Genomic DNA, 121896 nt, shown 5'->3' with positions numbered 1-121896 from the left:
GGCTCCTCCACTACAGCAAGGCATCTACCAAGGCGAGATGTTAATGGGTGGCCATGAGGGAACATGTGGGAGCTCTCTACTCTCTTCAACTTTCTGTGCACCTAAAACTGGTCTGAAAAAATAAAGTCTGTGACTGAGGGGAAAAAAAGTTCACTCACCTGGGCTCTGCTTGTAGTTTCTGAGAGAAAGTCATCTTCCAGTTCACTGACCCATACTTTTCTGAGAATAGACTCTAGACCCAGCAAACAGTGTCTGAATTTGGGCTCTTACAAAGGAATAAAAAATTCCAAGTCCAACTGTCAAAAATCAAATCTTTCTCCTCTATGGAGAAACTGAGGAGCTTCCAGATCAAAACATAAGAGGTTACATTTGAAAATGATTTAAAAAAAAAAAATGTGAACTTTCTGCCTTAAGATCCAAAAACTAAAGTTTAGGAAAACAAGTTAATTAGATGGTTGGTTCACAGAATATAACAGATTGTTTGAGAGATAAAAAGGTAAAAGAAAATAAGAGATAAGAGAGGAGGAGGAGGGAGGGAGTTGGGAGCAGAAGTGGGGAAGCTGAGGGCGGAGGAGGAAAAAGGGGAACGAGTGAAGGACAGAGGATGAGCAGAGGGTGGAGTGAGGAGGAGACAGCAGACACCGCCAGGCGTCCCGGAGGAGCACAGGTCCGTCTGGGAGCACCGCTCTCTGGGCATTTCCTGGGTGCGCACAGAAAAAAACACCCTGCACGAGTGAGGTGTAGTTAGCAATGCAGTTCATTTTTATTAGTTATAAATAAAGTACAAAAAATCCACCAAAAGTGAATCTAAGCATTTACACAATTCCTAATGTCTCCGCCTTTTCATTGATGCACTATTGCTTTAATATTCATAATAAATATTCTTCTAGCTTTCTGCTATAAAATAGTCTATGTAGCAAAATGTTGCACAGCACAACAGAACAGAACAGCAGGAGGATTACAAAAAAAGGACAATCAACACTGAGGATAAGCCTTTCACTTACCAGGGGCAACCAAATTACCCCCTCGCGGGCCTGGGGTTGCTGGCTCCAGAGCTGAGAAACGAGCCATGGCCAAGGCCAGGGGTGGGGCTGGGGAAGGGGAAGGCTGGGGTGAGGAGGGGTAAGGGACAGGCCAGCCAGGGCAAAGGGCACTTCCCACCCTGACCCCCCGACCCCAGAGCAGCATAAGGCGTGTCTGTCCAGGAGCCCTGCCAAGGGGCAGTATCTGCCAGGCCCTGCCGTGTGCAGTCATGCTCCAGTGGGCAACTCCACAGGCTGCCTCCATAGGAGTCAGGTCCGCATGGCTCCAGGGTGGAAGCAGAGGGAAGCTGGGCAGGCAGCAGGCAGGAAGCCCAGGGTAGGGGACCCATAAGTCCAGCCAGAGCCAAGTGGGGCCGAAAGGACCAGCCACTCTCACAAGCTGGCCAGGCAGTGTGGCAACTTTGGGCCTCCACTCCCTCCCCAGTCAGCACCATCCCACGGCGCCTCATGTGGAGGGTGGATCTCTCCACTGGGCAAAGGCAGTGATGTCAAGAGGCAAGAAGGAAGGATGAGCTGGAAAGAAAGGGGAGGAAGCAAACAGGTAGAGAGCCAGAGCCACTCAGAGGGGACAGGGACCTCCTCTCTCTGCCTCTGGCTCAAAAACAGCTGGGCTCACTGCTGTGCCAGGCTTCGAAGCTATTGATCCTCCAGCTCTCCCCTCCCGCCTCTCCTGGGGGCAGTGAGATCGGAGGCCCCCAGCTGTCCTCCACAGCAGCCCCCTCCGGCCCACAGCCCCCTTGGAGCAATGGCAGAGGGCAAAGTAGATGCTGGGAGGAGAAACCGTGGGTCTCAAACCTGTGTCCTGATCTGTTGTCAAGGGCGAGTCCTCAACAGCAAAGACTCCAGGAGATGACAGGGTGGTGAGGTCAATCCTAAACACCAGAGTCTGGTACCTATATCCTGCTGACCCCATCCCCATATCTAAGAAGACATGGATGGCAGCTCACTCTCCAAATGCCCACCAAACCTTGTGAAAGCCCATGTCCAAGGACGCATCTGCCTGCCTTGCCCTCTGTGCCCCGCAGGACGCATGTCAAAGGACAGACATCCTTCCACTGGATAAGTTCTCAGTCCACTCTCTTCCTGTCCTTCCCTCCACACTCCCTTTCTTCTCTCCTAAGAGGATGGGAGAGCACAGTGTGGTGGGCTCCCGCCGGCTCTGTGGACACCAGAGAAACCCTCCTGTTCAGCTTCCTCACCCCAGCCCAGAAAACTGAGACTTGGGAGGCCAAGTGACTTGCTCAAGATCACAGGGAAGTCTGCCGGAGAGCTGATCTGAAAAACCAAGCCTCCTGACCCCAGGTCCTGAGCTCATTCTAATAAATCATCAGGCTTTGGCTCTCAGCTGCTCCTGCTGGTAATGTCCAAGGGGCTTAGTTCTCGAACTAAGATGACCCCCCCATCCCCCCACCCCCAACCTTCCCCAGAGGATGGGGGCAGGGTGGGTAGAGGTTGTGGAAAAGGGGAAGAGGAGGAAAAATGGGGAGGTTAATGATGGGGGATCGGGAGGGCAAGGATAGCAAGTGAAAGGCTTACCCCAGTCTGCTGACGAGTGCAAATTATATTTATATATGTGCTAAATACAGTCACTATATTGGAGTTTTTCACTAGGATCACAGCATACAGAATCAAAGGTTTGCATTTCGTATGGAATGTATCCAAAGAGGCCAGCACCACAGTAGGACAGCTTGCAATCACACACCCTGATAGTTTGGACAAAATAAAGTTCGCGGAATTTTTGTGTTTTTTTTTTGTTTTTTGTTTTTTTTGTATTCGTAGTTGTTTGTCATCGTACCAATGCATGCAAAGCATTCCACTCCCAGAAACAACGCCAAAATGAGGTAATAGGAGTAATAAAAAAAATTAGTATCCTTTCTAAATAAATAAATTATAATTAAAAATGCAAAACAACTATAAAAATAATTAAATAAGAACCCACGATATCTACAAGTTAGTCATAAATTATGATTGTTAAATATAAGGCATTTAAACTCACAAAACCCTGTAAACTAGCAACGTGCCATGTTTTTGTTTTTTGTGGTTTTTTTTTTTTTTTTCATGTTTGTTTTTCTATCAGCTGAAATCGCTCTAGCATTTGCTCTATGCGCGCGCGGGAGATGAAACACGACGGGAGGGCCTGACAGACGGTGCTACAGCCCCACGCGGGGAATGTCTGTCCCGCCGGCAGGCGGGGGGCTGGGGGCAGGGGGGATTTCTTCAGGAAGAAGAAAAAAAAAATCTGGTGCTTTTTCTTCACCATTGAAAAAACTGTGCTTGTTCATTAGGCGTAAAGAGTTAAGAATACTTGCACGGAGGCTGGAAAGATTTGCAGAAGAGGAGCTCGGAGTCCCGCCACGGGTGAGGGGCGAGGGCTGGGCGGGGCCGGCGGGAGAAGCCACCTGGGCCCCGCGCCCGCCGCGCCGGGTGGCCGGGCTTCGCGGGGTTGGTTCGCGGGTTGGCGTCCCGGCGGCCCGGGCCGCGCTGTGGCTGGAGGCCCAACTGGAATCCTGGGGCCGCTGTCGCCCCAGAAGGCACTCATGCGTCTCGGTCAAGGAAGGGTCTGAGTCCCTTGAGTTGAGCAGAAGGAGGACGACCGGGGGTCTCCCCTCCCAGAGGTGGTGGGTGTGAGATGCTGAGGCCCAACCTGCCTCTTCTCCAGTCTTCCCAGGCTCCTGGACGATGGGGAGGGCAACGGGAGGGGGCTTCGAGGGAGGAGACACACAGACCCCCTCTCCTCACTTCTCACACTTCTCACCCCCGGGTGCGTCTGGGAGGTGCCTATCTGCAGGGTAGGAGAGCCCCAGAGAGATGGGTATGGGGGTGGGCTCTAGGATCTACCCCCAAAACCAGCGCTGACCTCTCCCCTCTGGGTGGTCCTCACCCCGTTAGTGCCTCATGTTAGCCTGGGGGCCTGCAGGGAGCTGCAGAGAAGTGGTGGGGAGAAGGGGACCTGTCCCACTCTCAGCCTGTGATACAGATGTTGGTGCCCCTGGGGAGAATCGTTGTCAACAGTTTGGTGGGCACACAGCTCTCCCGACTTGAAAAAAGTGTGTTGATATTAGGGAGGATCAGGGAATATGAGCGTTGGAAGGAAATTTAGCAAGCATCCGATGCGAGCTCCCTGCGGGCAGCTGAGGAAGCTGAGGCCCAGGGAGCAGAGGGCAGGTTCTAGAGCTGCCACATTGTCAGTGAAGAGCCTGGACAGAAGCCAGACACCAGCTCCCCACCAGGCCCCCACCTGCTAGCCTTTCAAACCAGCCTTGGAGGGAAGAACAAAGACTAAGTAAATGGGCAGTGACCTTCCCTGGGCCGCCCCACCCATCTCAGGTCAAAGTAGGGTAGGGGGCGAAGTTCCCAGCTTCCTGGGGCTACTAGTAACTAGCTCTGTCCAAAATCCTGACAAGTACTTTCCCACTCGTGGGATCTCCAGTCACTGGCCCTGGAGACCAGGTTCACACACTGGAACCACCAAATGGGACAGGATCACGCCCAGGCCATTAACCTAGAATCTGATCAGTCACCCTGCATTATCACCCTGGCTCCTCACCTGGACTGTAAGCTCGCCAAGGCCAGGGTGTTGCGTCCCTGGCTGCTGTCTCTCCCAGCACCTGCGCTGGCAGCACTCAGGATAGACGCCTTGGTCTGAGTGAGATCCTCAAGGATTCCTCCTCCCAGAAGCCACGACCCCTGCTCTCTGCCCACAGGTGTCCCGAGCGATGCCCCTCTGCCTGACACCTCCACGTGTGCCAGAAGGTTCTATCTCAAGCCTCCCCATCATTTTCACTCATTGATCCTGGTTCTACCCTTTGCAGCAGCAATGCAGACTCAAATTTTCTTGACCTTAAGGATGATCTTCATATATGTCATAAATACCTGTCTCCCTTAGTCCTTCTCACTGATACAAAGGCATTGAGACTGGGGCATGGGGTAAGTAAGGGGAGGGGTTGGCTTGAAGGGCAGTACACATGAGGGAGAGAAGGAGCCAGAGGCAGGGGCAGAGGAAGGGAGCAGAATTCCAGCTGAGCTGGTATTTTCCACATATGGACAAAGAAAGTTGGCTTGGGATTGGAAGTTGATGGACTCTCCCATCTCCATTCTCCTGTCCTCCTTTCTCTCTGCTCCCTTTGAAATTCAGAAAGAAAAAAAAAACGTGGAGCAGTTCAGAAAGACAGCAGCCAGGGAGACAACATCCTGGCCTCGGGGAGCTTACAGTCCAGGTATGATGTCACTTGGAACTTCCAGGTCTTGTCTCCCACCACCCCATCCCTCAATCCCAAGGAGGTTCCCAGGAGAGAGCACAGAAGTCGTTGGGCGGATAGTCGTACTCCTCGCAACACCTCCGTGAGGTAGAGGAAGTGGAAACTGGCATACACTGTTGCTTCTCCCCACTGTAAGAAGAAGGAAACTGAGGCACAGAAAAAGAAAGAGACTTGCCCAAGGTTATCAAAGAGTCAGAGAAAGGGCTAGAGACGAGGGCCTCCCAAACCCACCAAGGTCGTGTCAGGGCCAGGGTCCTCTCTGAGGGACTCGATCAGGATTCGAGACGTCCGTGAAGAAGCTCAAGATCCTCCTTCCCCTGTGCGACTTGACCTTTAACATCTGATTAATTCTTTGCATTAGGGAGGCGGCGGCCACATGGCCTCTTTGTGGCAGGGTCTGAGCACAGCCAAAGGAAGAAGCTGGCGTGAGCAGGGCTATCCTGGCTCCGAGGAGACTGGGACAGCTCTAGCTGAACCCCTCCTAGTTCAGTGTGGGACAGGAGGGGATGAGGGATGGCTGGAGCTAAGTAGATGGGCTCTGGAAGTGGGGAGCCCTCCTTCAAGACAGATTTATGCCTTTCACCCACTCAAATGCTGCCTTCCCAAGCCTGGCTGAGCCCCTGAGAGGCCCATCTAAGGCCCCCATCTGCTTCGTCTCCAGTCCCCACCCCCTTCTCACATGCCCCCTCCATGCTCACTCCGTGCGCTTGTAAACATGAGAAAAACAAAAGCCAAGAAAAAAGACAAAAACAAAACCAGGACCCCCTCCCGCCTCCCAACTTGGGTGAAAAAAAAAAATCATCCTTCTTCACCGTAAACAGAATTTGGCTCTTTTTTTTTTTCACCTTTGATTCGTTTTTGTTTTTTTTTCTGTTCTCTCGTAAAGACGGGAAGATTTTGGGCTGTCATTGGTTGGTTCAGTCAGGCACCAAAACAAGAAACTCAATGAGAAATATTTGGTGCAGATTCTGTAACAGCGACATGTCCACCACAGATGACTGGAGCACCACACAGGACATTTTTTTTCTGAAGCTAACATGCTCTGGCTGCCATCCACAGAAATAGCTAGAGACCCCTACATGGTTTCTACGTGGTCGAGAGGTATATATACAATCCTTTGAAGGACAGGATCGAGGGGCCGGGCTGTCAGCTGGGATCTGCAGGACTGCCTCTAGACTCTCAGCAGCGTGGCCCCCCCTTCCCACCCTTGTTCCGGGCAACGCCAGCTCCCTCCCTCCCGCGCAGCAGGCGGACGGACGGACGGACGGACGGACGGACAGACGGATGGGGCAGTCACCACTCTGCATGGGCGGGTCTCCCCCCACCCCCTCCTTTCCTCGGATACGGATTACCACCAACTCCTCTTTCCACAAAAATGTGCTTGCAGGCTTTTCCTCTACATCAAATGGCTCAGAAGGCAAAGTTTGGCTGCAAGGGCTATGGCCGTGGGGGGACCTGGTGAAGGAAAATGGGGTGTCCACTGGCTGATTCCTCCCTCAGCTGTCGGCTCCCAGTTGTGTCTCAATGTCCACTCGGCAGATGGGGCATTTCTTGCTCATGGCGAGCCACTGGTCCACACACAGTTGATGAAAGAGATGCATACAGGGGAGGCGCCTGGAAGAGGGAAGGGTAAGTGGGAGCAATGGTCAAGGGGAAGGGTCCCACGCTGCGCCAGGAGCCGAGGGAAGCCGACTACTCGGGGGACCAGGAGACTCACACCCAAAGGGTCTTGGGGGCCCTGCCATGGAGTGAGCTTGTGGCTGGGATGGAAATGCATGACAGGAGGAGAGTCCCAAGACCCCCCTCCTCCTGGCCCTCCAACTCAAAGCCAGGACTTAATCTGAGATCCATACAGGCCAAATGCCCCTCTGCTCTCTTAGCTTGGTATCTGGGTGTCCACACAATGGGCACTACACATCCAGAATGTTCCACACTCCACCTTCCTAGGACCACCATGGAGCACACTGTGCACTCTTGCACACTCACGCATGTGCGCAGGTAAACAAGCAAGCACTCCCCCCACCCCAACATGCGGCAGAGGACTGGATCAGCCCCGGGAAGGAGGACGGGGGACTCAAGGGGCCGAGCTCCTACCTCACATCTTCCCCATCTTCCAGCAGAGACAGGCAGATCGTGCATTTCTCATCGGTGTCTGACTCCTCTCCCTCCTCCTTCTTGCCCTTCCCATCCTGGGGTCTTCGCTGGGAGAAGCAGAGGAGAGCATCTGTTACCTGAAGCCGACTCACATGGTGGTGCATCTTTGATCCACAGCACTTCCCTCTCTGCCTTTCAGCCTCCTTTCCCTGTGTGTCGGTCACTTTTGAAGTTCTTAAGTAACACCTAGACTTTGTTTTTGGAGAAGGACATGGCAACCCACTCCAGTATTCTTGCCTGGAGAATCCTGTGGACAGAGGAGCCTGGCGGGCTGCTGTCCATGGGGTTGCACAGAGTCAGAAACGACTGAAGTGACTTAGCAGCAGCAGCAGCAGACTTTGTTTTGTTTTGTGTCGTTTTTTAACACCTAGACTTCTGTGTGCTTCCCAGACTCTTCTCCCTTCCTCCTCCCCACACCCCCCTCCTTGGTGCAGCATACAGAGTGTGGAAGAAACCAAACGAATCTTATTCTTGTTGTTTCAGGCAAACTATGTCCAGGGTATAAACTTAATGCAGTCCTAGGAATCAGCGAACTCAAATGGACTGGAATGGGTGAATTTAACTCAGATGACCATTATATCTACTACTGCAGACAGGATCCCTCAGAAGAAATGGAGTAGCCATCATAGTCAACAAGAGTCCGTAATGCAGTACTTGGATGCAATCTCAAAAATGACAGAATGATCTCTGTTGGTTTCCAAGGCAAACCATTCAATATCACAGTAATCCAAGTCTATGCCCCAACCAGTAACACTGAAGAAGCTGAAGTTGAACGGTTCTATGAAGACCTACAGGACCTTTTAGAACTAACACCCAAAAAAGATGTCCTTTTCATTATAGGGGACTGGAATGCAAAAGTAGAAAGTCAAGAAACACCTGGAGTAACAGGCAAATTTGGCCTTGGAATACGGAATGAAGCAGGGCAAAGACTGATAGAGTTTTGCCAAGAAAATGCACTGGTCATAACAAACACCCTCTTCCAACAACACAAGAGAAGACTCTACACATGGACATCACCAGATGGTCAACACCGAAATCAAATTGATTATGTTCTTTGCAGCCAAAGATGGAGAAGCTCTATACAGTCAGCAAAAACAAGACCAGGAGCTGACTGTGGCTCAGATCATGAACTCCTTATTGCCAAATTCAGACTTAAATTGAAGAAAGTAGGGAAAACCACTAGACCATTCAGGTATGACCTAAATCAAATCCCTTATGATTATACAGTGGAAGTGAGAGATAGATTTAAGGGCCTAGATCTGATAGATAGAGTGCCTGATGAACTATGGAATGAGGTTCGTGACATTGGACAGGAGACAGGGATCAAGACCATCTCCATGGAAAAGAAATGCAAAAAAGCAAAATGGCTGTCTGAGAAGGCCTTACAAATAGCTGTGAAAAGAAGAGAAGCGAAAAGCAAAGGAGAAAAGGAAAGATGTAAGCATCTGAATGCAGAGTTCCAAAGAATAGCAAGGAGCGATAAGGAAGCCTTCCTCGGCGATCAATGCAAAGAAACAGAGGAAAACAATAGAATGGGAAAGACTAGAGATCACTTCAAGAAAATTAGAGATACCAAGGGAACATTTCATGCAAAGATGGGCTCGATAAAGGACAGAAATGGTATGGACCTAACAGAAGCAGAAGATATTAAGAAGAGGTGGCAAGAATTACACAGAAGAACTGTACAAAAAAGATCTTCATGACCAAGATAATCACGATGATGTGATCACTGACCTAGAGCCAGACATCCTGGAATGTGAAGTCAAGTGGGCCTTAGAAAGCATCACTACAAACAAAGCTAATGGAGGTGATGGAATTCCAGTTGAGCATTTCAAATCCTGAAAGATGATGCTGTGAAAATGCTGCACTCAATATGCCAGCAAATTTGGAAAACTCAGCAGTGGCCACAGGACTGGAAAAGGTCAGTTTTCATTCCAATCCCAAAGAAGGGCAATGCCAAAGAATGCTCAAACTACTGCACAATTGCACTCATCTCACATGCTAGTAAAGTAATGCTCAAAATTCTCCAAGCCAGGCTTCAGCAATATGTGAACCGTGAACTTCCTGATGTTCAAGCTGGTTTTAGAAAAGGCAGAGGAACCAGAGATCAAATTGTCAACATCTGCTGGATCATCGAAAAAGCAAGAGAGTTCCAGAAAAACATCTATTTCTGCTTTATTGACTATGCCAAAGCCTTTGACTATGTGGATCACAATAAACTGTGGAAAATTCTGAAAGAGATGGGAATACCAGACCACCTGATCTGCCTCTTGAGAAATTTGTATGCAGGTCAGGAAGCAACAGTTAGAACTGGACATGGAACAACAGACCGGTTCCAAATAGGAAAATGAGTTTGTCAAGGCTGTATATTGTCACCCTGCTAATTTTACTTATATGCAGAGTACATCATGAGAAATGCTGGGCTGGAAGAAGCACAAGCTGGAATCAAGATTGCCAGGAGAAATATCAATCACCTCATATATGCAGATGACACCACCCTTATGGCAGAAAGTGAAGAGGAACTAAAAAGCCTCTTGATGAAAGTGAAAGTAGAGAGTGAAAAAGTTGGCTTAAAGCTCAACATTCAGAAAACGAAGATCATGGCATCGGGTCCCATCACGTCACGGGAAATAGATGGGGAAACAGTGGAAACAGTGTCAGACTCTATTTTTGGGGGCTCCAAAGTCACTGCAGATGGTGATTGCAGCCATGAAATTAAAAGACGCTTGCTCCTTGGAAGGAAAGTTATGACCAACCCAGATAGCATATTCAAAAGCAGAGACATTACTTTGCCAACAAAGGTCCGTCTAGTCAAGGCTATGGTTTTTCCAGTGGTCATGTATGGATGTGAGAGTTGGACTGTGAAGAAGGCTGAGTGCCGAAGAATTGATGCTTTTGAACTGTGGTGTTGGAAAAGACTCTTGAGAGTCCCTTGGACTGCAAGGAGATCCAACCAGTCCTTTCTGAAGGAGATCAGCCCTGGGATTTCTTTGGAAGGAATGATGCTAAAGCTGAAACTCCAGTACTTTGGCCACCTCATGCGGAGAGTTCACTCATTAGAAAAGACTCTGATGCTGGGAGGGATTGGGGGCAGGAGGAGAAGGGGACGACAGAGGATGAGATGGCTGGATGGCATCACTGACTCGATGGACGTGAGTCTGAGTGAACTCTGGGTGATGGTGATGGACAGGGAGGCCTGGCGTGCTGTGATTCATGGGGTCGCAAAGAGTCGGACACGACTGAGCGACTGAACTGAACTGAACTGAACTGAATGAATCAGCCTTGGCAAATCTATGGCTTGTGCGTAAACAGCTGCCCCCTTTCTAGCCCACTCACGCTGTCCACTCCTCCTTACATTCTCTCCAACCTAGACCCTTGCCTCCACACTTTCCCTCCACTTTCTTCCTTCCTTCCTCTCCTTCCCTCAGCTAATGTCTATTCAGTTATTCATTCATTACTAGATGAAGGCATCTGGGCTGTACCTCTTAATTTTCGTACCATGCTTATTTTATGTTGTTGGATCTCTCTGCCTGCCCAGAAAGTCCTTTAAAATAGGTACTAGTTCCACTGTGCACCAGAAACTAACGCAACATTGTAAATCAACCATACTTCAATTTTTAAAAGCTATTAATTAAAAAAAAAGGATAAGTTAAGCACTAGTCTCAATATCACGTTAGCCATCATATAGGCACTCTGTTTATACTTGTTAACTTTAATTGTCTTATTTTAAATTCTATGCTAAGTATTTGAAAAAGCTGGCTTGAAACTCAGCATACAAAAAACTAAGATCATGGCATCCAGTCCCATCACTTGATAGTAAATATAAGAAGAAAAAGTGGAAGCAGTGACAGATTTTATTTTCTTGGGCTCCAAAATCACTGTGGACAGTGACTATAGCCATGAAATTAAAAGATGCTTGCTGCTCTTTTCTCTTCTCCGCCATCCTATGTGCGGTTGAATTCTCTCCTCACCATGTCGTCTCACAAGACTTTCAGGATCAAGCGATTCCTGGCCAAGAAACAAAAGCAGAATCGTCCCATTCCTCAATGGATTCGAGTGAAAACTGGCAATAAAATCAGGTACCACTCCAAGAGAAGACATTGGAGAAGAACCCAGCTGGGTCTATAAGAAGCGAGCTGGGTCTATGAGAAGCGAGCTGGGTCTACAAGAAGCGAGCTGGGTCTATAAGAAGCGAGCTGGGTCTACGAGAAGTGGTCTTAACATGTGTGCCACACATGTTAAGACCACTTTTTTAAGCAGCCAAATCACAATGAAAACATCACTACTGTAATGCTTGGCCCATGATGTTATTTCCTCACTATCAGTCTGAGACCCAGTAATAAATATAAAACGTTGGAATTGTTATTGTATTATATGGTTTGTGATGACGTACTGAATAAATACTGTCAGTTAGGACATGGGCCTGTCCAATGATAGAAATGTTCTCTAGCTACCAAGTACTTAGAAGTACAGCTTGTAAAATAGGAACTGGCTTTTAAAAATTTTGTTGTCTTATTGTTCCCTATAACTAGCAGCTCTTACACCTACTGTTATAGGAAGTACACGTATGTGTCATCCTTGAACCTGTAGGCAGCACCTTTTTAAAATAAACCGTGGGGGGAGGGGTGCTTGCCACAAGACATGCAGGATCTTAGTTCCCCAACCAGGGATTGAACCCACTTGGCTGCCAGGAAAGTCCCATAAAAAGCATGTTTATATGCTATTCTATGATGTGAACCAGGGTTTGGCAAACTGATCTGCCTGTTTTTGTATGGTCTGTGAACTAAAGTTATGCATTTTTAAATGGTTGAAAAAATCAAATGTTTTTGACATTTAATAAATTCAAGTTTACCTACCAGGAAAAAAAAATAAATAAATAAAAGATGCTTGCTCCTTGGAAGAAAAGCTATGACAAACTTAGACAGTGTACTAAAAAGCAGAGATATCACTTTGCCGACAAAGGTCCATATAGTCAAAATTGTGGTTTTTCCAGTAGTTGTGTATGGATGTGAGAGTTGGACCAGAAAGAAGACTGAGTGTTGAAGAATTGATGCTTTTGAACTGTGGTGCTGGAGAAGACTCTTCAGAGTTGCTTGGACAGCAAGGAGATCAAACCAGTCGATCCTAAAGGAAATCAACCCTGAATATTCATTGGAAGGACTGATGCTGAAGCTGAAGCTCCAGTACTTTGGCACCTGATGCAAAGAGCTGACTCCTTAGAAAAGACTCTGATTCTGGGAAAGATTGAAGGCAAAAGGAGAAGAGGGTGACAGAGGATGAGATGGTTAGATAATATCACCGACTCAATGGACATGAATTTAAGCAAGCCCTGGGAGATAGTGAAGGACAGGGAAGCCTGGCGTGCTGCAGTCCATGGAGCTGGAAAGAGCCAGAAACGACTTAGGGACTGCACAAGAACAACTACTATGGAGAAAGTTCCAAGTTCTTAGGTGGCTTGGACCATGGCTCACTCTTCTTTAGGTTCCATGCACACTTGGTCAAGTACAAGGGTGCTTAAAAAAAAATATTCTGGGGAGGAAGGAATCTAATCAGTGAATGAAGTCAGCCCACTTTCTTGTCCCCATCTCCATGCCAAACAGTAAAACATTCTGATAACACCCACGGGAATAAAACTAGCTCATTCCCTGGTAGCTCAGCTGGTAAGAATCCACCTGCAGTGCAGGAGACCCTGGTTAAATTCCTGGGTTGAGAAGAACCCCTGGATAAGGGATAGGCTACCCACTCTGGTATTCTTGGGCTTCCCTGGTGGCTCAGCTGGTAAAAAATCCACCTGCAACGCAAGAGACCTGGGTTTGATCCCTGGGTTGGGAAGATGATTTCCCGGAGAAGGGAAAGGCTACCCACTCCAGTATTCTGGCCTGGAGAATTCCATGAACTGTATAGTCCATGGGGTTGCAAGAGTCAGACACAACTGAGCAACTTTCACTTCACTTCTCTCCCTTCTCCAGGGAAAAACAGACTTAAAGGTCATTTAGCCAAGAGAAAAATCTGAAGTGTCACAAGATGAAGACCACCCAGAGAATGACTCTGATCTTGGGGCCAGGCCTAAATTCCAGGTCTCCGCAGTCTGGTTCCTGATCCTCAGTTCTGGATCTGAAGCAGTCTAGGGAATTGTGTAACCTCATTAGGACATACAAGAAAATCTATGCCTTCTGATCTCAGTTTCCCTGTGCCCTATATGCCCCATTGCAATAAGTTTACTCTTAGCCATAATCCAGAAAATCAGAATTACATCCATGGTCTCATACAGTTGTCATGGGTTTAGATTATGAATGGAGTTATGATCATTTGCCTGCCTAAGAACCCAGCTGTGTTTGCTGGAGGAGTGGCCTTCTTTTAGTCGACCCTTTGAGAAAAGAGAGTTCCATAAAAAAAATACCATGGAGACTATTTTCTATTGTCTTCTCCCATCATTATTCAGGATCTCCTTTTTATAGTTAATAATTTTAACTTAATATTCCTACTTTGTTTTGCTCTGTTTAATCTATATTTCTTTAAACTATTGTCTCTTTTCAAATCTTATCCTATTTCTTCTTTTGTATTTTTAATCTTTTAGGTCTTCTGGTTTTTGTCTTCTCTTTTCATTATCTATGAAGCTTTTATCTTAACTATAACTTTCTTCAGGATTCTAAATTTAATATTTATTTTATCTCTTTTACCCTTACTTTCTCATTTTCATTAACATTCCCTTTTTACTTTGATGTTATTAATTTTGTATGTTGTTTTCATATCTTTTCCTAATTCTTATTTTTCTGTATTTTCTTTTTAGACTATATTTTAATTATTCTTATCATTATTACTATTTTAAAATATCCTTTTCTGTTTTATATTATTTTACTGAGTTTAAATTTTTTAAACTTTTTTTTATATTTTAAAGGGTTTTAAATGCTATCATTTTGCATTTTTAATTCTTCTTATTCCTTATTTTAAAATATTTTATTCCCCGAATTCTCCTTTTATTCTTATAATTTCTTAGCTCAATTCTTTATCTCATTGGCTCAGTTCATTTTTCCTTTTCATTCTTAGCATTTGTTCTTTTCCTTATCTCTTCTCAACTTGTTGAAGTGATGGCAAATGAAGTGTGCAGTCTGGTGTAAGTGAGGCCACCCTGATCAGGAAGGTAGAAGTTGTTCCTGGGCTCCTGAACACACCTTTCTCCCTTCAATGTTCTTCTTCATAAGCTTCAAGCTCTCCCACCAACGAATGGTCATTTTCTCCATGCCAGTGATCACCTTAATTACTGAAATACTGTCATTTCCTCTCTGTTGTTGTTCAGTCACTCAGTCACATCTGACTCTTTGCGACCCCCTGGACTGCAGCACTGGAGAAGGCAATGGCACCCTACTCCAGTATTCTTGCCTGGAAAACCCCACTGCGGAGGAGCCCGGTGGGCTGCAGTCCATGGGGTCGAACAGAGTCGGACACAACTGAAGGGATTTAACAGCAACAGTAACAGCAACAGGACTGCAGCATGCCAGACGTCCCTGTCTTTCACCTTCTCCCAGAGCTTGCTCAAACTCATGTCCATTGAGTTGGTGATGCCATCCAACCATCTCATCCTCTGTCGTCCCCTTCTCCCACCTTCAATATTTCCCAGCATCAGGGTCTTTTCTAATGAGTCAGGTCTTTGCATCAGGTGGCCAAAGTATCAGAGCTTCAGTTTCAGCATCAGTCCTTCAAATGAACATTCAGGGTTGATTTCCTTTAGGATTGAACGGTTTGATCTCCTTTCAGTCCAAGCAACTCTCAGGAGTCTTCTCCAGTACCACAGTTCAAAAGCATCAATTCTTTGGCACTCAGTCTTCTTTATGGTCCAACTCTCACATTTATACATGACTACTGGAAAAACCATAGCTTTGGCTAGACAAACATTTGTCAGCAAAGTAATGTCTCTGCTTTTTAATATGCTGTCTGTGTTTGTCATGTCCCCTATTAACATGCTATGCATGACTGACACATAATAAGTGTGTTATAGATGTTGGTTGGAATCACTGATGGATAAATCCAGTGCCTCCAAAAGAAGCTGCACAGGCCAAGGGTCATGGTCTTTGACATTGAAACCATGGGTCCTGAGCAAGCCTAGAGTGAGTGAGCCTGCTCTCAAGGTAAGAGTAGCTCCCCACTCCCAAGCTCTCACCAGGTACAGGCACTGTGCTGGGCTGTGGATATGCACTGTCCCACTGAATCCCCAGAGTCACTCTATGGCAGCTACTAATATATCTTTCCCATTTTAAATTAAAAAGGACAAGGGAAGGGCCAGAAATGTCATGTAAGCTGTCTAGAGTCACACAGCTATACATAGTGGTTATGGTCTGAATGTTTCTCTCTCCACCCCAAATTCATATGTTGAAGCCCTAACCAACCCTTCCAATATGATGGAGATGGGGCTCTGGGCAGTAATTAGGTCTAGATGAATTCATGAGGGTGGGTTCCCCATGATGGGATTGGTGCCCTTATAAGAAGAGAAAAAGACACCAGAGCCTCCTTTCTGCCACGTGAGGACAGACCAAGAAATGAGCCATCTGCCAGACAGGAAGAGTGCCCTCACTAAGAATCAAGTCGGCCAGTGCCTTGGTCTTGACTTCCCAGGCTCCAAAACCATCAGAAATAAAAGCCACCAAGCAGATGGTATTTTGTTACAGCAGCCCAAAGACAGTAGTAAAACTGAAAATTAAAACTGATTCCAGCACCTAGTCCTCACAACCACGGCAGCCTAGGACCTCCTGAGGGGGTGAAGACGGGCTCCAGCTTGACCAGCACGAGCATTTTCCAGCTCCAAGATTCTCAGTGCTCATCAAGCTTTTAATTCCTAAACTTAAATAACTACTTATTTGTTTTCATAGCAGACTTCATTTCATAGAATTGTGTTAGTTTATATGAAAACTAAGCAGAAAATACAGCCTGTTCCATCCCTTCCCCTCTCAAAATGCACACAGTTTGCCTGATTAATATCTTGCATTAGTTTGGTGTATTTGTTACAACTGATGAACCGAGAGTGATACCTCACCATTAATAAAGTCCATTGGTCTACATTAGAGTTCTTAGGGTTTTGACAAATGCAGTGTCACGTGTCCACCATTACAGTAGCATAAGAAAATAGTTTCACCACACTACAAATCCCTTGTGATCCACCTGTTTATTTGTCTATTCCTCCCCTAGAGCCCTTGGCAACAATGCATCTTTTTACAGTCCAGTCTTCCTTTTCTAGAATGCTGTACATTTGGAATCATACAGTATGCAGCCTTTGCAAGCCAACTTTTTTCACTTAGTAACATGCATTTAATATATATTTTCTGTATGACATCTATTCATGACTGAATATTTTTTTAAAATCATGTAATATATACATGTACCACAGTTTATCTATTTCCTTATTGAAAAACATCTCAGTTGCTTCCAAATTTTTTATTTATTAAATTAAAAAAAAAAACTTAACTTCAATTCCTGGGCTCTAATCCTACTCCAGATTCCAAAGAAATAGCCCTGGAGAGTCTTCCTCTGCAGGCTTAGGATAGAGCCTGTGACTCTGTGGCTTTAAAAGCAGTCCAGGTGAGCCTGACACTCACTGAGGACTGGAAACCTGCACCTTGAAGCCTTAGCCTCCCATTTGTCCAGGTGAGGCTGGACTTGGAGTCTTTCCTAAGGCAAACTTTAGCCTCCAGTGCTGGTGCTCCCTTGGCCCTCCACATTCAGATACAAACATTTATCTGCCTGTACACCCACCCAGCACACCACTCACAAGTCCACACGTGCACACACATGCACCCGGCTCCCCTCCTGTACCAATGAGACACCGCCATCAGCCCTCCTGATCACACCGGCAGAGGCACAGGAGAAGGCCCTGGAAAGGAGGCAGAGCTTCCTCTATATTTTAAACTGCGCCAGGATCAACTAGACCACTCCCCACCCCCACCTCCCAACTCTGCAGGCTGACCTGCTGGTCAGCGTACCTTCTTGTACTTGTGGGGGAAGGTGAACCTCTCGATGGTGTTCTGTACTGCCCCCCGAGTCACGTTTCCCAGCCTGTCCTCGAGCTGCAGCAGCTCCTACAAAGAGAAAACGTGTGGATGCGTGCACTCCACACATGCAAACACACAGATGCATACACGATAAGGCAGGGGGCACTGGGAGACATCAGCGAAGATTCACGTGGGGAGAACTAACTTGTCAGAGGCTCAAAGACCGAGAGACCTCTGCTCTTTTTCTCCCTCCTACTCTCAACCCTGAGGCTCCCTGCCACCACCCATGCCTCCCCCACCAGAGAGGGAGGGACAGGAGATGGTGGGGTCTCCACCAATCCAGCGGGAACCAGGAGGAATGGGAGGGTTCCCCCCAGACAGAGGGACAGGGTGTACCTCATAGCTCTCCCGCACAGCGGAGGTGTGTCTGCTGGGATTCAGTCCCTGGAGAGCAAGGAAGTGAAGCTGAGGGTAAGGGTAGTTTCGGATTTCGTGGACGACCTGTTGGGGAAAAAATGCCTCAGACAGGATTCCAGGCTCCAGGAGCCCAGCTTCTGATTCTCCCTCCCGTAGCTGCCAGTCAGCGCAACCCTGAGGTGCTGCAGGTAAGGGAGGAGAAGTGCTGTCTTTTCCTCCTCCTGTCTTTTCTGCTCATCAAGAACCAAGCCTGTGCCGAACTAGCCCCAGAAAGAATCACAAAATCAGTAAAGTAACAAACTAATCTGATTGGGCATTTATTTCATAGCAGGCCCTGTTCAAAGCCCTTCTCGTGACTAACTGAATTATCCCACCTGATCTGTCACGTGGGTACAATTACTATCCCCATTTTACAAATGAAGTAAGTGACATAGCCATGGTTTCAAACCCAGGCAGTCAGATCTCAAAATTCACTCTCTTCCCCTCTGCACTGCGCTGCCCAGACTAGGGTGGGACAAAATTTAATGACTCAGTAACCAAGAGAAATAGTACTTTAATGTAATATTTAAAAATCAAAGTAATACCAAAAAGTCCATAATGAACAAAAATATCAAAATTTTAAAGAAAAACAGGATCTGACCCTTTCCTGGCACAGCCCTACCTCACTCACTGTGAGTCAGAGCTCCTCAGCTTACTCCTGCATGATCCTAGACTTAACCTCTCTAGGCCTCAGTTTGCCCATCTGTAAAATAGGGATAAAACCTTTCCTGTGGGGTGATCCCTGGGTTGGGAAGATCCCCTGGAGTAGGAAATAGCAACCCACTCCAGTATTCTTGCCTGGGAAATTCCATGGACAGAGGGAGCCTGGTGGGCTATAGTCCATGGGGTTGCAAAGAGTCAAACATGACTGAGCAACTGAACATACAGCGCTTAGAACGGTGCCTGGTATGCACTAAGTTCTCAGTAAACACAAGGTTTTATTCCTAGGGGGTGGTACTTCATACGTGAACCTTAGAACTTCAGAGCTGACAAGGCTTCTGAGATGACGCATCCTAGCTCTCACTTTACAAGTGAGGAGACTGAGGTGCTGGGTGGTTAAAGGGCAAAGGCAGTACTGGAGGGCAGAATTAACACTCGAGGGCATCAACGTGGAGAAGATGTCTGGAAATAAGATTTCTAGTCGGTCTTCAGCTGCCTTAACAAATTCACTTCACCTTCATTCATGAAGCATCATGAAGCTTGGGAGGCCAGGAACACAAAGGCCCCCAAACCCAACCTGACCCTCCCACAGTCCCTGCCCCTGCAGTGCTGAAGGCCTACGCTCCACACGAGGCCGCCCCAGACCAGCAGGCAGCCCTAAGGGCCACCTCTGGGGTCTCTTATGTTCCCACACCAGGTGTCTTCATCCCATTTCACAGATCTGTAAAACCAGAGCCCAGGGAGGCGCCACCCTAAATGAGGTCATATGGGGTTGGGGGACTACCCTGCTTGTTCTTAGCCCTGAGCCTTTCCCCCAGCCACCCCCCATCCTCACTCACTCCTACCTCCATCCCCACACCCCCAGCCTGCCACACTGCCCCTTGCCCCTCCCCCAGCACCCCCACCCCTCCTTCAGCAGTGCTAGCTTCTAGCCCAGCAGCTTTCCCTTCTTTCCCCTTCAATCCTGATCGGGACTGGGAGCTGGGAGGGAAGGGCAGCAGTGGACCTGCCTGGGCGTGGGGCACAGAGGCTCGGGTCACAGGGGCACAGAGCCGCAGACCTCAGCCCGCCACTGGCACCAACGGGCGGCAGAGGACTCAGTCGCCTGGCAAAGCCTCTCACTCACCATCTGCGTGGAGGAGGAGTTTCGGGGGAAATGGTGCATTCGAAGAGTTGCTAGGTAATGCTGATAGTGCTGAGGGACGGGCCGCACCTGGAACTGAGCAGAGCTCAAGCCGGCGTCCACACTGAGATCCCTGCAGGGACAGGGCCACAGTGAGGCACAGGGGGTTCAGCTGTCGGGTGCAAACGGACCCCAGACACCAAGCCCATCGAGCAGAATCAGGGTCACGAACTGCTGCAGAGGCAAGGGACCCAGTCTCGCCTAGTCCATCCCCTCTTTATGACGAGGAGAAGGAAGGGCTCTGCGAGATCTGAAGGAACTAGAATATTCTGAGCCTCATACTACTTGGGACTAGTGCACAAATCTCCTTCCCAAGGCAAAGTCCATTCCTAAGAGAAATGCTGAAAGAGGAATCCAAATAAGCCAGACACATACAGAGCAAAGGAAAGACAGGTCCAGATAAAGTGGAGGGGTCAGAGGCCACGCGTTTACCACTTTAAGAAAATAACAGGAGAGGGACCTGCAGCCTTGGGGCAGGAAACTCTCCTGAACCACTGCCCCCATTCTTAACAATGCAGGAAATTCACTTCACTTAGTAATCAATCAGTTAATACTGAAAAGGAACCAGGGTTTCTTGAAAAAATGGCTAAGTTTAATGGCCAAATAATGACTCAGTTTCAGTACCAAAAAAAATGAGTACCAAAAAAATGTGCGAAATGAGATTGAAACATCTTGTCATAATTGAAAGCAAGGAAGTCATCAAGGTCAGGTCAAAAGAATTCAGGAACCATCTCAAAGAGGCCCCCACTGGCAGAGTTTGGACATTTTGCATCAATGAGTATAACCGCAGTAGGTTTAAATACATCAAATAGGTTCAAATCCATGAGCGTGAAATGATGCTCAAGCAAATTGGTCCCCTTTGAGGTATGCTAGGGAACCAATGCTTCACTTTGAAAACTAATAAATACAGGAGAAGAACCAAACATTTATCCTGTCTTTCCTCTATTAACTGTACTTCAGGGTAACCAAATCATGATGAAGGGAAATTGCTCTTTATGAAAGTTTTCTGTGTAATAAATGAATAAGGAATGATTGAATTACTTGTCACCTTCTCACGTCCCCTAAAGAAATAAAGGATCTGGGGGAAGATCATCAATTACTATTAAAATCACATAGGAGAGTCAACCAGTTTTCGGCTGGAAGAACCCAGCATCTCCTCTGAAGTGTTTTTACCAGAAATTGCGAGTTGAAGCTGAACCTGCTCAGCTTGCAACCTGAGTGCCAGGGTGTAGGGAATATAGCAAACCAAAGAGCACCTGAGCAAATGCAATTTGTTTAAAACATGAGGAACATGACAGGAATTTCTGCTTCCATCTGTGATGTCTAAACAGTGTGATGTAAATATATTCCTATATTTCCTCCATCAGTTCAGTTCAGTTCAGTAGCTCAGTCGTGTCTGACTCTTTGCAACCCCATGGACTGCAGCAAGCCAGGCTTCCCTGTCCATCACCAACTCCTGGAGCTTACTCAAACTCATGTCCATTGAGTCGGTGATGCCATCCAACCATCTCATCCTCTGTCATCCCCTTCTCCTCCCACCTTCAATCTTTCCCAGCATCAGAATCTTTTCCAAGGAGTTAGTTCTTTGCATCAGGTGGCCAAATCCCGGATCCCTGGAACAACTCCTGATGAGTCTGCCCCCTTGGGAAATGAGGTAACTCTTGGAGTTGGTTGGAAGTAAACCTAGAAATTCTCTGAGTCCAACCCCTCATTTTTGCAGGCCCAGCACAGGACTGAAGAAGGGCAGTGCCCGATCCACGGCCGTGGGCTAGCCAGTCTGGGATTCCAGGGTTTCTGACCCTCACCTGGGCTCATCCTATGACCTGCCTCGACAAAAGGAGTTCCATGGGGCACCTCATGGGCAGAAACTCGGACTCAGCAGCTGCCCAGAGGTCCCAGCAGATTCACAGCTGCAGAGAGATGTTCAGGGAATTCTACCAAAAGCAAAGCCCCAAGGAACTGAGAACAGAGTTGCTCCAATTCCGAGAGTGCTGACTAGAGAAGCAAAAGACACCTTCAGCCTCAGATGAGCTGAGCGATTTGCCCAGGGTGGGCCTGGGTGGGCTCTGGGATCCCCTTTTACCTCATCAAAAATCTGATCCAAAACCCAGGATCCCCTAACAGCTGCCTGCAGGGGAAGGAAGCCAGGAGGCTCTCATCTCCATGTCCCCTCTCTACCTGTCCCAGGTGCCCGAGTAGGGCTAGGACGAGGTGGTGGAGTGGCCTGCAGTGGGCGCAGAGATGGAACCATGAACCACGACTGAGTCAGAGGAGCATGATGAGAATGGAGACACTGGAGCGGGGCACGAAGTTGGGCTCAAGTTACCAGGCCTGGGCCAGAAAGCGGAGCTTCATGGGGGGATTTATCCCCCAAGGCCTGCTGCCCCCACACACTCTCAAGGCTGGGGTGCTCAACTGAGAGCAGCTACGTGGGTAGGGCTGAAATCACCTAAATTTCAGGGAAAGGCCAGTCAGCCTCAGGCTTGGGGCTGGAACAGGCTCTGGGGGCCGGATCCTGGAATGATCAGGGCAGAATTCAGTGATTCCTAATGGTTCTTTAAAGGAAAGGGGCGGGGGGCCTGGGTCCAGGCACACTCCTCCCTCCCCCTTCCCAGGGGTCCTCGAAGAGCGAAGAGCGTGAGAGCGGCCCCTCTTCTAATGCATTTCTTGTCATCTAATTTCCAGAACCTTGCATCTCCTGGCAGAAGAGACCTCCCTGGAAAAGAGCGGGGGCAGGTATGTAAAGGCCCTTGTCACCACTAGGCTGGCCCTTGCTGGAGCAGAGCTCATTACAGGGAGGAGAGGGGGGCCTCCTGCTTGGGAAGTGGGGACAGGACAGGCAGAAAGGCCCAAGCTGGCCCTGGGCACAGGGCCCTCCCAGCCTCTCAGGGCCCCAGTCTCTCCCAGTCCTTGGGGCAGGCAGGGGTCAGGAATGCACAGCAACAGAAATTTGAGGAGGACAGGAGATTTAAAGCCAGCAGGCTTACCGGCACACCACCCTCCTCCTGACATCTCTGCAGCATCACCCTCACCTGTCCCTTGCCACTTGCCACGTGGGACCCCGTGTGTATATTCAGATCCCTCAGCCACACACAAGGACCCTGGCTGCTCTGTGTGCTGAAGTGAATCAAATTGAATTGACTTGCCTGCTGAGGGACAGAATTTCATCCAAACAACAATTAAATCTTCCTAATTTGAATCTGCTAATTAGAAAGAGGCTGGGCTGAAGCTGGCTGTGGTACAATCTCTTAAGGAAGCGTTAAATCTATCAGAGAAAACTTGAGAACTAGCGAGGGCTGGAGACGATGGAACCTGTGAAAACAACCCTCTCCTGCACCTAAAGGCACATTTAATTTCCAATCAACCAGAACTGCCCCTCAGAACCGTTCCTGGGTGTCCAGTCCTGGTCACGTTTCCAAAGCAACCTTTGCCCATGAAAGTTAGACAGATTAAATGGCTGAGTAATGACACTACTGTATGTCTGTTTTATAAATAGTCCATTCCCTTTCGTTGAGGTTTTTTTGTTTTTACATTCTTTTAAAGAAAAAATATTTTTTTAACCTCAAAGTTGCAAGAACAGCACCAAAAAATTCCTGGTTATCCTTCATTCAGATTCCCCAAATGTTAAAGTTTTACTACTTCACTGAATTTCTTTTTCCTTCTCTCTCCAAATTCATCTATCCATACCCACCTACTTATACATACCCATACACAGTTCCCCGTGGATTTTTTTTCTAAACTATTTAAAAGTAAGTTGCAGGCAGGATACTCTTTACCTCTAAGTACTTTAGTGAACTGCACATCTTTTTTTTCAAGTGTTCGAGTGTTTGGATCTGACCCTAGGTTAGGTCAGCCCTCCCTGAGCTAGAACCTGTGAGTAGGGTGGGACCAAGGACCCAAAACCAAGCAGTACTGCATCTCAGGGCAAGAAAGACCTCTGTCCTGAGCTCAAGAGATTGTGGGAAGACTTTACAAGGCCCCACTGCCTACAAAGACCCCTCAACCAAGCCCTGAACCTCTCCCCAGGCAGTCTCCCCAGGCCTTGCCTCCAACCTAGCTGGTTCTATCTCCCTGAGCCTCTTTTGCATGGCTGGCATGCCCTGGTACTTCTCTCTGGACTCCTCAAGGCCCACCTCCTCCAGGAAGCCTTCCCTGACCATCATGCTAGCTCCTGAGACTCTCCTATCTGCCCTCCTACCAAGGACTATTGGTTCACAACACTCCCAGGACTTGGGAAATGTGTTGCATCCCTGTCAGCTCCTCCCAGGCAGAACCACAAGAACTGAGCCCCAGGTTGGCACATGGTGGTGCTTAGCCACACCTGAGCTTGCTGCCAGAACTAGGGCCCTGGGGGCCCCTCTGGCTCCGAAGGTGGCTGGGGACAAGGCAAAAGCTGGGGCTTGAAAACTAGAACTCCTGCATCATTGATGGAAGGAAACAGGAGCTCCAAGGATCAGGCAACACCCTCCTCTCTCCCTCCCCCAGGGGCCCTAAAGACTCACCAGTCAGTGCCCTCAGCCAAATACCTGGGCTGAGGTGTCTGTAGTTGGTGGCCGAAGTCGAAGCTGGGGTGGAGGCGGTGGGGATGGACAGACACGCGCTCCTGACTCCGCCTGCACCGGAAGGGAAGGAGGACCCAGGCGTCAGGGCAGCCCTGGGACAGCCCAGCTTGCAAGAGCACTGAGCCCCCGGTGGCCCCCACCCATGCCTACATATGGAGCAGCGGCCTTCAGCCCTCTTCCCAAGCTCCAAGGAAGCTTCCTGGGCAGCAGCTCATAACTCAGACATTCCCGCTGTCTGTGGGCTGCCCACTACACCAAGGCCGCTTACTGCTGCTGGCCTGCTATCTCACCCAGGCTCTCTACCTCCTTTGCTCCTTCTCCTTCTACTCCCCTCTGTCCTTGGTGGGTTGTATTCAGGACACACAGACCTGCCTCCTGTAGCATCTCCCACGTCTATGCACCCATACCCTCTGCTGCCATCATGCTCTTTTCTTCTCCTCCACCCTTCTCCACACTCTTCCCAGTTTACAGGGCCCAGGACTAGGCCTCCTCCAGGAAGGCCTCCCAGAACACTCCAGATCATGGTGACCTCTCCTTCCTCTGACCTCCTACAATACTTACCTTCTGTCCCAGGTACCCCAGCCTCTATAGATATGAACACTTAGGGCCTTAAAGATCATCATGTCCAGAGGTGCTCAAAGTATGCTCCAACGACCCCTGGCAGTCCCTGTGACCCTTTCACAGCGTTTCTGAGGTCAAAATGATTTTCATGATAATACTCTCATGTATTTGCTTTTTCACTCTCATTCTCTCACAAGTGAACAACAGAATTTTCTAGAAACTACATGACATGTGATTCAGCTACAGTTTGAGTGCAGAAGCAGACTTGAGAATACAGCTATCTTCTATTGAGCCAGGCGTTAAAGAGATTTGCAAATATATAATTGTTAAAAATCACTCTTTTTACTGCATTATATATAGCTATCTTTTGAAAAACGTTATTGGCATTAATATAACTCTGTTATTGTCATTTTAAATGAATTAATAAGTATTTAAATATTTTCATTTTAAATTCCTAATAGGGTAAGTATCAATAGTCATAATAAACAAAAGTTTGCTATAGTCCTCAATAATTTTTAAGAGAGTAAAATGTCCTGAGACAAAAATGTTAGAGAAACACTTATCTTGTACAACTCCTCTTAAGACTTGAGACTCAGAGAGGTACAGTGACTTGCCCAAGGTCCCACGGTCAGCTTGGCCCCCTTTGATTAGTACTGTCTCTTTTAATTTTGCAATTGTTTCACTGTTGGTCTCTCCAACCACATGATGGGCTCTTTGTGGGCAGGGTTGACCCAGGGCATCCCTTAGGGACCTCCAGTGTTAGAATCAGGTGACCGTGAAGTTTGAGAGGGTGCGAGGGGTCCCCTAGTCTGGTCTCCCACACTATGCAAAAGTCCACCGTGACCATCCTGGCCCAGCTACCAGGGCCATGTGACAAGGACACACACTAGCAACAGAGGGAACCGGTGTCAGGTTAAAGCCATGCTCACTACCCGGAATGAATGCCTCTAACCAGAGCAAAAGCTGCCTCCTACAGGGAGACTCCTTTGGTGACTGACGGCGGGCCAAGCCTGGCAGGGTGGAAACCAGGGGTCGAGCCCCGGGCCCCGCCCCGGCCCCGCCCCCCTCGCCCACGTGGCGCACACACCTGGGGTGCGAGACAAGCCGGCGGTGCTGGGCTTCCAGGAGCTGCTGCTGCAGGAGGTATTGCTGGTGCAGGGCCTGAGGTAGGAAGGAGGGACCTGTGACGTCCTGGAACTGCAGGGTGGGCAGCGGGGTCAGCGACTGGTGCAGGGCGCCGCTGTGCTGGTGGGCCGGGGCCATGTGGGCGCTGAGGCCCGGCTGCGACTGCACGGGGTGGGCCAGGGGGAAGTCGGGGGCGAGCTGCTGCGGCTGCGGGGGGCCCAGGTGGAAGTGCCGGCAGGAGGTAGCGTGAGGAAGCTGAGACCTTTGAAAGGGGGCACCTGGAGAAGCAATGACAAAGACCCCATGAGGACGAGCCCTGCTACCCTCCCCAAGGGTCTCATCTCCCCCTACCCGCAACCTGCAGCCCCTGAAACTCAAAACCTTCATTAGAACCCAACAGTGTCATTATTTTTATATACAAATGACCATCAGTGCTGCCTGGTAAAGGCTCAGTGCAGAAGGTGTTGGAGGGAGGAGGCATATTTTGTTTAATAAATAGATAAGCATTCTCTTTTAAATTAACACACTAGTTAAAGGAATTTTAAGGTCCCAGGAGACAGTTTGGCTTTCTTGAATTTCTCCCAGGCAACTTTATTGATCCTGCTACTGCTAAGTCGCTTCAGTCGTGTCCGACTCTGTGCGACCCCATAGACGGCAGCCAACCAGGCTCCCCCATCCCCGGGATTCTCCAGGCAAGAACACTGGAGTGGGCTGCCATTTCCTTCTCCAATGTAAGAAAGTGAAAAGTGAAAGTGAAGTCGCTCAGTCATGTCCAACTCTTCAGGACCCCATGGACTGCAGCCTACCAGGCTCCTCCACCCATGGGATTTTCCAGGCAAGAGTACTGGAGTGGGCTGCCATTGCCTTCTGCTTACTGATCCTACTACCTTTTAAATAGATGCCTAGAGGAACAGCCTGCAATGCAGGAGACCCAAGTTTGGTCCCTGGGTTGGGAAGATCCCCTCAAGAAGGAAATGGATACCCACTCCAGTATTCTTGCCTGAGAAGTCCCAAGGGCAGAGGAGCCCAGTGGACTACAGTCCATGGGGTTGCAAAGAGTAGGACACAACTGAGCAACCAACACACACACACACACGAGAAAATATAGTCCAGCCTAGTCAAGGTCTGAAGCCTTGGCTGGCCAGGACCCAGCCTGCAGAGAGCCCAAATTTCTGAGAAAACAAGTTGTTTTCCACGCAATTTTAAGAAAAAACCTAATCACACAAAATTTTAAGTATAATTAATTTGTTGTAATATCGTGATTTTTTTAAAAGCAAAAATTTCCAGCAATAAGCCAGGCTCACGCTTTATTTAATCTAGTCTCCACCACCTTCTAAATAAAATTGACCTTGATGATGGGAAAGTCTTGCAACTTCTCCATAAGCAGAGATCCAGCTCTCAGCACTGGAGTCCTTTAATAAGGAAGGAAATAGACTTGACGCCTCAGGAAGCTTTAAAGAGGCTTCCTGTTAAATGTGGCAGGTTCAACACATATCTGTTCCTTCCCAAACCCCACTGAAATGAGAGCAAAGGAATAAAGAGAAAATAAACAGACAAGGACAGGGAGAACAGGAGGCGTGACATCAGCAGGAAACAAATGTCAACAGATTTTTGGAAGACAGAAGCAGATGGAGGAATTGCAGAGCTGAGAAATTGGAAACAAAGTCCCCAATGAAGGTATGGACTTCCCTGTAGCTCAAACGGTAAAGAATCTGCCTGCAATGCAGGAGACCAGGGTTCAATCCCTGGGTCTGGAAGATCCTCTGGAGAAGGAAAGGGCAGTCCACTCAGTATTCTTGCCTGGAGAATCCCATGGGCAGAGAAGCCTGGCAGATAGTCTGTGGGGTCACAAAGACTTGGACACGACTGAGCAGTTAAACACACACACAATGAAGGTGCAGCCAATGAGAAATGGATAAATCTTGCCACACACGTGGAACGGTGTGGAGTTGGAGGTGGTGACTCCTTGGGAAGGCGGGAGAAATGGTGGTGCTGAGAATGGGGAGGCTGGTTGCCAACCTGTATGAGGAACAGTTCTTCCCTTTCCAGCGCAGTGACTGTCCCTCCCTCGCCCTGGCATTTTGCAGGGAAACTGAGCCAGAAAGGCCACAATAGTGGAGGACGGGGATGCAGCACTGCACTCCGACAGGGGGTTAAGTGAAAGTCTACACATGCAACTTTGGAAACCTCTGTTCCCTTCTGGCACTTGGTTCCGTGCATGCTGCCCTCGTGTGCCCTTCTACTCCCCCCCACACCCCACGGCTCCAGGCTGGAAACTGGCCCCAGGAAGAGCTTGACAGATCCTTCTGGTTGGGCTGCTAAGTTCCTGCTAAGTCGCTTCAGTCGTGTCCGACTCAGTGTGACCCCAGAGACGGCAGCCCACCAGGCTCCCCAGTCCCTGGGATTCTCCAGGCAAGAACACTGGAGTGGGTTGCCATTTCCTTCTCCAATGCAGGAAAGTGAAAAGTGAAAGTGAAGTCGTTCAGTTGTGTCCGACTCCTAGCGACCCCATGGACTGCAGCCTACCAGGCTCCTCCATCCATGGGATTTTGGTTGGAAGTACCTAATAAAATGGCAGAGTCCTCAGCTGGCCACTGCATAATAAAGCCACAAGTTGAAAGGTCCACGCATAGACACAGAGCGTCTGGAAGTTTTGGTGACCTACTCCTCAGTGTGAACAGACAGCCAAGGATGGCTAGTCTCTTGAGGAAAAGTGAAAAGAGAGAGAGAATATACTAAATTAAAAAAAAAAGAAAACTCAGAGAAACAGAAGTAATGCAGGGATCCAAAAAAGAAAAAAAAGACCAATAAACTTCAAAACGTTTAAATTAATATCCTCAGAAAAAATAAGATATCGTGTCCATGAAACAACTGTAAGCTCCTTTAAAAGGAGCAATGAGGAGACAAAAGAGCGCTTGGAATTTAAAAATTATAAGAGATGAACTCTGAAATTTAGCAGAAGGGTTGGAAGATGATACTGGATAATTTCCCAGGAAGCAAAACAAGAAAACAAGGAGATGAGGAGAAAGATGCCAAAGTTGAAGGGTTCAGTCAAAAGAGCCCACAGTTTTTCTAGTAAGAGAAAAAAATGGAGAAAATTCTGGAAAAAAGTATTTTTAAAATTTCCCAGAACTGAAGGTCAGCTTCTAGATAGAAAAGGTCCTCTGAGTGCCCAGCAAAATGTGGTGGGGATGGGGAGACCCATACAGTGAGGCGTCTCACAAGGAAACCCCCAAGCACTGGGGGCAAAGAGATGATTCACACCTTCCAGAGAGAAGGCACAGCAGTCCCATTAGAAGGTCAGGAAGCAGGACAGCACCAGATTTTTCAACAGCAATGTCAGAAGCTTGAAAACAGTGGAGCAACTGCCTTCAAGGTACTGCAGAGATGGAGGAGGGGGAGATTTTCAATCTAGAATTTGTGTCCAGCTGAACTTAATCAGGCATGAGACTAGAACAAGACTGTTTTCAAACATGCAAAAAAAAATTAAACTTCTCTGCACCCTTTCTCAAAGAGGTACTGATGCAAACCAGGAGAAAGGAGAAAAGAAATAGGGGGTGACACCTGGAAGAGAGGGTGTTTCCCAAGCACACAGCTGTACGGTAACTCCAGCAACCATTTCAAGGGGGGCAGGAGGGAGGGTGCACTGAAGGTATCTTGGGGGTAGATAAAAAATATAGGATTACTTTTAGGTTTGGCCACAATAAAATAATACTGGAAGAAATTTTCCAATTTTATAGAGCATTTGGTAAGAATTTATAAAACTGTCATAGAAAGCAGACAATTATTACCTCTGGGAAGGAAAAATATTGTTCAGAAAGTGTAATTATTATGTACTACTTGGTTCAGCAGTGAACAATCTCTATATATTAATAATGCAATAAGCATTAATAAACTATTTTAGAACAGAAAAGGACATTTATTCCATAATAAGAAGAAAACTGACAATGTCAAAATTGAAAAATCAACAAATAGCATTTATTTAGAATTTATATTTATAAGAATTTATTTAGAAATTTACTTGGTAATTTATGTATTTCAGGAAGTAAATACTTAAAGAAGATCTGGGAGTGTTGAGATTCTAGTGGTGGGGCTGGGGTGGGGAGGGTGAAGGGCAGACAATCCCTGTTTTACTAAATGTGTCTTGTACTGGAGTTATTGTCTTTGTAAATGACATGCATGTCACTGATAGGTTTTTAAACAAATTTTTTAATAAATATTTTTAAAACAAAATGGAACTAAAATGTATTTCTGGCTCACTGAAAGTAAGCCAGAAAAGAATTATCTGGAAGCTTAACTCCCACAAGCATTACAGATCAGTAGGCCTCCCTGCCTGGTGAATTCTGGCTTCCAGGAGTCCAGGGCTGTGGCCTGAGCAAGCTGGCTCTGGCTTCCTCCTTCTCCCTCACCACCATCTATCATCAACACAACTGTAAAAAATGGAGGAGAAGGCCCGCGCGACTAAAGGAAAGAGGGCAAGAGAGGAATGGAGAGCTGTCGAAACTAACGAAGTGAAAGACAGCCAGGACTGAGGAGGAAAGGAATGGGGTGACAAAAACAAAGAATATTGTGAAGACTCCAATCCACCACTGTCTGTTCAGTTACAACGTAAGCCATATATGTAACCATAGACTTTCTAGTATCCACCTTTAAAGAAGTCAAAAGAGACAGGTGAATGTAATTTTAATAATATATGTTGTATAACTCAGTATATCCAAAATGTTACTATTTCAACATATACTCAATATAAACATTTATTGAGGGACTTTCCTGGTGGCCCAGTGGTTAAGAATCTACCCGCAAATGCAGGAGACATGGGTTCGGACCCTGGTCCGGGAAGATTCCACATGCAGGGCAGCTAAGCCTGTGCTTCACAACTTCTGAAGCCCATGTGCTCTCCGCATATTGCAGTGAAGACCCAGCACAGCCTAAGTAAATAAATGAAATTACTTTTTTTAAAGTATTGGGATATTTTACATTTTTTTTCATACTAAGTCTTCAAAATCCAGTGTACACCTAACGCAGTACATCTTGACCGCTTGCAGTTAGCAGCTTCCATGTTGGACAGTGCAGCTCTAAAGACCAGCTCCACACACAGAGCAAAGCATTTTAGCCAAGTTTGCTAACGTGTCTGGCCCCCCTGGCTTGCTGGTGAGATTCACACACCTTAACCTGATTGTCCAGCTCCATCCTCCTGATCCCCACCACCCCCACCAAACCCTCCACCATCATCCACACTGGACCACTCGAATCTCCAGACATCCACATTCCCACTCCGGGGCCACTGATCACGCTGGTGGCTGCCTTCCCCACCTTTAAAGGTCATATCACGACAACTCAGAAAATGCCTCTAGTGCCCACCAGCCCCCGGGGACACCTTCCTCCTCTGTGTTCCTATAGAAGGCCCTGTCGCTACCACTTCCTTGGCACCTGGCAGTAGCTACCTTGGGCTGTGACTTCATGCCTGCCAACCCCAGCTGGCCAAGCTTCGTGTCTCACTGTTTCTGGATCCCGACACGCCTCCCTGGAGCTGGTGCTCAGTGAATAGCTGGTTGACTGACTGCTGGAGGGACTGCCGTGCTGAGGCCAGTTGAAGGCAAACTGATATGAAATTGAGAGGGAAGGAAGGTGGCCAATAGGGCTGGGGTGAGCTCTCGGTCTTAAAGCTGCAGCGCCTGGGGGATGGTCAGGCTGAGTGGGCTGGCATCCTCCACCTCAGGCACTGGTGGAGTCTCTCCCATCACGGGGAACAGCAGCTGCCTTCCTCCCACAGTCCCCTCCTGCCATGAGGGTGCCCACCCTGCGAGGTGGGGAGCTTTTCAGATTCCTGTGGAGGCCCCTTAGGAAGAAGACAGGCCACCACCCCAGCCTGGAGAGGTTTCCGATGTGCTGGGCAGTGAACACGGCTGCCTTCTCTCCTGGATGGACAGCAAAAGTGAACCAAAGTATATAGGTCCCGGATTGTTTCAGGCAATTTCTACATGCACAAGTCCTTTGACCTCTGTTCTGGGACTCTGTGCCCCTCTCCCCTTTCACCTCCATCCCCAGAGGGCTCTCAATCACAGCCGCCCTACTCAGAAAGTAGATAAAGGCAGGAGACACCCATTCTGGGGCCCCAGCCTCTCCCCAGCCTGTGTCCTGTACCGTCTATGAAAGCAGCAGATAGCAGCTGCTGTATGTGGGCTCTAAGAGCAGAGGAGTGAAGTTCTTAGGGTACACAATTTGGGCCCCTGGCAAGCCAACGATCAGTGACATCTGAATAACTCTTACATCCCACAATGCCCCCATCAATAGACAACCTGCAATTTTTCCCATTAGAGTTACTCCTTTGGGTTAAAGAAATAATCTCCAGATGTCCTTGACTATACTGTCCATTTATCTTATTTCCCCAGGGCTGAAATGACAGCAGTTGGAAGATTCATCGTGAATGAAATAACATGATTAGGGAGTCGGGGAAAAAAGAGGGGTTACATTTTTTTTTAAGTACCACATTAAAGGAACACAGCAAAGTATAAGACACACAGTAGTTTCAGAAATGTGAAAAGAAACATGTGCATCGTAGAATTCTGGAAACTGGTGCTCTCGGGTCCCTCTGAGAGCTAGCTGGGAGCACCTTCAAGCAGGGGTGTTCCCCAGGGCGAGGCTGGGATGGGCAGGCCACCATGCGGGCCTTGCCCAGTGGCCACCTGGCACACACAGGCACCCCACAAGAGCTGGTGTTTGATCCGTGCCTCGTGGGCGGGGAGCCAAAAAGGCTGGCAGCTGGAGAGTGCGTGGATCAGAGGACAAGCCCCATGGGGAGGGGAAGGTGAAGGAGAAGCGGAGGATGTTAGGGCCACGGGCTGTGGGCCAGGTGGGTGGAGAAGACAGTGACGGAGCTCTCACATCTCTGGAAGGTTCATTGACACTCATCTGGTAAGTGACAGAGCGGAGACTTGAGCTGAGGCCTTTACTGAAAGGCAGCGAGGAGGGTGGAGCCCGGGAATCAGGAAGCTTGATAAAGTAAGAGGCCCTTCCAAGGAGGAGAGCAGGGCAGAAACAAGGCCCGACACCCAGAGCATCCTCTGGGCCAGGCCCGGTTTCCTGGGGACAATGGAACAGGGGCAAGGGGGCAGAGGAGGCTGATTGGGAGCTGAGAGGAGCCAGGCTGAGAAGTCAGGAAGCCAGGGACAGCAGTGGAGACAGCAAAGCAGTGTGGCCAGCCGGGCTTCTCCAGAGCAGGCAGCGTCCTGCGCTGGAGGGATGTTCTAGCTGAATTCTCACCTGCACCAGCTTGATCTCAAGGAAAAGGGGCTTTCAGCCTCCAGACCCCAGAGCTGCGGGGCACTGTCTTCAAATCCTCAGACCAAGAAGGAAGGGAAGGAGCAAGCAGTGTGGAGACAGCCACCAGAGGGGCCCACTGCCCACCCCATGGCTCCGGGGATAACCGCCTCCTGCCGGTGGAGACCTCGGGGATGAGGCCACAGGCCCCCGGCCAGCCAGGCCAAACGTCCCCCACTTCTCTCGTGGATGGGTGAAGGACCCTGGGAGAAAAGGATGGAACCAAACCCTCCTGGGTCTCCAGGGAAGCTGGCATCCCCCCCTCCCGAGGCCAGTTCTAGGGCCCCAGGTTCCTGTTGTCCTCGGGTCACTGACCCGCCTCACTCTCCCTCAGAAATGGAGGCAGCACAGGAAGGCAGCGCCCACAGAAGAGTCGGAGGGGAGGGGAGGGTCAAAGAGGCCCCCTCCCACAGACCCTGGGATGGAGGGATGGAGACCAGCTGGCCAGCAGGCCCGGGAGGCTTCCCCTTGTCTCTGCTGAGTGCTTCTTGAAGCCAGGTCTGGAGCCAGAGTCTGCTCCTCTCTGAAAAGCCAAGCTCTCAAGTAGCAAAGAAAATCGGTCTTTTGAAAGTAGATTTCTGCCCCCAAGCAGCCAGGAGGAAGGCCTCTGGTACCGAAGAGGCTTTCAGAGCCAGGCAGAGTTACCCCGTGGAGGGGCCCAGTCGTAGGGCCAGGGTGCCTTCCCTCGCTGTCAGACCTGCAGGGACAGTCCACCTCTCCAGGCCTCAGACTGTGACCCACAATGATGACACCCCATCCTACACGCTTGCTAATGTTTCTCAGCTGTGGGGTAGGGGCACGGCAGGCATCTTCTGGCTCAGCCTCTCTCTGACTCGTGGGGGACCCCGGGGCAGTCACAACACTCAGTTCACAAGGTCTGCCATCCCACCTCCTGCTGGGAAAAGCCTGTGTGTTCTGTGCCATGTCCAGCACCAGAAGTGAGCTCGAAGCGGTGAGAGGCAATAGTCAACCAGTGCTCACTTTCAAAATCCATCTTCCAGTGGCTGCTGTGTCATTCTAAAGCCAGTTTTGAGCAATCCATCCCTTGCAAACACCCTTTCTGGCCTTTCTCTCTCTCTCTCTCTGCTCCCCGTGACCTTCTCTCTTACCTCTCCCGGACCCCCAGGGGACTTGCCTGACCCCTGACCCCATACCCTACCTCCCAAGGTCTGCATTCTGTCAGCATTAAACACCCAAGGCAAATGTTAACTCTGGGATAGAACCTCCTGTTGGGTTTGTGGCACTGGCTTTCACACTTCGCGTTTCCTTTCTGCACAAATTTTATCTCTAATAATCGGCTGTAAAGTGAGTGATTTCAGGACAAATACCATACAGTAAGTGTCCTTTGTTCTTAGAAGGATTTACGAAACTTACAAGAGGGAAGGGAGAGAAAATGAGAGACAGGGAATGAAAATCAGGGAAGTGGGAAGAAGAGAAGGAAAGAAAGAAGAGAAAGACTTTCATTATCTTAGAAAAGTTCACTATTAGTTTATTAGCTAGTAAGGAAATACAAGGGCTTCCGTGGTGGCTCAGATAGTAAAGAATCTGCCTGCAATGCAGGAGACCCAGGTTTGATCCCTGAGTTTGGAAGAGCCCCTGGAGGAGGCATGGCAACCCACTCCAGTATTCTTGCCTGGGAAATCCCATGGACAGAGGAGCCTGGCGTGCTACAGTCCACAGGGTAGCAAAGAGACAATTGAGCAAATAACACACACATGCGTGCGTGCACACGCGCGCACACACACACAAGGAAATACACAACTGCAGGGAATCCTTGAATATTTGAGTTAAATGAGGCTCAGAGACCACACAGCCTTTGTTCTACAAGATGAGGATCTCGAGGAGGCTGGAAAAGGGGGACGGCTTTTCCAAGTGCTTTCAGGTAGTTATGGCTGAGTTGGGACTGGAGTCCAGGCCTCTGAGTCCCTGTGTGGTGTGTTCCACCCTGTGCTGCACTTCAGAGTGCCCTCACCAAGCACCAGCTCTTCATGTGCCCACACCAGTCCATACGCAGTGCCCAGGAGCCGCAGTGCCCAGGCGCTGGTGGTCTCCCTGCCCCTCCCCCTCCCCATCCCCATCCTAAGCCTCCCCCAGGAGGAAGCCTTTCCTTCCGAAGGGAGTAACTGGGAGGTGACAAGGACCAGCAGCTGGTGCCCGTGGGAGCAGTCTGAATCTCTGCTGTGACAGATGATGAGGAGTGGCTGTGGTGGCTGACATTGCTTAGGCCCAGTCAGTTCACCTTGGCCAGCAGCCCCAGGCCTCTTCCCTGGCCTAAGAACAAGACCCAGCTTTTTGGAGTAGGCCAAGGTCTTTGCAGCCCATTGGCTCCTCCTGGCAGAAGGCAATCGGGGCTTTAGCAGGGGTCCCTGGGAATCCTCCCATGTAAAGCTTTGGCCCTACGATTCACAGTTTTAACTGATAAAGAGGGATGGGGGAAATTCTAGGGTCCTGGCACCAATTCTGGGGACCTTGTGTTAATACGGACACCTAAACTGAAGTCTGATGAGGAGACCAGGGCTGGGAGGGGACTTGAGTTGCCCAAAAGGAGGAACAGCTGAGGAATCCAGGCATGAGCAGCGCAGAGGCGACTCCGGGTCAGGGAACACTCAGGCAAAGGGAATCACACTTTTTGGTGGATTTGGGTCAAGGTTAGGAAGACATTTCTTAGAATTCACTTGTCCTCCAAAGTTCCTCATCACTGGGCATGTCCATGCAGAGGCTGGGCAGCTGCCTGGCAGAGGAGTGTGAACACTGGAGAGGGAGATGGCCCTGGATCACCTCCAGGGCCCCTTCTGTGCTCACTAGGAGATGATGCAAACTCATCGCAGCATCTACCCCCTGCCTGAGCACAGGTAGGCCAAATTGGTCTTTGGAGGCACAGAAAGCCTGTTCTGGGTGGGGGGGAAAGAGGAAGGAACACAGCAACAAACAGAGAGCACACCTGAGTCCTCAGGGCCCAGACCTGCAGGTGCAAGGAGGAGGGGCCAGCCTCAGGCAGGCAACCAAAGACAGACTCCCTCCTCTACTCAACATGGTCCCAGGAGCCTCCCCTCCCTCTGCACTGATACAGCTCAGAACTTTGGTTTCCTGCATCTTCTGAGCCTCCCAATGGCCCCCACTGACTTCTCCATCCTGGGACATGTTCAAGTTTCACGTTGCTAGGTAATGCATCCTTTGTGATCCTCTCAGATGCAGGATGCTTGGGGAGATGATACTGGAAAGATGGAGGAGGGTGCAAATTGTGGGATGTCTGAATGGCAGGACCAGGAGGTTGGGGTATACCTCGTGAGACAACTACTTCAGAGAAATCAGAGATGAAGAATATGGATCATCTGCCCAGAACAGCTTCCTAGGCTGTTCTTCCTGGCCTCCTTACTTACTCCAGGTAAACTGAATTAACCTCTTTGGATCTAGTTGCTTGATCGAAAGAATATTCCCTGGCTCAGCTTCTTGGTCTGCTTTCCTTCCTCGGCATAGTTTGGTTTTTTTGACCAACGGGAACAAACAGGGCTTAGAAAGGAAATGATATGCCCAGAGGGATTCTTTACCGCCAAGAGCAACTTTGTGAATGCTTCCCCAGGGCCAGGCTTTGATCTCTAATGAAAAGCTCAGCTTCTTCCAAGGAACTGAATTCCTGGCTCTCGAAGCACTGGTGGGAGGGAACTTTCCATCCTAAGGAAACCTGCTTGCCCATGGGCATGAGATAATTAAACAGCAAACTTCCGGGAAACAGCAAAGGATCTGTGCTCCAGTTGTGGTCACAGACCAGGAGTAAGGGAAGGGAGCCCAGGAGTGCGAGGTCGGCTAGAGACAGGATGCACTTACAGAAGACAGTTCTCCAGGCATCATCCATCCCAGAAGATGCCTTTTTTTTTTTTTTTTGTCTAACGCCGATGAGCACTATAAAAATATTCCCACCAGAGTCATAAAAGGGCATTTTGTAGAGGCTACCTATGGTTAGGAGACCTCACTCCCTGGGGAAAGGACCAAGCTCCATTTCATGCACCTGTATTCCTAGTGCATGGCACAGACCTTGACATGTAGTAAGAATTCACAGAAGGAAAAAAGGAAGGAAGGGAGGGAGAAAAATGAACATGTAGGCAATAACATCTTGCTAAAAACCTTGGGAAGTGTGCAAAACAGCCACCTCCCAGCATTTCAGTGCTTGGGAGTTTTCCATGGTGGCAGAGGAATAAATGCAACTCAAGGAGGTAAGATGTAAATATAGAAAGACTGATCTGGGAGATGCTGCAGACAGGAGGATTGGGAATTCTTTCAATGAGTCTAGGGACCCAGTTACCAGTCACCATGGACTGAGGTGGCCCAGCACACCTGGTGGTCAGTGTGAATCACAACCAACTAACCCAGAAGAAGATACAGTTTCAGACCTAGAACAGAAAGCCTCCTGCCATCCCTGGCCAAGGAAGGAGGGGTCTACACTGTTGATGGCATTGGTTAACTGTCTTATAAACCGTATATAGTTCCTTCTAGGCCATACTTGTCTAATGTTCTTGATAAATATGCAAGTAAATTAAAAAAAAAAATCCAAGCCCCAAGAACTTTCGAGGAGTGCCAGGGCAACTTCTGGGCCCACCTCACATGAGCATTTCCTGGTGCCCAAAACAGAGCAAGTTCCGAAAGCCGCTTCACTTGGGACTCTCTTGAGATCTGCAGAATACACGTTCAGTTCAGTTCACTTCACTTCAGTTGCTCAGTAATGTCCAACTCTTTGCGACCCCATGGACTGCAGCACACTAGGCCTTCCTGTCCATCACCAACTCCCAGAGTTTACTCAAACTCAAGTCCATTGAATCAGTGATGCCATCCAACCACCTTATCCTCCGTCGTCCCCTTCTCCTCCCATGTTCCACCTTTCCCAGTGTCAGGGTCTTTTCAAATGAGTCTGCTCTTCGCATCAGGTGGCCAAAGTATTAGACTTTCAGCTTCAACATCAGTCCTTCCAATGAATATTCAGGACTGATCTCTTTTAGGATGGACTGGTTGGATCTCCTTGCAGTCCAAGGGACTCTCAGGAGTCTTCTCCAACACCACAGTTCAAAAGCATCAATTCTTCGGCGCTCAGCTTTCTTTATAGTCCAGCTCTCACATCCATATGTGACCACAGGAAAAACCATAGCCTTGACTAGATGGGCCTTCCGCGTGACACCCACATAAAGGCCTGGCCCTATGAATACTTCGGGCAGGACTGAGATTAACTTCATTCCTTGGCCTTCTTTTTCCCCCAGGAGAATCCTGTTCCTTCTGACTCTGTCCCCCTGCACCACCTCTGCCCTGTTCCCAGACTGCCTCTCAGGGCCCACTCACTGTGACGGGCACTGTGACGGACACTGTGACGGGCAATGATGGCTTTTCTCAGGAGTGCTTATGTTTTAGCAAGATCATATCATGAAGTCCTAATGATGGAATTTCAGAGAGCAGCCAGTGAGTCTTGGCATGGGAAAGGTGGGGAGAGCCCAGGCTCACCCTGAAATTAAATTCCGAGGGAGTCAGAAGCAATTAAATTACACTCCCAACTGGTTCTACCCATGGGCATGTCAGTCTGGCACCCTGGGATGTGTGTGTAGAGGGGTGGGGTTGGGGGAGGGGAGGCGAGTAAAGAAAGAGAGGAAGGAGGGAGGGAGGGTGTTGGTTAAAATCCAGGAGAGCTGAGAAGGGAAGGCAGGAGACTGGCTGTAGGAGAAAAGAGGAAGGGGCATGTCTGAAGGGAGAGGGAAGAGAGAGGAGGACAGAAGGGAGACGGTGCTGTCACCGCCTCAAAACCAGCAGGTGATGCCTCAACCAGCAAAGGCCCATCTCAGGTCACCTCAGGGACTTTGTAGGCCCCCTGGGGCCCCTGGTTTGGCCTGCCATGGCTCCTGCCTCCACCAGCACGATGGGCACCCCCTAGGCAGGCCATGTCCAGCTGTGCCCATGTCTATCCGCTCATCACCTGGTATCCTTCATAGTTATCATCTCTGGCCAATGTCCCTTTGATCAAGTCACCCCAACGGGATCAAGAGCCCCCAGAGGCCAAGACTGTGCACGGGACAGCAGCTGAGTCACTCCACTTCTTAGCTCTGCACTGAGATTCTGATTAGCAAAATGAGTGCCTGGCAGGGTGACCATAAGGCGCCACCTGTGAACGTGCCTTACAGAGGACAGGCGCGCTCACCCTCCACCAGCCTGGTGCAGAGAACAAGCTCAAGGAAAACCTACGTCTTCAAAGTCCTCTCTCTCCCCATCAAGCCCCAAGCATGGTCTCTAGTGGCCTCCTGGCTCCTGGGGTGAACTCCAGGACACCAGGGACACTCAAGGAATGTCAGTAATAGCATTCCCACTGGAGCCAACAATTCTCCAGGAGGGAGTCATTGCTTTGAATTAAGCATCACTCACTCCCACTTTTAAGATGCAAACATTCCCAAGAGGGTTGCACATTAAGTCCTTACTGTTCTGTGTGGATGAACCTGCAAGACTTTCTGTCTGTCCAGAATGAATGGAAAAATCATTGAGAGGCCAAGTGAGGTGGCAAGGCTGGGAAAGAAAACCTGACTTTATCTCCCTCACAGCTCTGCCCCAGTGGTTCTGAGGATGGAGACAGCCAGCGACAGCTCTTTGCTGTCTGGCCACATGCATTTGATTGGCCAATTGCATTTGACTTTAAACTTGGCTTATCCACTCACTAGATATTTACTGAATGCCTATTACTTGCCAGGAACTGTTCTAACGTTGGGACGCAGCCGTGAATAACAGTCAAAAACATGTGCCCTCGTGGAACTATAATCTAGTCCTGTGCTGTCCTGTGTGGTCACCAGTGTGACTGTGTGTGACTGTTTAGCATGTGAAACTGGCTACTCTAAATTGATAAAGGCTGTCAGTGTAAAATAAGTCTGCAGCACCAGACTTCAAAGGTATTGTACCAACAAAACTTTGTAACAAATTTAGAAACTTGGCAATTTGCTTTTATGTTGAAATAAAAAATTTTGGATATAATGAATTAAATAATGTATATATTAAAAATAAATTCCATACTTTTTAAAATGTAGCTGTTAGAAAACATTAATTTGTATTTTTCTTACATTATAGTGGACATTACTGGTCTAGACAGTAAGTAGGTACATCAGAAAAAGTGTCATTTATCAATGATGATAAAAGCTATGAAGAAAACAAACAGGGAAGGAAGACAAGAAGGGGAGTTAATTTTTCAAACCTTCACTGAGGTGACTTTTATGTAAAGAGCTGAAAAAGCATGAAGATGTCAGGAGAAGAGTTTTCCAGGGAGACAGAACTGCACGTGCAAAGGCCCTGTGATGAGTGTGAGCCTGGCACTGAGGAATAGCAGGAGGCCAGTGTGAGAATAAGAAGCAGAATGAGATGGGGGACAAGGGGGAATGGTAAGAGTTTAGGTAAGATAAATATCGGGGGCTCAATAAATGTTGAGACTGTGCAGGACCCTGTTGTCCATTATAGGATACTGGCTTTTACTCTGAGTGAGATTAGCTTTTACTCTTAGTGAGAAGTCAAAGGCAGGTGTCTGAGCAGAAAAATGACAAACTGTGACTCCCTCTGATTGCCATATTGAGAACAGGCTACAGGGACAAAAGGGCAGAAGGAGAGACCAAGAAAGATACGGTTGTTCCTTGGACCAGGGTGGGAGTGGGGCAGAGAGATAAGAGGTAGTCAGCTCCGAAACATATGTCAACGGTGGTGACCAGATCTGCTGATGGATTGGACATGAAGTGTGAGAGACAGAAGACAAGGGTTCCAGATCTTCTGTCCTGAGCAACTAGAAGGATAGAGTGTTAACAGTTTGCTAAAGTGGCCCCAATCCTTCCCTCCTGGTATGCACACCTCTTGCAAGGTGACTCTGCAGCCCCACCCACCAAGAAGTTCCCTACCTCTAGTTCCCTACCTCTTAAATCTGAGCTTCACCGTATGACTGACTTTAGCCAATAGAACACAGGGGAAGTGACATCATGACAGTTCTGAGCCTGGGCGGCAAAAGATCTTGCTGTTTCCATTCTCATTCAGAGCCCTGTCCCTCCCATGTGACCAAGCCCAGGCTAACCCAGTGAAGGATAAGCAACCATGTGATGCAGAGATAAGTTTCCAGCTGAGACCACCTTAGACCAGTCTGTCCCAACTGATTTGTAAAAATACAAATGAACCCAGTTAAGACCAAAAGAACTCCCAGTTAAGCCCAAACCCAAATTCAGTTCAGTTCAGTCACTCATTCGCATCTGACTCTTTGCTACCCCATGGACTACAGCACACCAGGCCTCCCTGTCCATCACCAACTCCCAGAGTTTACTCAAACTCATGTCCAAATTATCAACCCACTAAATTGTGAGCTGAATAGATGGTTGTTGTTTTAAAATAAGCTTTGGAATAGCTATCAAGCAGAAAAATACTAACTGATACAGATGATATTGCCATTTATTAAGGTGGAGACTCAATTTTTAATTATGCTTGATTGTTTTGAATGTGAGTCTGGAGGCTTAGAGAACAAAATCCTTGTCTTCTCTCCCTGAAACACTCAGAGTACCCTCAGGAAAGGACTAGATGGAATCTGGGTGCTCAGTGCACACTTGGATGGGTGGATGGATGGATAGATGAATTCACTTGATAGATGACTTATTAATAGTCTCCCCGAGGACCAGCCAGGTCTCTGAGTCACCCTTCCCTTGACAAAGCCAGATGAGCTTTAAATGCTTCCTCCCCCCTACCAACCGCCGCTACTCCGTTGAGAGTTTGCAGTTGAACCTTGACTTCCCAGAGCTTCCCTCAGCAATAGCAACAGAGAACTGAAACCCACAGATTCATGTGTTTCCTTGAGAACACAGAGCACTGATTTCTAGCCTGTTTTGACCTCCCACACCCAGCCTTTTCCCAGATGTGCTGGCAAACAGACAAATCAATTGTTTGGGGTTTTTCTTCCTCGACACCCCCATGACATGTTAATTAGCAGGGGAAATGCCAACAGCAAAGTCAAAAGGGCTGAAGACAATCCCCAGCTGTGAGTAGCCAGCCGGTGCAGCACTGGGCGTCTTGACTTTCCACCCAGGGCTGGTGTCCTTTTCCAGGGCTTCAGGCACTGTTTTCTGCTGCTCTGTTTGTCTTCCCTCCACCCCAGGTGTGCCAGGTCCCTTAGGAACCCACACTGGTGCTTCTGTGATGCTCTTGGTAATGTCGGGACATCAGATCATTTCTTACAAAGCACCTCCCAAGTGTAGCCAGCCCCACAACCATCCAAGCTGGGTGAATTAGAAGACTATCCCCATTTTAGAGATGAAGCAACTGAGGCTCTGAGAGTTGGCAGACTCACCCCACACCACTTGACCCGCGGCTAAGTTTAGAGCCTGGTTTTCTGATTCCAAACCGGTCTTTCTTCCACTATTGGCACCATCAAAATATGTTCTCAATAACAGGCCAGATACACTGAGAAAGGGGGCAGAGGGGCTCCTTAGGCAGATTACTGGTAATTTTAGGTTAGGTCTCGCAAGGGCATATAACCCATGTCAGATAAATTCTGGCTGCAGTCAGCCAGGCCCAGGCAGGGGGCACTTTTAAGAGACTCCCAGGCCCAGAGACTGTACCTGCCTGCCTCACTGGGGCTCCAGCAGTCATCTGAAGCTAGAAGGGAATCCAAGAGCCAAGAATAATGGCCCATCGCCAGGTTCTTTAAAAGACTTGTAGCTCCGATCAGGCCCTGAGCCCACCCACAGTCCCCCCTTAAAAGCGTGGGATGGACAAAATGAAGGTGTTTACTGGAGGCAAACTGGCCCCAACTGAACCTAGTAGGATCTCTGGGGAGACCCTCCCCAGCTCCCACTGCACCCCTCCCTCTCCTCCAGGGCAGGGGACTCCATAGGCTGTCTGCTCTTCTGGAGTTTGGGTGTGTGGAAGGACTGGGCGCATGTGAGTGTACACGTGGGTCCACAACCTGCCCCGTGGCCTGCTGGGTTAGCCAGGCTTGCCTGCTGGCAGTGCCCACACGCAGTCCAGGCCTGCCAGGTCAGTCGTTGTTTGTTAAATGCCTGCTCTACCCAACGCAATACACGGGGAGTGAAGCATTTTCCCTTGTGGAAGCAGTAGGATATATCTGCCTGGGGAGTCAGGCAAGTTGCGTTTAAATGGATCTTAATCACTCTCTTGCTGTGTGGCCTTAGGCAAATAGCCTAACCTCTCTGAATCTCCACTTCCCAACCTGCAAAATGGGCATAAGGATATCACCATCTCTACCTCCAGGACTGTCATGGATTCATTTGAGATACACATCTTGAAAACTGTAAAGAGACTTACACATAATGAGGCCTAGTATCAAAGATGTTACAACAAGCACACAAATGAGTAGCTGAGTGCCGAAGAGTTGATGCTTTTGAACTGTGGTGTTGGAGAAGACTCTTGAGAGTCCCTTGGACTGCAAGGAGATCCAACCAGTCCATCCTAAAGATCAGTCCTGAGTGTTCATTGGAAGGACTGATGTTGAAGCTGAAACTCCAATACTTTGGCCACCTGATGGGAAGAGCTGACTCATTGGAAAAGACCCTGATGCTGGGAAAGATTGAGGGCAGGAGGAGAAGGGGCCAGCAGAGGATGAGATGGTTGGATGGCATCACTGACTCAATGGACATGAGTTTGGGTAAACTCTGGGAGTTGGTGATGGACAGGGAAGCCTGGTGTGCTGCAGTCCATGGGGTTACAAAGAGTTGGACTGAGTGACTGAACTGAACTGAATTGAAGGTGTTGGAAGTGTCTGAAGTACACTGTGTGGGTTAGATTACAACACATGTGCAGCAAAAGTATCAATAATAAGCAAATGATTTCTGGAAGGATCATGGTTCCCCATGAGGAGGGAACTTGGGTGGCTGGAGGGGGGCAGAGGGAGGGGAACGGGTTTTCTCTGTACGTGTCCTTTTGTGCCACATGAACTTTGAACCACGTGTATATATTGTGTGGCTATTAAAATACAGAAGTCTTTAAAAATAAAATAGTACAAAATGTCCATATAGCAAAACGGGAAAGGTGGTCATCTTCAGGATTGCTCTACTCCCCTTTCTCATCCTCCCCCCACTTCACCCCAGGGTCCCAGGACCTCCCGTGACTGTCTCCCACTCCTCTCCCCAAATTTCAACTGTCTCTCTCTACATAAAAGATCAGCAAGCTGAGGTGTAAAGAAGGCAAACACCTTGCTGTCCCTCCTGCCAGCTGGCAGGGCTGACGCGGGGTGGGTTTGGGGTCCGTTCTGTAGACCCCAGAGAGTCTTCTCCTCCACTCCAAACCTCTAACTCAGATCTGCCAAGAAGGTACAGCGAGGCCGTGGGCCCAGGCCTGTCTGACACCCAAGGAGGCGTACTCTGCAGGGGAAAGAGTCTTCCCCCCAAAGTCACCACAGGTCTGCTTCAGAGGTAGGCTGGGTTCCAGTGACACTGCTTTACAGAAGGTGCTTGCAGTATCAACTTGGGAATCAGGGCCCTTGGACAAGGTTAGGCAGCTGCCTCATTCTAATTCCATTTAAGAGAGAAGAGGCCTTGGCAGATTTCCCAGCTTGCAATGTTTTAACCAAACAATTTTGAAAACTAAGTTCAAGACCTGTCACCTGAAGCAACAAGCCTTAGCAGTGTGCCTTGGAGCCTGGCTCCCCCTGGCTACGGCCGGAAGGCCGGGAACACCTCCAGCTTCTCAGAGATAGAGCCGTGTTGAACTTGAACTGTGCCTCATCTGAAGTAACCCAAGACCTCAGGAGGGGCTTCCCTGGTGGCTCAGTCGGTAAAGAATCCACCTGCAATGCAGGAGACCTGGGTTCAATCCCTGGGTTGGAATGCAAGCATCAGATACGACTTAGCAACTAAACCACCAAGACCTCAGGAATTTGGTGGTGGGGGGAAAGGTTTGAGAATTCTTAGGAGCAGGGAGAACCTGCCAGTGACCTTGGTCAGGGGCTACCATTTGGGCCTCTGTGGCCTCATCTGTAACAGGGCGCAGCGACACGTAGCCCGCAGGCGTGCTATCTGGAGCATGGATGGCATGCGCTCCATTGTGGCTGCTGGCAGTGTCTCCACTTCCACGACAGCTCCTTCCAGAGGTGGCCTGTCCTCCTCCGAAAGTGGGGGCTGGTCCAGCCCTTCAGCAATTGCCCTTCCTGTCTGCATCTCCCGGAGGGAGAACATGACACAGCCAACCTGTGGCTCAGGCAGCCTTCCACCCAGGGCTGCAGCTGCTGCAGAAGCTGGGGAGAGGAGTGAGCATGAATCCACAGACAAACGATGTGTAACTGAGCGCTGGCCTCCCGGGAGTCTCTCCCCACCCCGGGCTGCACACAGGACGGGGCTCAGCTCCCAGAGAGAGATTGGCAGGAGGGTTCCTACTCTCTGCTCTTACTCCCACCGTCTTCAGAGCTGACAGGCAGCTGTGAGCTGCTCCTGAGAGTCAAAGACAGTGGCAGACGGGCAGGGGCATGTTTGCCTGCGAGCTTAGTGGTGAGCCTCTGGGACTGCCAGGCAACCAAGAGACAAGGGTTGCTGGCTTGCCTCCAGCCTGCTGAGCAGTCAGCCCACATCGGGATGGGTCCCCACAACCCTGAGGCCCCTGGAGTCCACCCTTTCCCAAACAGGACGTGTGGTCGTGGCAGGGTTCATGAACAGTTGCCCCGTGTGAGATCTGATTCTCAAGGATGGGGGTGGGGACACTCAAACGTGGGAGCAGGGGGCTGTGCTGCAATTCCCAAGGCTCTGAGATGAGCCGTTCTCTCCCGCTGAGCTTGAGATCTGCACTTGGGGAAGAGAGGGCGTTTAAAAATAGCACGACTGACTTGAATACCTCTGCTCCCTGCCTGCTGCAAGTCAGATCCAATTACTCTACTGACAAGAGGCTTTTAGCCCAGGGAGCCTGGCATCCTGGATGCCACTCCAGGGGGCAGGACACCATGGTACCCTAGACCCTCCTTCTCCCAGAGGGCACCCAAGGGTCCAGGAGAAAGGGACCAAGGAGAGGCAAAGATCACACACCCACACGGCCTACCCCAGGATCATCATTAGGACACATCTAGCTACTTGGTTGAATCTGGTTTCCTCAAACACCCTCCAATTGTGTTTACATTGGGTGAACCATCTTAAATATCTGACTCATGCCTGAGATTCCGCAGGAGAGCTTCACCCCTTGGGAATTCCTCTCGAAGATCCAAGTGACCCTCCCTGGGATGGGTACTGGGCCACAGTTGAAGACACACACAGAGTGTCAACTCCATGAGGCAAGATTCCCACAGTGTAGTTCACTACTGGCACACTTGGTACTTAACTAGGGTGTGTTGAATGGACCAGTGGTAAAGGGGATTTGACAGGAAAATGCAAATGACTCCACGCAGCCCCTCTTGGTGCAAAGGTGAAAAACCATCAACTGACCCATGTTTCCTATTAATCATGGCCACGTGGCATCACCTCATCAGCGAAGGCCTAACCCAGGGGTCTCCAGGAAACGTGTCTCTTTCCTTTCTCCAGCCAGTCACTGCATCTTTCAGCAAACTTGCCCAACCCAAAGCCACCTCCGGTGACCCTGTGAACCCAGCAAAGGCTAGAGCTGCAGCTGTTTTCTGCAAGGCCTCACCCACCTTCTCCGGGAGCAGTCCTCTCCTTTCTACTCCGGTTCTCTCCCTTCCTTCAACTGTGGAAATGACTGGCTGCTAGGGGAATGCAAACTAAGAGAGCTACCCCTGAGGAGCGGAGGAGAGAGCCTGGAGCCATCAGGCGTGTGTTGCATGTCTTGTCTCTGACACTCATCAACTCCGCCCCATGCTTTGTCACAAGGAGCCTGTCTCAGCAACTTCCCCAGGGTGGAGACGGGGTCTTGATCATCTGCACCTGGCACACACTGGTGCCCAAGAGATGTGTAATTAATGAGTGTACGTGTGTGTGTGTGTGTGTGTGTGTGTGTGGTGGGGGTGTCCTATGAACATTACAAAGGCATATGTAGAAAATCAGGCGATTGCTTGCTGACCACTTTTAGTAGCCTGGACAGTTGAGGAAAGGATTCATAAAGCTAGTTCACCATGTGCCACGTCAGTGATGAAAATGGGGGGACAGTGGCGGATCCACTCTCTGGGTCTGTTTCACTTCCTCTGTGATGGCTTGAACTTGTCTGTCTGTCTCTCAGAAAGGCCCTCCCTAAAGCTAAGCCCATGGAAGGTTTTTGATGACAGCTCTGAGTGTTTCCGGGCAGGGCTCCAGGTCACAAGCAAGATCGAGGCCCTAAGCACCTCCCTGGGGTAAAATTCCACCAAGAATCAGGAGTCTTGTGAAGCTAACGAGTAATGATCCTGATCCTGAAGACAGAACACTGGACCTGAGGGGTCCAGTCTCAGGACCTAGGGGGCTCTGACCCTCACCATAACTCATACACCTGACTTGCCGGCTCCTCTTTCTCCACGCTGACTGTGGGGAGCCAAGTGTGTGGATGCAGAAGTTGGAAGGATGACAGTTGCTGGCATTTCACAGATGAGACATTGAGCCTCTAGAACTCTCTCATTCATGCATTCTCATTCTCTCTCTCCCTCCCCCTGAGACCAGCTGAAGAGCAGAAAAGCACAGTGCAAGGGGAGGAGCACGAAGCCCAACCCGGCGAAGCATTTGGTGCCTTAAGAAATGGAGCCAAAGCAGAGTGGGACCCTGATAGCATGTAACCTTAGAGGTGGAAGATGTATCAGCGGGGTCACCAAGGACCTCCCACCCACCACCCCTTTACCACTTCACAACTTGGCAGTCCAACTTGCTGCAACCTCAATGGAGAGGTTTGGCAATGGCAGTGAAAATCATAAATACACAACCCTTGTCAAGAGGCAACTCCATCTGGCATCCTATATGTAAATGCGTACAACTCCAATAAAGATATGCGCACAAAATGTGCACCATTGCTTGTAAGTACAAAGGAACAGCCAAATGTCCATCAATAGTGAACCGTGTGTTCAGGAAACACTGTACAGCCATGAGAAAGAAAGACCATGGTCTCCAGGATGCCTTATGCCTTGAAGTGAAGAAAGCAAGGACTCAGAAAGATCCTTTGAATTCTTCATTTATAAATAGGGAGGTTAAGACACAGGGGATGAGAAATGAGTTGCAGAAAGCCATCTCTCAGTTAGAGCTTCCCTGATGGCTCAGCAGGTAAAGAATCCAGCCGCAATGCTGGAGACACAGGAGACGCGGGTTTGATCCCTGGGTCAGGAAGATCCCCTGAAGGAGGAAATGGCCATCCACTCCTATATTCTCAGCTGAAAAATCTCACAGACAGAGGAGCCTGGTGGGCTATAGCCCACAGGGTTACAAAGAGCTGGACACAACTGAGCAATTAAGCAGGCATGCCCGTCTATTAGAAGCAGTTCTGAGCTGGGACCCAGGTGACCTGATGCCCAGGCTAGAGGTCCCACCACTGCACCACAATTTCCGCCATACTCAGATGTGGCCGGAAGTCCAGAGCCCCTCAGCCTCTCCACCCCGATACTTAACAACCCAGAGTCAGCCTAGTCTTTCTCTATGAAATCCACACTTGTAGTGCCCGAGCTTTAGTCCCTTCCCTCCTGCTCTGCCCTTGACTAAATCAAGGAAGAGGGCGTCACCATCTTTCCCTGAAGATGTGCCCCAGTCTCAAAGCATCCTCTGATCCCCTGCCTTCCCACCTTCTTAGAAGATGACACCAGTCAAAGAAGACTGCTTTATTCTAGATGGTGGAGCCTGCTCCCTAGGACACCATCCTATCTGATCAGAGTAACTCATATCAATGTGCCCTTTCCCCTCGTTAAGTAGAAAATCAACTTAAGGACTATCTTTTCTTTGGAGGCAGTGGAGCCATCCACACATCTCAGTCTTAAAGGCTTGTGGTTATAAGGAGGGCTCACATTTCTACCGGACCCACCGTGTGCCAGGCACTGTTAGCTGCATCACATATATTAACTCTGTAATCCCCAGGACCCCATGGTGTCACTACTCTTACTGTCCCCACTTGCTCAGTGAAGAAACCAGGCACAGCAAGGGCAATGTAACCTGCCCACAGACTGACCTGAGGTAGGAACTGGCCCTGAGGGCAGCCAGGCAGTACGTAGCGAACTGAGATTTGAAACAGAAGCCACAACTTACAAAAAGGCCTGTGCAATGACTCACAAAACAGATAAATGGCTCAGCCCAGACTATCTAAGCTCAAATTCTTTTGACACCAGCTCACTCACACCCATATGTTCCAAGATAAGACCACAGACGAGCTGATCTGACAGCAATTCCAAATAGGCTTGTGTGTTCTAAAGATATGACTTCTGACTGTTCCAGCGAAGCAGTAGCTGAGCAACCCTGACCAAGACTGGGCTATAATTAACTCCAGCCCCCAAACTCCGTAAGCGCCCCTTCTCTAAAGCCCCTTTTGAGGTGCCCCACGGTTTCCCAAGGTGCGTGCTCTGCCTTGCTGCAGCAGGCTAGCATGCCTGACTTTGTTTTTCTCCAGGTGTGTTCTTGGTGGTCTTGGCTGGTGGGCTTGCATGGGATGTATGCGTGTGCTGTGCTCAGTCATATCTGACTCTTTTCGATCCCCTGGACTGCAGCCCGTCAGGCTCCTCTGTCCATGGGGATTCTCCAGGCAAGAATATTGCAGTGGGTAGCCGTTTCCTTCTCCAGAGGATCTTCCCAACCCAGGTCTCCTGCATTGCAGGTGGATTCTTTACCGTCTGAGCCACCAGGGAAGCCCTTCATGGGATAGACCTGGGATTTGAACCTAGGAAGTTGGTCTGTGTGCTGAGTATTCCTCTTGTATAGGTGTCCTACTCTCCAGGCTGTTGTCATAGCTGCCGGTCAACCTAGCCCGAGGTCAGCCCTGGCTCTGGGCAGGAGGGAGATAGGGTCAAGGGACAGCAAGACAAGGCCTGCTCTTTGGCAGAATCTCCCCTTCTGCGGCCTCTTCACTGTACCTGAAAGCAGACCTGCCCTTCCTCCTGCCCTCCTTCCCCTGACTCAGCAGCCTCCATGGCAGCATCTTCATCAGGCACCTCCATGGTTCCCTAGTCTTTCCAGAGCAGATGGCACCCTTGGCCTCTGACTCCAGTCTCTGCCCCTGCCATGCTGAGCTACGTCCAGGCCTCCAGATATACTGGAGCTCTGAAAGTGAAAGCGAAAGTCACTCAGGCGTGTCTGACTCTTTTCAACCCCATGGAATGTCCATAGAATTCTCCAGGCTAGAATACTGGGCAGCCTTTCCCTTCTTCAGGGGATCTTCCCGACCCAGGAATCAAACCCAGGTCTCCTGCATTGGAGGTGGATTCTTTACCAACTGAGCTATCAGGGAAGCCCTGGAGCTCTACCACCTCCAATCATCTCCCCGGGCTGTTTCCCTAGTCTGAAACATAACCCTTCCCCAAACATCCATCTGCAAAGACTTCAAAGCCCAGCTGCCACCCCACCTCTTCCAGGAAGGCTTCTCTGATCACCCCACTGGGTCTTCGCCACCCTGGATTCCTGAAGGGCCCGCCAATCTCTGTGCCTCTCCGTAGGCAGGGCTCTCCCAAGCAGCCTGTGACATTTGTGATGACACAATGCCTGTGAGCTCACCCAACCTTTTCCTGGGTGCATCTCGTCACCTCAGCTGCAGCATATGCTCCTTCCAGGCAGGAATTACCTGATATGCCTCAAGGCATCAAGCCCAGAGCCAGCTCCCAGCCTGTGCTTCCCTGCTCTTAATTTTAAAAATCCAGCTATGAATAGCAGCTGTGACTCATTTTTTTTTTTTTCCCATGCAAGCCATGGCTGGAGCCACAGGTCTGGAAATGGCATCTGCATTAGAAGGGATTAACCTTCAACTTAAAGAACTAAACTAAACTAAGCAAGACCTCATCTGCCCAGAGAGAAATTCTAGAGGGAAGTGCAGCAGGTAAGCATGGTTCTGTTGGGTGACTGGATAAGGAAGGATATTTTCCAAATGTCTTGTTACATGGTTTTGTCATGGCAGAAGAAATAAAGCCATATAATAATATTAAAGACAATACGTGCCAAAGAGGAAGCACAGGTAAGCAAGCAAGCAAGAGTTAATCCCCACACCAGACGCTGGCCACAGTGTCTGGAGGGAATGTCAGGAGACTAGCTGACAGTGGAGACCCGGCTCCTCCAAAGGGCTGGGCAGGTCTGCTGCTGGATGCCTGGGCCAGAGCTGGTCTCCCTCTCTAGGGGGTGAAGGCCATGAGAGCCCTGGAAAGGGAGGCAGCAGCCTTTGTCACCAATCCCAATACTTCAAACAGCTCTCAAACATAGGAGAATTCACGCAAATCAAAGGAAGCCCAACTGTCTGCAGTAGGATGCAATTTATAGTCTTCCTATCTCTCCAAGAGGGGGCAGAGGCCGTGGCAAAAGCCAGGTTCGAGAAGGTTTTAGAAAACTCTTAAATAAGAGCTACATAAATAGTCATTTTTAAAGGGAAACTAGGCTGTTTGGGGAGAATGAGGGTGATGTCAGCAAAGACAGCCCCACTCTGCCTCCCCTACCCCAGTGTGTCCCTGGGCTGGACGGCTAGCACCCAGAGCTGCCGGACACTGCCCTCCCTACCAAGGCCAGGGCACCAGTCAGGCCATGCCCTGGGGAGGCAGCTCCCATGGGACAGGACAGGAGCATAAGGGACCCCAACATCCAGCCTCAAAACTCGGGCTCACCTCTGACCCTTCTCTGGTCAACCTCATCAGCCAGGGTGCAGAGAGCCCCCGCCCCAGATCGTGGTGCCCCAGCTCCTAACCTGCCGCCGAGGGCAGGCTGACCTGGGCGAGGCAGGCTTCTCACGTCCCACGAGCCAGATGAGAGGCTCATGCCGAACTCTAGTCCTTACACTTTGTTCCGCTCCAAGGACACCCCGTCTCGTGTTTCCTGGAACTAAGCACAGAAGGGCTGCAAATCCCTCAGGGGGCGGACTCCAGACGGCCAAGCCCAGGCAGCACCCGCAGGGTGGGGGGCAGTTAGGGGTAGGGAGCCCCCCCAAATGGGCCCCCCTCGGTAGAGTCCGGCACTCAGTGCCCCAGGGGGCTGAGGAGGGGCTGACCTAAAGCAGTGGGAGCAGCTCCTGGGTGGGATGGGCGTGAGTAAATGCTCCTGTGTGTGAGTGTACGAATGTGTGCGAGTGAGTGGGGGTGAGCATGTGTGGATGATGGGTGTGTCAATGGCTCGCATGTGTGTGAGTAGGTGAGGGTGTACATGATGTATGTTTGTGTGTGAACTCACGTGTGAATGTGTGTCTGATGGGAGTGTGTGTGTCTGAGAGGAAGGTGCATGTGGATATGGATTCTGCAAGGGTAAACGCTCTGTGTGTGAATGTTCTAGTGTGTGAGTGTGTGAGGAAAGTGTATGCGTGAATGCATAAAGATGCACTAATGTGTGTGATTGTGTGTGTATGTGTGTGGGGGTGAGTGAGTAAGGATGTCTGATTATGCATACGTGAGTGTACATGTGCTGTGTGTGGATGTGTGTGCAAAGATGCACACGTGCACACAGCCCAGTCTGCAGGTCACCTGGGAGGGAGGTGGGAATGCTGGCTCTGCAGGGGGGTTCATGGCAGGGAAGGTTGTCCACACAAATAACTCTACAGAACACCTGCCCTCACAACGGTAACCCAGACTCTCTCCCATCAGTCAGCTCAGACCTTAAGAAGCTCTTTGGGCGTCCCACGGACACTTCAGACTCCACTCAACTGGATCAAATTGGATCTTTCTTCTCATCTGCTTTTCCACCTAGGGATGTGCAGAGCTCACCAGGACCCGAGGACCAGGCCGGGGTCCTGGGAGCTTCCGAGGGTTTCTCCCTGGTGCTCTCCTCCATGCTTCCTGCCCAGTCCTTCACCCGCTTTGGTTGTTTGCACCGCCTCTAGCTGGCCCCCACCGGCCTCACGGCCTCCCCTGTGTCTGCTGCTCCCGTTGTCCCCGGTATCCCCACCTGGGCCACTACTGTGGGCCTCGCTGGCCCCTCCTCCCAAAAGGCCTGTATTACCACACACGCTTCACCAGGCTGCCCTCCAGGAGTCAGCCCATCCACGGCCCCCAGTCCAAGCTCCGCGCCCCCCAATCCAAAAGCACCAACTGACAATCCATTTTCACATTGATGCCCACAGGCATCTCCCACAGGCCCTCCGACTGCCAGGCAGCCCTCAGAGGGGAAGGCTAGCTCTCCTCTCATCTAGAAACTCCATGACAGGACACTCAACAGATCATTCAATTTCTGCATCCCAGAGAGCAGCAACCCAGTCCGCCATACTATACACAGTAGACGGTTCCAAAATAATCAGCGCATGTGAAGAATCAGCTCTGACACAAGAAGGAATTCTATGATGAACCACACCACCCCTGTCCCAGAACAAAATAGGTTTTGCCATATTAGACTTAGAGTTAAGCTCAGCTCTGCAGAACAGTAGAAAGCACACGGACTTTGAAACAAAACAAAGCCAGACATGAATTCTACATGTATCACATAGCCATCCCAACTGTGTGACCTTGAGTACCTCCCTTGCTGCTGCTGCTGCTGCTGCTGCTAAGTCACTTCAGTCGTGTCCAACTCTGTGCGACCCCATAGACGGCAGCCCACCAGGCTCCCCCGTCCCTGGGATTGTCCAGGCAAGAACACTGGAGTGGGTTGCCATTTCCTTCTCCAATGCATGAAAGTAAAAAGTGAAAGTGAGGTCGCTCTCTTCGCAACCCCATGAACTGCAGCCCACCAGGCTCCCTTAACTTCCCTGGATTTCTCAGTTCCTCCAATTCAAAAATGGGGCTAGCAATCTCTACTTCATCAAGTTTAGTGGGCGTGAAAAGACATAGGAATACCAAAAGCATAGCACATCTGACACAAAGCAAGTGTTTAATACCTGTTACTTTCCTTCTGTTAACCTTTCTCCTGCCCTTGACCTACATCCATCCAATTAATGAGAATTCATTCTAAGTTCAAAAGAGTAAGGGAGCCACTCCCCACATTCACTGAACTGTGTCTTCCAACTATGTTAAATTATAGTGCAGCACAAGCAGGGATCTTGTGGCTCAGCTGGTAAAGAATCCACCTGCAATGCAGGAGATCGGGTTCGATCCCTGGGTCGGGAAGATCCCCTGGAGAAGGCAAAGGCTACCCACTCCAGTATTCTGGCCTGGAGAATTCCATGGACCTTATAGTCCACGGGGTCGTAAAGAGTCGGACACAACTGAGCGACTTTCACTTTCACAAACAGGGAACTTGCTGATGGGATCCCAGAACTACTGCCCAATTCATGAGGAGCAAGAATCACAGCAGAGGAGCCGATGTTTCAGACTGTAAATTGTGTTTCAATTTTCCCATAGGGAAAAGGATGAAAATCCAGAAACTTTACACTAGACTATAAAACACCTTGACAAATTTGTGATGGATTTTTAAATGGTTTGTGATGATTTAAAAGGGAAGGGAGAGTAAGAGGGGACTGATCGTCCCCAGGGACCAGCAAGTTCCCTCAAAAATGGGCTTCTGTGATGGGGTTCCCTGGGTTGGGAAACGAAGGACACCAGAATGTAACGGATCTGATTTTCACCAGGCACCTGACACATTGCACAAGGAAGCAGGCAATAAATATCCACTGTATTGAATGAGTGAGAAAACTGAATTAGACTGTTATGAAATGTTTGTAGATAAAAATGAGAAATGCCATCTGGGTAATAGATACTACACTTAGGTGAGTTGGTCCAATGAATGTTAGCAATGTCAACCCACAGGAAGGAAGGGAGGAGACAGAGGCTCTCTTCACAGCAAATGGTAATCGTCTGCGGACAGCCTTGGCCTGTCCGCATTCCCACCAGTTACTTGACGGGAAATCTACAGTCTGATTTATAATCAAGTTTAAATATATTCTAACCTGGGAGGGATGGACCTTTTGCTAGGTGACAGACTCTGGCTTCCATGAGATTCCAACGGCCTAGAAGCATGAATAAACCAACAAGACGAAATCTCATCAGCACAGATGAGAAGCCACAGTTTTGTTCAAAAACCCTGCCTGAGGGCTGGAGAGGAGACCTGCTTGTTGGCCCCAAAGGGAGCCAGGGGTTCTCAGCATGACTAGCTTAACAGCAGCCATGGGACTTGGCTCAAAAAGCACACACAATTTTTCCTTTTTTTCAGACACACTGCACAGCATGTGGGATCTGAGCTCCCTGACCAGCAGAGTCTTAACCACTGGACCACCAAGGAAGTCCTGGTTCACAGTCTTAACATCAGTAATTAAATTCATGGCACTAAGACCAGAGCAAGCGCCCTCCAGTGCCCTGAACACCAGGAAGGTTCACAGCATGTGGGAGCACTGGGGCGCATCTTCAGCCCCCAGAGGGACCGTCCTGGACAAAGAGCACGTGATTTCTATACAGCTCCATACAAGTGAGTAGAGTTTAGGGTTGCCAGTTAGTAAACAAAGATACAGGCTGCTCAGTTAAATCTGAATTTCAGAGAAACAATAAGTGGCTTTTTAGTATAAAAAATGTCACATTCATGACCTAGAGGAGTGAGATGGGGGGATGGGAGGGATGTTCAAGAGGAAGGGGATATCTGTATACTTACATCTGATTCATGTTGATGTACGGCAGAAACCAACACAACATTGTAAAGCAATTATCCTCCAATTAAAACTAAATTTTTTAAAATGTCACATGCAGTAATTGGGACATACTTGCTTTTAAAAATCCATTCATTTTTTGCCTGTGATTCTAAATTTAACTGAACATCCTGTATTTTATCTGGCAGCCCCAGTGAAGCTGGGGTCAGAGAATAGAATTTAGAGAAAGGCAGATTCCAAGTATAAAATTGTAACAGCCCATAGCATGTAGTGCATGCTCGATATGTAGCTGATCTAATACATGAATTAATAAGGGATCAAAAGACCTAGCCAACAGGGAAGAGATGGTTTCACAGATGCATAAAGAAAGCAAAAGTGTCAGTCACTCAGTCGTATCCAACTCTTTGTGACCCCATGGACTCTAGACCACCAGGCTCCTCTGTCCGTGGGATTCTCCAGGCAAAAATACTGGAGTGGGTTGCCAATTCCTTCTCCAGGGGATCTCCAGGAATTGAACCCAGGTCTCCAGCATTGCAGGCAGTTTCTTTACCACTGAACCACCAGTATACATATAAACCCATCCAATTGTATAGTTTAAATATGTGCAGTTTAATATTTTTTTTATGGAGGAGGGAAGACTGGTTTGCCTCACTTTTTCCTAGACAAAGTTGTTGGGCAGCAAGGAGAGGTTTTCCTAGTTTGCATCAGATTTATGATTTCCAAATTCTTTTCTGTGTAAATTGATTTTACTGAGAGCCCCACCCCCAGCATAGAGCAAATAAAAGCAGATGGCCCCTCCCAGAGCGTACAGCTCCCCACATTGGCAGGAGATGCTTGTCGTCAGCTGGACTCCTGGACCCTGCATGGGGACTTCCTGCTCTATCTGGGGACCCTAGGGGGCAACACCTCCAAGGGCTTCTCAAGTCTAAGGTCCCAGGTGCCAGGAAGACCCACTAGGGTGTGGCCGTGATTTGTCACTTTAAGGGCAGCCCTGCAGGTGGCTGACACTTGTTAAAGAGGGTTTAGTGGGAAGACCACAGGACAAGGTGAGACCTATGTGCTTTCTGTCTGCCTTCTGACCCAAGTGTGGGCCAGGCCAAACACCCCAAGTAGCAGGGTGACCCCGGGCCAGTCACTTAACCGTCCAGAATGGGACTAGGTGCTTGCTCGAGTCCTTTTGTACCCTCATGCTCTTGGACCCATTACTATAGAATTTAAATACAAAGAGTTTTCCACATTTCTCCAGAAAGATTTCAGAGCGATCTGGAAAATTCCACAATAAGGAAAAAAATGTCCTTGAGTGACACCAGCTGGTTAAGAAGTGGAGGGTGGGAGAAACGCTGCTACGTGGTGGCCAGCAACCACCTCGACTGGAGTCTGTGGATCTGCTGAGTTAGGTGCGGCTGACAGAGCGAGTGGGGACCCCAGGCCAGGCCTGGGCTGGCGTGGCCGGTGAAGTGGCTCCCTGGGCAGTGGGCCCATGGCTCAGGTCCACGCTCTCAGACGGGGCCTGGTAACAGGCTTTGCCCTTGCCTCTGAGCAGGACCGAGCAGCCCCTGGGCGCCCAGGCCCAGTCTTCTGTGCTCTCGCCTCTCTCTGGTTTCTAGGTTCATGTCCCACAGTTTCGGGACTATCAGCCTGCCCACTTTACCGCCCCACTTGTCTTATGGGGGTGTCTGGCCTTCCAGCATTTCCAGTACAAGGCTTGGCTTTGATGGTGACAATCTTTGCCTGTAGCATCTTCAGTCTCCCCATAGCCCATGCCCCAACCTCTTCCATCTGCCCATCCAAAATTTGCTCTCCCCAATAAACTCTTGGTTGGAGTGGGGATTATAAATGCCACCAAGCTTAATCCTGAACCCTTATCAGCATATTTTACTCAACAGAAGACCAAGGAAGGAGGAATGCAAACAGCTGGAGGGGCAGGATCTAGTGACAGGGCTGCTGACAAGCTGGCACAGTCCAGGCTGCGTTCAGACCTAGGGAGATGAAACAGCATTCATGGGAGGCTCAGGCCACGGCCCTAACAGATGCAGAAATGTTCTGAACAACTGGGGACTGTGCCAATAGAGGTGGCATTCCAGTTGCTCTATGCAGGCACTGTTTCTCCCTGCTTCTGCAGGTCACACAACCTTACAAACTGCCCGTCGTTAGACCGAAGGTCCCCGTTTGACCTGAGTCATAACGTAACGGCACTCTCTTAGCAGGTCAGAAAGAAGCCAGAAGAGTTCTTGATAAACTCACTGCGATGGGCTGGGAAGCTGCTGGGTGCCCCGTCCCTCTTCTGAGGGACCCAGAGAAGTGGGAGGTCAGGTCTCTGCCGTCCGGGCAGACTCTGGCCAAGCTCAGGTACAAAGACATAGTCAGAGTGAAGAGCTCAGAGAAGAGAAGCTCGTGACAGAGGAGAAATACCCGGCCCATTCTCAAAAGTCAGGGCTAGAGCTCACGAGTGAAGCCAGGACTTCCGACGATGAGAAATGAAGCCAGGTGAAGGACAGGAGAGGGGGTCAGGGTCCCAGCCTGAGTTCGGAGAGGTGGTCTCTGAAAGCCAGAGTGCCCAGCACCCCAGGGGCCTGAAGATCAGAGCCCTGAGTCTGGGCCTGTATCTGCTCCTCCCTAAACCTGCAGGCCACCCTCCCAGGAGTGCTGAGGCGGGGACGGAGGAGTCACGGCATGAGGGTTGCTCGGCCCCTCCTGTCTCAGGCAACAGACCCCTCGATGGCAGCAGCTTTAAGTCTCCACAGATCGCCTGGAGCTGGACTGCATGCCCTCAGTTCAACAGCAGGTGGACCGCCTGCCATTCAAGACCCACCAGGCCCACAGCATCACTCCAGCCCTAGCCTTCCTCCTCCTCAAACTTGCCCTGACCTCCCTTCTCTGTGTCCCTCCTGCCCTGACTTCCAGGCCACACCTTCTGACACCTCATGGGACCCTGTCCATCACGGCTGGCCGGTGGTCTCCCCTGTGGCAGATTCATGTCCTCACCAATGGTGGGCACCTTGGGGGCAGGGGGGTAGGTTTCTTCTGCTGGACCATCCAGAGCTTCCGGCAAAGGTTCAGGCCACCTAACAAAAATTGGCACTTAACACTCCACAAAACATGACTGGGCTCCTAGCGTTGTTCATCCCTCTCCCTGCCTCCTTCCTCCCACCCTGGCCACTGCCCATGACCCCGCCTCCACACACACACACACACACACACACGCACCCTGCTACCTCCCCAAGACCCTGCCTACACACACACACACACTCACGCTCTGCCACGTCCCCATGACCCCCACCTCCACACATACAAACACATCCACACACACCCTGCTATCTCCCCAAGACCCTGCCTACACACACATACACACACTCCACACACCCCCGCCCTAAATTCAACATGGTGATCTTCACTCTCAGTCACCACTGAGAAAACACGCACACTGGTCTGATTCTTCTCTGATCTGGAGGAAATCCCCCTTTACCTCCCACCCCCAGGCTCCACTCCTGACCCTGGGAAAGGCTGAAGGTAGAGATGAGGGAGAGGAATGATGTCTAATTAAGGTCCCTTCCTTCCTCCCCCAACCTGGAGGGCAGGAAGGAGGGACACCTCCGAGGCAAACCTCAGAGACTCCAGGCAGCAGGCAACTTCCTGTTTCTAAGAACCTGGGTTTTGAAAGTCTTCTCCGGTCCTAGCCGCCCTTGCACAGACGGCTTATGGGGAATCTGTAGCCAGTCTCAGATTCCTCTCCCAGAGCTCGCAGGCTTTCAAAGGAAAAGAGAAGCCAGCAGGCTGTCAAGACAGCCGCCAGCTTTGACTAAATGGAGCCATTTGGAAAAGCAGCAGAAAATCCACCCGATCCACGTGTTGCCAAGACCAGGGACAAGCTTCCAGAGCTCCCGGCCTCCACCGTGCCCTTCCGTACACGGCCCAGGCGCTCACAGGTGTGGTTTGCAAAGACAGCACTTTCCAAGCTGTCTGGATCCCTTCTCTGGAGCCCCCATCAGTCATGCCGACCTTTGGTGATAGTCCTAACAGCCGGGTTGAGAACTGGACAGCCTCCTAACTCTCTTGGATTAAGTAGGGATGAACTCAACAGACAGCGGGTACTTAACAAAGACCACTGAAGGCAAGTTACACTGAATTGACTTCAGGTAAAGTCATAGAATTAATTTCGTATTTAACAATTGGCTGAGAACCTCCTTGGTGCCAGGCACACGCTAGATTCTTAGAACTCAGGAGTGAACAAAATCCTTATCCTCAAGGAGCTCACCATCCTGAGAGGTGTGTCCAAGTGGGAAGAATCTCACAGGAGTCTGAAACTTCTAGCATTACCCTCCCCCTCTCACTAACCTCCAGAGGTTGAGATGGATGCCAGCTGAGCACCAGGAGAGGAGGAAGACAGAGGTGGCCTCGGCTTCCCCTCCCCTCCTCCACTCCCTTGCAATGTGACTCTATAGCCGTTCCCATTAAGAGGCTAAAATTTGGGATATCTTGGTGAAATTTTTTGGCCAACGTATGTGTATGCAAGTGCTCAGTCTCTCAGTCGTGTCTGACTCTTTGCGACCCCACAGACTGTAGCCCGCCAGGCTCCTCTGTCTGTGGGATTTCCCAGGCAAGAATATTGGAGTGATTGGCCATTTCCTCCTCCAGAGGATCTTCCTGACTCATGAATCAAACTTGCGTCTCCTGCACCGCAGGTGGATTCTTTACCCCTGAGCCACCTGGGAAGCCCAACATAAGGCAGAAAAAGTGACTGTTCCCAGTTCCAAGCCCGGGCCTCGGAAGCCCTTGCACATTTCTTCTCTCTCTCTCTCTCTCTCTCTCAGATTCTTGCTTTCCTTGTAAGCAAGCCTGAGCTAACCTACTGGGTGATGAGACGGCAGAGAACAAAGCGGAGACAGCCCTGTCATCCCAGCCAAGGCCATAGCTGGTGGCAGAGTCCAGACAAAGAGCAGGAAACCACACAGGCATGGGTCCCGCTGAGCCGCCACGGAGCCAGAACTGTGCAGGTTTCCCAGAGAATCATGAGCTGTAATAAGTGATTGCGTTCTCTGCCACTGGTGTTGGTTGACATTAGGCAGCAGATTGTGGCTCTAGCTACTGACTCAAGCCCTATTGCAGGAGAGCAGGCTTACCTCCCAGCTACTTCCCATTCCCGCCTGGCCTGGGGAAGCCTCAGAAGGGCTGGGATCCTTGCGTTGCCACCTACCAGTTCACTTCTCCAAAACTCCAGCTTGGGCATGCCCCCAGGTGAACACCAGGTGAGATCCTGGGCAACTTGGAGCTTAAACAGGGACTCAGATGTCATCCTCTGCTGCCAAATATCAGGGTAAAATGATGGACTCTGGTGTCAAAGACCTAGCTCTGTCATTTATTAACTGTAGGTAAGTTACTTAACTCACACAGCCTCTGTGAATTCATCTGTAAAGTGGAGATGATGAGAAAGCTGGTTCCTCCAAGGACTGACGTGAGATTTACATGAGATGACATGTGTAAAGCAGCGGTTCTCAAGTGGGGACGATTTAGCCCCTCGGGGGACATTTGGCAATACAGGGAGATTTTATTGATCACCGCAAAGTGAGACAGGGTGGGGGCAGGGGGGACAGCTGCTGCCGCTGGCACCTAGTGGAGAGAGGCCAGGGCGCTGCTAAGCGTCCTACGATGCAGTCAACCCCCGCAGTAACGAATCATCCAGCCCCAAATGTCAAGGGTGCCGAAGGAGAGAAACCCCAAGGTCTGTAGCCCTGGTTCCAGGCACATTGCAAGCAAGCAGCCGTGGAAGTGGGCACACAGACCTCTGGAGAAGCGGGGCTCTCAGACCCCAACACGCTTCCTGGGAGGTTCAGGGAAAAGCACCAATGGCCAGTTGGGTACTGATACTAGCCAGTCCACTTTCTGTCTTTGAGTCCATCTGCCCTGTGTGTGCTAAGTCGCTTCAGTCACGTCTGACTCTTTGCGACCCTTTGGACTGTAGCCCACCAGGCTCCTCTGTCCATGGGATTATCCAGGTGAGAATACTGGAGTGGGTTGCCATGCCCTCTTCCAGGAAATCTTCCCCACCCAGGGATCACACACCCAGGTCTCTTAGGTCTGCAATGGCAGGTGGGTTCTTTACCACTTCCCCGGATGAAGGGAAGCCCTCCATCTGCTCTGAAGGTCCGTAAATGGGAGTCTAGCTAGACTGGACAGATTTTAAGTGTCAGCTTGAGTTCCAACAGGGAGACGACATGTCTGAGTTTCTGGCAGTTAAGATACTATGGCCCAAAGGTAGCCACCCTGATGGTCAGGCTGCGGCTCTCACATGCGCCCCAGAAAGCCTATACTTCCACAGTGAAAGCAGGCACGCACCACTTTATAAAGAACACCACTTTATGTTCATGTCTTCACCCTGTTTAAAGTCTGTAGGAGGGCCCCCACCTGTCCCACCACCCCTCGTCGTTTGCACCCAAGTGAGAAAAGGTTTCTGGAGGAAAGAAATGAAGGAGAGTCTGGCTTGTGGGAGTGCTCCCTCCCCACCCTCCCCACAGCAGGAAGCCAAAGAGGAAGGTCTGAGCGCCTGAGACAAGCTCTCCCTGCCTCCCAGCAGCCACCCCACTGGAGCCACCTGGATCCCTGCCAGGCAGTGGGCACCTTATCTCTTCCAAGTCTCACATCAGCCAAGATTCAGAAGGGTTACGTAATTGCGTCTTTGTAGCGCTCAGTGGTAAAGAATCTGCCTGCAATGCATGAGACCCTGGTTCGATTTCTGGATAGGAAGATCCCCTGGAGAAGGAAATGGCAACCCACTCCAGTATTCTTGCCTGGAGAATCCCATGGACAGAGGAGCCTGGCAGGCTATGGTCCATGAGGTCGCAAGAGTTGGACGTGACTTAGTAACTAAACCACCACCAAGTAACTGCACAGATAGTAGCAGAGATAGGCTTTGAACCCTGGACTGCAGACTCCAGAGCCCAGGTGGGCGACATGAGTTCTCACGACTTCCAGGAGGCTCTCCAAATCGTGACTCCACAGTCCTTTCTACTTAATGGATCATCTATCTTCCCACTGACCCCAGCACACTAGCCAGTGTCCCTGAGGATTGGGGCATGGCTTCCCTGGGTGGAAGGGTTTAGAACCTGGAGGATACATCGAGATTTAAGAAGCATTTAGAATGAGAGGACATCAGGTCTGAGACCTCACACTTTGATGAGTTAAACAGCCTGGGGTCTGGCTCTCGTCCTGCCTGGAGGGCAGAAGAGGGGCCCTGGTCCAGACAGAGTGCAAGGCTTAGAGGAAAGTAGAGAGAGCCTCCCAGTGCTGAAGACCAGGTTTCTAAAACCCCAGGAGGGAGGGAGAGAGGGACAGCAATGCAGCCTGGGGCCTGACCTCCAGAAGACCCTGTTTAGGCAGCTAAACCAGGAGGATGTCACCCATCAGATGTGACCCAGTCAACTTCCCAGGGCCCTGGCCCAGCCCTCTCAGCCAGGACCATCCTGTTGCCCAGAACAGGAGCTGGGAGGATTCATTCAGAGAAACTTCTCAAACTTCACCAGATGTTGGCAGGGTGGTACTGTGGGCACGTCCTGTAGACAAGTGTCAGAATTCATACCCCAGGGCCCTTTCTTGGTGCCATGTCCACCTTGAAGCGGGAGCATGCAGTGAGCCTGGCTCTGTGCTCGGTCCTTCCCACTGATGGGCTGTGCACTGCATGCACAGCCCCAGAGAGGATGGCTCAGCTGACACACAGCAAGCTCCTGAGGGCGCAGCCTCAGGGCTGAAAGAGCCAATTTTTGTGAACACCACCCCCGAGGAAGTGCTCATGAATGGTAAACGGGGAAAAATGAAGAGAGAAGTGGTGGCCCTGTGTAAGAAGGCTTGACTGGCACTGTTTTGTCCTCAGCCCCGTGAGCTAGGAGCCCCGTGCTCAGCCACCAGCGGGCCAAAGCAGAGCTCGATTCAAATCTAGTCCAGCACACTTGCAGACCATTATACACTGTGAAGTATTTCCATTGTGCTCATTGCTTTCAAGAGTTTCAATGACACTTTCCTACCTGGTGGCGGTTTCCAGTCAATAAAGATCTCCCTTATTGAAAAATCCCTCCCATTCATTGAATGCTTCCTAAATTATTTATATTCATCCTCTCATCTGATCCTCATGTCCCTGTGAGCATCCATGCCCACATCCTACAGGTGAGGGACAGTAACTACCCAAGGCCCAGGGCTTCCAGCTCAGAAGTAGACAGCAGACCAGTCTGCAATTCTGACCCCCGAGCAGCATTCCCTCTGCTCCGCCCTAGTCTTAGATTCCACACGCCTTCAGCAGCCATGGATGGGGCAGGTGGATTCATTGTCCAGCACGGGGGTGGGGCAGAGAGAGAATAGAAGACCCTGGCCTATTTCCATTGCTCAGAGAAGGGTCCATTTCACAGAAAGTGGGAGGTCCGCATGCTTTATCTCTGAGTTCCCCAGAAAATAGAATATACATGCCAGGGCTTCCATGAAACCAGCCACCCGACCTGAGGACACAGAGGCAGTGACCCATCTCAACCTCTGTCACCTGCCCCCAGACCACGAATGGCTGATGGAGTCATTTTCCTTAGAGATCCCCACCCCAGCTTAACCTTCCACATTCCTGGGCCGACTCCACCCTGGGGAGGTGGGGGCAAGCAAGTCACAGGGTCCAGAGGAGACTGAGGGAAGGCTGAGGGGCCTGTTGGCCGAGGAAGACGGGGGAGATTCAGACTGTTCCTGTCTCCATCAGCTGTGGCCCTCTGACTGCGGGTGCGGGCAGGGGGGTGGGGGCTCCCTCCCACCCCATCCCCTGCGGGGTGTGGGGGCTCCCTCCCACCCCATCCCCTGCGGGGGGTGGGGGGGCTCCCTCCCACCCCACCCCTGCGGGGGGTGGGGGGCTCCCTCCCACCCCATCCCCTGCGGGGGGTGGGGGAGCTCCCTCCCACCCCATCCCCTTGTCTCCACCAACAAAATAAAAAGCTTGAGCCGGGTGATTCTGATATGCTTCGTTTTCTATAAACACACAATATGTCTGTCTCTTAATATTACCCACAGGAATTTATCAAGAGTGTCTGGAACTTACAGTGATGTTTCATTTATTAACCTTGTTGAGAAAGGTTCACATAAGAGAATTTTCCCCATAACAGAAACTTATCCCTTTAATCTCCATCGTTTAGGATGGAAACCTTTCCTAAATGCTCACACGCTTAGCTTGCCTAGCTCCTTAAACAGTGACCAAATACCATGTTCCCCTTCCCGTTTCCTTGGGGTCAGAATCATCTAACAGCACATAACGGGATGGGACGACTGTCCCCCATCCTCCCCCGCGCCTGTCTTCCCTCTTCACGTCGGCTGTTGCCAATTTGTTGTGGACTATAAACTACATAAACAACAGAAGAAATCCAGGAAACTGGGCCCCAGAGTCAAGCGCCTGAGCTCCATGATAACTATTTCAGTGTTTTGTGGCTTTTTTTCTTTTCTTTTTTCCACCTCTGTGTTCACAGATCTGTTTTTGACCACCCTGAGAGGGGTGTTAAATTTTCACTCACATCCACCTCTCCACACAAACCCATCTCCTGGAGTTCTCTAGGTTCACGCCTCACTTTGCGAAATGCAACTTTCTCTTTTTCCATAAAACCACCTTCCAAAAGAGCTGCTTTTTCATGTGGTTAGGATTTGGTAGGCTCACGCATGCTCATGCCCACCCCCCAACACACACACACCACACGCCCACCTGAGAAGCCTAAACCACCAGAGCAAAAAGTAACCGTAAAGACCAGCGACCCCACAGACCCCGCCAAGGGCAGCTTTGTGTGGTGCCCGCCCGCTGCTCCGCAGCCCTCAGTCATGGCTGAGGCAAACCCTGAAATCTCATCACCTCATTTCTTTCTGCTCAGCCTGCAGGCCCCATAGTGTGTTTCAAAAACAAACTGTTCTGGATAATTGAGCAGCTTATGCCTTTAAAGGGTCCTGGGACCAATTGCATCTAGAAAGCAGTGGGTTTTAAAAGGTCTAAGCTTGTGCTGTGACAGTGAGTGGTGAATTTTGAAGGGATACATGGTGGTGGGCACTAGTGGTAAAGAACACATCTGGCAATGAAGACCTAGGACACTTGGGTTCAATCGCTGGGTCGGGAATATCCTCTAAAGGAGGGCATGACAACCCACTCCAGTATTCTTGCCTGGAGAATCCCATGGACAGAGGAGCCTGGCAGGCTACAGTCCATAGGGTCACACAGAGTTGGACACCACTGAAGCAACTTAGCACGCACGCACAGGATACCCACAGGATATGCCAAAGTTACCAAGCTAGGACCCAAGCACCCTCGACAATACCTTGCTACCTGGTTACCTCTTTTCATCTCCTGGCAATGATTCTATTAGTCACTGAGCAAGCCTTTCTCCGTCTCCCAGCCTCATGCTCATGTGTCAAGTGGGGGACTTAATCTAGATCGAGAATAGCAAAGAGGCTTGTATGGAACTTTTGTGCCAACTCAGATCTTGGAACATCCTGGCCTGCAGTCCTGCAGTTAGAAGAATTGTGACGCTGCCTCCAGGCTTGGGGGGGGAAACTGCCGTGGTCAATTAAGATATCTGCTGTTGTCCCAGGAGCCGCTTGGCAGCCTGCTGTCCCTGTGACCAGTCAATGCCTAAGATCACCTTCTGCTTCAAGAGTCTGCTTTCCGGGCCCTAAGCCTGGGGTTTCAAAAGTCCTCGACGGTGGAGACTGGAAGGCTCTCCCTTGGCTGCGGCCGCCTCAGAGGGAGTTGCCTGGGTGTCTGTCTGCTCCGGATGGTGAGCCCTGCGCCACCGACCTATCCGCCCACTTGCTCGGCTCCAGGCCTCTGCCAGCTCTGTGACGCCGCCCTCACTCCCTACCTTCCAGACCTGCGTGCATGCGTGCATCCTAGGTCACTTTAGTCATGTCCGACTCTGTGTAACCCTATGGACTATATAGCCCAACAGGCTCCTCTCTACATAGGCTTCTCCAGCAAAAATACTGGCGTGGGTTGCCAAGCCCTCCTCCAAAGGATCTTCGTGATCCAGGGATCGAAACTGCGTCTCTTACGTCTCTTTCATTGGCAGGCGGGTTCTTTACCACTAGTACTACCTGTGAAGCCCCCCAGACTGCACTTGGGTGGAACTGGAAGCACAGGGGTTTTCCTGCTTTGGACAGCCTCCAGGGAACTTTGGCACTGAGGTTTGGACTGATTTCTCCCCTACACATCCTGGAATACTGCAAGTTCTGTACGCACACCCTGCCCCAGAGCTAAGCTCTGTTTTCATACTGGACTGTCTTTCAAAGACATCCTCTGTCCTGAGGAAAGGCGTCTTCCCATCCTCAGAGAAACCCAGGACCTGCACCAGAAGCATGTGTTTGGGTCAGGACAGAGGCTTATTTTGATGCAGGTCCTCATGTGAACCTCCCACTCCCACCATGGGACTCTCTAGAGGTGGGGCCTGGTATCTTTTTCCACAAGGTGAGAACCACAAGGTATCATGTAAATTGTCTGCTGAGCTGCCCCAACCATAGCATAGGGCCCTGTGCTAACCAGACACAGCAAAACATCACTATGGGAGACCAGCAGGCATCACTGTCTCCCTGACCTGCCACTCTCAACAGTGTGGTGAGAAATGAATTCAGTGTGTTTGCAGTGGTGCCTGGAGTGCGCCAGCCTCCAGCACTGCTCATAAACATCAATGTCCTTCCTCCCCTTCGTTACTCTTTAACTTCTCCTATACTACCCAAAACCTGCTCACTTGCCAAAGGATCTAGAAACCAGAAACCCCCCAAATGACCAGCCTGCTGTGGACAGGAAGAAGAAGAAAATGTAGGAAAGGAAACAGAATCTTCCTCTGAGAGTTTCATGCCCAGGTGTCCACTCCACACCCTGGATCTTTCTATCTACAGAAAAGAGAATCTGCACTTAACTGGCAACAATTAGGGGTAGGGAGCAGGGCTGTTTCTGTTTACTGCTCATTCATGTGGGCATGAAATGGGCTTTTAGTAATCGTCTATTGGATGGATGGAGGTATGGATGGATGGAGGGATGGTTAGGTGGTTCATGGATGGATTGAAATCAAGACAATATACCAAAGAACGAGACCTGGATTCTTTTGCTGGCCCCAGTGCTTAGTGGCCCTAGAAGAAAACTGATATTAACCTTTATGAGCTACTGCTTCCTGTTAAACAGTGCTGGTTATATATGCCACAGCCCCATCTTGGTGGATGGGAGGTTCCCTGGAGGCCCAGTAGTAAAGAATCTGCCTGCAGTGCGAGAGCCACAGGAGATGCGGATTCGATCCCTGGGTTGGGAAGTTCCCCTGGAGGAGGGCATGGCAACCCACTCCAGTATTCTTGCCTGGAGAATCCCATGGACAGAGAAGCCTGCTGGGCTATAGTCCATGAGGCCGCCTAGAGTCAGACCTGACTGAAGCAACTGAGCGAGCACATGCATCTCATAGTAGGAGTCTGTGCCTCTAACAGGATCACCGCATAACAGCAGTACTTGGTAGATGATCAAATTACACAAATGCCAGAAGGGATGGTGATGATAATGACCAAGCTCATCAATACTTCACAGAGTAGCTGGGTGTCAGAGTCTCTAGATCCTTGTACAAGGATGGGGGAACTTATCATTCAGGTTGCCTCACCAGGGTGGGCACTGAGGCAGCCAGTTCAGTTCAGTCGCTCAGTCGTGTCCGACTCTTTGTGACCCCATGAATCACAGCACGCCAGGCCTCCCTGTCCATCACCAACTCCCGGAGTTCACTCAGACTCACATCCATCAAGTCGGTGATGCCATCCAGCCATCTCATCCTCTGTCGTCCCCTTCTCCTCCTGCCCCCAATCCCTCCCAGCATCAGAGTCTTTTCCAATAAGTCAACTCTCCGCATGAGGTGGCCAAAGTACTGGAGTTTCAGCTTTAGCATCATTCCTTCCAAAGAACACCCAGGGCCGATCTCCTTTAGAATGGACTGGTTGGATCTCCTTGCAGTCAGGAGGAGGATAAATCCTGGCACCATGGGGACCCATTTCCTTCTCACCCATGAGAACATTCCCCCTGATTGGATGGGCCAAGGCATTTGCCACCAACGCCCCACAAGGCCATGAGTGGACCCTAATACCTCTTTTTAGCAAAACAACTGAGAGGCAGGTCCAGATGGCAGCGGAGGTCCCTCCTGTGGATGTGGGGTCCAGTGAGCCAGAGGATCAGAGCTGGCAGACACCACCATGAGGTCATCTAGCCCCATCCCCTCATGTTATAGAGATAATTTTCCAGTCTTCTTGGCACGTATTAATAGCAGTAACTCCTCCAGCCCCAGACACCTCACTGAGCTCAGCTGAAACACTTATTACTCATAGAGGAGGGGGAAGGTCACTTCTCCAAGAGGAAGACAAACCCTGGATTTATTAACTCATGACCTCCAGTGGGTCCTGCCAAAACCACAGGAGGGGAGTGAGGGGCTGGGGGCTGGGTGGTGGTGGAGAAGCTCTGGGAGGAGGTGATGGGTGCTCAGCTCACACGCCAGAGAATGAGAGCTAACACGTTCTGCGGAGGGACTGTGGGGCTTGTATTTAGATTTTCTTTCCGTGCATCTTAAAACAAGGCTCGCCTTCCTTCCAATTATCATCAGAGCAGAGCAGTACTCTAAATCTGGGGATTTAGAGGCTCCAGGGATAGTAGGGTCCAGTAGGTTCAGCAGAGCCAACCTGGAAAAAGTCCCAGTCTCAGCCTCAATGACCTTGTACAGCACTTCCTCTTCTGACCCCTCCCTGCACACACACACACGTGCGCACACAGTCTTCCTAGTGCTCAGAGGCCCCCAGACCAGACAGTCAGTCATCAGTCATTTACACTCAATAATAGAGATACACTCCCCCTTTCATCTCCCGAGAAAACACACCATGCTCCTCTCATTTCTGTGCAATTTCATTTAGAGCCCAGGAAGCAGGTGTAATTGTGGGATAGGATGGACCCGCCTGGCCCCTGACATCACATCACCCAGGCAACCATAGTTTCCAAGCCAAGAGAAAAGAGCTGGCACCAGTGTGGCGAGCAGGATCTCAGAGAACCTGGGCCAGCGAGAGTAGGACTATCTCCCGTTGGAACTTCAAAGGGGCACCAACCAAGAAGTTGAAGATAGCCCTGGAGACTATTCTGGAAATCTCCGAGGGGGAGGGAGTAGGGTCAACGTATGTGCTGGTGCCGTCTCTAACAGGCACAGAGATGTCCTGTGAGGGGATGCATGGAGCTGAAGCAGCCGTGTGCCCTGGCACTGGCTGTGACTGCTGGCGTGGGGGAGCCATGTCCGCATCATCCATGCAGAGGTGCAGAATGAGCTGGTCTTGACACCCTGGGGAAGAAGTAGAAGGCAGAGGCAGGCCCCCTCTCCATTGCAGGCTCTTGTGCTTCACGGGGCATCAGAGTGAGTGCATCTGCTTACATAGGAGGTTTATGTGTGCTGGGGCAGGGGTACAGTGGGTAATAAGTCCACAGGAAAAATTCAAAGAGCGAACACTGGATTTGAGAGAGGACAGAAAATAGGGACTAGAGGTGTTTCAATAAAGAAGAGGTCCTCGAGCCCCAGTTCTGGGCAGAGCCCTGAAGGAGAAGGTCTCTCTGATGAAAGGAAGTAAAATCCCAGGCACTTATGCACAGACACACCAGCTGTGGGTCCCTGGGGGGTCTGGGCACCTATGGGAACCTCCCGAGACTCAGGTATCACAAAATACTGAGATTATTCTAATAACAGAATGGGATTCTAGATGAAGGAAGGGTGGAGCAGGGTCCAAAAAAAGGGTAAAAGCCCTGGACAGTAAAATCTGCCCTGCCATCCCTGACTTGGGCTCTCTCTGGCTGCCATCCCTCAGTTTTACTTTCTGTCTCTATCAGTTGTAAAGGAAAAATATCCAAAACTTTGAAATAAGGCAAAAAGAAGACTGTGCATCCTTTCAAAGTCATACTAGAACACTGTCTAATAGGCCTAAGAATCATCCGGATTTCTAGAGAAACAGAACTGTATTTGACTTATTATCTACTGCTGCTGCTGCTGCTAAGTCACTTCAGTCGTGTCCAACTCTGTGTGACCCCATAGACGCAGCCCACCAGGTTCCCCCGTCCCTGGGATTCTCCAGGCAAGAACACTGGAGTAGGTTGCCATTTCCTTCTCCAATGCGTGAAAGTGAAAAGTGAAAGTGAAGTCTCTCAGTCGTGTCCAACTCTTAGCGATCCCATGGACTGCAGCCTCTATCCATGGGATTTTCCAGGCAAGAGTACTGGAGTGGGGTGCCACTGCCTTCTCCTACTGCTGGTAGAGTCCAATCAGGGCTTCCCTGGTGGCTCAGATGATAGAGAATCCACATGCAATGCAGTAGACCTGGGTTCAATCCCTGGGTCCGGAAGACCCCTTGGAGAAGGGAATGGCTACCCACTCCAGAATTCTTGCCTGGAGAATTCCATGGACAGAGGAGCCTGGTGGGCTATAGACCATGGGGTCACAAAGAGTCGGACACGACTGAGCAGCTAACACACACACGCACACAGAGTCTAGTCCCTGTAAAGTTAGACATTAGGAAACTGATATGGGTGCAAATGGTTTTTACCCAATGGAGAATATCAGTTTTGTATCTAATTTAGTGATATTATTTCAGTCTTCGTTTTCCCCCATTAACACACACACATGTGCGTGCATGCACGTGTGTGTGTGTGTGTGTGTATACATGTGTGTGTGTATCATCGTGTTGGTTCCCTCATTAATGACTTAAGTAAATCTTTGGTTCATGCTTGCTGTATATTTGTAGAAGAATTATGCTTTTCACATTTTAGGTATCTGATTTCAAAACTATCTTGGGCTGACCTTCTGTCCCCAGCCCCCAGCCTCTGCCCCGGCCACACTGCCCCAGCAGGTGAGAGTGTGCGTGAGGCTCCAGACCTGGGATGGGGAGGGGAAGAGCTTAGGCTCTGCACGGGTCCGCTGACCAGCGCGGAAGATCCATGAGCCTCTTTCTTTCTCTGCCCACAGAGAAAATCACACCTCCCAGGACTGTGGCATCAGAGGAGATGAACTGTAGATGGAGGATGGTTAGAAAAGCTGGAAACTTGAGATTCATAACTGTCAGCGGAGCCTGCCGAGATTTGTGGGTGGGCAGGATCTTACCTTCAGCAGTAGGCAAAATAAACAATGGGGAAGCTGACACTAGATGAATGCATAATGTTAAAACATTGAATGACATACAAGGGGAGGAATTCCTTTTTGGAAAAAAAAAAAAAAATGATCGTCTCATCTCTAAAAGCCACAGCTTTGCAGACACCGGGCCCCACCAGGGGCGCCACCCAGGGCTCTGAGCTGTGCTCTAAATCTGAAGCCAGACAGAGCCTGCGGGAGAGGCCCTGACTCCAGTGTCTGGCTTTCTCTCCAGCCGCAGGCCTGAGAGACCTCTGCCTCCCTGGGGCCTGCCCCTCTCAGGAGGAGGGGAAGACATCAGTCCAGGAGGGAGCCGTGATGCCAGGAACCCAGCTTCTCAGATGTCAGAACTTGGCCTTTGACATCCTTGCAGCCTCTTATTTAAAAACCGAGCCTCCCAAAGCCGCCCAGCCCCGCAGAGTGAGGCTGCACCAAAGCAGGCCTGCACCGTCCTGTGTCCCAGAGGCCCTGGAAGCTGAGCTGCAGGGCTCGTGAGGAGTACATTGGCTGCAAGGCCTGAGGGAAGGGGAGGAACTGTAGGCCCCCAGAGCTGTGGGGGCCAGGGAAAAGTGCATTTCTCCAAAAAGCCTTCTCACTGGTGGTGCCCCAAACTCCACCACAAGAGTTTTGTTCCTGAGAGTCTTAAATGGTACTTTTCCCCTCCAGGAGGCCTCTCTGGAACTTGGAGGATCCTGAGAAGGGCCAAACCTGAGGCAGTCAGAGCCTGGGGAGCCCTAGGCAAGGGGCAGCCTGGAGAAGGAGAGGGGCAGGGAAGCGCAGCATTGCCGTGGTGCAGGCCACTGTTTCCTGGGCTGCCCTGCCCTCGTGGCCTGAGATGGGAAAGCCTGGCTCCTCAGAGACGAGAGCCGGAGCAGCAAGTGTGGTTGGAAAGCTGGTGGCTGCTGTGGACGGCAGAGCACGTGCCTGCCTGGTAGCGATATCAGACCAGCTGGGCTTCCCTTCTCTCATTCTATGGGGGGGGGGGGGGGGGGGGGCGGTGTGCAGAGTGTAGCACTGAACCCTTCTGCAGACAAGGAGACCGAGACCCAGTGCTGGCGGAGCCCGAGGCTTCACCACACTCCCACACGTGACCCGAGAAACCCAAGAGTCAAGCATTCTTGACAAGCTGTTTCAGAGAGAAAAATGCAAGCTGGCGGGGGTTGTCAATCTCCCCAGTCCCTTTCCTTGCTTCTTTACCACAGGCCTGGCTCTGGGCTTCCTCTGAGACCGCCAGGAGGACAGGCTGGGGAGGGTGTAATGGGATCTGACCCAGGAGGGAGCTCTGCCTTCCCGTCTCTCTTTCCTCTTAGTGGGTGGGCATCACTCACAAACACCAGACCCAAGTACCAGGCGGGGTTCCCAGATACGGGAGTGAGGGACCTCAAAAGTCCCCAGCTCCCAGCTCCCACCCACAGGAGAGTCACCAGCACCCAGCCGTGAGCAGCAGGTTCAGAAGTATCTGGCCTGAGGAATGCAGTCCCCTGGGGCCAGAGGTGATGCAGCAAACCGCTGAGAGCCGTGCCTGGCACACACACAAGCGCTCGTTAGCAGGGTGCTGCTGCCACTGGCTGTGACGCGTGGCTGTCACCTCCATCACTGCGTTTACCTCCCTCTCAGTGAGACCTGAGGCGAGGTCCTCAGGGCCTCCTCCAGCGGATGTCCCTGCACACCCCCAACCCGGGTCAGTGGGGGAGGAAGGAAGGCTGCCCTGGGCTCCTCCGGGGCCCGCCTCCAGGCCCCATCCCTGGCAGCTCCAGATGGGCCACAGATGGGCCAAGAGGAGGAAAGGGGGGCTCTGAGACCTCAGCCCTGCCCAGGGGCACGTGCGCACGCACACAGGCTTCCTGCGGTTCCCAGGCTTCCAATGACTCCTTGAGAGTCGCTGAGTGAGGGACCAGCCGAGCTGAACGTGGTGGACAGCCCCTCCAGTCCCACTCGTCTATTTTATAGAGGAAGAAACTGAGGCCCAGAGGCGTGGGATGGAGAGGGAGGTGAGGTTCAAGGCTCTTCCACTCTGCCCCCTGTACGGACGGGGTGCCAGAGGAGTGAGCTGTTTTGTAAAAGCTGTATTAAGCACAGCTTTGGGATGAAGACAATTTGAGAAGAAGGGTCGGGAGGAATTTCAGGGTGAAGATGGCCTTTGCCTTTGGACCTTCATCTCTTCTTTCTTCACATTCCAAGTCCATTTGAGATGAGGTCAGCCAGCAGGCTTGGTGATGGGCAGGGAGGCCCGGCGTGCTGTGGTCCATGGGGTCGCAAAGAGTCGGACACAACCGAGCGACTGAACTGAACTGAGCAGGCTTGGTGGTGAAACTGAGCAGGACCCTGTGGGGCTCGTGAACACAGAAGTCTCCCGGTTTGGTATTTCTCCTCTGTAGGGAACAGCCTCTGTGAAATTCCCTGAGTTCCAAAGGGCAGGTTTAAACAGTTGCTAATCAGGGAAGGGAGGGGATGCAGAAACCAGGAAAGAGAAGCCAAGAAACAATAGGAGAGCCTTGGGCAGGGTCCTGGTTCACCTTAAGGGATACACAGAACAGTACCTTTAAGTTCTTTATAGAACTAATTTCAGTCACTCAGTCCTGTCTGACTCTTTGCGACCCCATGTACTCCAGCACGCCATCACCAACTCCTGAAGCTTCCCTGTCCACCACCAACTCCTGAAGCTTGCTCAAACTCATGTTCATCGAGTTGGTGATGCCATCCAACCATCTCATGCTCTGTCATCCCCTTCTCCTGCCTTCAATCTTTCCCAGCATCAGGGTCTTTTTTCTAAGGAGTCAGTTCTTCGCATCAGGTGGCTAAAGTATTGGAGTTTCAGCATCAGTCCTGCCAATGAATATTCAGGACTGATTTCCTATAGGATGGACTGGTTGGATCTCCTTGAAGTCCAAGGGACTCTCAAGCGTCTTCTCCAACACCACAGTTCAAAAGGATCAATTCTTCGGTGCTCAGCTTTCTTCACAGTCCAACTCTCATATCCATACATGACTACAGGAAAATCCATAGCTTTCACTAGGCAGACCTTTGTTGGCAAAGTAATGTCTCTGCTTTTTAATATGCTGTCTAGGTTGGTCATAGCTTTCCTTCCAAGGAGCAAGGGTCTTTCAATTTCATGGCTGCAGTCACCATCTGCAGTGATTTTGGAGCCCCCAAAAATAAAGTCTCTTATTCTTTCCATCTATTTGCCATGAAATGAGGGAACCAGATGTCATGATCTTAGTTTTCTGAATGTTGAGTTTTAAGCGAACTTTTTCACTCTCCTCTTTCACTTTCATCAAGAGGCTCTTTAGTTCTTTGCTTTCTGCCATAGGGGTGGTGTCATCTGTGTATCTGAAGTTATTGATATTTCTCCTGAAAATCTTGATTCCAGCTTGTGCTTCATCCAGCCCGGCATTTCACATGATATACTCTGCGTATAAGTTAAATAAGCAGGGTGACAATATACAGCCCTGACTTACTTCTTTCCGTATTTGGAACCAGTCTGTTTTTCCATGTCTTATTCTAACTGTTGCTTCTTGACCAGGATACAGATTTCTCAGGAGGCAGATATGGTGGTCTGGTATTCCCATCTCTTAAAGAATTTTTCGCAGTTTGTTGTGATCCACATAGTCAAAGGCTTTGGCATAATCAATAAAGCAAAAGTAGATATTTTCTACTCTCTTGATTTTTCTTGGAACTCTCTTGATTTTTCGATGATCCAATGGATGTTGGCAATTTTATCTTTGGTTCCTCTGCCTTTTCTAAATCCACCTTGCATATCTAGAAGTTCTTGGTTCACGTACTGTTGAAGCCTGGCTTGGAGAATTTTGAGCATTACTTTGCTAGCGTGTGAGATGAGTGCAATTCTGCAGTAGTGTGAGCAGTCTTTGGCATTGCCTTTCTTTGGGATTGGAATGAAAAATGACCTTTTCCAGTCCTGTGGCCTCTGCTGAGTTTTCCAAATTTGCTGGCATATGGAGTGCAGCACTTTCACAGCATCATCTTTTAGGATTTGAAATAGCTCAACTGGTGTTCCATCACCTCCACTAGCTTTGTTCGTAGTGATGCTTCCTAAGGTGCACTTGACTTCACATTCCAGGATGTCTGGCTCTAGGTGAGTGATAGAACTAAAACCTGAAACAAGTGGATGATTCAGCATTCTTCATTCTAAGAAGACCATCTGGGGCCAGATTAAAGGAACCGAGAAGCTCATCAAGAGATTATCTGTTGTTGTTGTTGTTCAGTCTGACTCTTTGTGACCCCATGGAGATAGGCCCTCCACACACCCTAATCTTATCAGCAACCCACCCTTGAGTCATTGCTTTAAAACTCTTCGCCAGATCCTCCAGGATTGGGACACACAGCTTTGGAAGGAGGAGCTCAATGTGTCCCCTTTTACCTGGCAAACAATAAAACTCTGTCTCTGAGATTGTGCACCTAGTATTTTGGCATCGGTGGCAAGAACTTGCCTGCCTGCTCAGGACCCTGGGGCAGGATAGCACCTTCTGCAATTGTCTCAGTAGGTAACTACCCACAGGGAAACATCTGGAAGCAACCCTGAAACAGACCCTTTGCATTAAGCTCCTCCTCCCCTTCTGTGTCCCGAGTCACATCCTTTAGGTTCAGAAAGCTCATTGGTTCCCCAGGGTGTCTACCTAAACTGTGGCCACCACTGGAGAGGCCAGACCTTTGCAGTTAGCAGAGGGAGCCCTCAGCAGAGAGAAAGTGGCCTAAAGGAGGAACCTTGCCAGGAGACCCTGGTAAAAAGAGAAGGGCTCTGGGGAAGGAGATGAGGACCAGTGCTGTTGTCCAGGCTCAAAGGCCAAAATTACTATGTGACCTCAGGCAGGTCACTCAACCTATCTAGGCTTATTCCCTCACCTGTGAAATGGCTAGGGGTGGAGGAGGTCTGTCCTAGGAAATAAGTAGGAAGGGCTGCCCAGTAGCGGGAGGGATGGAGTATCAGCCCTGAAAAGAAACCAGCACTTTGTCCTATGGATTGATCTGTTCTCTTAAGCTTCAAGTTCCATTTGAAGGAGAAGGTATTTTGTTTGTCAAAGCAGGGTCAGTTCAGTTCAGTTCAGTCTGACTCTTTTTGACCCCATGGACTGCAGCATGCCAGGCTTCCCTATCCATCGCCAACTCCTGCAGCTTGCTTATGTCCATTGAGTCGGTGATGCCATCCAACCATCTCATCCTCTGTCGTCCCCTTCTCCTCCTGCCTTCAGTCTTTCCCAGCATCAGGGTCTTTTCCAGTGGGTCAGTTCTTTGCATCAGGTGGCCAAAGCAGGGTCAAGAAGCTTAAAATCACCTGGACTAGATGCCCTCACAAAGGAAGATAAGAGAGTTTTCCTTGGCTGAATGACTTGCCAGAGCCATTGCATTTCCACGTCCTCCCTTATCTTGGGGGGAAAACCAGGGGGCAGGATAGGGGAACAGGGGCTTCCAGTAGGGATGTGAAGCCCCAAAGCCTTCTCTTTCCTTCACTGCCTCCCGGACACCCATGGGTCCTGGGGACCACTGCAGCTGCTCCTTGGTGCCCGCTCTCCTCCCCACCATAGCCCTAATTAGGAGCAGGTGAGCTCCATAGAGGCACCAGGGTCCCACCAGTTGACACAGGGTTATTTTCAACTGTTTATCCATCTAAGCAGTACTAGGGGAAGAGGAGGGGGAGGGAAGTTAGACACCCGCAGAAAAGACGCCTCAGGGCTTCCACCAAGCTCCCCTAAGCCTTTGCAGTCTGGGTACTGATTAGAGAAAGATGTGCAAAAGGCCACCGCTTTTACCAAGCACCTCCCACAGAGCATGCTCAGAATGTTCTAGAGGGTGTGCCCCAGGAGCCTGACTGTTAGGCCTTGTGCTGTGTGGACTTCTGCAGACACCCAGCCTTATTTTCTCATCTGCAGTGTGGGCAAAGGGAGAAGCTACTGTGCGGTACTGTACAGATGAGTGGTACTGCGTGGCACTGTATACCCTTGTACTTGCTCCCTCAATACAAGGTGATAAATGTCTGGGGTGCCGTGGAGCCGTAACGAAGTCGGCGTGGGGATCTGGCAGATCAGTTAGCTAAAATGCAAACCCCAAGGCGATTTTCCACTGGCCTCAGTTACTGAGACTTAGCTGCCAAGATCCACCACCCTCTCCCCAAATGCCTCTTGAACCTACTCTGCCTCTCCATTCCTGTGCCACCTCCCTCAGGCAGCCCTCCATCACCTGTTAGCAGTCCTCCTGCCCAGATCATCCTCTCAGATGTCTGATCATGTCAAGTCACACTTTCTTATACTCTGTCTTCTAGACATGGTGGCCTGAACTTCACACCCTAAATGCATTCATTGGCTCACACCACTTCCTCTGCTCAGAGTGCCCTCAATCTTTGGTTATCAAACTCCTACTCATCCCACAAAGCCCCAGACACCAGCCTTTCCCTAAAGCCTTTGTCTATCTCCCATGCTTCTACCCTCAAGCAAAATTAATTATACCCTGTCTCTCGACCTCCTATACATTCGGTTCGTAGAGCTTTTCTCTCTGCCTTGTACCCTTTCTCCCCACCCCATCTTCCATCGCTTCACCTGACAATATACTACTGTCCTGCCAGTTATCTCTCCCACACCACTTCTTCCCAGAAAACTTCCTCCAGCCTCTCCCTGCCCTAGATTTGACTGGGTACCCTCCTGAGTACTCACATCTCCATGCATAGCCATTTTGAAGCAATATTGATATTGCCTTTTTAAATAGATATTTTTAGTCATACGTTTGATATTGCCTCTTATTTGTCTGCTTCCCTCATCTCCTGAAAGCTCCTTGTTCATTATTATTCATTCAATATTATTATTCATTATGTGTCTAGCACATAGTAAGTTCCAATAAATACCTGCTGAAGTGAGGGAGGGAGGGAAAGAAAGAAGGAAGAAGGGAGGAGAAGAGGAAGGAGGGAGAGAGAGAGGACATTAACTACAAGTCAAATATTTCCAGCCTCAGTTTTATGAAACATTCTTCTTTGCATTAAGTTATCTACTGAAGATGTAATGAAATGCTATGCAATCTATACCTTCTTAACGTCTTCCCTATAAACACATTCACAATTTAAAACAACCCATTGTCAGACCTGCGCTGAGTTGGGGTTTAGATGCAGTGGCCACGTCTGAACTTCTCTAAGTGCGTATCCTGTGTCCGGCCACCTCCTTCCAGTAGCCTAGATGCTCCTAGGGGTAGGGGTAAGTTGTGCATTTTTGAGTCTCTGCCAGTCCCTGCAGTTAGGAGACTCTCAAGTGGTGTTTGCTGAATTACTTCAGATAAACTGGATTGAGGCCTCGAAAGAAATTCCTTTTCGAGTCACAAGGCCATGATTTTGCAACATCCCACACATTGGGGATATAGGTCTAATATTTCGTGCACAGGTGAGGTCCCACACCCAGGAAGCTTCAAAAGACTCCTCGCAGGGACCACTTCTACTATTTCCTTTGCATCTGTGTTCCTCCTCTTCACCTGCCTGGGCAGGCTTAGCCTGCCTGTGGCCTCCACCATGTCCTGACCATGTTGTCCCGGGCATGCTCTGCAACACTCAGAATCTCAGTGTCCTTGTCGGTACGATGGGTAAACTAACGCATACCTCACAGAGACCCTGACACAGAGAAGGTACCCAACTAATGTCAGTTCCCTCCCCATTGTATGTTAACTGTAGACAGGACAAAGTGGACAGGAAGCTCAGGTGATAGGTAACAGCTGTGCTGCTGTTTGAAGCTAGGGGCCCAACTGCGGCCCAAAGAAGAGTCTGTGGTCCCCTCAGACACAGGTAGGGGCAGGCTCAGAGTGGCCAATGTTGGCTGTGACCGACTGTGCCCACCCCTTCGGAGCATTCCTCAGGCTCCATCACACGTAATCCCCATACAACCCAAGAGATTACATCCCATTTTACAGATAAGGAAACAGAAGCAAAAAGAAAGGAAGTAACTTGCCCCAAACCATGCTCTCATTGAGGGCAGAGGAGTCTAAGCCTGTTTTGCTATTTTCCCAGCTTTTAGCCCAGCTTCCCTTGTAGCTCAGTTGGTAAAGAATCTGCCTGCAGTGCAGGAGACCTGGGTTCAATTCCTGGGTCAGAAAGATCCCCTGGAGAAGGAAACGGCAACCTACTCCGGTGTTCTTGCCTGGAGAATCCAGGAGCCTGGCAGGCTACAGTCCATGGGGTTGGGCTAAACCACCAGCTCTCAGCCCAAGACCTGGGACGGAGGCAATGATCTGTACACAGCTGTGTGTCATGTAGCAGAGTCAGTGGTTGCCGTGATGGATTTCAGAACATCCAAAGGTATTCTATTCCATGTGCTTCTCCTATCCTGAAATATCGCCCCCACCTTGCCTCTCATAGGGCTTGAAGTTCTGTGTGCTCCAGACCTTATGTAAAACTGCAGGGAACTGCTATCTGATAAATGGGGAACTCCTCAGAGCATATAAACTCATGCAGCAACTAACATTGAACTTAATGCTGCAGTTAATTAATACTCACTAGATGCAGATTAATACTCACTAGAAACAGAATACTCACTAGATGCTAAGGAAACAAAACTCAGGACCAGAAATGCTTGCGGAAAAGGAAAGGAATGATCTAGAGCCAATATATAGACGAGTTCCCCGGTGGCTCAGAGGGTAAAGGGTCTGCCTGCAATGCAGGAGACCCGGGTTCGATCCCTGGGTTGGGAAGATCTCCTGGAGAAGGAAATGGCAACCCACTCCAGTATTCTTGCCTGGAAAATCCCATGGACAGAAGAGCCTGGTAGGCTACAGTCCACAGGGTCACAAAGAGTTGGACACGACTGAGTGACTTCACTTTCCTTTTTTCAGTGGGAGCAGAACAGAATGGGCAGCCTGGAAGGTGCTCGAAGACTCTGAGCACAGAGAGAGACGGGAGATAACAGAGGGGAGTGGGGATCGGAGGGGAGGGGAGGCAGGGGGCTTCCACCAGGTCCCAGAAGAGACTCAAACAGACAGATTCGATCAAGGCAGCCTGGGGAGGTTTGCAAGGAGAAACTCCAAACCCCCCAGGGAAGCAATGTCTTTAATTTCTCTGGATTTTCCTTTGTGTTAAATCCTGGGGTTCTGGCTGGGGCCCAGAGGCAGGAAGAGGTGGTTAGGAGGAACGCAGAGGAGACAGGAGCGAGCCCAGGCCCCCAGTGCCTGCAGGGGAGCCCACCGTGAGCCAAACTGTCACCCCCTCTCTGGGACACGCAGATGCAACAGGGGCAGAAGCCTTGCCACGTGCCTGGGAGCTTCTGCCAAGAGTCTTCAGGGTGTAGGGCCCCCCTTCACCTTGTTCAGCCAGAGCGTCTCTGCTTGGTGTGCCTTACACACTGGGGCTCCAGGTACGGTTTTGTTTCGGAAAACAAATAGCTGGAGGAAGATTCCCTTGCTTTGTTTGTTTAAAAACCAAAGAATCAGAGCAAAAGAAAAGGCAAAAGGCCGCCTTTTTCTGTCTGGGGAAGGACATTCTAACAGACAGTGAAACGTGGATGAAGCTTGAAGACATTACTCTGTGAAAGGATCCGGTCATGAAAGGATGAACACTGTATAATTTCACTTATGGGAGGTCCCTAGCTAGAGAAAATCATAGAGACAGAAAGTAGAGGAGAGGTTACCAGTGCTGGGAGAGAGGGGGTGGGAGCTGGTGTTTATTGGGAGCAGTCTCAGTTTGGGAAGATGAAAAACGTGTGGAGACGGATGGGGGGATGGTCACACAACACCATGAATGTGCTTAATGCCTCTGAACTGTGCACTTAGTTAAAATGCTAAACTTTATATTACGTGTATTTTACCACAATAAAAAATGGTTAGTTAATTAACTGATGAAACTACAACAAGTTTCAAAGCTGCCTGGCTGGTGCACAAGCTGCCTGGGCCCCAGTTTTCCTGTTTGCGAGAAGGGCTCCATTCGGGGACACTCGGTAGGGAGGGGAGGTGGGGGAACCAGCCTGGCCATGCTCACACGGAGGGGAGAAAAATACCCCAGGAGGAAAGAGAAACACGGGGGGTCTGAGTTTGCCATGGGAACCGCAGCCGGGCACCACACAGCCCTTCTGTGGGAGCCTCTGTCTGTCTGCTTCAGGAAAGCAGGCAGCTGCCAGGGACACTCACGGCCATGGGGCTGGGGGCTGAGGCCGCCCCGAGGCTGGACTCCTAGATGCGGGGAGCAGATGACAACGCCTCCTACAGCCGGGGTCCCAGGGAAGAACCGGGGGGCTGGGTGCACGTGCATCCGGTCGGGCGGCCACTGCTGGCTGCCCAGAGCCCCTGAGCCACCGCAGGGGTGCCCAGCTCCATCCTCGGCGTCAGCAGGGGTCTATTAACACTCTGTGTCCCCACACTGTGCTCTCAGTTGTCACCACATCGCTGTCAACTGGCTCATCAATGGCAAGAAACGGCACTGAACTGGCCTGCTCTGTGGGATGCAGCCAGGTCAGCCTGTCATCCCAGCCAGGACACCGTGGGCACTGGGGAGCCGGGGGGTGTGGACAGGGCCCTCCACTGGGCCATCACCAAGCTCCCTGGGCTCCCCTGGGCCTCACTTTCCTCACCTGCCTGGTGGGCCAGCCGGCCTCACAGGTGCTTATCAGGACGCAAAAGGAATAACAGATCCTTAGAAAGCGCGGGTGGAGCTCCGGAGGAAATGTGCCCTGTTATTACCCCCAGGCTCTGGCTGGACTCCCCACCCCCAAGGCTGAGCACCAGCCACACCAGACCCAGAGCCCTGGCATCCAGCTCATGGCCCTGGAGGCCCCTAAAGGAGACCGCAGCCTGGCAGGGGCCAAGTGAGTGGCAGAAGGCTCTTCTGCTCAGTTTACTGTGTGTGACATAGAAGAAGGCATATCCTCCTCCTCCTACACACACACACACACACACACACTCACACAGGAGGGCTGGTGGTGCCCCTACAAGGCTTTGGGAAAAGAAGGGCAAGGCAGAGGCTGCAGAGGTGAGAAATCTCCTTTTCCCTGTGCCCCAGAGGCTTCCTGGACACCACGCAGCCCTTACATAACAGCACTGCAGTGTGGCTCGATTAGAGGAAACACAGATCTTGTCCCTTTCAGGTTTTATAATAACATGTATGGATAAAATGGCTCGGCCAGAGGCAGCGGAGCCTTTGGTTCCTGTAGCCAGAGCAAGAGATGACCTGCTTCCCAGCCCCGTCTCCCCTCCACCAAGTCCCAACAGGAAACTCTAACCCCTCAGGCCAGCCCCTCCCAAGGCTCTGTCTTCCTGTTGCCATGGAGACACGGACTCATTCTATAGCTGATGGCCCTCTCCTCCAGGACAAAATAAGCTAGAATGTGGAGTAAGTGGGAGTGAGCTCCCATAGGGGCCCACCCAGGGATGGTGGAGATGACAGTGCCACGCTTAATGTCACAGAGGCTGCTTTCCAAGCTGTCCTGTGCACTACTTTTTGGGGTCCCTGCATGGGTTTCTGGGAGGGGCAGTGAAGAACTGAAGTGACTTCCCTAGGGAGGCACAGCAAAGGAGAGGCGGGGTCGGCATTAAACTGGGCTCCCCCATTCTCCAACCAGGCTGCCTGCAGAAAACTATGCTGCAACCCTGATCAGCGTGTCCTGAAGGATCCATGCAAGACCTGGCGGGTTCCAGAGGACCCCTGGACACAGCAGACAGTCCAGCCTGCAAGGACCTGCCACCACTGCTCGGCCACCAGCGCTGCCCCCGTGGCACTCCTGTTTAGATACTCCCTTGTGCTACCCTAAAAACGATCTGGTCCCCAGGTCACACTTCCTGACAAGGCCCAACTAGGGCTCTGTAACCAGCTCTCAAAAATGACAAGAGGCCAAGTCCAGCTCATCGTTGAGTAGGTACTTAATAAATAGGTATTGGTTGATGGGATAAGAGTAAACAAACCTGAGGACGTGGCAGTTCAGAGGGGTCCACTCGGCCAGTGAATGGCAGAACTGGGGTCTGAACCCCAGAATGTACTAGACACCAGGCAGAGCCAGATCACTTTTCTTCACTCACCATCAGGCCTTGGTCCATGGCGAGTGCTTCAGGGCCCCTGCGTGCCTGGAAAGATTCAACTCCATGGAGTTGTCCTGAAGACAATAGGACTGCAGAACCGAGACAGCGCTGGAGAGGGCCAGCTGACTTCTCCTGGACAGCCAAGGGCACCAAGGATAACGCTGGCCCCCAAGGAAGTGGGGACACCCATGGGCTTCTTCCTGCTCCTCTATCCCCTCACTGGGTCCTGCCCTGAAAGTCTTGGTTTCCCACTCAGGACCCCTGGGGTTTTGGTGATGATGTGGGCAGGGTGTAGGGGAGAGCGAATGATCTAACCAACATATCTAGTCTTTGTTCAGGGGTTCACACCCCAAGCCAGTCTCAGCCACATCAGATGGGTGTAACCTACATCTCCAGGGATGAACTCACAGTGAACCTCCAAAGAACTCCCCCAGGAAGGACTTTTTTGCATGGGCACAGAGGTGGGTAGACAGGCCCTGGAGAGGTGGTTCTCCACCATTTGTGTGCATCCAAATTACCATGCAGATTCTTATTCAGTAGCTCTGGGGCCCAGGAACATGCTCATTCAACCTGTGCCCCTGGAGAGGGCACTGCTCAGGGGACCACACCTGGAGATTTGTTGGCCCAAAGTTCTCAACCCTAACAGGACATCAAAATCAAGAAGGGAGGCGGTTAAAAAATAGAGATGTCTGCCCCATTCCAGACCAGCTGCAATAGATATCCAGGAATAGAGCCCAGCAGTCTGATTTGTTGAAAGCATTGAAGAGATGCTGGTGCTCGAGAAGCCTGGAGAAGCACACCCCTAACCTGCTATTCAGGGGAGCTGGTGGCTGATAATGACTGAAACACAAAGCCATGGCTGCTGGTGGGAGAAAACCAAGGTCAGATGGATAAACCCATCTTGTTCCATGCTAGAAGCTTTATGCAACATAAGTTTTAAGGCCCCATTTGGGGGTCACCTTTTGATTGAAATTGCCTAATTATGATTCCAGTAGACCCATCTGTAATTCAAGAGCCAATTCTACCCTGCCTCAGAGAGAATCAGCATAAGTCTTTGGCTCAGATGCTTGGAACAGAAAGCCACTTTTCTTCCTAGCAGGAGCCCACTTCCTTTCCAGGTCATTACTCTGGACAAGTTGTTCCCCACCACCCGAACCGAACATTAATACAATCCTCCAGTTTGAGCTCAGATTCTGAAAATCCCTGAACTGTTGAATTTCAAAGCAGATGGAGACCTCAGGGGTCTTCTGGTCTACCCTACATCTGCAGAGAGTTGAACCAGTTGACTAGGAAGCTAAATCCCAAAAGGTTCCTGGAAAACTCCCAAAACTCAGCATCTGTAAGGAGAGATCCCACATCCCCCAGCAGATGGGCAGCCTGGAAGAAGCCTTTCATCCTTCCAATGCCAGGGTCTCCCTGTTGTGTTTGCTTTATAAGGTCCACAATGTCGCTTGGTTTGCTGATTTATTTCCTTTTTCTTGGAAATTAAGTATATGATGAATTTCCTCTTGGGGTGAATCCCAGAAGCCCAACAGGAGGACTGGGCCCTAAGCCAGTTGCAGCAAATCCATTCTCTCCAGCAGGACACAGAAGGCCTCCTACTAGACTTGCATGCTCACTCTCCAAGACTGTTTTGATGGCTCTTATTTCCCTGGCCCTTAGCACAGCACCTGACTGATAGGGCACAATCCATACATGTGTGTTAAGTAAATGAATACAAGAATGAATGAATGAACTTGACCCAATCTCAGAACTAGGAAGGGTAGAGAATAGTCCCAAGGCAGAGCTGCACTTGAGCCCTTCCAGAACGAAACACGTTTCTCGCAGTTTAGAAGCTTTCCAGAAATCCGACTCTTCCTCTCAGTCAGGACTCCAGTGTTTAACTGCACTGTCAACATGGGCCTTCCCTGGTGGCTCAGACAGTGAAGAGTCTGCCTGCAATGCAGGAGACCCAGGTTCATCATTGATATCAATGATATCACTAGGCATCAAGTTCTCCCAGGATCCTCCAGAAGACACTGCTGGACACTCCACTTACTAAGAGCACAAGGAAACCAGGGAGCAACTCTCCAGGACCCTCACCAAGATCTTGACGGTATCTCATAACATGAACTACAGCATCTGAGGAGCACTTGAGCAGAACCAGGTGTCGTCCAGGCCTGGGCTGGGCTTGGGGGAACAGGAGGTAGTAACAGTGTCAGCTGGTCCCAGCTCATGCCCCCTTATCTTCCGCAAGGCTTAAGCCTGTGTCACAAGACCTATCGCTTAGTTAGACCCCAACTTGTACTGACAAGTCCCACTTTGGTTTGGTCACAAGATATGACATTTCCTTTGCAGATGATTCTAACTTTCTGCAGGGTGACCCCCTTGCTTGATAACTCTCCTGTCATTGTTTCTACCCCTCGCCTACACCCTGCACTCTCAGGACAATCTAACCATGAAGTTAGCCTGAGGATGTAGAAACCCAGAGGGAAGTGAGATGTCCAAGGCTATAAAAGTTACCCCGGCCAGATTTTGAACTTGGGACCCTGCGTAACAAGAGCCCACATCATTGTAAAGAAACAAGCACATGCGTTTGCTTAGCGGAGAAAAGCCTCCTCTAGAGACTTCTGGAGGCAAACATTGGTCACCCCAAACAGAGCCCCTGGGCCCTTGACCCAGGGTGTGGGGTGGGTAACACAGACAGGAGATGGGTTCTGGAAGAGTCCACAATGGAGCTTTAAAGCCTAGGCTCAGGCCACCTGCCATCCAAGCGCACTCCCCTCTCACCTCCGTCTGGTTCCAAAGAGAAATTCCCCTCCCCCTCCTCTGGCAAGAAGGCAGGAAACTGCCTGGGAAGGACACAGCAGGAGAAGCAGGGGCAGGTGATATAGCAGAGGCGCCCTGGGGAAGCAGAGACTCAGAGGGCTGAGAAGCAGGGGCAGGTGATATAGCAGAGGCGCCCTGGGGAAGCAGAGACTCAGAGGGCTGAGAAGCGGGGGGAGGTGACAAAGCAGAGGTGCCCTGGGGAAGCAGAGACTCAGGGCTGAGAAGCAAGGGGAGTCCCAAAGACCCCCGACCCATCTACCCTTCTCTTGTCAGAAACAGAAACAGACCCCCAAGAGCCTGCGAGGGGTGTAGCAGGGATCAGAGGGCCCAGCCCTCCCGAATCCTGGGCCAGGGCTCTTTCTCACCTCCTGAAGCACCCTGATGGCCTAATGAAGAAACCTGGCCAACCAGCCTCCAGCCTGGAGCCCAACGAGGAGGTACAAAGAGGGATCCATCAGCCCTGGTTCTTCTGGTGATTCTATGTTCCTGGGGGCCCCCAGCCAGCTCGGTTGTCAGAGGGAGCCAAACAACAACGTTTTGAAGCCACCAAAGGAGACTTCATGGTACCTCTAGCCTCTGGCCTCTTTTAAAGACAAAAAAATCCAATTGTAAACCAATCCTAAAATCTCCGCGCCAAGCATTAGATGGAGGAAGGCATCTTACAGTGAGGGGTGGAAATGACCTGAAATCACAGGTCTGGGTGGTCACCTCACCTAGGGGTGAGGGGGCATCTGGAAGGGCCCCCTAGGGACCCCACAAAGTGAGCCTCCCTGGGGTCACATTAGAGTGTGTGTATTTCGTGTCCTTACAGCTTTTTCTCTAAAGCTTTGTTGTTGTTATCTAGCTGCTAAGTCATGTCTGACTCTGCGAGCCCATGGTCTAAAGCCTGACAGGCTCCTCTGTCCATGGGATTTCCCAGGCAAGGGTATTGCAGTGGGTTGCCATTTAATCCTCCAGGGGATCTTCCCAACCCAGGGATCAAACCTGTATTTCCTGCTTGGCAGGAGGATTCTTTCCCACTGAGCCACCTGGGAAGCCCACCACACCAAAATATGCTTTGGGTAATTCTTAAGGATTTTTGGTCAAGCAAACTTCTGGTTGGGGGTGGGGAGGACAAGAGGGTCTTGGAAGGTCTCTTGTCTGTAGGGAGGCAGCTGAGGGAGGACAGCCCGGCCCTCAGGCCCTCTGAGAGGTGAGTCTGCTGGTCACCCTCTCACCAGTGGCCCCAGCAACTTCATGAGACCTCTGAAACTCCGCTCAGAAAGTCCAGGGAGACCCAAGACACGGAGGCACATTCCCTGCCCTGAAGGTCAGCTAATCACGGTAATGAGAGGCAGTGCTCCTCTACCTGCCCACGGGCCCCTGAGCGCTGGGCTGTGACTTGGCGACCTGGTCTCCCTACATGAATCAGGGACCCAGAGAACAAAAGTGAACCTGGATTCACAAGTGCTTGGAGTCAGGGAGCAGCTAAGGTGCTGGGAGAAGTCAGGCACAGGCACCACTTCGGGGTGGGCACGGCTCCCGTGGAGACTTTGCAAACAGCAGGTCTGGCTGGAGGACTGAGGTGTACTCCTGTCAATCTTCTTATTAATAACACCTAGACTAGAGCCGCCTGTTCTCCAGGAGACTTGGCCTTTGCTTCCTCTATGACCGAAGGAGGTGGAAGAATTAAGAGCACTCGCTCATCTTCAAGGCCACGTTCAAACCCCAGAGAAGGAGGGATGTTCTAGACTGGCAGCACAGCAAAGCCACAACTCTCTTGACCCCTCTGATTTAGAATGTGCTAGAACTCCCAACCACTTACTGAGCGCTAGCTCTGGGTCAGCCCCAGGGACACAATGGGCAGTCGGGCAGATCCCGGGCCCTCGTGACCCCCATCCTGGGTGCCGCAGAAGCTGACCTGGATTTAACTCTTTGCTCTTTCTTCAGGTGCGGAAAGGTCTCCGCAGCCTGTGCACAAGAGCCCTTGTTTACTTCTCTTCTCCTGCGACTCTGCTCTTGGAGACTCAGTCTCCACCTCTGTGAAATGGAGGGGCTGAGTGAACACCTCTCTGAAGTCCTTTCGGCTCTGATGTGCTAAGTTTCTGTAATTTAAAGAAAAGGACCAGAGGCGGGGACCACTGGGGAGAGGAACTCATCAAGCACTTTGAATCCACTGACATATGTACAGCTGAGCTCAGTGGGGTTATCACGCATCCCTCTTATCTGTTCACCAAGGCAGGTTCTCCAAGTGTCATCGGCCAAGGTCACGTGGCTCTGAGTCTGTAAGTAGCAAAGCTCTGAGACCCACCCTGTTCACACGAGTGAGGCGTGGCTGTGCTGCCATCTACTTGGGCTGCTTCTGGGCTGCGTTCAGGGTTTCCAGGAACAGAAGAAGTCACAGGGAAAATATGCAGGACAGAGCTGAAGGCAGTCCTGGGGCCGCCGGCTCTTGGAAGACAAGCCTTGTGGGAAAACCTGCTATTTCTTTTAGGGGAGCTCTGAGGGACTTGCCCAGGTGGCTCTAAGTTAAGAAAGTGAAAAGTGAAAGTGAAGTCGCTCAGTCGTGTCCGACTCTTTGCGACCCAACGGACGGTAGCCTACCACACTCCTCCGTCCGTGGGATTTTGAAGAGTACTGGAGTGGGTTGCCATTTCCTCCTCCAGAGGATCTTCCCAACCCAGGGGTGGAACCCAGGTCTCTCGCATTACAGGCAGATGCTTTACCATCTGAGTCACCAGGGAAGTCAAGTGAGGAAGTTAAGAGGAAGTAAGTAAACCTGGGGCCTAAGAAATCATGAGTAGAAACCGATTTTTATGCAAAAAACTTTAAGGGAAAACCTGGCTTTCTCAAGAATCCATTCCAAGAGCTGAGAGGGTGCACAGCACAGCCTGGGGAAGAAGAGAATGGCCTTGGAGGGCAAACCACTGCCCCCTGACCCCCTTGTGACCTTGGACCTAGACCCCGGGGCCGGCCCACCACACCCCCATTTCCGAATGGGGATAAGGTGGGAGCAAATCCGGGGGCAGGCTGGCCACAGCTGAACTTGAGCAGTATTTTGCTTGCATGCCGTAAAGGCCTTTGAAATCCTTCAGGGACATAAATGAGCTATTATCTTCAGTGCTGCCCTATTTCTTAATTTCTTTAAGTGGGGAAACGGGGCATGAAGTAGATAATAGGATCACGGGAGTCTGAGCTAAAAAGGATCTTTAGGAGCTTCTCACCCAGCCTCATCAGTCACCAAGTGCAGGAGACTGAGGTCCAGGGAGGGTCAGAGACTGCTCCCACTCGAGCCAGCAGGCATGGGGACGGCAGGCTCCAGAGACGACCGGCCGGCATCTGGGGAGGGGCAGGCCCTCGCACCCAGACGGCCTGGCGATGGGGCAGCAGCAAGCAGCGTGGACCGCAGGCAAGTCGCTGTCGCCTTCCCTGCCCGGTTCCCATCAGCTGCTCACTGAGCAGCCGGCAGGAGTCCTGCGTTTTCTAGTCACAGAGATCTTCCTTCAGATGGAATGAGAGTGGAAGCCCACTTTTGAAAGCTGGTGGGAGCATTCAAAGGAGCCCCTGGCTCCACCACAGCCCCCTCTACAGCTCCCAGGGGTCCCCAAGAGTGGCTTGAACACCCCAAGGCTGGACAACATCCAGCTCTCTCCCAACCTGAGTGCTCTGGGCCCCGCCTGACTCCGTGCCTGACCCTGCCTGGCACCACCCCAGGCAGAACCCACACCCCGTCTCGTGCGCCTGGGAGAAGCAAGGCGGTCTTCTCCCGTTGCACCCCCAGGTCCTGGCCCCCAGGAGAATCTGCCACCTTTCCTACTGCACGGACATTTTGCCTAGTGCTGCCTGGGGCTTTGGTCCCAAAAAAGAGACCAGGAGGGCCAGGCCGGAAAGCAGGGATTGCCATGGTACTGTCTTTGAGAAAAGGACACCAGCAACCCAGTCTCAAGAGTTAGTCAACATGTTGTTTGGAATTTCAATTGCCTTTTCCTAAAGGACCCTGGGCTCCCAGGTTCCCACCCCAGCAAGAAGACAGCTTTTCCAGTTGGGCCTGACTGCTCCTCTAGTCCCATCATAGAACAAGCAGCTTCTGTTCCTCCAAGGGCTGGTCACAAACACAGGGTCCCACCTCCTCCCTTCCTAGCAGCACTGAAGACCTCCCACAGCCTCAGCACCTTGGGTGGGGAGTGAGAGGCCCAGGGAGGACAGGAGGCATGCCCTTGATTAACTGTGTTGGTGGGAGGGACGAGGGCTCTATTTGGAAGAGTGATGAGGAAGCTCCTCACTGAAGCCAGGACGTGGATTCATGATGCTTCTCGGGATTTTCTAGAGTGCCCTCATGAAGTGAAATACTAAACATGGTGACTACGGTGGAGGCCGTGAGTTATCCTCAATATCCACCTTCCTCCGTTTCCATAACAATAAAACTCCTTATTTTTAGCTGACCCATGGCTGTCTGTAATAAAGACCCTTTCCCAGCTTCCTTTGAGGCTAAGTTTGACTACAAGACTAAAATCTCTCCAGTAGGATTTAAATGGAAATGGTGTGTACAGTTTCTGTGTGTGTGTTAAGTCGTTTCAGTCGTATCCGACTCTGTGACCCTGTGGACCATAGCCTGCCAGGCTCCTCTGTCCATGGGATTCTCCAGGCAAGAACACTGGAGTGGATTGCCATGCCCTCCTCCAGGGGATCTTCCGACTCTGGGACTGAACCTGCATCTCTTACGTCTCCTGTTTTGGCAGGCGGGTTCTTTACCACTAGCGTCACCTGGGAACCCCCCTCCACAACACATATTTATTGTTTTAAGACACTGAGTGGGGGGTAGTTGGTTATGCATCAGTAGATAACTGATACGCAGCCTGTGCTCAGTCACTCAGTTGTGTCAGACTCTTTGTGACCCCATGGACTGTAGCCCACCAGGCACCTCTGTCCATGGGATTCTCCAGGCAAGAGTACTGGAGTGGATTGCCATACCCTCCTCCAGGAGATCTTCCTGACCCAGGGGTCAAACCCGTATCTCTTATGTCTCCCACATTGGCAGGCGGGTTCTTTACCACCACTGCCACCTGTTAAGCCCTGTGTACAACTTCTAGGAAGTGCCCTAATTTGAGAAAACATCCTCATCCCTTGCTCCTTTGTATTTGGTGGAATGCAGGCACAGGCTGGAGCAGTAGCAGCTCTGCTGCGCCATGAGTGACTTTGGGAATGGAAGTCAAGAATGGCAGAGCGATTAGGAAGAGCCTGGGTCCTTGACACTGTAAGGCACCACACCAGCCCTGAATTCCTCCTGCCAGACTTCTTTTAGAGAAGTGAGAGAAATGACTGTATTTGCTAAACCTGACGGAATGCTAATGGAATGGCCTCTCCCCTGGAGTCCATCTGGTCTCTCTGGGCTCAGTTCTCACGTCCTCTTTGCTCTCTTTGTTCCAACTACATCAGACTGCTCTCTTTCTAGGGCAAGCCCTGAACTCTCATGCCCAAGAGGCTGTTCCCTCTGCAGAGAAGTCCTCTGCTCCCCTCTGCCTGGCTAACTCCTCTTCATAGGAGGGTCCTCAGGAGGACTCTACTGCCCCTTCAGCCAGCTGAAATCCTGGTCATGCCTTCTCAGCGCTGCCTGCACCTCCCCACCCCTTGTAGTGTTCCTCATCTTGTGAACTCCTTACACATGATCCACCCCCTCCGCAAGAAGTGGGCAGCCTGCCTGGTCCACCTTGCCTTGCTGGCCTGGCGTAGGGCTCAGATTACAAAGCAGGAGTGCACACGGTCAGGCTGAAATAAATTGCATAATTCTAGCTTCGTGACATTGGAGGAGGAAATGGCAACCCACTCCAGTGTTCTTGCCTGGAGAATCCCAGGGACGGGGGAGCCTGGTGGGCTGCCGTCTATGGGGTCGCACAGAGTCGGACACAACTGAAGCGACTTAGCAGCAGCAGCAGCAGCTTCGTGACAGCTATTCACATGTAAGGGTATAAAGTGGGTACTACCACCTCCAAACTACAAAGAGGGCAACTGAGGCCCAGGAAGGAGAGGTGCCCAAGCATCAGGCTAGCTCAGCGGCTGTGCTAAGACCTGGGCGCAGTCCTCCTGAGCAGTAGTGTACGTGAAGGGCAGGGGGCACTGGGTGTCTGCAGGGACAAAATCTGAGAGTGTGACTGTCCAGATGCTCTCATCTCACTGCGGTTTTTCTTTAAGTCGAAGAAGATCTCTTGGGACTTTCCTGGGAGTCCAGTGGATAAGACTCTGTTCCTAGTACAGGGGACCTGGGTTTGATCCCTGATCAGGGAACTAGATCCCACACACCACAGCTAAGGCCTGAAAAGTGAAAGTCACTCAGTTGTGTCCAACTCTTTGTGACCCCATGGACGAATTCTCCAGGCCAGAATACTGGAGTGGGTAGCCTATCTCTTCTCCAGTGGATCTTCCCACCCCAGGGATCGAACCCAGGTCTCCCACATTGCAGGCAGATTCTTTACCAGCTGAACCACGAGGGAAGCCCAAGCATACTGGAGTGGGTAGCCTATCCCTTCTCCAGCGGATCTTCCTGACCCAGAAATTGAACCAGGGTCTTCTGCATTGCGGGAGGTTTCTTTTACCAACTAAGCTATCTGGCGCAGCCTAAATAAATAATTTTTTTTTTTTTTTAAGGAATATCTTTTGCCTGCATGCTCTTAGCAGACCCTCTCTAGATGCTGGGAATAAGTGATGACAAAGTGGGGGTGATCCCACCCACAGGTTTCTCCTTTCATAAGTGAGGAAAAAAAGGTTGGTTGGAAAAAGAAGTTGGTTGCAGAGGAGGAAGAGACAGTCTTGGGTGTTTGGAGTGTGTCATCAGGGCCAGAGGCTATGGGCTTTGGGGACATGTGTTAGCTCATCCCTGGAGCCCCGGTGACAATCACTCCTCCTTCTGCAGTCGCCACACCTGAAAGCCAGAGCCAGGAGGGAAGAAGTTCACAGAGGAAGACTGAGAACACCCAGGGCCCCATCGCTTCCTGCAGGGGAGGAGCAAATGGGTTCCCTTTAGGATGCGCTGCAGGCTTCACACCTGGTGGCCTCATTTCCCTGGACTTGCAGTTCTAGAAGGCAGCTCTGAGCAGGTCCTGGGAGCCTCTTCCCTGTGGCTGTGTACACGCTGTGCATTCCTGCCTCTTTTGTCTTTTACTCATTCACTTGCTCATTCTCTGTCCTCTTCCCCGAGTACCTGGCTCCTCACAAACCCTGGAGATATCCCCTGAATCCTTGCAGCCCTCACAGGCTGTCCCACTCCTGGGCCTACAGGTCTCATCCTTGTTGTGGGTGGAGTTGTGTCCTTGCAAAAAGATACATTGAACTCTCAGCCCCTGAGATTTATTTGGAAATACAGTCTTTGCTAATGTGACCCAGTTAAGACAAGGTCACCCTGGATTAGCGTAGGTCCTAATCCAATGACTGATACCCTTGTAAAAAGGCCGTGTAGGGATGGAGAGACACACAGGGAGAACACCATGAGATAACAGAGGTGAAGATTGGGGTGATGGGTCTAAAAGGCCAGGATCGTCAGTAACCACCAGAGGCTGGAAAGGAAAGATCCTCCCCCAGAGTCTTTAGAGGAAGCATGGTCCTTCATTTCAGACTCCCATCCTCCAGAACTGAGAAGCAATAAGTCTCCATTGTTTCAAGCCCTCCATTTATTTGTCATGGCCGCCTTAGGAAACTCATACAATCCTTATCGTGTGTGAGGTCCTGTCTCCCTACCTGGATGGAGAGTCCCCCTAAATGGGAGGGGTCTGTTTCCTCTCTGTACCCCAGACATCAAGTGAGAAGTGAGTGGAGAGGGTCCCCTGTCCCTGCCACCACCAGCCCCCAGCCTGAGACTGGACAGGAGATGAGGAAGCCTCATTCCGTCCACTACAACCTGCTCCGGCACAGCCCACCGAAATGAGGTTGTCCCTGCTATTCTGGCCCCAGCACACCGTTCTGATCATGCCTGGCCCTTGTCCCATTTCACGATCATATATGCATTTGTGGGTCATTTGTTTACTCCCGGTCACGTGCACTAGACCATACACTCCACACAGGCAGGGGCGTTCGGGGGCACGTGTGCACACGCCGAGTCTCTGCGGCACTTGCTACTAAACCAGGGCTGAGAAATACAGTGCCTGCCTCTGGGGAGGGGCCTGGGGGTGCAGGCAAGGAGTGGCAGCTGGAGTTCAGCCGCGAGTTGCTGCACTGCCTCCACCTTCCCTACATACACATCTTTCCTCTTTAATGACCAAAGGACAGGCTTGTATTTAAATTTCAAATACAAGCTGGCTTGTATTTAAAATTCACAAATCTGTATTTCCATAGATGCAGATTCCTACTTCATTAAGGTAGCTCCGCCTTGGAGGCATCTTTGCAAGCTCCCCAGATAACCCTGGTGACAGACATGAGGACTTCTCAAAGCTAGTTGTCCCCCCTGGAGCCACTGTTGCAGCTCAAAGGCATAGAGTGTTGCCTTTCCGACCGGGGCTCCATCCGGCTCTGACAGAATCCTCTAACTTTGGGGTCTCAAGGGTAAAAGCTCTGACACCTGCACCATGACCAGGTGTGACTAAGGTCTAGAACAGAGGCAGGGAGTCAGGGGGCAGAGAGCTGACACGGTGAGAAGAGCAGATGGCAGTGCCATTGAGAAGGGCCTGGGGTGGTAGGGTCCTGGAAGCGGGTGCTGAGGCCCTGGTGCCCTCTCAACCCTCAACTGGCGTGTCTCAGACTCGATTCTTGGGTGTCCTTGGTGGAATCTGAAAATACACACATGTGCATGCACGTGCACACACCCACATACACAGCGCACACACGCATCGACATACAGATGCACCCCCCACACACACACGTCTTGTCCTCAGAGATGGTTCCCAGAATATGCACAGACCCGCGTTGCTCCCACCTCCTCCCGCCCCCCACCAAGGAGCCCTGAAGCTCCCAGGCAAAGAAATCAGACAATGGGAGGAGGCAAAGGAGAGGAAAGTCTTTGAAACTCTTTGGTCATTAATTAGTATATGGTTTTAAGTGAGTCAGTTCCCCTCCCTGGACCTCAGTTTCCTCACGTGTAAGGGCCACAGCAAGGCACGAACTGAGAAAGGTTTTGGCCGCTGCCACATCCACCAGTCAGCACCCTGCAGAGGGGACCCCAAGGCTCAGAGGACCAGGGGTGTGACAGAGCCATGGGCAGCCAGGGTAGCCCAGTGGTCACAGATCAGACTCCAGGGTCCCCTGCCGGGTCTGACTCCTGGCTCCACCTCTACCAGCTGTGTAGCCTTTCACGACCTCTTTGCATCTCAGTGGGCTTCCCAGGTAGCCCAGTGGTAAAGAAAGAACCCGCCTGCTGATGGGAGACGGGAGTTCGATCCTTGGGTTGGGAAGATCCCCTGGAGGAGGAAATGGTGACCCACTCCAGTATTCTTGCCAGGATAATCCCATGGACAGAGGAGCCTGGTAGGCTGCAATCTATGGAGTCATAAGAGTTGGACACAATTTAGCGACTGAGCACACATGTAATGTGCCTCAGCTTCTCCATCTGTAAAATGGGGATGACAGTCTCTACCTTCCTGGTGTGAAGACGATGCTACTAGGGTGCCTAGTACAGAGTGTTACCAGAAGTGTGGGTACCTTGCCCTGATCAGGAGGCAAGAAGCAGCCAGCGCCCCCCTCCCCAACAAGGGAGCCAAGATTCACCCCCTTACACCTTCTGGGCTTCCTCTCTCACTGCCCTGAAGTTCTGGGCTCTGGTAAGCCTGACCCTGACAACAGTGCTCTCCCTGATTGTGGAAGTAAAGTGACATCCCTGCCGCTCCCCCAACCCCATCCCAGCACCGCTGGCCCCCTGACCGTGATATTTTGCACCCTAGCCCCATCACCTCCTGCATGCTGTCTTTTACCTGCTTATTCATTTGCTGTCTGCCATCATCCCCCCACCTGATGGTAAGCTCCCTAAATCCAGGGGAGGGGCCCTGACTTGTCCACCGTTGTGTCCTCAGTGCCTAGAACAAATCTGGAGCAGGACAGGCCATTCAGTCAACATCTGTGCAATGAGGGAGTGAATAAACGAATGAATGAAAAGAAGGAAGATAAAGCAATATTTTTTCAGCTTCTCCACAGACATTGGGGTCTTCTGAATGGGTCTGAATCCAGGGTCAACGGTTCCTGGCACAGAAGAGGGGCTTAATAAATATTAAAGTAACAGATAAAGCAGAGAATGAGGGAGGAAAGGTAGAGATTTGGGCCTGCATTGAGCCAACCCCATCCTGACTTCGGGCCAAGAGCCATGGAAAACCTGCCAAGGAGCAGACCGTGGCCTTGGCTCAGCAGGCCCCATTGCCTGGCCACGCCCCCACCAACGCGGAGTTACCTGGCCACGCCCCCACCAACACGGAGTTACCTGGCCACGCCCCGACCAACACGGAGGTCCTTCTGTGTCATCCTTGTCGTGTCATTATTACTCGTGGCAGTCCATGAGGCGGGGCTGTGCCGGGCATTTAGGTATAGAGGTCCTGCAGGCACTATGGGCCATGCAAGGCTTTGGATCATGTGTACAAAGCTGGGGTAGGGAAAGTCTTGAGAGGGCAGCTGAGTACACGGGGAGGAGGCGGGGGGAGAGACGGAGGGAAGCCAGCAAGCACTGAATGCAGGGGGGCAGAGGCCCCGGGAAGGGGCATCCCGGGGTTCTGGGAGACTGTGGCTGCTAGAGGAGTGGGAGGAGGAGGGGTCAGCATTCCAGCAGGGTCACCTGTGCGTCTAGAAGATTGGCGGTTCTCAGAGAGGTATAGGAAGGGGCTTTGACAGCTGGTTTGGGGAAAGAGGGAAGGTTAAGGAGGTTAGCATTTTTCCTAGAATATTAACTCTACAGCACATCTGTCCTTTCCAAAGCTTTTTAGACAGCAAGTTTCCCTAAAGTGTTCACCAGCCCCTGAGGAGGGAATCACAACGTGGATGCTCTTCTCCCTTGGATCTATAAGGAGCCCAAAGCCCCCAGAGAGGTTAACAAAGCTCACAGTTGTCCCAGGACTCCTGTCTCCAGATTTGCTGCCTTCCAGTCCTGCAGGACGTGCTTATTCTCTTGGGTCCTTGGGTGTGAGGGGTCGTGCAATGTTAAAAACAAGACAAGAGGAGGGGGATGTTTATAATGAGAAAGAAACCAAGATCCTATGAATTGCAAACTTGGCACTATCTGCCTTCGAGAGTTCTACAGACTTATTTGTGGCCCTAAAGTTTTGTGGATGAGACGCATTAAAAAAAAGAGTGTTAAATTGCATCAGTTCTAGGAAACCGTCAGTTGGATGGTACACTGTCACTTCATGAACCACCACCAGCTTTTAAAAGACAATGTAACTGGGACACACATCTAGAAGATGCATCCCAATTTCAGAGCTGGGAGACATGCAAGTGTATGCGCCTTAGAGCTTAGTGACTGAGTGACTGAGTGTGTTTCATAAAACCCTGTAGTACCGCGCGAATGCCCTGCAAATACTATAACCAGATATTCAGACTCTCATAAAGATTTTTCCTGTTTGGCCTCTAAGATAAAAGGAGACCCTGTATTGTCAGTAGCGGTGTTGGAGTCGGATACTTACACACCCTGATCAGTCCTTTTCATCCTGCGCTTTGTGCATGAGAACCTCAGCTTTTCAGCCTGAATGAAGGCAACCTCGCATCTGAATGGCTTCCCTAATAGCGCAGTTAGTAAAGAATCCACCTGCAATGCAGACCCCAGTTCAATTCCTGGGTTGGGAAGATCCCCTGGAGAAGGGATAGGCTACCCACTCCAGCATCCTTGGACTTCCTTATAGCTCAGCTGATAAAGAATCCGCCTGCAATGTGGGAGACCTGGGTTCGATCTCTGGGTTGGGAAGAGACCCTGCAGAAGGGAAAGGCTACCCACTCCAGTATTCTGGCCTGGAGAACTCCATGGACTGTATAGTCCATGGGGTGGCAAAGAGTCAGACACGACCAAGCAACTTCCACTTTCATGTATATACACTCTTTCATAGTTCACAAACTTCTGTGGGTGAATCTTCACCCTGGCCTTGGAAGCGGGCCTCATTTGCCCACTCTCGCCTTCAGCACACACCAGTGAGCCCCGGGACTGGTGTCGGAGCCCAGGCCCCGTCCTTGACCCTGAGAAGGTCCTTCTGCCTCCCTCAAGAGGTCATCCCAACCCCCTGCAGGCACTTCTGCCAGCATGTCTGCCCCTCCCTGACCTCCCTCAGACTGGACCCGACGCTGAGAAGAAATGGAATGATTCGTAACTGGGGGCAGAAGGAAGACGAAAGAAAGTGGGAGCTTGGAGGTTTGTGGCCTCTGTCCCCTGGTCCAGGAGTGAGGGGAGGGAGCCCGGGTCTCCACCCTGACTGAGTGACCTTGGCCACGTCCCCTCCTCTCTCTGGGTCTCTGTTTCCTGCAAAATGGGGCTGGTTGGAAGGGCTGGGTATCTCTGGGGTCCCTTCCAGCCCTGCTTTTCTGGGCTTCCAGTGCAAACCCTGAGAGCTGAGTCTTGGTGGACAAGGCCCAGCCAGGCCACCAGGAGCCCCTGCGAGCCCGAGTCCTCGACCTGGGATATCTGTGTCTGGTTATCACTTCTGGAGAGCAAACCTCCTTTCCCACACCTCCCTCAGGGAGGACCTGAGGCAAGAGCCTGGGGCGGTGAGCACCACGCTGGACTGAGGGGCCAGAGCCCTGGGCCTCTACCCGCCAGCAGCTCCTGTCTCCATGACCCGTCACTCTGCTCTGATTCTCAGTCCTCCCCTGCCCCCACCCCCCATCTGCAGAGGGGTAGAGTGGTGCTCCTTGCCTGTGGCAGACTAGCATTCGCCCAGTCCCCACCCTCTGTCAGGTGCTGTGCTGATGCTGTCCATACCCCACTAATCCTTACAGAAACAACCTCTCCGGGGGGTAGAGTCTACCTCGCTCCCAGCAGTCTGACCTGGAGCCTGTGCTCTTGACCCCTAGGCCACCTGTCGCGGTGGCCACCTCGATCCCTGCTCCGGGCACTGCACTGGTACTGCCCAGGGACTCTCCCTGAGTCTCTCCAACAACCAGGAGCGGGTCATGGTTATATCCCCATTTCTCAGATGAGAAAATGAAGCTCCGAGAGATTACATACCTTGCCCCAGGACATACAGATTTTGTGGAGGGTCTGTACACCATACCCGGGCTGGGCGCTCCCAGTTACAACCTCCTCCTTAGCTCACACATTCTACTGTGTTCTTTGGACAAGATGGAAAACGCAAGCTAGTCGCCAGGACAACGAGAAGAATTTGTCAATAAACGAATGAGCACCACCCGTCAACCCAGGTCAGTGGTCGGACACCAACTTGGACAGGTGGCTTCTCACTTCTCACCTTGGGATCTTGCCCCTTGCCTATTAGGCGAAGCCCTGCAGACATGTTACCCCACCACCATGACACTAAACTGAGCAGCGTGGACACAGACAGTCTCTTTTATTCCCACAGGCAAGGAGTTTTCCTGTGAGTCCGTAAGTTTTGCTCACAAGACAGTTTTTAAATAGATCAACGTAAGGCTTTAACTGTGGGTACTAAGACCAACTGGCCAGAGATGATGGGTTGTCTCCCAATACCCGTTCCCTCTTTCTACAGTAAAGTGAAAGTGTTGGTTGCTCAGTCGTGTCTGACTCATTGTGACACCATGGACTGTAGCCTGCCAGGCTCCTCTGTCCATGGAATTCTCCAGGCAAGAATACTGAAGTGGGTTGCCATTTCCTCCTCCAGGGGATTTTCCCAACCCAGGGATAGAACCTGGGTCTCTTGCACTGCAGGCAGATTGTAGTAGAACCCTCAAATTTAGCTGGGCACTTGGCCTTCTAGAATAAAAACCACATTTCCCAGCCTCCTTTGCGGCAACACATGGTCATGTGAAGAAGTTCTGGACAATGAGATACAGAGTGGAGGTGCCAGGCAGCAATACATCATGCTCTTCCTGTCCTTTCTCTTCTTCCTCCATCCCGGTGCTTAGAAAGTAGACATGATGTGAACTGGACACGCCGAAAAGGGCCATATCCCAGGGAGGGTGGAGCAAGAAGAGCTCCCGAGTCCCTGCCACCTGCACCTGCCTGCCTTGCCTGCCCAGGACCACGAACTCCAGGCTGACCTGAGATAGTTGGTACCCCCTTTATCTGGAGTCTCTGCACAGAACCAGACTAAACCCTACCCAATAAACCAATTTCACCACGTGAAGACATAAGCATCTCCAAGCAGGTGTTAACAGATTCGAGAGTTCAGGTCTGCATGAATTAAGCTCAGTAATAAGGCGATGTGTGTTCAAAACATCTGATGCACACTCAGACTACAGTGACGCAAGTGTAGTTTTCAACAAAGAGGGGGGCATCTGATGGAATTCCCACTGGCGTCCTTCTCATTTTATGGAATTTGACCAACTGGAGTTCATCCAAGTCAGCATCTGATTGGAAGCAACGACACTGGTGGAACCAGGGATGCTTGGCCTGAAGGATTCTTAAAAGTGCCTGGCAGAGCCTTGCGAAGGCTGCCAAGAGGAGAGTCAGCGGTGGGGAAGGAAAGGCCAGGGCCTGGGAGGCAGAGGACAGAGCCTGGCATCCTGGGACAGGCCCAGGAAAGGCAAGGGGCCTGGTCGCTGCCCACGGGCCACCGATCTCCATCAGTGCAAGTCGGGGGCTATGTGTGTGCGTCAGGCCCTCCTGCTCCTCAACCGTCTCGCCCAGAGACCTGCAGTGACAGTGTGTGCCAGGCCACAAGTGGAGAAAGATCTGCTGCATTGGGCTCCAGGGGCACCCAGGGAAATGTAGCCCTCATCAGAGGAAGATTTCTCAGGAGCACAGGGGCCCCTTTAACACATTGAGTTCTCTGGGACCTGGTCCCCACCCGACACACACACTCCATAGAGTCACTGTGTGCTGAAGGATGCGAGGTCTCAAGTGTGCAGCTGCACAGCCGGGCCCCTGCCCCTGGCGAGGGGAGAACTTTGCCTCAGGTCATAGAAGAGACCTGATGTCCCAGCTGCATTGAAACCCCAGCCTCAGTTCTAGGCCATGAAATTTTAAACCACTTCCTACAACACCTTAGTTTTCTTATCTCTCAATTGCGTTTAATGAAAGGTAATCCAAAGATCCCTTGGACTGCAAGGATATCCAGCCAGTCCATTCTGAAGATCAGCTCTGGGTGTTCTTTGGAAGGAATGATGCTAAAGCTGAAACTCCAGTACTTTGGCCACCTCATGCGAAGAGTTGACTCATTGGAAAAGACTCTGATGCTAGGAGGGATTGGGGGCAGGAGGAGAAGGGGACGACAGAGGATGAGATGGCTGGATGGCATCACTGACTTGAGGGACGTGAGTCTGAGTGAACTCTGGGAGTTGGTGATGGACAGGGAGGCCTGGCATGCTGCGATTCATGGGTTCGCTAAGAGTCGGACACGACTGAGTGATTGAACTGAACTGAACTGAACTGAACCCAAAGATCAATGCAAGAAGACAGAGAGATGGTGTCTGTAAGCTCCCAACACGACATTCACGAGGTGACGCTTCTCCCTTGTCCGCAGGAGGGGCTCACAGCTGAGGAGTGACCATGCTGGGAGGGGCCCGTGGGAGGAAGGAGGCAGCTTTGGCCAATTCACTGTTCTTCTCAAGACCCAACCTCTTAGCTTGTCACTCGGGGTCTACTTTTTGCCAGCCCTTCTCCTGTGCCTTTCTCTGCAGATACCCAGGAGAGGGGAGCCGTGCCTGGAGCAGGGGGAACCCTAGGGGCTGCTCATCCTGTCCACAGGCCAAGGCCCAGCAAGGTGGACTGTACCTGACAGAGATACGCTCCAGACTTGGGAGAGTCACAAGCCCCACCGCCCAGAGGTGGTCACCTGTAGGGCTGGGAAAGCCTATGTTTTAACAAACTTCCAAATGATTCTCACTTGCTGTAGACCCTAGAGTCTGAAGCTCTCTGGCCAGGTGAAGCCCCAGGTCTCTCTCCCAGCACAGATGGTGTGCATCCCACTGGGCTCCCTGGATCTGCAGACTCGCCCACCTGCCCACATCCCTCCCTGGCACATGGCCGGCCGGGCAACTCCCAGGCCTCTGGTCTCGGCACTGCTGGTCTCTTCCATGATTTATGGCTGTGACTCCCACACACACTCCAGGAACAAGAGAACCCAGCACACCATTCACAAATTAAATTCAGCCCTCCTCTCCTCCCAGGTAATGGGCCCATCCGATGATAGAAGAGATTATAAACAGCTATCGTCAAATTAATCTCAATGTCAGAGAAATAATAGCAGCTGTAAATAAGACTGAGTGTGCCTGGCTCACCAGCTTGTTAGGGCACTTTATAAAGCAGGGTAGCACCATTAATACCGCATGGTCTAATTCCCCCGCCATCTGCACGCCGAGGTTGAGCATCGGCCGAGGAGTCTCCCAGGGGTCAGGACCACCACCCAGGGTGGCGGGTGGAAAGCCCAGGAGAGCGGGGTTTGCTGGCCATCTCCTGGACCCACGGCTTCTTCTTCCATCCCTGCCCAAACTGCCCTCATAAGCACAGCCAGGGTTCTCAGGGTTGGGGGGCTGCCACCCATGCTCAGGCCTCCCCATACCCCTCACGGGGCCTCCTCCCACCTGGGTACCCTTCCCTGTCTCACCTCCTACTGACAGGGACCTCAGCCTTCAACCACAGCTCGAGGGCCACCTCCTCCACAAAGCCCCCAAGGCCACATGGCATCCCAAAGGAGCTCAGCCATGTTTGTAGCATCTATCAGCGGGCGCTAGGGCGGAGACCACGGCGAGTCAGCGGCCCCTCCCTCCATAGCCCACACAGCCTCTGCCCCTCTTGGGCTGCAGTGAGAGCGATGAAACAGCAGAGCCCTGAGGACGGTGAGAACTGGGGGCCACAGGGTCTAGGGGGGCACGTGGCCATGGTCAGGCCTGGTGGCGTTACCCCGGCTAAAGTCTCGTGAGAATATTAACTGTGTGAATTCAGTGATGGCGTCCAGCTCACGGGGCTCAAGAGACCTGTCAATGGAAAGAAGGGGAAGCAGACACTGAAGTTGTGTCTCCAGAGACAGCATGCATGGGTATCACGGTGCTGCTGCGTGTACTCACGGGTGTGAGCAGCAAGTGGCTGTGTGTGCCTGTTGTCACCTGTGTGTGAGACTGTGTAACGTGCTGTGTCTACAGATATTTACGCGTGTTGATGAGTGGACATGCTGACATCACGCGGGTGTGTGGCTGTGTGCGACTATGCAAATGTGCGTGATTTGGGGACTGTGTACAGAAAGGCGTGTGTTGGGCTGAGCATCCAGGTGCACAATTATGTGCACGTCAAGTGCTAGACGGGTCATGTGAGAGCAATGAAACAGCAGAGCCCTGAGGACGGTGAGAACTGGGGGCCACAGGGTCTAGTGGGGCACGTGGCCATGGTCAGGCCTGGTGGCGTTATCCTGGCTAAAGTCTCGTGGGAATATTAACTGTGTGAATTCAGTGACGGTGTCCAGCTCACGGGGCTCAAGAGACCTGTCAATGGAAAGAAGGGGAAGCGGACACTGAAGTTGTGTCTCCAGAGACAGCATGCCTGGGTATCACGGTGCTGCTGCGTGTACTCACGGGTGAGTACCGCTCTCAACATAGGCGGCTAGGGAGAAAGCCCACCCCAAGGAACCTGGTGTGTGTCTGTGCTGTGCTGAGTCGCTTCGGTTGTTGTCCGACTCTTTGTGACCCCATGGACTGTAGTCTATCAGGCTCCTCTGTCCATGGGATTCTCCAGGTAAGAATACTGGAGTGGGTTGCCATGCCCTCCTCCAGAGGATCTTCCCAACCCAGGAGTCGAACCCACATCTCCTGCGGCTCCTGCACTGCAGGCTGATTCTTTACTGCTGAGCCACCTGGGAAGCTAAGGAACCTGGGCAAGGTCATAAACATACAAAGGGGGAGGAAGTCCTGAGCAGACTGAGGCCTCAGCACAGCCCTTAGCTCATCCCGGACACACCAGAGCTGCGCATGGGCAGTGTGCCCTTTGTTCCTGACAAAGGCCAGTCAGCCACTGGCAATGCTGATCAACAGGCAACACTGCTGTGACAATTAGGAGTGACAAGGGCCCAGCTGCCCCATAGGACATCTGCCTCTTCTCCCGTCCCCTCTGCAGTCCTCTGCTCCCCAGCCCGCCCTGTGCCCTGCAGCCCCTCTGCCTGCAACACTCTGCCCCCACCTCTGCTCCAATTCAACCCCATGCATCCTCTAAGACTGTGCCCAGCCCGAGCCTCCCCCGAAAGAGCACTCAGCCCATACCTTGAGCCATACTTTCTTGTTTGTTCACATGTTGGTTTCCCACGGGACTACCTTTCTTTAGGGCAGTTAAAGTGCTTGGGAGAATACCTGGCACAGAGCAAGTGCTACATGAGCATTTGCTGATGCTCATGTTATTGTTATCATCCCCATGTCTCCAGTGCCTGGCAGAGTGCCTGGTCCAATTCAGACACACATCTGTTAGGTCAGCTTAACAAATCCTTGATCAGATCTGAGCTTCATCATAACCAGTTGCAAGGGTTACTAGAATTGTTCCCATTTTACAGATGAGAGCACTGAGACTTGGAGGGGTTTTTTTTCCCCTACCCTTTGTTTCCTTTACCAAATTCAAAGTGCTTCCTAGAAGCAGTCAAGGGATCCTATACATGGCAATGACCTAGCAGGTAGCCATGTATAACAATGAGTCTGTAGCCCCACGCTCTGTGCCAGGTGTCACGGTGGATATACTCCATCCACCATCTCACCTGTCACTCAGCCTGGCAGGTAAGATTGAGTACCCAATTCTTCAGGGAGCAGAACCCATGCTTGAGAGGGTTACCCACTTCAGAGGAGGTCACAAGCCCTCAGCTCCCCCCAGGCAGCCTCCCCCCTCAGCGTGGCCGTCCCAGGAACGACACGTTGACTGTGGGAGCACTCAGGCAGTCCGGCTGGGCAGAGGGGCGGGAGGGGACAGAGGATTACCAGGGAAATGGCTGGGGCTGGGGAATAGCAGGGAAGATGGGGACCGGTGTGGGTAGGATGACAATGAAATGAGAGGGCCCGATGCTCCAGAAAAGAAAAAGAAAAATCAGGCAAGGTGACAGCCCCAGGACTCTGAACATTCACCTCTTGGATCAGCTCTGGGCCTCCGTGGCGGGGGCAGGGTGCAGGCTGACCTGAGAGGTTCCCAGGCATCAAGCCGCAGATCACTCCCTGCTCCGGAAACCAGATCCAGTTCCGCCTCCTCCAAGAGGCCCTCCTGACTTTGCCAGGCCCCCGTGACTTCCCAGCGCAGGCACCAACACTGGCCAGCGGCCTCCAGGCTGGGTCATAATTTCCAGCCAGCACGCCCATCAGCCTGGCCCTCATTAGACTGTAGCCTAATCTGTGCATTCTCCACCCAACTCCAGGGGTCCTCAGGGGTCTCCGCAGCCAGACTGCAGGCCAGATCCTATCTGTGCCTCAGTTGCCCGCAGCCCGGCATAGATTCTCAGTAACTGCTTATCCAAGAAAGCTGAGACATGCCCTTCTTTCCCTGTTCCCCGTGCACTCCTTTGGGGCCCCTGAAATTGTTCCAGTGAGGGAGGAACCGAGAATGAACACCTTTTTCTAAGTACTTCCCAGAGGTTCGCATGTCTTGTTACTTTACATGTATCAAAACTTTCTTTCATCCTCACCTCCCCAGGACAATGGTATTGATAACAATTATCTCCAGTTTTTTCTAAGGAAGAGAGTGGGGCTCAGAGAGGTCCAAAGTCACCTGCAGTAGGTGCCAGGATGGACTTAGCGAGTCCCTGAGAGATGGGCGCTTCCTGCTGAGAATCGGGGGACGGGGACAGAGGCAGGTCTCTGACCTCACCCATCCCCACCCTCCTGTGCCTCTGGCTCCTCTTTCCTCCACCCCTCTCCTGGGGGTGGCGTGGGCTGATGAGGGCCCTCGAGGGTGGGATGGGCTGGGGAAAGGCCACCCCAGGTTCCTTTCTGGGCTCCTGGACCACCTTCGTCGTCACACACCCCGCTCACCTGCTCAGGTGAGGGCTGATAGCTGTAGCTCCCTTTACCCACCCTCCCCCCTCCTCCACACCCCCTGCCCCCGTGACACCTCTTCCCCCCACCCCTCCCTCAGCCCCACCCCTCCTGTTGGGGAGAAGGCTGGATTCCTCAGGTTCCAGGGGGCTCAGGCTCCCTCTTGGGGGCCCCTTACTCCCTACCCTGCCCCCTCCCCAACTCTGGCTCTGGCTCTGTGGCCGCCCTGCTTCCTGACAGCCCTGCCCAGGAGCCTCAGTTTCTCCCAGCCAGAAACAGGAAGATGAGAGCTGCCCACCACCCCCACCAGCCAGGCCCAGCTTCCCTAGACCAGCCGACTGGGCTCCTCTTCAGGCCCGACTCCCCTTGTGCTCCAAAGGATGTGAGTGCACCAAAGGTGAAACCGAGGCTGGGCCGACCCGCCTGGTGTCCAGGAGGGGCTCTGGCCACCTCTGACTGCACTGGGGCCAGGGCTCTGTCCAGCTGCCTCTCTGGGGTCCCTCCCTGACTACCAAGTTGGGTACTGGGCCAAGTTGTACCAAGTTGTACCACCAGTACCAAGTTGGGTCCTGGTGCTGGGCCAGGGCTGACTGGCAGTTCGGGGGGCCTTGTAGGAGGGAACCGCCCCGCGGACCCAGGTCTTCCATCCCTGCCTCACTTGCCCCAGAGTTGAACTTCTCCGCGCAGCTCGGCAGGGCCAGGCTGGTGGAAGAAGAGGCCCGCCCAGGCCAGCTCCTGCTCCAGAGAACAGCATGCAGACGGAGGGCCCCACTGGAAGAGCCGCCCTTTGGCTTAAGGATGGCAGGTGTAGGCAGCCCTGGGCCAGGGGATACCCCAACCCCATCAGCACCCAGAGTTTGGGAGCAGAACTAATTGTTCTAGGATGTGGTGGTCTTGGGAACAGGCGCCACAGAGGGGCCCGAGGGCTATGGGGAGGGGGTTGCCTGGAGGCACTGGCTGCTGGGGGAGGCGAGCTGGAGCCCAGCAAGCAGGCTGTGGGGGGAGGCGAAGCCCTGGGAGGGCTTCCGCCCCCTTGCCTCCCACTCAGCAGCCCCCAGAGAAACAGCAGCAGCTGTTCCAAAGCTTCCCCGCCCTTCCTCGAGACAGGTGTTGGCTGAATTCTCACTTCCTCCCAGCCTCAGAGAGCGCCTCCACCCGCTCTCCACCCGGCAGGCCGGTGCTGAGTCAGCAGCGCCTCTTCCTCTCCTCCACTCGGGGAGACCAGCCCCCACCTCCAGGGGGTGCGGCCGAGCCCTTTTGCTGAGGTCACCTGCGGGAGGGCTGGCTGACCCCTGCTCCCCTGCAGTGGCACACCTCAGGAAAGGAGGCCCCAGGGAAGCTCTTGCTGAGGAGCCAAACGGGAGCGGGGGCAGCCCCAGGAGGCAGGAGGGACCCGAGGCTCTGGACCCCCAGCGGGGCCTGTGCTGCCTGCAGAGTCACTGCTGTGGCCGGCGGAAGGGTGGAGCCTCTCTACTGAGCTCCGAGGCATGGCTGCTGCCCAGCGAATGGGCCAAAAGACAATGGAAGTGTAAGTGACTCTCATCCAGAGGAAATCACCATTTTTTTTACAGCAGGAAGGGGCAATTAGGCCAATTATCTCCTCTGGCAAGTTGGAAGTGCAGACCCAGAGCAGTCAGGCTCGCCAGCCCTGTCACAAGGGTGGTTATTGGCAGAGCAGCCTCAAAGCAGGGCTGGGCCCACCAGCCTGAATAATGGGCCATCACTGTTAACTGTTGTCTCTGGCTGGCTTCTCAAACTTCACTTCGCATAAGTCACACTTCATGTGACAAGTCCTGTAAGGTAGACCCATCGCCCCCATTTGACAGATGGGAAAACTGAGACCCACTGGAGGAAGCTGACTGGCTCAAGATCACAGTGGACTTTGGTGGCAGAACAGAGACCAGAAGCCAAATCTCAGAGGAATTTATCCGAAGCTTCCTTCCCCATGCCCTCTTTCCTGCCCCCTCTTTCCGCCCCTTTGGGCCCGGACTGATGGTGAGCAGAGAGGCCTGGGAGCTGTCAGAGTCCACCATCCCCCACCCTCCCCGTGGCCAAACAACAGCTCAAGGGAGGCCACAGACCACACCAGCAGGGGTGGCCTGCGACCCAGAGCCGTTGGGTGCCTCACAAGCCACGAGTCTGAACACAGAGCCACCATTCGAGTGGAATTTGGTGAAGCCAGTCAAAGTGATGCTTGTGAAAACAGCTTAGCAAGACATGAAAGGGCTTTTAATAGGTTAAATCTGAAAAATCAGAGAATGCAAAAGTGTATATTACTGTGTTTACAGCTCTACAAAAAATATGTATATGAGTATGAACAAACTGGTGGAAGGCCTTTCACTAAAGTGATCACAGACAGGTGGACTCCTAAGAGATTTTTTCCCTTTGGTCTATTTTCTAAACTTTCCAAAATGTGAGTGTATTAAAATGTGAGTGTATTACTTGATGATATAACACAGATAGAAGGCATCATGATGACCTAAGAAAACCCAGGAGAGGTGCTCATGACTTGGGAGCCAAAGTCCTTGAAGGGGTACACCTAGTTATCTTGGTGGCAAGCTGAGCACAGAGGTCCCCCAGTTAAGCTGGCGAGGCCTCCTCCGAGCCGGAGTCTGCAGGCTAAAGGACTCACCACCCAGTTCCAGCCCCTGCTCATTTCCCACCCTGGGGTCTTTCTGGTCCACCAGGCACCCTCCCTGTCTCTCAGACTCCCCTTCCAGAGGGTGGAGGCTCTAGGCTGGGGACTTGACCTGCTTCACAGCTTGGCTGGCCGCAAGCTAGACTGAGGCCTCTCCCAAAGCGGACAAACCGATGTCCCCAGATGTGGAGGAAAATTAGGGATTCCTTTCCAGTCAGTGTTTTCTTGGTTTCAAGAGGGTTCCTAACAGTGTGCAGGCCCTGGGAAGCGCTGCAGGGAGCCACAGCTGGCCGGCCAGTCACACCACATCCACTTCTGGCTCAGCCATTCCCTAACCCAAGGCGAGCAGGGGACAACCTTCCCCACCCTTGGCCTCAGTTGTCTCCTCTGGTCCCCAGTTACCTCCTCCCAGTCTGTGTTGAGGAGGAAATGAGATAACAGAAGAGAAGAGCTTTGAATTAGGGAAAATCCACTCTGCAGACAGAGCCAAGCCTGAGGTTGGAGCCCACGCCTCACCCCTCATGCCCTGTCCTTGGCCTCAGCTGCCACCCCCCCACCCCCTCCTTCTCTGCGACTCTGCCCTCCTCCCCACATGGGTAGGCCCCACCTTTTTGCAAACCCGTGGAGGCAATAATCTTGCCACTTGCTGGCCTTGGGTCCCTCTTCTCAAGAAAGATGAAGTTTGATAGAAGTTCAAACTGAGATACCAGAGCACAGCTCCCTGAGGGAGTGCATGTTGGTAGAGAGGTTGCTGAAAGCGTGACCTGCATAACTAAGGATGCAGGTGCCTGGCCAGATAAGGCAGGGAGGGAGAGTTCTTTGAGGGTGTGTCCCATAAATGTCCCATACATTTATCACCTAGTACTCCATCCAGGACTAGAAGTCTCAAATCCCAGGACACTGCCACAGTGCCCTTCCTTCTGCCCCCTTCAGCATCTCAAATTCTATTTATCTACATGCTGAACTAACCTCTCCCCCAAATTGTCTGCTCTGCCCACCATCCCTGCTTGCTTTCCTGGTCTCACATTCTCCCAGGCACGTCCAGACCTCCCCATCCCTCCGCCCCTCCACATCAACTCAGCTCTGTTCATTTCCTCTTATGGGAAGCTCCCCCCCGCCCCCCATAAACCCTCCTCCTCATCCTCTAGACCACTGGTGTGTGGACTTCCAACACCCCTGGATGCCCGCCGTGGACTCCTCCCCAGCTAAGCTCTTCTGGGCTCATCCCTCTACTGGAGCTTCCGAAGGCCTAAGAAACGGATTTCTATCAGACTTTTCTCCCATTTTCTCCCAACCTTACGCTGCTTAACCCCTGGAGTAATGCTCTCCCGAGAACCATTCAAAGACAGGACAAGGGTCCCAATGCTTCCCATAGCTATGCAAGGTGACAGGCCACACCCACACCCCGACACACACACAACCCCTCCTCATAAGTGCTTTCTGTTCTTGCCCAGTCAGCAGAGCCACCTGGCCTTGACCGAAGTCTCCCTCCATTCCTGTCCCTGCCTGGAGTCTTTCTCCTCTCCCTCCTGTATACATACCAACCTTTGAGGCACAACTCAACCCCATTTCCTCAGCACATCTTCCCTGATTTATCTGATCTCTTGGCCAGTATATTCCAAGAGCTGTGCAGGATGCGGGCAGCCACCCAGCATGCCTCGGGACCTGCTCTGTGCCTGGTGTCTTTGAAAAGTCTCCACACACTCTATCAGGTAGATATAATGATGGTCATTGTTTAGAGAACACTCAGAGCAGTGGCCTAAGTTCACCCTTCCTGGTCAAGACTGGATAGGACTCAACTCCTGGACTGCTCCAAGCTCTTCCCATTACACCAATCAGGACATTGTGCCATCCGTTTGGGTGCCGAGGCACCGAATACCTTAGACAGTGTCTGGTTTCCTAAGCATCCATCTCCCAGCCTCAGCATAAGCCTCAGGAGGGCAGGTATCCAGGTCCCACATGGCTTTCATATCCCCCTTCAATTGGCTCCAAGTAGGAATTCAGTGAACACTCATTAACTAAATGAACAAACAAGTGAGTCAGTGAATGAATGACTTAATGAATGAATACATGAAAATACAGGCATTGCAAGTGGTTCAGCTGTGGGGTTATGAATGTTTGCTCTTAGTTCTTAAATCAGCCAGAAAATCTGAGCCTAAGGTAAGCCTTTCCCTCCAATTCTCTTAGAAATATATTGGCTCATCTGTGGCCAAACCATACCATCCTAATAAAAGCAAATTCAGATTCATATTATATTAAGCCAGGACTTTTTAAAGAACTATTTAGATTCATAGAGGAACCAAGGCCCAAGTGTACAAGTAAGTGTCTTATACATTTGAGCAACTGTGGTCAGGAAGGTCTGAGACACCCAAAGTTATGTCCTGAGCTGGAGTCAAGGGCCTGTGTCTCCTGGCCAGGAGTTTCCCATGGCACTTGGATCCAGCACAGAGCTGTTGCTTCCCTAGCTCAGAAAAGCATTAAGTTTTCCAATGGACACTGCAGGCTGCGTATTTAAAGGCGGGAAGGACATGGCAGGTAGGGCAGGAGGTGAGCAAGGAAGAGAGATGAGAGGTGACCCAGTGTCTGTTATCTGCATATTGCGGCATGGAGACTCTTGGTCGTCTTTTCCCCTAGCCTTGAATAATTAATAGTATCTGCCGATTTATGAAAAACTATTATTTAAGTAAGCCCCTCAATTAGGTGGGCCTTATCCAATGCTGGTTTCAGGAGAGAAGTTCTCTTATTCAAAAGGAAAAGTGGTAAATAAAAACCATGTTCCATCTTATTACAAAGTCCAGCGTAGAATCTACAGAGTAGATGGATTTTCCAAAATCTTAAGAGTTAAAATTGATTAAAACAGGTATGTGTCTGTTGGCTGAGAGAGTAGATGCAAAGTACAGTGGCTTTGTAATGACTGGACCATCCAGTTAGACAAAAAGGCTCCTTCAGATGAGTAAGTTTATTCTAACAGTCTAGACAAAAATATGGCATGCATTTGATAAATTGCTAAAACATGACTTCCCAGTAACCTACTAACTTTCTATGTTATTACTAGGTTACTAAACCATTCTCAAAACATTGACCAGATAATTCCAATATAATACATAATACTGGTTTAAAGAAATAAAATCCGAGAGTTGGTTAATAGCCACTGCTCTCTAGGGTGATCACCTGAGTTGGGATCGTTTTCCTTCTTGTTGAGGTTGGTTGGAGGATGGTTTATTTTGCTTTCTCAAACTGGGAACAAAATTGAAAGTTTCATGAAAACCAAAATAAAAGGAGGCGGAGGAGAGGGAGAAGGAGGGAGAGAAACAAAATCCCCAAGATCTGCCTATCTTGCCTCACACAAACTGCAGTACGAGCCTCCGCTGGGAGCTTGCATGTGTGTCCATGTGTCACAGTAAATCAGCTCAGCTTTCCCACCCGGGCTGGGGAGAGCATGAGAACAAAGGGCCAGAGCAGAAAGGGCAGCCATGGGGGAGAGGAGAGCCGCGTCGAGCCACAAAGGAGGCGAGGAAGCGCTGTGGTCAGGCAGGGGTGCGCCCGCCTGGCAGGGAAGGCTGGCAGGGGGCAGAGGCGAGCTGGGAGACAGCCCACAGAGGCGAGCAGGAGGCACCTTGGCCCAAGGAAGAGCGGCTTCAAAATGATGACCCTTTGAAGGAACCGTGAATTTCTTTAATCAACTAATTTCCTCGGTGACTAAAACGCCTCATTTAGCAAGGCTTATTCTGAGCTGAAATTGAATAGGTGTAATTGACAAATGTTTGAATTTGAGTTCCACTCTGGGGGAAAAAAAAATACCTCTCCACTGGCTCCTCAAATATAATTATGGAACAAAGATATATTTTAAGGGCTCTTCTTCCAGTTCAGTTTGGGGGTAGATTCAGACTTCCCTCCTGATCCCCGCCCCCCACAATCCGACAATGACAGAGATCTGGCTTTCTTTCTCAAGAGAGGCACTCCGGCCGGCCACAGATGAGGCAGCTGTCAGGAAACTGGGCTGTAATCAGCGTTCACTGGCTCACAGCCTACAGAGGGCACAGACCCTCTTATTCCTGCAGTAACAGGTCAGGCTGCTGGCCCTGGGATGAATGTGGGAGTGGTCTGCGTTGGTTTCTGTTTCAAACATCTTCCTTATGCAGGATCTCCATGCAAAACTTACATCGTAGGTCCCAACAATTTAAATATGCACCTGGGAGAGGATACTTTCAAATTCCAGATCAAGGCTTCAACTGCATGTAACATGTCACCCCCAGCATGACTTAGAAGGACAGTAAATCAATGAAACAGTAAAAAGAAAAAAAAGACAACTGAAAATGGGTTTTTCAGGCGAGTCTGAAATGCTACAAGATTGCTAGTTAAGAACAGTATCCCTTTTCTCAACCTAAGGGTTATAGCCCATCTCTTCATCAACATCATAAACCGGGTGCCCATGAAACTTGGAAACTGAGATGAAAAGTGGAGGCTATCGGGTGGGTACATAGGTGGCCAAAGATAGGAGTTCTTTCTATGTAATAGAGCTATTTTGGTGTGTCAGGACAACTGACCCATCCCCCACCACAGTACCCAGACATCTACTGTAGAAAGATATGGACTAGATGAGATTAAAGTCACCATATCTGTATCACAAAAAAAAAGGAAAGAAAAAAAAAAAAAACCAGAAGGCATTCACTCAAATCTTACAATGGGAGGTGGGAGTGGTGGGTGGGTGGGTGAGGGGTGGGGATAGAAAAGCAAGGGGGGAAATCTAAACAGCAGGATACGACAATAAATGGGAAAACAGCAAGAGAAAAAGCACACTAGGTTAATATAGGAAACTAGTTCTTTATTGAGAGATTGTATATTAGTATTAGTGGATTCTGTGTGTAACAATGTCGTCATGCACACGATACAAAAAAAAAAGAAAAAAAAAAAAGGCTGGGCCCACCATGCTTCGGAAGGGCAACAGAACAAAAGCAGCGTACAATGAGCAGATGGCCCGGGCTACACGAGCACAGTAGGTTTCAGCAGGGTAACATCTCTAACCGAGCGCTGTACATTGTCAACTGGGGGATGTAAAAAAATACAGATCATGCTTTAGTTTTAGTACAAGAAAAGGTGAAAAAGATACACAACCAAAAGGATATTTGATACAGAAAAAATTACCCACAAAATAAGAACAGGAAGTAATTCAGCACAGCAGAACACGCGATCCCTGTTTAATGGAAAACCATTTTGCTGGGGATTCTTTTTCTTTTCGTTTTTTTCTCTTCTCCTTCTTTTCAGATTGCCAAATGGCAATCTGGGGAGGCCCCTTGGGACTTTACTTTGGAAGGGCCCTCAAAGTAGGGGCCTTATTCTTTCTTTATTGCTGCTGTTTTGTTTCAGTTTTCAAGCAGGTCTGGCCAGCGAGGCAGCAGAAGGGAGCCGGCTGTTAAAGGGGCAGCTCTGAGGGCCAGGGCGGATGTCCAAAGATGCTCTTGACATTGTACAATTAAACAATTAAGACACCGTGGCCAGGGCTCCCCCTTAAGCCAAAGACCTTGCTGCACCAAATTTTCAGAGTAGCAGCAACTATCATTTTATCAAAATTGTTCATATATATATATATATATTTATTATTTTTTGCCTCTGACTAGATGTAATCTCTTCACTTATGCCAGGGTGCTAGCAGGGAGCTAGCTGAAGCCACCCAGATAAGTGGCAAATGGGGTGCTACAGCCTCCAAGCCAAGGCAAAAGGAGTCCACTTAACAGGGATTTACAGTGCAATGTACTCGGCTAAACAAGATGAGATACAAAAATGGTTATTTCTCTACATCTATTCTGAAATGGCCTACATCCTATACTACTACAATGGAAACTAAAAAGAACAGATTTAAGCTGGCAAGCTATCTAATAGTTTTACAAGAAGATTGTGGTTTAGGACCTTGTTGGGTTAAGCATTAGTATCCTCTATCGGAAGGTCATGAATTCTTATCACATTGTGCTAAATTTTACTTACAGCCCGACTAACCCTCAGCCCTTGAATTTCCTATGGGCGTGTTTGCCATGAAAGTAAACTTTGACTGGCAGAATTTGTTTTCTTAGGTGTTTTTTGTTTTTGGAGGGGGGTGTATTAAAAACAAAATTTAAAGGCAGCTGAGCAATTTGAATTTCAAAACATGGAATCAGCATCCTGCAATGGTATTTAGAGATTGGTGGTATTAATGAGGATGATAATGATTTAATCAGGATAATTATACTTTCAGGCTCAACATCCATCTTAATCATTTTTGAATTTCTGCCTAGTGTAATGTTCCACACCCGTTTTAAACGGAAATGCCAAGTAATGAGATATAATTGTGTATTGGGGGAGGGATTGGCATTTCAAGGGAGATCTCACCCAGCCCCCCCCATTCCTATTCTTCACACATCCCCTCCACCCCTGCCCCCCACTGCTAGGCTGGCCTGAGACAGGGGATACTGCCGCTTAAATAGCAATGCCTTCCTCAGATGGAGACAGGAGATGGTTAAGAGGGGTGTCACAATACAGCTAAATGCGGAGGCAGAAGGGTCACAGCGCACACAGCAGCGAGTTGACCATTCACTGAGCTACACAATGAAGAAAAAAAAAAAGATTTGATAAATGCAGAATGTCATCATTCTATCATCACACAAAAAACTGCGGTTCAAACAGGCCTAAGGGGGTCAACCTTGCCTTTTAGGTTCTGGGGAGAGGCTGGGGCTGGGGACAGCTGGGCTGGAAGAAAGAGGGCCGGGCTTTCATTCTCTGGCCCAACAGGGCCCCTGGGGCGCACGAAGGCGCTGGCCCGCGACCCCACCCCCCACTCTGACTTGGGGGAGCAGCCCTGGTGGCAAAGGGAAGACATCATTCCGTGCGTGAGGGAGGGGGGCCGGGGGAGGGCTTCAGCCAGGAGGGATTGAAGCAGACGTGGAGTGGGAGAGGATAGCAGAAACATTTCCAAGAAGAGCAATGTGAGTCCAGAGGCAGAATGCAAAAAGAAAAATAATAATAATGAATCTAAATGCATCTCGGGTTTGCTTTGGGAGGTGGGAATTTTTGATTAAAAGAAAATGGAAGAAATGTGAAGCGGGGAGAAGAGGGGGAAAATCAAGCTATTGTTGTTAGCAGAATGTAAGGGAAGGGGGATGTGGGGAAGGGGACCGTGCAAACACATCCCATATATCACAGTTAAAAACAAAGCCGGCGCCGGCCTGCTGCTTTGTCAACGCCTGCCGGGGGCAGAGGCCTGGCCTGGGGGCAGCATCCCACCGCATCCGCGCACACACAGCGCAACACCCAAGGGCCGGCACCCTTCTCCGGCCGGCCGGGTCCAGGGGTGCACAGCAGTGCACGCCTGACTCTCCAAGGCGCGCACACACTTGCACACAGTCACATACACGCGCGCACGCACACATACACACACACACACAAGCATCTTGAACCCATAAATACAACTGTCATACAAAGACCATGGTGTGGGGGGTGGATAGCAGAAGGGCGATACACAAAAAAGGGTTAAAGGGGAGGAAAAGATGGGACGGGAAATCGTGCAAGTGCCCACGAGAAGGTGGGGGCTGGGGCATGGGACAGGGCAGATGCCAGATGCGAGCTAGGCAGCCATCGGTATCAGTGACTAAATAATGGAGAAACACGAACACAAATGACATGAAACACACATACATCTCAAAAAAAAAAAAAAAAATCACAGAAAGCCAAGTAGGCTTACACACACACACACACACACACAGGCGCGCACGCACACAGTCATGTATCTCTCTCCGTCCTTCGATCACACAGGGCTAGGTATTGGGGGAAGGGGCTATGACTGGGGGAACCGCGTCCGCCGCAAAGAATAAAAAATTGGGGCCGGGGAGGGAGGGGACTCGAATTCGCCAAACCCTAACTTCACTGCAAAAGCTCCCACGAGGGCGGCCACCTCCACACTCGGGGTCCCCCAGAAGGGAGAGGGGAGAAGCCACCGCTCGCCCCGCGTCCTCCCGGGTGTGCCCTGAACGACCCCCCCCCTCAACCCGCCGCCCTCGGCGCCAGCCCCCGCCCGGGTGCCCGCGGCGATCCACGCTCGGAAGAGGACCCCGAAAGCAAAAAGCGATACCTCTGTTTCGCACAGAGCCAAACACTGGAAGCACGAGATAGCCGACGTGGACCAGGACCATCCTGGCTCCTCGCGCGGCGGCGGCGGCGGCGGCTGCGCGCGGGCCCTTTGTGGCGCGGCTCCGGGGCGCGGGCGCGGGCGGCGGCGGGGCTGCGGGAGCCGCCGGGGCGGGAGGCGGGGCGCGGGGCGCGGGCGGCGGCGGGGCGGCGGCTGGCGGAGAGACAGATGGCCCATGGAAAGGCTCCCTTCCCGGCCCCTCTCGACATTCAAAGGCGCTGGGGCCGCAGCTGCCGCCACACAAAGGCGCGCCCAGCCAATGGGAACGGAGCGCAGCGCGGCGCGGCCTCGCCGAAACCGCGGGGGACAGCGGGGACCGCGGGCGCGCGGGTGGCGGGGGGGCGGGGGTGCAGGGAGGGAGGGGTGATGGCTGAGAAGCAGCGGGCGGCCAATCGCCGTAGCCCGCGGCCGGGCGCGGGAAGGGGGTCAGCCCCGCGGGGCTCCTGCAGCCTCGCGTGGGTCCCTGGTCGCCCACGGGCCGGAACGCGCGCGCGTGGAGCGCCCTGCACCCAGACACGCGCGGCGTGCACACGGAACGTGCACACACCGAGAGCGACGTGCACCCAGACATGTGAAGGTGCCTTCGTGCGTGCGGAGAGACAGGCTCGAGCGTTTCCAGTGCACACGACCCAGAGGTCTTTGCACAACGCGCCCGGGTCACTCGGGGACGTGTGCATGGAGGCAGGCACACGTGCAGAGCCCGACTGCGGGCACAAGTGGAGCTGGAAAGCGAGCAAGCGCTGCACACGGGACCCAGGCACTGTCACACGGGCATGCACACACCGAAAGCCTGGTTAACCGAACTCGTGCCAAGAACGCATTCCCAAAGACACACAGAGAGGACACACAATGCAGATATGCACACTTCCAGGCTCTCTGCCTGTCGCACCGCTGTGATGCTTCTGCAGAGCACAAAGCTCACAATATGTATTTGCAGAATGGAAAACCCTGTTCCTAGACTGAGATGTGTGCACAGGTTCCATACAGAGACATGCTCACCCCAGAAAACCATTCGACCACCATTCTCTGCACTCTGACGGAGGTGCAACCAGCCATGTGCACAGACACGCCCACTTCCACTGCTGACAGGCACATATGTGATATCAGGGTTAGGAGGCTCCTCAGAGTCACACGTGGCCGCCCAGCCACGGGGTCTCATGGGTCCTGTGGCTGGTCTGCCAGGTACAAGCAAGACAGAAGCAAAGAGGCTTCACCCAGCAGCCCAGTTGTCAGGTGGACTGCTAAGACCCGGTTCCTACACTCAGCCCACCTGCTATGGCAACTCCCAGCAGAGCCCCCAGACCAGGCTCACAGTCCAAAGTCCAAGGCAAGACCAGAGTCAGCTTGGCATCCACAAGGCAGAGGACATTTCCTCCATCTCAACTTGTCTTCAGTGGCTCCTTTATTTTATAAGTTTGGGAAAATTAGATGGGAAAATTGCAGTAGGTAGAACTGGAAAAAAAATCTACTTAACGAAACCTGCTTCCATGTTTGAGATAAGGAAAAGGAGCCCATTTATTGAATACACTTTGTGCTGTCAGGGCCTAAGGAGGTGATCCAAATCCTACGGAGGCCCCAACACTTGCAGCCCAGAGGGGCTTCAGAAATGGAAGAGACGGGGGTCAGCACAGGGTGCTGGGGAGGGGACACCTAAGAGGAGCACCTAGCAGAGTGGGTGGGAGGGGGGAGAGCAGACGGGGTTGACTCCAGAAAATTGACTTCTAAGTGCAACTTGAAGAAAGAGCGGGAGAAGTGAGGTCAGGCGAAGAAGAACACAGCAAAGGGAAAACCGCAGGCAGGCTTTGCCAAGACACCCACCGTATTCCCGGTGGCCACAGCTGGGCATGATCCCAGTGCATGCATATTCCTCAGACCCCTCCCCACCCTGAACACCTCCACTGCCCTCAGAGAACTCGGGGATGAAGGCAGTCAGAAGAGCACACCAACAGTTCCAAGCCCCACTCTTGACAATCATTTCAACCCACTCCTGCCCCCAGTTCTTTCCTTTGTTCATTACCGATTGAATAAACATAATGCCACCACTAATAAAATTTTAAATGAAAAGAACTTAAGAACACCTAACTACTAAAATGTTTTCCTTTTCTGTTTCAGGCTTTGCCAGTTTAATTATATAATATAGCTTTTGTCATCAGAATCTACATACTTTTACCTTGCTTTTTAAACTCAACATTTTAGAGACTTCCTTGGTGGTCCAGTGGTTAAGAATCTGCCTTCCGATACAGGGGATGTGGGTTCAGTCCCTGGTCAGGGAACTAAAGTCCCACATGCCTGGGGGCAGCTAAGCCCACATGCCAAAACTTTTTAAGCTTCTGTGCTGCAGAGAAGTCTGCCCACTGCAACGAAGAGCCAGAGCACCTCAGTGAAGACCCAGGACAGCCAAGTATTTAAGGAAATAAATAAATAATAAAAATAGTAATAGGGACTTCAGTGGTGGTCCAGTGGTTAAAAATCTACTCAGTGCAGGAGGCATGGGTTCAATCCCTGATCTGGGAACTAAGATCCCACATCCCAAGGGGCAACTAAGCCCATGCGCCCCAACTACTGAAGCCCGAGTGCCCTACAGCTTGTGCTCTGCAACAAGAGAAGCCACCACCAGGAGAAGCATTGGCAATGCAATGAGAGTAGCCCTGGTCTACAGCCATACCACCCTGAACACGCCTGATCACATCTGATCTCGGAAGCTAAGCAGGGTCGGGCCTGGTTAGAACTTGGATGGGAGGGCAGCTTCCACTCATCACAACTAGAGAAAGCCTGTATACAGCAGCAAACACCCAGCACAGCAATAAATAAGTACATAAACAAATGTTTAAAATAATAATAATAAACTTAAAATTTTATCAGAAATATTTTCCCATAATTATCTTCCTAATTTTCATTTTAGATGTTTTCACTGTATTCCAACAAGTGAATGTACTGTGAAATTACTTAATCATCCTCTATTCTTGGGCACTTAATTTCCTCTCAGTTTTTCATTTCTGCAAATCATACAAGGAACTTTTGCATTCTTGTAGCTGATAGCTTTTGTTGAGCTGTAACTTCGAATAAACTTTGAGGATTGGCTGGCATTCTTAAGTAAATATAGAAAACTTTATGTTGCCTGCCATACATTTTAAAAGCTTTATAAAAAGATTAAGCTCATTGCCAATGCTACCAGCAATATGCATGCGTGTGTGCTAAGTCTTCAGTCATGTCTGACTCTTTGCGACCCTATGGACTGTAGCCCACCATGGCTCCTCTGTCCATGGGATTCTCCAGGCAAGAATACTGGAGTGGATTGCCATGCCCTCCTCCAGGGGATCTTCCCAACCCAGGGACCGAACCTGGGTCTCCTGCAGATCCTACATTGCAGGCTGATTCTTTATAGTATGCCAGTTCCTTTGCAACCTGGCTAGCTTTGGGTGAGCATTCTTTATCTTACTTTATACTAGAGCAGCTCACAAAGGCTATGACTGCCCAGCCTGACCTTGTCAGCAGAGCAATTTGGATACACACTCCAAAGTCAGATTGCCTGGCTTCACATTCTGGCTCTGCCACTTACTAGCTTGGACAAGTTATTTTTACTTCTCTGGGCCTTGGTTTCAGTAGCTGTAAAATGAACATGATTATAGCAACCTTCCCCAAAGGACTGAGGTGAGGACCAAGTAAGTTAATACTTGTCGAGGACATAGAATAGTGCCCGGCTCTGCAGCCCTTAGTTCTTTCCCCTTGTCCATCTCTCCTTGTCCACTAACAAGGACTCTCTTGTCCTCCTGTTGTTATTTATGACTGCCTAGTTAATGTATTTAGGGGACATTATACCATAACGTGGAACATCCATTAGACAAAAGCAATCATCAAAGAACAGACCAGCACTATGGCTAGGGAAATCCACCTACTAACCATACCCTTCTTGCCTTCATATGCTTCAGAGACACATAACTGGCAGCTGCCCATATTCATCAATGTAACAACATTCCCACACCGGCCTGCACCTTCTGCAAAGAAGGACTGTGGGTCAGGAGAACAAGCTTCATTTGTAATAAAACCTACCATCCCTCAGCCTCAGTCCTCAGTGTATTAGCCCATCTGTCTAATACGGGTAATAATAACCCGCATTAAAGGTTTACTGTGAGGATCAAATGAGAAGATAGTTACGGAGTCTGTAAATAATACAGAGAATTCTAGAACCGTAGAATGAAACTTGATCTCAAGTTTCTCTCCAAGAATGAAACTTGATTATTGTCTTGCCCACCTCCCTGTTTTGCCGATGAAGAAACCGAGGCTCAGAAATGGGCTCACGAACAAAATCA

The 121896-nt window shown here is 51.0% G+C and overlaps 1 protein-coding gene, 1 long non-coding RNA gene and 1 pseudogene across 2 annotated transcripts; 2 read left to right on the top strand and 1 right to left on the bottom strand.

The window, feature by feature from the left end:
• Positions 1-739: 739 nt before the first annotated feature.
• RNF165 (ring finger protein 165) lies at positions 740-117711 on the bottom strand. Its single transcript, XM_024984469.2, has 8 exons — positions 117530-117711; positions 25946-26261; positions 24238-24348; positions 19679-19808; positions 17833-17937; positions 17428-17523; positions 7397-7503; positions 740-6916 (listed from the first exon to the last, which is right to left on the bottom strand). Exons 1-8 carry the CDS (start codon positions 117588-117590, stop codon positions 6799-6801), a joined length of 1044 nt encoding a protein of 347 aa, XP_024840237.1. The 5' UTR covers positions 117591-117711; the 3' UTR covers positions 740-6798.
• LOC100296475 (ribosomal protein L39-like pseudogene) lies at positions 11378-11622 on the top strand (annotated as a pseudogene).
• LOC132343784 (uncharacterized) lies at positions 83258-83819 on the top strand. Its single transcript, XR_009492742.1, has 2 exons — positions 83258-83316; positions 83546-83819. It is a non-coding gene; the product is annotated as an uncharacterized lncRNA (long non-coding RNA).
• Positions 117712-121896: the final 4185 nt, after the last annotated feature.

This window comes from Bos taurus, chromosome 24 (genome assembly GCF_002263795.3).
Source record: "Bos taurus isolate L1 Dominette 01449 registration number 42190680 breed Hereford chromosome 24, ARS-UCD2.0, whole genome shotgun sequence".
Lineage (NCBI taxonomy): Eukaryota > Metazoa > Chordata > Mammalia > Artiodactyla > Bovidae > Bos > Bos taurus.
The sequence above is the reverse complement of the archived record's forward strand: the minus strand, read 5'-3'. Positions and strand labels throughout refer to the sequence as shown.

Bases quoted from the DNA above. Each gene is read 5' to 3' on its own strand.
- RNF165 (XM_024984469.2), bottom strand. From the start codon at position 117,590: ATGGTCCTGGTCCACGTCGGCTATCTCGTGCTTCCAGTGTTTGGCTCT. The intron at 17,938-19,678 runs GTGAGTGAGAGG...TTTCCCCAACAG, and splicing joins ACTCCTCCTCCACGCAGATG to GTCGTCCACGAAATCCGAAA. The intron at 17,524-17,832 runs GTACACCCTGTC...TTCTCTTTGTAG, and splicing joins CTGTGCGGGAGAGCTATGAG to GAGCTGCTGCAGCTCGAGGA.